Source organism: Corvus hawaiiensis, chromosome 10 (assembly GCF_020740725.1).
Source record: "Corvus hawaiiensis isolate bCorHaw1 chromosome 10, bCorHaw1.pri.cur, whole genome shotgun sequence".
Lineage (NCBI taxonomy): Eukaryota > Metazoa > Chordata > Aves > Passeriformes > Corvidae > Corvus > Corvus hawaiiensis.
In genome coordinates, this window is record NC_063222.1 from 4,854,471 (window position 1) to 4,978,552 (window position 124,082).

A 124,082-nucleotide genomic window follows, 5' to 3' on the forward strand; every position below is an offset into this window, starting at 1 on the left:
CTTGTGCAAGTGGCATGAAATCACATCCCAGTACATGGATTGCTGCATTTCACACCAGCCTCATTCCCTTTTTCTCCACAAGCTGTTCCATGGATTCTTCTTCCTTTCAGTGTGTGACTGTGTCCCTCTTTTATATAAGACTTGAGACATGCACTGAACTAACCCCAGTTAGGAGTTCAGTAAGGGGGGTGCTTGCACAGACTTACTCCCTTAACAGCAATGGCAAATCCTGCTGCTGAGATTCCACTGAAAATCACAGCAAAAATTACAAAACCTGCCATTTCAAAGGTTGAGATAGCTCATAAGTGTTTTTTGGGGTGTGTGTATCTACACCGGAGGGTGTGTTAAAGGATTTGGGGGATATTTGTGTTTTTCCAGCTCACTGAATGTTGTCTGTGTCAGAAGGGCCTCTTACATAAGAATTGTTATTGTTTTTAAACAGAATGCAAAAAAAGCAGGACTAAAAATTGATTGTTAGATAAAACCCAAACTTAACTGCAAAGTGTACAAAACCTGTCACCTACAGCAGCAGCCCTATCCAAGGTGGAGTGCTGCAATCCCTCAGGTCCCCCAAATGATCCCATTCCTCACCATATCCATGGCACAGTAATCCTCACCAGGCGTAATTTGGCCTATTTTAGATGTTCATTTTTAGAGGGTGGGATTTGGTCACTGCTGAGTGGATTTTGGTTGTTCCAACAGCTTGTTTCTGACCCTGTGGTCCGGGAGCTTTGAAGCAGGTGAAATCAGCTTTGTTGTACTACTGTTTGTGAAGCAGGAGCCTGTATTTGGGGTGTCTGGGCTGGTGTAACCGTTCACTGCTGCTCACCTGCCTTCAGCCCTGGTGATTCACTTGTCCTGTTTGTGAACAAGTTCAGCTCATCCAGCTGCCAGGGAAAACAAAGCAAGCGCCAAAACTCCAAATACTTTACAGGCTTGGTTGCTTGCCTGAGGACCAGAGCTGGTGTGGGGTTGGGAAGTAGGGAGGGAATAAGGGAACAGATGTACCTGTTTCCATAGCAGTGAGGTATTAAATTTTTAGAATTCTAGGGGAACCTGAGTTTTCTGTGGTACTCACAGAGTTGACAAGTGTTACTGGCAAGGTGTTCAGCAGCAAGGCAGTCACATTCCTGCTGTGCCGGGAAACAGGCAAGGAGTAAAACATTCCCTTCCTGCCATTTCTCCAGGTGGCCTGGGGATCAGAAACACCTGGCACGGTGGGTGGGGACAAAGCCAGGGGTTTCCTCTTCTGGCTTTGTGACAATGATGGCAGGGTGACAGCTGTTCCTTGACCACCTCAGGTCCTGCCCCACAGAATCCCAGGCTGGAAGGGACCACAGTGGTCACCTGGTGCCACCTCCCTGCTCCAGCAGGGCCATCCCAGAGCACACAGCACAGATTGTGTCCATATGGCTCTGGGATATCTCCAGTGAGGGAGACTCCACAGCCTCTCTGGGATCTGTTCAGGGCCCGGGCACTGCCCAGGAAAGTTCTTCCTCATGTCCAGGTGGAACTTCCTGGGATCAGTCCCTGCCTGTTGCTCTGGTGCCATTGCTGGGTCCCCGGGGCAGAGGCCGGGCCCTGCCCGGAGCCCTCCCTGCAGCCAGGGCCACCCAGGGCTGAGGGCCCCTCTCAGCTGGGGCTCCTCTCGAGGCTGAGCAGCCCCGGCTCCCTCAGCCTGTGCTGGGCACGGAGATGCTCCAGGCCCTTCCTCATCTCCGCAGCCTCTGCGGGCCCCGCTCCAGCAGCTCCAGGTGTCTCCTCTCCTTAGGAGCCCAGAGCTGGACACAGCACTCCAGATGTGCCTCACAGGGCTGAACAGAGGGACGGGATCACTCCCTGACCCGCTGGCAGTGCTCTTCCCAGTGCCCTCCAGGATCCCACTGGCCCTTCTGGCCCCCAGGACACTCTGCCGGCTCGGGGACAGCTGGTTGCCTATCAGGACCCCCAGGTCCTCCGCAGCGCTGCTCTCCAGCAGGTACGCCCGCCTGTGCTGGTGGTCAGAGCTATTCCTGCGTCTCTCCGGTCACAGCACCTGGACCTGTTCCGCACTCGGCCCGCGGCCTGCCCGGCCCCTCGCAGTGCCGCGGGCCTCTGTGAGGGAGTAAATCCGCGTGGGAATCCCGGGCGCGTGTCCTGCGAGTGCCGGCCCGGCCGCTAAGGCCCGTGCTCGCTGCAGGCGGCGGGACGGGAATACCGGGAGGATTCCCAGGGAAAGCCGCTGAGGCGGCGGGGGGGCGAGGGGGGGGAAAGGAGGGCGTTGCCACGGCAACTCCCGCCTCCCGCGCGGCCGAGGGGGCGGGGCTCGTTACCACGGCAACCGAGACCCCGCCCCCTCGCGGCGGCGGGCGGGGGCAGGGGCGCGCGCGCGGGCGGGCCCCGCGCATGCGCGGCGCGCGCCGGCCGGCGGCGCGTGTGTTGTGGTGCGGCGGCGGCGGCAAGATGGCGGCGCCCGGGGGCTCGGCGGGCGCCGCGGCGCTGAGGGCGCTGGTCCAGCAGTTCACCGCCATCACCGGTGGGTTCGGGGCGCGGGGCGCGCCGAGGCCGCCGAGCTTCCTCGGGAGGGTCCGGCCGGGCACCCACTGCCGGCGGGCCGGGGGCGGGAGGTGCGGGCCGAGGCGGAGCGGTTCCGGGCGCGCTGCCCCTGTCGCCAGAGCGCCACCCGCTGGGCGCCGGCGGTGCCGGGGCCTGTCCGCGGGCGCGCCCCGGGGCCGCCCAACGCGGCGGGGCTGCCCCGGGCCCGGCCCCGCTCCCTGCGCGGCGGAGAGCTCGCCTCCCTTCGAGCGGCGGTTCCTCTCGGTTGTCCCGGTGGCGCGGGTCCGTGTCCTGCTCCCTCCCTGCCTCTTCCCCTCCCTCCCGCCTGCGCTCCGCCCCGGGAGCCACTTCCCGCTCCTGCTGACGGCCGGCAGGGACCCGGGAGCTGAACCCCGAGCCCGCCTTTGGAAAAACAGAAATATCCTATAGCGCGGGCGACTTGCGGCGAATTGAGTTCGCAAACGCAGAGAGCAGGTCGCTTTTCCGTGGAAGTTCGCGTCAGGTGACAGCTCCTGCTTCAGGTTGTGTACTTGGAGCACTTGACCCACTTTGTGTTTAATCTGCTTCACCGTAGTTACCCCCTGGCTGATGGATTTGTATGTCAGGTACTGCAGGAGTGTTTAATAAGATGTATTAACTGTACAGGCAAAGAGAAGTGAAACTGCTTTAATTCGGTTGTCCAGACTAGCCCTGTTTCAGGTTGTGTCCCTGTACTTGGACACACTCAAATCCACAGCAGGATGTAAGCAGGGAAATTATTGATCTCTCAGCTATTCCTAAAGAATCTTTGTAGAGTAAACCCTTTGAACCAAAAGAACCCACAGCAAATATATTTTCAGTAATGTGTGCCTATGTGGGAGATATTTGCTAAAACCTGAACGAGATCAGGCAGAGCTGTGCTGGTTTCCTCTTCCTGACACCTTTTATGTTTAGACACGTTTTATGCTCAACATAAGAGAACCCCTCTGTGCTTTCAGAAATGGAAAAAAATAGCCTACTGGGCTTCACCCATCCACCATTAAGTGGAGTTTTGAAGTTTTGGTTTTCCCTGTAACAGAGTTGAAGGTTGTATCTGAAGGTTGTGTTGTCAGGGAGCTTGTCTGGCCGATGCTGGTGTGGTGTGACAGGTGCTCACACCTCAGTGCTTTGTGTTAGTAGCTTTTTCTACTCGGAGTTGTAAGTGTATGCAGTCACTCCTGTCTGTGGGGAAAAGGCTGAGGGAATACTCTCCAGCATGAGGGATGGGGAGAAATAGTCCTTGACGCTTTTCTTTGGTCCTGGTGGCAGAATTGTGTTTCTTTGGTGCTCTCATCCAGGAAAGTACTGCTAAGAGAGTGTAACTCCTGCATGTCTTCCTCAAGGAAATGATGGGATATCTGTGAAATTTGCTTTGAGACTTAACAAATATTTAGAATTTTCTGTTTTCCAGCACAAGGACTGAAAGCTTTGATATGCTGGCACTTTCCTCAGGAATGATGATGGACCAGTGAAGGCACTTTCTGTGTCAGTGTCTTTGTAAATAATAGCAGAGGGTTGAATTATCATTTTTCTTCCTGTTCTTGCAAATGAATGCCTTTGCATGACTCTACAGTGAGGTGTAGAGTGGTGTGTGTGTGTGTGTTCCAGGCTCACAGGTGTGGTTTCATTGCTACAGTTAACATTGAAAAGAGCTGAAAATGCCAAAAAATAGTTCGAGTGAAGAACCTGAACTTCTCATTGTTTTTTGGGATAGTTTTTATTTTGCACTTTCTTCAGCTCAGTTAAGGTCTTAAAATACAGCTGACTGTCATCCCAGCGTGCTTGTTGTGGCAGGTTGGGTGTTTTGGGAAACCAGTTCCCTCAGTCAGTTTGGCTTTCTCAGTGGTTTGATGTGCAGGTTATTTAGAACTGAGTGATCTCCACTGTTTCAAAGTGTATTCTTTGTTCAAACCAGAGCTTCTTGAGTCTTTCTCAGAAAATCTGGGAAACATCTGAGTATGTTTTGCCCAGACTGATGTTATCTGTGAGCCTGGTTTTGGGCAAAGTGTTTTCATCGTTTTGGTGACTTGCTGTGAACTTAGGAAGAATTACTACAGATCGCAAAGCTGCTCCCAGACTGGTTCAGCTGCATTTTACCACTCTTCCTCTCTACCAGCCTTTCCAAAGGAAAATAAGCTCTTTGGCAGTCCACCACCTATGGAGAAGGTGCTGTAAAGAATTGGGTTGCAAGAGAGCTGCTTCCCCTGAGGGAGCTTTTGCTGATGGGATGGTTTTTGAGGAGAAGTTGGGAGGTAGAGGCTCATCCTCTGAGGAAGGACTTACAGGTGATGTTAGGAACTGTTGCTTCATCTTGAACAGCAACATCAAGACTGGGATTAGTTGTACTTTAGGTGTTCAAAGCCAGTCTGGACAGGGCCTGAAGCAACCTGGGGTAGTGGAAGGTGTCCCTTCCCCTGTCAGGGGGTGGAACTGGATAAGCTTTAAGCTCCCTTCCAAGCCAAACCATTCCATGATTATGTGATTTGAATAAATGTTAGTCATTATACAAAGAATTCTGTAGACAAGTACTACTTTCTCCCTCTTGGCTGCTTTTTTTTCCCTTCTTACATAAACTGAGCTTCTGCTGGTTCGTTTTTGCTTTTCAGCAGAATCAGTAAATCAGGGTGTCTTTTCTTCCATCTCTAAATGTCTGTTACAAGTGCATAAAAAACTTTAGCAGCTGATTCAATATTCTTCCTGTTAAAATGTTAAGTCAGGTTTTCTTTTTTCTTTGTGTATGCCTGCTTGTGTTTGGAAAGTGCATGGAATCGTGGAATGGTTTGGCTCGGAAGGGGCCTTAAAGCTCATCTTGTTCTACCTGCTGTGATGGGCAGGGACACCTTCCACTATCCCAAGTTGCTCCAAGTCTATCCTTGGACACTTCAGGCATGGAGCAGCCACAGCTGCTCTGGGCACCCTGTGCCAGGGCCTCCCCACCCTCACAGGGAAGAACTTCTCCCCAAGATCCCATCTAATGCTGCCCTCTGGCAGTGGGAAGCCGTTCCCCCTTGTCCTATCCCTCCATCCCTTGTCCCCAGTCCCTCTCCAGCTCTCTTGGAGCCCCTTTAGACCCTGGAAGGGGCTCTAAGGTCTCCCCAGAACCTTCTCTTCTCCAGGTGAACACCCCCAGCTCTCCCAGCCTGGCTCCAGACCAGAGGGGCTTCAGCCCTCACAGCACCTTCGTGGTGTCCTCTGGACTCATTCCAACAGGTCCAAGTACCAGGAAAGTGTCAGACCTCTAGAAGAAAATCCAGATCATGCTGAAACCCCTCAGATGGTTTCCACTAGGTTTTCAGTTGCTGGCAGGAAGAAGCCTGGCAGTCCTGACTGCAAACATTCCCTTCCCCCTGAGCTCTGCATGTTTGTCTCCGTTCGCAGTTGTGCTTCGGGGATAAATGGCAGCTGATGAACTGTTCCTCCTAATTATTAATGCTTTGAGAGGGAAAGCTGTTGTGGGCGCTTCCAGTCAAAACGCTGTGATTTCCCTTTGGCATTCCAGGTGCCAGTGAAAGCGTGGGGAAGCATATGCTTGAAGCATGCAACAACAACCTGGAGATGGCTGTCACCATGTTCCTGGACGGAGGAGGGATAGCAGAGGAGCCCAGCACCAGCTCCGCCGCGGTGTCTGCTGTTCGCCCGCACCCCGAGTACGTACCCGGGAACACAGCTGTGCAAACCAGCCCGTCCTACCAATGTCACAGTGGAAAGCACAACGAATCAGGCACTTGTCACTTTGCACTCACAGCAATACACACTGCTTTGATCTTGTTAAATTGATTGCTCCAGCGTTGTTCTGGGTGTTCTGGCTTGTAGACCAGAAGTGAGTCTCTTGCGCATACTTCAGAATTTTTCTGTAGATTTCAGCCTGCTGTTTTTTACAAACAAAGCCTGAGTCATTAAAGTGGGGATCCAGTAAAAAGAGAGTCGTATTTTTAAATTGCTTCAGCAATCTTGCTTTACACTAATTTGCCAGTTAGAGAGTTCTGTTTGTTTGGTCCTTATAAATGAAGCCACCTTACTCCCATTTCATAGATTCATGAATTTCAGGTTGGAAAAGACTTCTAAGATCATCAGGGCCAGCCATCAACCCAGCACCACCACCACGTTCACCACTAACCCATGTCTCCACGTGCCACATCCACATGTTTTTTGAACACCTCCAGGGATGGTGACTCCACCACTGCCCTGGGCAGCCTGTGCCAGTGCTTTACAACCCTTTCTGTGAAGGTATTTGCCATAATATCTAACATAAACCTCCCCTGGCACAACTTGAGGCCGTTTTGTCTCATCCTGTCTCTTGTTACCTGGGAGAAGAGTGTGACTTGTGAGGGTTTTATTGTGGTGGTTTAGGCCAGGCCCTGTACACCAGTATGCAGAGGAATCAGCAACTTCAACACCTTCATCAGTCTCTCAAACATCAGATGCCTGTAAAGGGAAGAGAATTTCCACTTAAGCGTGGCAGAGAGTCTTGGTGTTGCCTATTAATGTGACTGCTTGGGATAAAGGGAATATCTTGAGAGGTATAAATCACATTCATTAAATATGGTAAATTAAACATAAGCCAGGCTTTTGTCCTTAGGAAAATCTTCCACTCCAGGAAAAAGACAACTAACTTACAGAGGAAAATCCTTGCCTCTCATACTTCCTGAAGCACATGTATAAATTTAAACAATTCTTTTATTGCTAACCTTTATAGCTGATGCGAGGTGCCTTCCTGCTTGAACCTTTGACAGGTAACAAAGTTAAAATAGCTATATAGGTTAGTGTTCTTATTTCTAGGCAACTTCTGACACATCAGTGACTTCACATTTTTCTTGGAATACTTTCTTTTTTATACTCAACATCCTCCAGGTGCTGATCAGCTTAGTGTTCCTCCTGGGATGAGAGAACAGTAAATGTGCAAATGGAGAGTAACTAGCTGCACAGAGCAATCAAAGCTGTGGAGTTAAGGGCAAGGTTAGTGCATCCTGCTGATGTGCCGAGGTACTTTTTGAAACCTGCACGGTCAAGAGCCGCAAAGTGCACACTTCACACCTTGGAAGTCTGAGAGAAGAGGGAGTTCAGAGACAGGCTGTAGCAATGGATGAACCCTTCTCCACACAGATCTGTGGGCCAGGTGACCACACCATTGTCACAGTGATGCTTGTGATTTCCTTTCTTCTCCTAATTGTGGTTTCAGATTATCTGTAAATCTCTGCAAGCATAACTGACTGTGCTGTTGACATGTGAGGGAGCCCAGCTAAGTAAGCTCCCTCACGTGTAAGCCAAGAACTGCATCAGAAAGGGGGAAAATGGCCATCTTGACCTTGTTTTCCTTCCTCTGGAAAAAAAAGAGGTGTGACTTTCAGGTGGAAGCAAAAAAGTTTTCTGACAGACAAAAGCTGGTAATAAGGAAGATAATATTTTTTTCTATGTAGCTAGCAAGGAAAGGAGGATGGCAAGTGGATTATTTGGCAGCTTTTGCTAAGTTTTTAGAAACTTTTCCAAGTTCTAACAAAGTTATTCAAGAAGAAAAAACATTTAAATAGTAGATGGACAAAGCCTGGGATTGAGTCACTCAGGGGTTTGCATAATCTTCTATCAAAGGTCATCCATGCCAGCACTTGAGTGCACAGGGTATCAGGTCCAGCAGCAGTGCCATGAGTGGGAACAGATGCTCCCTCGAGGTCCCACTTAATCCCAAACCTCTTCATTCTTTGCATTGGTACAGCAGCATCTTTAACTGGTTCAAGCTGCAGGAGCCTTGGAGCATAATGAGATGTGGTTTGTACAGTACTTGGAATATTATCGTCTCTCTGATATTTTCTTTGTTGTTTCCTCTCCTTTGATAGGGATGAAGTACGAGCTCCAATTCCTCAAAAGCAGGAAATCTTAGTAGAGCCTGAGCCCTTGTTTGGAGGTAGGCTTGTGTTCTTATTTTGTTTCTGGTTTTTTTTACCTTGAGATGAGCTAAGTGACAAAAAAAATCAAAACTTGCTGAATATGAGGAAGTAACACCAGTGGTATTGAAAACCTCACACAAGAGAGATGCTACATTCCCAGGAGTACTGATTTGCTAAATCTTGTTTCGTGATACTTTGTGAGCTGACAGCCAATTAACTTAATTAAGTATACATCTGCATTCTGGGGGCCCAGAACTGTGGGGTACTGCTGTGGAAATGTTTGAGGTGCTGAGATGGAAGATGCAGCCTTGGCTGATGAGTGAAAATGAAGAGGACAAATGCCTGCATCTCGAGGAAACGACAGATCAGAAAGAAGGGCTGAACCGTGTGGTTGCTCATAACCTTCTCCATTTCTCAAGCAGGAATTTAATTTGCTCTTTAAGCTGTGCCATGCAGCTCCTTTTCTTGTCTCTGTCCTTCTCATGTGGACCAGGCCATTTCTGGGTTGGCCTTTGCCATGTCAGATGGATTGAGAGCTTTGCCCTTTTCACCAAGGAAGGCCATGCGAGTGCTCATCACTGCAGTGGTCTCACACCCGTGGGAAATGCTCTTTTCTATCGTTTAGTTGCTGTATTAGAGAGGAGGAGGCCAGGCTTCAGGCTTAGCCCAGAACTGATTTTGTCTTGATTCTGTTTTCAGATCGGTGTTTAGCCAGGATGCACAAGCTGAGGGGTGGTTCAGAGGGCAGCACACAATGCCAGGCAATACAGGTGCACTCCACTTGCCTTTTTGCACTTAGCACAGACAGCAATATTAGCTTTTCTAGTTTTAGTCCTTGTTGCAATTTTTTTCCTGTCTGTTTTGGGAGCTGGAAAATTTCGACTCCTTTAATATGCTTCAGTCCCCAGACCCATCAGAATATGTTTATTCCTTAGAATATGAATCACTGAAATGGTCTAACTTAGCTTCCACTTCTGCATACTGATGTGAGATGCATAAAGTACCAAGTTTGAAATACACACCTAATTTGCATTTGGGCAAAAAGGGAATGACATACAAAGTGTCTGCTTTCGTTGAAGTGCTTTTGCAGTTCTGTGAGCTTCACTGATGTCACTTCATGTGATTCCCCTTGCTGCTGAAAGGCCACCTTGTCGGCAACAGTGATGCTGGACTTCGAAGGTCTCAGCCATCAGATGCAGTGACACAAAAACAAAGACATACTGTGTTTATCTAATCCTTGCACTTCCCATCCTACCTGGATTTTGGAAGTGAGGTGTTTAGCAGCAGAGGAGGGCAGTTCTGCAGCAGTAAATGTGCATCCAGAGGAAGATGCCCTGCCGATGCCTCTCTGAAAATGGAGGAGCTCTCTGCACTTTTTCCTGTGGCCCAACAGAGTTTTTGACAGAGATCTGTTGACTCCTGTGGGTTACCAGGATTAAGATCTACTGACCCTAGTGCTTGGCCTTCTTATACCTACCTGGTTACACACTGATCTCGGTCACACTGTCACTGACCACCACTGAGGTGACCTGGATCAGTGAAACCCTCCTGGCACTGTCTGATCCACCAATGCCACTTGTGTTTCTGGCACAGAGCAGCCTGACAAAGCAGCTGAACCTGAAGAGATAATTGGTCTCAGCTCTAGTCTTAGTGCAGGGGAGGTGGCAGTTTCTAAGGGACATACTGAAGTGATTGTATAAGCTCACGCTTTTTCCAGTTGAAGAGGTGACCGTGTATATTTGTGCCCTGCTGGATGCATGGATCCCATCATGCAGTATAAATGATCCTCCTGGACTGCTGAGAGCCTCTTCACCTGGGCTGCCAGGCTGGAGCTGAGCCTGGCAGGGACATGCTGCTTTTGCTGAAGTGGTCCTTCAGTTGCTATTCCAACTGAGTTTGAGTTGTTCTGAGGTTGGCTTTAGAGGGTTGTGCTTGTGCCTGAGCACTCAGGGTGAAGGAGATCTTACTCCCTGGAGCTGAGAGGTGTTGCTCCCCAGCACATTCCTTGTTCAGGCTTGCTTGCTTTTTCCATGATAGTCTGTATCATCACATTTCCACTGGGTATACTATGCATTTATCTTTAATTTGTTTATTATTTATTAATGTCTTGTAGCAATTGGGCTTTGAAAGTTCTGTCTTTCAGTTGATAGTAAAGGAGATAAGTAGCTGGAATAATCTTGGCAGGCAGTTGTGTTTTCCTTCCAAGTGCAGTGGTTGTGCTGTACCTTAGGATTTCAGTGGGACTTGGGGGTACTATTTCTGATACCTGCCTGGGCTGCAGTCTCTGTCCAGCTGCACATAATCAGTTCTGAAGGTTTCCTTGCAAACAGTGACGCAGGGTCTAATGGAAGAGTGTGGCTGTTGAGTCCAGCCAAGAAGTTTGGACAGGATCAGGATAAGAGTTTAGAAAAGAATAGAAATGCATTGCGGAAAAAACAAATGTGGGGTTTTTTTAATTAAAAACAATATTTTCTCATGGGGTTTAATCTTTTAAAGGTTTTCATCCACTTGAAGGCCTTAGGTAAAATCTTGACTGGAATTGTGACAAGGTGATGCTGTGACAGCACTGCCACTGCATGCTGAAGGGCCTTGGTGAGCCCATCAGACGGGGTTTTAAGCCTTTCTGTATTGTTGATACTGTTTTGTTTCTGGTCTAAGGTTTGCTGGAGGGAGGACATGTTAGGAAATGGAATTTACCAACCACCTACTGCCTATTTCCATCCATCTCCAGCCCTTCCTAATGACCTCTACTCCCACATCATCCCTGCTTCGGGTTCCTATTCTGTTTTCCTGCCCGTGTGATGGAAAGCACTAATATGTATTTATTTTGATAATATGCTTTTGAAATAATTCTTGAATTTTTTTTTAAGCTCCTAAAAGACGCAGACCTGCTCGCTCAATATTCGATGGCTTTCGGGATTTTCAGACAGAAACCAGTAAGTGTCTACAGATCAGTAAGCCTGATACTCTATTTTCTTCCTTTTAGTGCAAATAAGATGGAGAAATCATTCCTGTTGTAGGCTAGGACAGCGTTCAGTTGTTGAAACATTTTAAATTGCCTATTGTATAGCAAGGTACATTATTAGAAATATAGAATCATGATTATCACAGTATATTCTGTCTGCTTTGGCATGCTAAATACTGTCATGCTAATTCTCAAAAAACCTCTTTTTCTGCTCTACAGGGAACAAAAAAGGGGGAAGAATCTTAACACCCAAGTAGAAATTAAATTTATCCACTGAATATTTCTTGGCTAGGCAGTGGACATTCTGGCACCTGAATTCCATTTGAGTAGCCCTGAGGCTTCTTGGCCACACACGAGGCTCTCATGGCTTTAATTGCTGTTTGCCCGTGGCTGTTCATACACAGAATCTCCACATGCCAAAGCACTGGCTGTTATTTCATCCATGAAGTGTCACAGCATGGGATTCTGTGACAGCACAGCTCCAGGTGTTTCACAGCTGAGTTATGGCTGTTGTGCTGATGTTGCTGGAGTGTTCCAGAGGTGTAACCACAGAATCAGTAAGGTTGAAAAGGTCCTCTGAGACTGAGTCCAACCATTCCCCAGCACTGCTGAGGCCACCACTGCCCCACATCCCCAGGTGCCACATCCACACATCTGTTAAATCCCTGCAGGGATGGCGACTCCACTGCTGCCCTGGGCAGCTGTGCCAGGGCTGGACAACTCTTTCCATGAAGAAATTTTCCCTAATATCCAATCTCAGCTGCCCCTGGTGCAACCTGAGGCCATTTCCTCATCCTGTCACTGGTTACTGGGATCCATGGACCATGTTCTCACACAGTTAGGGGTTGGCTGCCAAACTGAAAATGTGTGTTGGTAGTTACTTTGCCCTGACAGGTTTGGTTAGGGTTTTCCAATAATGGTGAACACACCAAGTATTGAAATCACTGGCAGCTGTGTAAATGAAAATGCACCATGCACAGAATCAATACCCTTAAATTTTTTCTCACCATCTTCCAGCCTGGTCTAGCAGAAGGTGTTCCAGCCCATGGCAGGAGGGGGCTGAAGTGGGTGATCTTTAGGGTGTCTTCCAAACCATACCACCCTGTGATTCCACTCTTAAGACATTTAGAGATGCCCAACATGTGAGAGATACAGTGTGAGGGTTTATGGTGAGACTTTATCGTGCTTGTTGGCAGAACTTTACAGGTGGACATCACTGTCTGGAAAAGCAGCCCTGGCCATGAAATTCCAGATTATCTCCTGGCTCCTAGGGCTGCTCCACAGGGATGCTTTATTCCCTGTGTGTCTGCTCAGGCGTGGTTTTTATGCTTTGGACCATTGACAGCTCCTTCCACACTGGAAAATTTTTAGCCATGGGATAGTTATTGTTCATTTCAGCTGACCTGGTTCTGTAAAATACATCACATACCTGCTGTGGCTTACCTTTATTGTCCCTGGTCATGTCTGTGCAGGAAATGTATTCTGTATTATTTCAGATGGAATTGATATGCTTTAAAAGAAACATCCAAAGAGATTTCTCCATGTAAACTAAATCCGTTCGTTTCTTTCTTTCCCGTGGGATTGCCCCACAGTCAACTAATGGAAACACTGCAATAGAAATACTCCTTTTAAAAGTTATATTGCTACAGTCTAGCTCAGTTTCCCATTTAAAAGCATCACTGGGGACAAGTCACAGCTTTTTTTGGCTCATTTGTTTTCAAATACTGGTATGTGACCCCTCAGGTTTATTAAGACGTTGTTTAAAAGTGAAAGCACATGAGAAAGCTGAGGCAAAGGGGTTCTGCCCTTACACACCAGCTAATCTTGTTCTGTGGGGTCTAACCCTGTGACTCCATAAGAGAGATCCTAGGATTTGTGCTCATATTCCTCCCACTAACTGCTCTAGCCCTGTTCTCCCCACACCTCCTAGGAGCTCGAGGGAGTTTCACCCCAGAAGTTCTTTGTTTGAGCATTTAGCCAGTAATAAATCCCCCTTGTGAGTATGTTCAGTCTAATTCTGCTCCCTTTCCTCTTGGGGCTGTGCAGTCCGGCAGGAGCAGGAGCTCCGGAACGGAGGGGCAGTGGACAAGAAGCTGACCACGCTGGCAGACCTCTTCAGACCTCCCATTGACCTGATGCACAAAGGCAGCTTTGAAACGGTGAGGGCTCACATTTGGGTGCAGATCCTTATAGGGTGGCTTGGGAGGGTGTCAGGATGGATCCATGGCCGGACAGTCAGAAGGTTGCAAAAGATTGGGCAGTGATAAGTATTTGATGGACTGCATATGGGAATGTTGGTGACACATTGAAGGACTTCACTGATGATGGTGTCACCTGGAATGGGCCCACAAGGATCATCGAGTCCAACTCCTGACCATGCAGACCACGTTGTTCTATGTTTCAGTATCAGTGTGGCAAATCACACGTGGTGGGAGACTTCAGTGAGCAAGGGAGGCTGGTCAGGATGGGAAGATTGTGTCCCTTGAGCTGTCTCCATTAGAGGATACAGAGAAAGCTGGAGTAAGATTGCTTTGGATAAGTGAGGGAGGACTTTGCAAGGGGTAGTGTGGTTTGCAGCACAGCCCTGCTGAGAAGCTCAGGTGGAGTTAACACAGCTGAGTGGCTTCTGATACTTGAGTGAGTAAAAGTATTTGAATGCAGCTTTGCCATCAAGCCACAACTTCATCCTCAGTGGAGGTGTTGCTCTTGTATAAAATCACAGTGGTTGTCTTCTACTTCTGGTGGTGCTAGGGAAAGTATCCCAGAGATACAGGACACTGTCAGCTTTAAACAATCTCAGGTGTCACCTTCCCTGGCTGTGTAGGCATGTGTGGATCTATTCCTAAATTGTTATGATGGGGGTCAATGACTTAACTAATGATTACAGAACATGCAGATTGGTATATATTTTTAACTTTTGAGTCCATAATTTCCAGATATTCTTCAGAAACTCCAGTTACTACTGAGCTTTCTCCTGGTCATTTTTGAATAGATAAGATTGATGATGGTGATGATCATTATTGTTACTGCATGAGAATGCAAACTAATGATTAAATGGTGCAATACAGATGCTGGAGAACCGACTGCACAAGCTGAACAAAAATATTATTTACCTTGTTTTCATATGTGCCTTGACTGCTGTGCACAAGTACTAGAGCACTGCTGGAGAGTTTTGGTGAAACACTGTGTGCCTTTATGGAGTCTCCAGCTCTCATCCCATTACCCTCATCTCTTTTTTTATGCTTCCCAAGTCACCAGGGATCAGTTTCCTTGTCACTGATTGCTGTGTTCTGAGGGTGCCCTCCACAATCTCCTTAATAGAATTCCAGGTGTGAAAGGATGCTGGCAGAGAAGAGCAGTGTCCACCTTGGGAAGGAGCTTGGTGCAGTGGGAGTAGAGGGGCAGCCTGAAGCAGTTGATGCTCAGGTATCCCTGCCTTGTGATTTGTGGTGTAGGGTTTACTTTAAAACACATGTGTCAGGTTTTCAGCTGATGCTACTGCTGGGCCTGGGGTCCAGAGCTGTTGGTGAGACCAGCAAATGTGTGGTTAAAGGCACCAGTAAGGGGAATTCACGTGGCAACAACCAGCACTGCTCCAGGAACAGTCAGCAAGTGCCCTCTGAGCTCTGCTGTGGAATTTGAGATGGGTGCTTGTCTTTCCTTGGGTCTTGCTGGAAACGTATGGAGACTTGAGCAATGTTGATTGTGGCATCTGTCACAGTCAAAATAGTGTCAGAGAGTGACATAACTGACTGATGGATTTGTTTGTCCTAAAGTCTCTGCATTCTTATTCAGTCTGGAAAAAGAATTTTTAAAAAGGGGTGGGCTGGGGGTGGGGAAGGGGTTTGTATATACTCACCTTGCCCTGTTCTGTGCAGTACCTGCACTCTGAAGACCTGTATGCTTCCAGGTGTTGGCACTCACCTTGCTGTGTTCTTGTACAGTTCCTTGTCCCATGGGATACCCTTCATTTCACACTCATGCTCCTCAACTTCACTGCAGTACAGCTCTTCACCTTCTCACTGTGTTGACCATTTCCCCTTGCATTTTACCTTTTCTGACTGCACACTGCTCTACTGCTCTGCTGCTTCAGCCTGGGACGATGTCAGGCCTCAGTGACCACAGTCTCTCAAAATTCATCTCTGGCGAGCTGCTGTTGGCTTCTCCGTTCTCTGTATGCTGAGATAAATGTATATAAACCATATGATAAATCAGAGATGCTCATCACATTGCACAGTATCAAAGACTAAACACTGTCATTGTGATGCTCTTGTAGTTAAGCTTCGATCTAAGTGGGGTTTTCTTTCCAAGGTTGGGGTGTGCAGGAACACTCTGCCAGGGTTGAGCCATGTACATTTATCAGAGAATCATTTAGAATTCAGGGCTTCATTGGCAGGAGTGGTGACATCTTTGTCACTCATCAGCTGTTGCTGCTCTTTGGGTACCTTAAGGTTGGTTTTTGATAGTAAGTACATGTAATTATCTTTAGTCTTCCCCAAGAAACCTCATTTTTCTTCAGTTACAAAGAAGCTGCTACCAGTAAGGCCCAAATAATTGCTGTTTCATTTTAACTCAGTAATACTAGCTGTAGGAATAGGTGAGGTTAACTTCATGGCAGAAAAATTTTAAAGTGTTGACTGACATTGCTTTGGGTTTTTTTAACTTGCTGTATGTGAAAAAGCATTGTGCTTCACATGCAGAACAACTTATGATCACTGTACTTGTAGAGTTCAGGGTGTGATTGACTAAACTAGAGTTCCCCCATTAATGTGGGATCTGCTAGGAGTAAATCACTCAAGAAGAATAAATAAATTGCACACCAGACTTGTCTGATAGAGAACAGTGTGGTTTTGTTCTCATCTCAGACTGCTTCCAAGAACTACAGGTGTTCTCTCTTCATGCCTGTGATGTGAGAGATGATTGAATTTGGGGGCTACACACCAAATTGACTGAGTTTGCAGTTCTTGTTGCGGGAGGAGATGGTTCTGGTGTGTGCAGTTCTGTGCTCAACACTCAGTAGGGTTTCAGTGAAGTGACTGAATGTCATGTTGCAGAGTTTCAAGTCTGCCTGTATGATTTTTTTCCCCATTTAACAGTAACCTTTTCTAGCTGCTCCCTGGTTTACAGCTGAGACTGAGGGGGGTTTTTTGTTTCTACTTAACAAGCAGCAATAATTTGGATGCTGATCTGGTCACTGTATTCAAATGGAACAATTACCTGTGCATAAGGTGCTTCCAGCCTGGTTTGGGTCAGCACAGCTGCAGGTACAGCTGTGGCTCAGGAGTGGCTGGGTGCTGAAAGGATCTATGCCCTGCCCCAGGTAGGAAGGGGAAGTGTGGCCCACACAGGAGACTTCTTGTTTGATAGTGTCCTGCTCTGACTCCCTGTCAGCTGTTGTCTTCCACACTGAGTCACACACATGTCCAGAGGGTCACAAGGTGCTGGCTCCACTTCCTTCTTTTCTCTGCTGCCTTGAAAGGATTGCATTTCAACAAAACTGAGCCAGCACGAACCACCCCAGCATTTTTAAATCATGTTCAGAGAAGTCAAATGAGAGGAAAACTTATTTTTAGTAGTGCAAGAGTCAGAGTTACACAGGGAGATGCAGCACTGAGTGTAAACCAAGACTTGTCTCACAGATTGTCTCACCAGATCGCTGGTTTGCTGCCCTAAGTTGTAATGATGAAATATGTGACTGGGCAGAAAGGGTAAAGGCACGCTTAGGACAGATTGGGTTGGTTTGGGTTGGTTTTTGCATCTGGGCTCCACTGGCTCTGCTCTCAAAGAGTGGCTCTTCTATACTGCCCTATGTGTGGGCTCTGTAAATGCCTGGCACTGGCCTTTATACCTCAAGGAAGGAGGGGAATGGGAGAGCACTTGGTGTTGGAAACAGAGAATCTAAATCCATCCACTTTTGGGATACACAAGCCAGCTCTTGAGCCTTCCCTTGTTGTCTTGTCACTTACCAAAATGACCCACCCATATAATCTCTAAACCCGCAGTGTTTCTTCTTCCCACACTCTTGTCCTTCCACCCCCTCAGAAGAATCCCTGGAGCTGTGTAAGAGCAGAGCTCTGTGTGTGTGTGAGATAGCAGCAGTTTAACTGTGTCCTTTTAAATGTTAAACCCAAAGCTTGTTTTTAGAAGGAAGCTAAAAGTAGTTCCAAAATTCTGCCTGCTCTGCAGGTGAAAACTCAGTTTTGCAAGTTTTCTGTGTGGAATTTCCTGCTTGTATCCTTCCAAGGCCATTAGCTGGACAGAGGAGAGGCAGGACCAGAGGTTTTCATTAATATTGAAAGATACACAGAGCGAGGGTAGAAGAGCAAGATGCACTTCTCAGCTTTCTAATTACATTTTTCTGGGAGTGTTCTTTTATCAGACAGACTACATGAGAACACAGGACTAAGGCAATCCAACTGTCTTAAATAACATAAGGATTTTTGTTCCCTTTAAATTTGGGCAGTACCTCTAGGCCTCATCTCAAACTGATTTCTTTGAATTAATTCTCAAAATGCACAGTTAGCTCAAAACAAGTCCTTTAAATAGAAGCATGATGACTGTATTTAAGATCCTTGCCAGTTACTTAGGTGTCACCTGCCCCACTTTTCTCACCTGGTGACCAAATACTGGCTTCTGGCAGTGTAAATTAGTGGTAAGTAGTTAGTGTGAGGCCTCTTGTGAGAACAGGACTATTCCATGCTTCTACCTTCATTTTTTTTCCCTTTGAGTAATACAAGAGCTGCCTCTGCAGGGCACTTGGCCACACAGACTGACCTTGTAGGCTGAGATTCTTGCCTTGGTGAAGCTGAGTGTGTGGGTTTCACATCTGTCTGTTACACAGTGGGCAGGCAGACTCTTCCAGATTGCACTGGCTAAAATTCATCTCAAAGGTAAAAACTTTGGTTTGGGGAACAAAGTAGTGCCCAAACAGCAAAATAGTGCATAACATCCTGATTCCCCTGAATTTTTTGTCCTTTGAATTCCTTAACAGTAGATTACCAGCAGGATGGTGAGCATAACTTTTAAGGTTTTTTTTTTTTTTAAAGCAAAGAGAGTTCCTATGCCAGTTCCAGTCTTTCCAGGTGGTAAGAGCATTCCTGCTGTTGATCTAGCCCTCTTTTTTTCAACAGGTATGACAGTTCAGCGATCAGAATTACATTCTTGATCAAACTCCTACCATTAACTTGCAACCAAGCAATCAGACAGTGCCAGCTTTGTGACTCAAACCAGTAAGATTTCTTCCTGCGCCTTCCTTTCTCCCTCCCCACTTGCAGTCTGGATAAGCAGCATCAAAAAAGGATGCCTAATTCGGCAGTTGGACAGTCACAGAGTAACTCAAAACTTGGAGAGAAAAAGAAAACACGCAGAGAAGGGGTCCTGTTGAATCAATGCAAGTCCTCTGTCAATTATGCAACCTACTTAACTAGATGATCCATGGGTTTATCTTTAGACTGAGCAGGTCGTTGTTGTCAGATCAGTGGGACTGACTACACTTTTCCCTGAATAAATACTTTATTCAGCATCGCCATGTGTGTCCCCCCTCCGAGTTGCTTTTCCCACCTTGTGCTTGGCTTGTTGAAATCCAGCAGCTCTGTTCATCGATGTGATTCTGTAATTCAACCAGGCTCATTTAAAGCAGATCCTTCAGCCCTGCCTTCTGTTTTGTGGGTGCCTTTTCACTAGCTCTGTCCATCCTCCTCACTGTGAAGGGGTTTGGTGGAAGGTCTGGCAGTGGTAGAAGCCATCTCTGATCATTGCTGCCATCGGTGGTGTCTGGCCCTTCAGCCTGACCTAACCAAGCTCTTCCCTCTGCTTCCAGGCCAAGGAGTGTGGTCAGATGCAGAACAAATGGCTCATGATAAACATTCAGAACGTGCAAGATTTCGCCTGCCAGTGCCTCAACCGTGACGTCTGGAGCAACGAGGCTGTGAAGAACATCATCCGGGACCACTTCATTTTTTGGCAGGTGAGAAATTGCCTGGGGATGGATGTGTGGGTAACTTGCTGCCTAGGTAGATGGGACAGTGGGGAAAAAAAAAAAGGATTTCTTTGAAAAAGATGGAATTCTCTTGGCACATTTGCAGCAAAGGTGTATTTCATGGAGTGTATGTAGTTTGTGGATGGAGATTTAATTCATGGATATGCATTTGAAGGCATAAACTGCCTTTGCACTTGTGCAACAAGATGTTACCACGTAGCTTCTAATACATGGAGAGCTGGAGGTTTTCTTCCAGCTTGTCAGAGTTACTGAGAGCTCTGTGTACCATTTGCAGTTTGTACTGTAGAAGAGAGAAAAACTCTGGGCATTTTCAAGGTTCAGTTTGTTTGGGTTCCCTCTGCAGCCACTAACCTGCCCAATTTTGTAGGTGTACCATGACAGCGAGGAAGGACAGCGGTACATACAGTTTTATAAATTAGCAGACTTCCCTTATGTCTCCATCCTGGATCCCAGGACAGGTAAGACAAGTGGCAGCTGGTTACCTGGAGTTATCCCATGGGAAGGACTGACAGCTGTAGGCTGGAATACTTTCCGCTGCAGTTTGTGTTACGTTTGGCTTAAGAATCTCTTCGAGACCCGAAGGACTGACTCAGCATGTTCCCAGAGGAACTAAGGGAATAAAACACCCAAAAATTGCAGAAATTCTGTGTATTTGAAGCTTAAGCAAGTATTTTGCTTAGAAAGTGAAAATAGTTCCATCTGGTAGAAAAACTCTGAATTCTTTTTTTTAAATCTTTCAAAAGCTTCTTGAAGTCATGTGATGAATAACTGCAATATTTGTAAGCACTACGTGAATCTGCTTTCTGCTCCTCCCACAGAGCTTTGTGAGGCTCAGCAATGACTTTTTAAATTGCATCTTAATTTTGAAATTAAGTCCAATTCAAGTTTTTGTTTTGTTTTGCTTGTTTTATTACCTGAACAATCAAACTTCTCCCTCTCCCTCCAGCTCTTTTTTAAAGGTGTTGCTTTTTCTTTTGTATCCAACAGCTTCTTTTATTGTCTTATAATGCAGCTGTCTGGTTATATAATGCTGGTCTGGTCTCCTGCTTCTAAGGACTGAAGTGATAGTGTCTGTGATCTGTGATCAGAGCTGAGATCTCTTTGTAGCTGACTTAAACCACCCAAAAATACATCTATTTTTTAATGTTGCAGCTGAAGTTAGGATACTCTCCTTAGCACTTTACTTCTGGGAACAAATGCTGTTTGCCAAGGGTTAGAATCAGTTATGCAAGAATGGAGAAATGCTTCTTCATAAACTCAGTGGTTTGGTGATTATTCACTTGGAGGCCAAATTCACCATTCTGTGCTCACGTTCCCATGGATAGAAAAGAAAAAAATGGAAATAAACTGGGTCTATATCTATGTCTGTCCCTGTTCAAGGGAGTGGAAGGAGGAAGCTCCATAATCATCAGCTGGTAGCCTGTGGGAAGCTGCAGTTCCTCAAACAGGGACTCTTGAAGCAGTGAGTTGGTGTGTTTGACCACTAAACTGCAGTGTTTTGCTGAAATTTTGTTTGAGACCAACTTCTGTGATGCCACCTTTTGTTCCCTAGGCCAGAAGCTTGTGGAGTGGCATCAGTTAGATGTGACTTCTTTCTTGGACCAAGTGACCGGCTTCCTGAGTGAGCATGGCCAGCTGGACGGCCATTCCAGCAGCCCTCCCCAGAAATGCTCCCGCTCAGTAAGTGTGGGGCTCTTTGGGAGACACCTGAAGGAACACCTGTGCTTACCCAGCTCTCCCAATTTCCCTCACAGACTCCATGAGTTAGTGCAAGGGCACACAAAAATACAGCGTGCCAGGGAATGCCTTCTCCCAGGGTCACTGCTTGTGCTTTCAGCACTTGGTTTGGATTTAGCAGGCATAGTGTGAAAGGAAAATGGATTACTCCATGCAGAACTCCAGGGAGAAGCAATTCAGTAATTACAGCATGCCTGGCTTTCCCTGCTGTGTGTTCCTGACAGGTTTAGTGGCTTCCCTTCTGGAAGACTGATGTCCTCTTGGTTTCAGTACATATTTGAAGGCAGTTGTGATGTATGTGTGTTGTCTGCATCCCACAGGAGAGTCTCATCGATGCCAGTGAGGACAGCCAGCTGGAAGCTGCCATCAGAGCCTCGCTCCAGGAGACACATTTTGATTCCTCGCAGGCCAAGCAGGAGAGCCGGTCGGACGAGGAGTCGGAGTCGGAGCTTTTTTCTGGAAGCGAAGAGTTTATTTCTGTTTGCGGATCCGAGGAGGAGGAGGAGTCGGAGATTCCAGCCAAGCTGAGGAAGTCTCCACACAAGGACTTGGGGTATAAAAAAGAGGAGAGCCGGAGGCCTCAGCCTGAGCCCTCTGCAAGGACTGAGCCTGGGACAGCATCAAACCACAGAGTCCTGCCCTGCATCGATGCAGGGGCACTGGAGGAGTCACCTGACAAGCCTGAAAGTACGTTCCGGGGCCTCGACGTGAATGGTAAGTGCTCGCTTTTTATGGCTTTTGTTGTGGCTTTTTTGCCTGAAACCGTTTATAGGCTGCCAAGCCTGGTTTCATCCCTTCTTTTAAAAACCCCTTCTGATTTCCTGCCTCCTTGCCAGCAGACGTGTGAGTGATTCACCAGCAGCACCCCTTTGGCACAGCAGTGCCCCAGCTTCAGAGCCCTCTTGGTCCCTGAGCTCATGTCTTGCCCAGGAGTAAGGTCCACGCTGGTGTAACTCAGGTGCAGTGTGCTCTGGGCACGCTGGCTGCTGTCAGTCACTGCTTCTTTGGAAGAGTCCTGAGCCTGATGTGTTTATTTTAAGCATTGAGGTAGAAATTTATCTCCACAGACTGGATCTTTGTGTTTGTCTCCAGTCCCTCACCCTGCTGTGCTGTCCCACCTAAAATCTACACAGGAGTTCAGCTGCTCTGTTGTTAACTTGTAGTGACTTCCTTTGTGTAGGACCAAAGGCACAGCTGATGCTGAGGTATCCAGATGGAAAGAGGGAACAAGTTTCACTGCCTGAACAAGCTAAACTTCTGGTGAGTGGAGTTAACGGGAATCCTTGTCTGAGCACAGGAAAGCCAAAACTGGAGAATTTCTGTACCTGGGCTGGCAGTGTTCAAGTCAGGTCTAGTGGGACAGGTGTATCCAGGGAGTGCTTGCCCTGTCATTCCTCTGTGTTCCACGTCATTCCTCTCTGATAACTACTGCCTCTGTGTGTCTCCATTGCAGCTTGGGTTTTGTGCACACTCCAGTGTCTTCCTTAATCCCCACACTGCTCATTGCCATTCTGAAATGGCTCTTAAATGGCTTTTGCATTAATCGTTAATTACCATAAAATTACCTCTCAGCTTTCTCACTTCTGGGGCTTTGTTTCTAAAAGTAGTTGGTTCCCATGGTAAAATCAAAGGCAAAAGTCTTCATTCTCATTCTCCATCTCTCCCATCATACTTCCACCCTCCCTTCAGGAGTCCCAAAACAAATTTATTACAATATTACTTAATTACTGTGCCTCAGGTTTGCGTCTCAACTGTGCTTTGGGCTCCTTACCTTGGAGAAGTCCATGTGAATGGCATTTCCATCAAAATTTTGCAGGTGCTTACCTGGAAGCAGAGTATAAAGAGGTCACTGTGTTGCTGTTTGCCATGAGGTTTCAGGGGACAGTGGCCAGTTAAGCTCATTAAAATGTAATCAATCTAATAGCTGGAGCCATAGGGGAGGCAAAAGCACACCTCACAGAAGGATTTTGTGTAGATTTGGGAGAAAAGGGTGCTATCTCTTACAGAAATGAGTCAGCAGCTCTAGGAATGTACAGTATCCTCTGCTCATGTTCTCATCCTTGACTCTCCTGCTTGAAAGTGAAAGGAAAAAAAAGCTTGACTGCTTTCTGAATGCAGCTTGTTCAGTAAATTTGCATGTATTGTTAAACATGTAGCACTTTGGAATACTTAAGCAATTCAATCCGGCAGTACATAAGTGTAATACTGAAATACCCCTGATAATCCTGACTTTTGGTTTGACTTTTGGTTTGGCTTCTTTTACGGACTGTGGAAGTGAAAGGAAATTTATCTCAGCATATGATTTCCCTTCTGCTCTACAGTCAGCAGAGGAATTTAGCTGTGTCAAGGCTTGTGGGTAAAGACATCTTTTAGTTGCAGAGCTGAACAGGCAGCATTTGTGCTCATCTCATCTCATGTGATCTTCTGGAGCCTTTCAGTCTGATTCAGATTGAGTCTCAGGTGTTTCTTTGTGGGCATCATTTCCATAGTGATTTTTTTAACTCAGTAGCTTCCATTTTAAAGCTGGCCAGAACTAGCAAAAGAAATTGCTTAAGGAGACAGTTGCACTTTCAGGAGTTTTAACTGATGGTGCTCCCCAACACTGGTTTTAAAAATGCTTTATTTTTAATTGTTGTGTTGTTATTGATGAAGCACTGGCTTCTTTACACACCTTATTTCCAAGAGGTGCTTATGCTTCCAATATTACCATGATGCTCTTTCTTCCCCTCAAGCAAAAAAAAAAAAAGGCAAAGGCAACACTGCCTCACTGTCTTTTTATGGAAGGAGGTGCTCACTGTGTGCAAATTAAGTTGACTTTACTCTGTTCAGCAGCTCAGCCCTTCCTCCACATCCTGAATACCTTTGGTTTGCCAGGTGTTTAAGGTGTGCAGGAAAGACTGGCCTGTGAAGGGACAGGGAGGGATGTGGGCAGGAAAGTTGACTGAAATATTTAAATTCAGTGGTTTGTAAAGGAATTTTGATCATCTTTGTTGCTGTGATTTGCTGTGAGTTACTGGCATAAGTTGCCACCAAAACAATGTGAACAGTATTGATAGGACCCCCCACTGTTTTTCACACTTTGTTTTATTACATACAAATTATCTTTCCTTCCTCTCTTACAAAAGCTACAACTCCTCCTTCTGCCCACATCTTGCTCTGTTTCTGTGCCCTCTTTTCTTCTGCCAATCCCCACCTCTCTGCCCCTCTCTGTTTGTGCTTTAGGTTCTCATCTGCTGTGTTTCCTGGTGAGCTTAAGAAATCTCTCTTGCCACAGCACAGACACGGGCTCTTCCTGACATGGCTTGGGGTGTGAGGCTGGTACCCCTCATCCCAATGCTCTGTATCCTGCCCCAGTTGCTTCTGTAGGCAGAGAAGCCAGTGAATTGAAAAGATCTTTAAAAAACTAAAATCAAACAACCCCAAACTCTCCAACTTTTTGAAGAAAAGAAAAAAAAAAGAGTAAAAGTACTGCATTTATTTTGGTCAGTGCTACCTCACAAAAGTGCTTCTTTGGTGGCCTTTAGCTTTAGGGTAGGGACACCATCCGATAAACAAATGAGGAGGCTTCTATTTTGGGGTATTTCAGGCTTTTTTTTCAGATTCTGTTTCACTGAGACTTGAATGTGTGGTGTGGAATTCAGCTGTCTTGCATTAATGCACTAGTATGTTTAGTTTTATGTGTAGTTTACCTTATGTGTAAAGCATCAGTTTAGGTAAGGAATGACTGGTAACTAGTTTTTGTGATTAACCATACCCATGTGTGGGCCAAATTAGATGTTAAAGTAAAAGAGGGTCTGTGAGTTTAAAAATCTTTAAAAAGATTTTAAAATCTTCTTTGCCCGTGATTGCAAACTTCCTTTTTAAAGGAAAAACGGGATTTTGTGGTTTTTACATTCTGAATTCTGTGACACTTGTGACATTCTGTGACACCTTCCTTCCTCTGCAGGCGCTGGTGAAACACGTCCAGTCGAAAGGATACCCCAACGAACGCTTTGAACTGCTCACCAACTTCCCTCGGAGGAAGCTCTCCCACCTGGACTATGAGATCACGTTACAGGAGGCAGGCCTGTGTCCTCAAGAGACTGTCTTTGTGCAGGAAAGGAATTAGCACTGTGGCCTGAGTTCTCCCAGCCTTCCTCCCTCTCCTCTTTGCCTGGGACAAGAGTCGTTAAATATGCAGTTAAGGGTCATGGGATTGCAGTGCTGGAATCAGGCAGCTGACTGGCCCTTCCTTCTCCCTCCTCCTCTCTCTCCCTCCCTTCTCCCGCTCTAGTGACCAAATGAGAGTGCTCAGAGTTTTATTTTCTTCCACAGCTGCAGAGAGCATTGGGAAGAACATCTTTCCTCTGCTTTCCTGGAATAAAGTAAAACAGTGATCTGTGTATCCAGCACGCTGGAGCTTGGAGTGGCCATAATACACAAACCCTTCTCGCTGCTATTCTTAAATCTGTTTTGTTTAATTTATTTTTGAAAAGAACGTGTGGTAAGGCACTGATGCATCTCTCTGTAAGGAGAGATCATAACCTTCAGGACACTCTTTCCTTTGTTTGGATTCCCTACACAAAAGGTCTCCATTAACCTTCCAGCCTTCTCTTATCCAGGGCTCTGGTTTCGGAAAGGAGTTGGATTGAGCCGTGGTAAAATACTCTGCCCCACCTCATTCAAAGGCTTCTAGATTGCCTGCATGTTTTCCTCCTGCTTTAAATTGCCAGTGGACATAGTAAAAAAAACAGCCAACCCCCCAAAAAGACAACTGTGCTCCATATGGGATTGACTGCTTGGCCCAGAGGCAAAGCTGTGAGTCCAGTGCTGGAGCAGAACCAGCTCCTTCATGGGAGTGGGTGAGTTTTCCATGTTCTCTTCCAGCATCCTCAAAGTGTCTCCTTAACTTGCTCTCAGGATTTTGCGAATGACAAGGGTACTCTAAAGGCTTTGGATTCTCTGAAAACACCTGCCACAGAGTACCTGACAGTCAGTTGGCTTTTTTTCCTTGGCACAGTGGTTGGTTTTGAGTTGGTTTTTGGTTGGCTTTGCAGGCATTTTACAGCACTGACTGCATTGAGCATCAGTTAATGCTTCATAAAACACTTCCCAGCCTGGTGGCTTGAATTCCCTGGGACGATTTTTATTCTGTTTCCATGTTCATCCACTGTCACTTATCTCTAAATTTGGAGGGCTGCATGGAAAGCTGCTCCTTGGTGCAGGCTTTCCTTTCAGCTCTGGAAGCTTGGCACCAGAAGTCAGTGCCCAGGTTTTCCTCCAGTGTGTTCTCTAGCCATGGAGCTGCAGGTCAGTTGGTGTTTCAGCAGCTGTTCCAGTGGGACAGGAGTTAACTAGCACAGCCCTCAGCAGAGTGTGGTGGATTTGTGTATTTACAGCTAAAAACTCAGTTTAATGTGCTCTTCAGTCACTGAGGAGAAAGGCACGTGAGACCTGGCATCACTGCTGACTTTTTCTGCCACTCTCAGATGATTGTCCTTGTTAAAGACTTCAGTAGTCAGAAATTTACATATTCCATATTTTGCCTTTGATTTCATCTGTACTTTGGAACCTTTAAATGCAAGAAATCACAGAAAATGTCTTGCATTCCCCATGGAAACTTCAGCTCACAGCTGTCTCCTGCTCATAATTGAGGTTTGGCATGTAATCATGCAATTGTATAAATTGATTTCCCTTTCTGCTGCAGGATGTAGTGTCAGGAAAGCAGAATCTCATCTCAGTTTCCTGATCAGTGGTTGATGTGACACCAGATGTCATCTTTGGTTTGTAAAGACACCCTGGTGTGGAGGCTGCTCCCAGCATGGGGAAGGGGGGGGGGAGTCTTGTGTTTGGCCTGTGAAGCAGCAGTGGCACTTGTAGACTGAAGGATCCTTTAGTTCCTGGATATCCAGATTCCTAACTCGCATTTCCACGTAGACCTAAAGCTTCCTGAAGCAGCTCCAGCTGTCTGGTTGGAATAACAAGTCCCAGGTGTGGTTTATTGGCAGCTTCCCTCCCCTGCCCCTCCCGGGCCTCCTCCTGTATGTGGGGCTGGGTTGAGCCCTGTGATGAGACCAGGATTTGCTCAAACAGGGGAAAGAAGAATGGGAAGCTGAACATTGACATTGAAAACTGCATTTTCTTGTAGTTTGTTCTGTTCCAGGAAACTGTGATCCTGGGTTGAGGGCTTTTTTTTTTTGTTTGTTTCTGTCTCACAGTGTGGTTTTTCTATCACTTTTCTTTTGCTTTGCTTTGAGGGCAAGAGACAGAGAAAAGAATTTTTAAGGAATATGTATCCCTGCATGTGGCTCTTCTCTTTGTTCATTCCTCCCTCTCTCCTTCCCAACCCAAACCAGCCCAGTGCTGTGACACACATCAGCTATGCTGTGGGGGCTGAAAGCTGATGAGAAACTACACCAACCAGGACAGAACCTCTTCAGCTCTTCATCCCTTTGGAGGAATGTGTTTTGCTGGCCTGAGGAATATGGAAAACATGAATCAAGTCCTGCCTGGGACAGCTCATAGCAGTGAAGGTGATGGCTGGTTGGGCACTGTTTAAGGAGCCTTTAAACAGTCACTTCTAGATGTGAAATCTGAAGCTCAAATTGCCTTTGCTGGAAAAAATGTGTTAGATTGGATTGGGAAATACATGGTGAACTATGAAGGACAAAGGAAACCAATCCTTCAAAGGCTGTGGTTTGTGGCTTCCTGTGGGTGTCACTTGGTCAGGATTTGCATGTGGTGTTGCAAGCACTGGTGGGGTTGGAGGAGCAGCAGTGCATGTAGGCAGTAGGGATTCTTCTGAGTGCAGAACTGGTCAGGGCTCTCGTGTTTGAAGCTGGAGCTCCTTGCTGCTGGTGGAGATGTTCCCTTTGCCTGTGCTCTTCATCCAGCACAGCTTCATTTTGGGATGTAATGTCCAGCAGTCCCAGTCACAGCCACAATTCTGGAACAGCAGGTGGAACAAGCACTGGCTTTCCCTGCCAGGTGCTGCTGACACATTTACTTCCCATTTCAGAGGCCCACAGAAGAATTTTGGATCTTTCTGATGCTACCTGCTCTTAAGTCAGGCTGGTTGACCAGCTTCAACCTCACAGCATTCCCCATGGACCTAAAAAGGGCAGGTAAAGGCTGGGCCAAACATTTCTGGCCATACTTGTGTTATTTTCTTTAGGCTTTGAGCTAAGGTCTGCAATTTTTACCATTTCTGACATTCATGGACTGCAGTGCGTTGCTTTTCCTGGTGAATCAGCTCAGTTAACACCACCAGTCTTAGAGAGATGTCCACTATGTGCAGGTAGCTTGTAAAATACAGCTGCCTGTAAAAGGCATCCAAAGGTACCATTATTCCTAAGTAGATCTAAACAGGAATTTTCCATCCGCTCTCCGCTGAGATCCCTGACCTTCTCCTCACTGTCAGGGGGAAGTGACACCTCTCCTTTGTCCAGCTTGTGTTTCACAGGGTCCACGTCCTTCAGAGCCAATTTGTACACTCAGCTTGCCCTGGGACTGGTGCTGTGGTTTGTACCTTTGCAGAAACTGGGTTTGGTGCAGGTTTCAGTAACTCAGCCTCTTTGCTGAGTTTCAAATTCCTGTGCTGGGTCTGGAGCAACAAGGGCTACATTAAAACCACTTTTCTTTTGGGGGCAGGGCAGCATTTGGGCTGTTGGTCAGGTAGCAAATGCTGCAGAGATGCTTGAAATGTGATGGTTTTTCAGTAAACCCCATAAAAATGAACTATGAATGCAGGGACCTGTGTAGGAATGTCCGTGTGAATGGGAAGAGCTCTGTCGTTTCAGGGCCTTATCACTTCATTTTTATTCCTTTTTAGTTTGTATTAAATGTCAGTGCTTTCTTCTGGTTTAATCCCTGTTTAGTGAAGTTGATATTCTGGTGTTCCAAGAGGAGAAGGGGTGGCAGAGATGTGCTTTAGGTGGGTGAAGTGCTTGCTGTCCCTTAAGGACTGGCTGTGCCTTGTCTGGCTGTTCCCATAGACTCAAATCCAGCCTCTGCTCTCCCTCACCCTTTCTGTTTATTTATTTTCACGAGAGATTTTCTATAAACAGAGCAGCTCCTGTCTCAAAGACAAAACAGACTGATGCTGAGCCCTGTGCTGGCTGTGCTCTCAGGAGGACCCACGGGCCTGTTTGGCTTTGGAGCTGGTGAGGTTAATGGATGCCCTTTCTGGGATGATTTTTATTCCCATCTCTTTGTGTCTGTGCACTCCCAACAAACAGAGCCATATGTATTTACACACGCAGGGGTTTAGTCAGAGACTGCTGCCCCTGACAGCAGTGCCTCAACCTGCCTCGGGTTATCCACTGTGTTCCATGGGCACCTTGGGAGTGAGGGCAGAAATTCGGGATTTGGGCGCTGTCTCTGATGGCTGGGGGTGTCTGCAGTGCAGAGAAAAGTCACTTTGTAACTGCTTGTGAAATGGTGCCCGAACTGAAGCTGTGTGGAGCAGGGGATGAGGTGCTATTTTATAGACCAGATTTATACGAAAAACAGCTGGGTGAAACTCAACTCAGAGACACCAGACTTTAGGACAGATGATTTTTTAAAAATGAGGCTGTCTCCTGGAGCTGGGGAACATCCAGTTTCTAAGGGACAGCTTTTCACAATGGCCACTTTCTTCAATGATGGCAACTTCATGTGGGAGGAGGGAGAGGATTAATTTGAAAGTTTTCAGCTCACTGTGCTGGGAGGGACCAAACTCAAGGAAACCTCTGATCTATATACACAACTGCTGCATTTTTTATAAATATATGTAAATGTCCTATTGTAATATTTGATCCTGGAAATAAAACAAACTGTTTTCAGTAGCTTCCTTCAGCTCTTGGTTTTTTTGTGGTTGGGGTCTATTTGTTGGTTTAGTTCTAATGAAAGTCTGTCCCTGTGTTATCTGGGGAGTTCCTGAGTTTCTCCTTAAGGATACTGGGGTAGAAGGATAAGGAACTGTTGATGACAGCACTGCCCAAGAAAGCTTCAGGCTGTTCTAGACGATACAAAATCTTGAAGTGAGACAAACTTACAGGACCTTGACAGGAAAAATGCCCATATGAAAACTAATAACTAGAGGCAGGGCTAGGATTTGCCATCCTTCCCAATGAAAGAGCAGAGAAAATGGGGCTCTCTATTCTGAACTGTCAGCATCCTCCTGGTGCAGGTGTTGTTGAGGCAGAGCCTCTGACTTCTGCAGTTGTCTTTGGGCTCCTTGGGATGTTCCTGCTGTGGCCTCGCATGAAATGGCGATGAGCAGAGCCCCTTCGGGACAAGGCAGGTGCAGCAGAGAAACAGAAATTAAGAAACCAGTTTTGGGTCATCCTCATGTTCCTGAGGTAGGGTCTCCACTGAAACAGTGGAACTCAGCCCCTGCCTTGAAGCTGGAAAGCCCTGAACTCTTCACGCAGCCTAGGAAAATATTCCCAGTTCCTGGAATATTCCTGAGTCAGGAATCTTTCCATCAGTCTGCAGGTCAAGGAACTACAGGGATACCTCCAACTCAGAATACCTCTTGGGTTTCATTTACTTACTTTTGCTTTCTGTAAACTTCCAACTTTTCACGGGGTTGCTTTATCTGAACTGTAAATTCGGGTAACGTTTGTAAGCCCTCAAGTGAATATTGTCCAGCATCCCGTTGGTGCTTCCTCAGTCAGTTCTAGCCACAAACACCCTGCAGGGCTTCTCTAAGGGGATTTTGGAGAAGTCTTGGCTGAGCAGTGACAGAAGTAGATTTGCAGATGCTACGGAGAGGAGTGGAAGAGACCAGAGTCATGCTGAACATCTTCCAGCCAGGCCCCAGGTGGAGACTTGTTTGGCACAAATGGTTCCTTCTCACCAATTCAAACTCAACTCTGGTTCTCCTTGAAGCCAAACCACTCTTGAAACCCAGCCTGCTGTGCAATTTCCCCAGCCCCAAAGGAATCTGGGGAAGAAAAGGGCAGGGGAGCAGGAAGTGAAGACATTTCTTCAGCTGTGAGGAATCAGCAGGAGGACCTTGCCAGGCTGGAATTGCGTTACATGGGCTGCAGCAGGGCTGGGTGACTTGGCAGCAAGTTCCTTGCCCATAATTGCTGTGCTGATACTTTCACAGTTGAGCTCTGGTGTGAGAAAGGCAGGCACACGGCTCCTCATGTGCGGGGCTGAAGTTAGCCTTCTGTTAGGATTAGTCTTATAAGGAGAAGATCAGAAATCCTGGAAAGAGACTGTCACCCTGATGCTTCACACTTCCTGGCGTGGGGTTTTCTGTGCGAGATGATGGAGCAGATCATGTGTATGGTGGGAACCTCAGCTTGCTGTGACGTAGGAAAGGCACAGGATGAGGTTGCAAAACATTTTCTTCCAGCAGAGTGGAGAACAGGTTTCCCTCTTTCTAAGCAAAAAAAAGAGAGGAAGGAGAACTTGTACTGTGCTTATCCTGCATGCATTGTCTTTGTCCTCATTTTAGAGAATAATTTGTCTTATTTAAGGATTAACTCAGGTGCTTGAGGACGGTGTTGATGATGCTCAGGCCACAGGTTCAGTCCCAGCATGGACCACTCCAGAGCTGGGCTCGATGATCCTGCTGGGTCCCTTCTCCCTCAGACTAGTCTGCGATTCTGTGTCTAAAACAGGAGTTCCTCTCCTGGTGCCAACTCTGATTTTCCTTTCAGAGGAACTGTCAGATAATCTGCTCCTCAGTTTATTTTTGCCAGAGGAATGGAATTGCCTGCTGTAACTCAGCCTCACCCATTCATCTTTTCCCATGTGCCTCTTGGAGGGCTCTGACTCCATCTTCTGTTTCTTCCCAGAGCAGGATTTATCCCCTTGACAGTCCCATACCCATTGATTTGAAAGCAGGAAAAGCCAATGTCAGCAAATGCTGCTTGTGTGGGTCACACTGGGGAGAGCAGGCTGGGGAGGGCACCAAAGGCAGCACCCCAAATGCTGCCTGTACTTCCCTGTCAGAGCGCGGCTGTCTCGGGGCACCACAGCGGCTTCATGGCCATGGCACATGGGGAGCCCCATCCCAAGCCTCAGGTCCTCATGATGAACGCAGGAGGAATAGGAACCTTGTCAAACTCTTCCTTGAGAAGGTTCTTCCTTCTGCCTGCACAGCCCACGAGCTGTTCTTCTCTTGCTTGTGCCACCTGCAACTCCTCTGCCAACAAAACTGCCCGATTTTTGCCACTTTTTGGTGCTACAGCTTCCCTGACTCCTGTTCTCGGACACAGAGGTCGTTCATGTTCTCCTGAGCCTGTTCCTGACCTTCTCTGTGGGAACAGGAGTTTCCTCGTTGCACGTTAACTGCCAGCCATGGCAGATAGGAAATGCTGATGACTGATCATAATTAAGATAGCCAGAAATAACCTTTCTCTCTCAGTCTTATTACCAAGGCATGAGATACTCACCTGGTGGGGATGCACTCAACACCTGAGGAAAAGCTGAGACACCTGTGAGGAAGCAAAGGGCAGGAGGTAGGAACCAGTTGACAGCTGGGAATGTTTATTCTGGAGCTTTAATTGAAGCATTAGTGAGAGAGGGAAGTATTATCCCGACGTATTGACCCCAGTTTGTTCCAGGAGCAACGGTGCTCACTACTCGGGCACTGGTTAAGGCATTTAGTGCAGATGTGGTAGAAGCCCTAAAATCTGAGGTTGTGCCTTTTTTGGCGCACTCTGCAAGTGTAAATTGTGAAATGGGGAAGAACAAGGCAGAAGCGCACCATTGGCAGGGGGTGGCTCATCCAGGCAGTCATCCTTCCTTGGGATGGGGCAGCTGGAGGATCATGATCGGGTGGGCGGCCCTTGAGGGGGAGGAGGGGAGGGGAGCAGACGCTGGGGTGTCATAAATAGTGACCCATGGGTGATGCCTCTAGGACTGGGCTTGTCTGAGGGGTGGATGCTGCTGGCTCTGCCTGTCATCACTCCAGGTAAGCTGGGAAGTGGGGAGGATGAATTCCCTGGGCTTTCTCTGTGCTTCTGGTCATGGAGATGTGCTGACAGAAGGGAGTCCTGCCTTCAAGGGTCCTGCTGGAGACAGGACCAGCTGCACTTTGGCTTTGCCTCCCCTGCACAAGGGTTTGTCTGGACTGGCCGAGGAGTTGCTGGCTCAGGGGAATGTTTTGAGGGGACAGCATGCCCTGGGAGCTTCCTGGGGGAAAGAATCCTCTTGCCATCCCCAGGGAGAGGGCAGCAGTGGAGGGGAAGGGGAGTCCTTGGAGAGGTTGAGGGGAGATGTGCAGAAAGGCTCTGGCTGGAGAGAGCCCAGGCTGTGAGCTCAGAGGAGCAGGAGCTGTTCCAGAAGGTGGTGGGGAGGTGGAACTCAGCACTGGGTACTCACGGCCGTGGGGGGAAAAAACCCCACACAATCCCTGGGCTGCAGGCAGGACCTCCCTGGGGGCAAGAGCCCCTAAATTCCCTATAACCAAGGCAGGGAGGATGGAAATCAAGAGAAATTCCAGGATGGGTGGAGCTGATGTTCCACCTCAGGTGTCTTGGCTTGTGTCCTCCCCACACAGGTCTCACAGCCCTGTTCCTTCATGCTCAGCCCTCCCCAGTGTCCTGCTGGGACTGGCGTGGCTGGTCCCAAGCAGACCCCACTGGACCCGTGTCCCCCAGCCCCTCGGGCCGTGCCAGGGCTGGAAGCGCTGCCCCGGCCGCTCCTCCCCGGCGCTGAGGCCCTGCATGAGGGGGCTGAGGCAGCTCTTCCCACGGAAACAAGCACGTGGTGCCACAGCTGCTTCTGCTTTGCAAAGCCAGAGTGAGCATGAAAAAAATCAGCCAGAGCAGGAAACAGCTCGACCTCGGGGAGCTTGTGCAAAATGGGCTGAGATCTACCAGGAAAGGGGAAAATGTGTTAGCCCAACTTCGAGCAAAAAGAACTCGGGGTAGAAAACACCTGGGAGGCAGGACAACCGCAAACCATGTGGTTTCCAGCAGTTCCAGAGTGACCAGTGGGCATCCTGTACAAGATGAGGATCTTGTAGGTAGAGAAGAGAAGCAATTTTGGACAAGGTATCACCTGGAGATGGGCAGGTGCTTTCTAGATAAACTCATAACTTAATAAGATGCTGGAGGGTAGGTAATAATGTTTTCTTAATTAAATTTAATTCATTTCAACATACTCAGACCTATGGTAGGACTAGTGTGTGACAGGGATGGAATTGCTGTTGGATTTGATTGGAGACTCAGGTGCTTTCAAGAGCCCTTGTATAAGGATTTTGCCTCATTCCTGGCTCCCTCCTGCTCGTTAAAACTGAAAAGCCAAACTGAGCCATGGTGGGTGGTTGTCTCCCAGCAGTAACATTTTCATAGAACCTCAGACTCGTTTGTGTTGGAAGGGACCTTAAAGACCATCTCCCCCTGCCATGAGCTGGGACACATCTTAGAAGAGCCACCCCTGAGGCTGCACAGATCTTGGGGTTTGATGTGGGAACTCCACTGCCCATTAGGCAATTAGAGTTTCCATTGGAAATTGCCCTCAGGTAGCGGCAGTGCCAGTGGGGTGGGCTGAGGGCCAAAAGCACAACCCAGCAACTCCCATCCACCCACAGCTGTGAGATGGGCGTAGGGTGAGAAAGCCTTGGGGCGCTGCGGGGCCAAACGCAGCCCTTTCCTCTCCTCCTCTTCCTCCCCATTCCTGTGCAGGACAGCCATGTGTGTGGGGAAGTGCAGCCGGATCGTTGGCCCCTGCCTGCTGGTGCTGGGCACGCTCTCCATGGCAGCCAGCATCCTGCTGCTCTTCCCTGCTGGAGCATCCAAGTACCTGCTGGAGGGGCACATCAGCAGCCACGCCAAGGCCGTGCCGGGCGTCTGGGGCGGTGGCATCGCCGTGAGTACTGTGGGATGTACCCGTCCTTCCTCCCGGGTCTGCAGCAGGGACAGAGGGATGGAGCAGGGCAGGTGGCTCCCCTTTGTCCCCCAGCTGTGTTTTTGTCCCTGCAGGTGCTGCTGGCAGGGACCCACATCACGGCGCTGGGCTGGCAGTGCTCTGGCTGCGGCACCCGCACCAACGTAAGGCAGCGCCGGGACCCCCAACCAAAGCAGGGGTGTGGCCGTGTCCCACTTCTGCCATGGCCCCGCAGTGGGATGTGGCAGGGATCCTCCTCTCCCACGGCCCCGTGGTGGATTGTGACAGGTCCCCCCTCTCCTGTGTTGGGTCACAGGCCCCTTTCTCCTGGTCCCACGGTGGGGTGTGGTGGGGGCCCCTCTCCCACAGCAGATCCTGGCAGGGTGCTGCTCTCCAATGGCCCTGTGATGGGCTATGGCAGGGTTCCACCTCCCCAGAGGACAGGGCTCCATGTGAGTGCTGGGATGGGCTCTGCAGGTCACTGCCTCTCCCTGCCCACTGATGGCTCCATCCTCAGCCTCAGCTGGGGGGTGGAGTTTTCCCCCCTCCCAAACTCTGCTGACAACCTGCAGCTGCCTTTTGGAGCCCCTCTGACTTTCTGTGCCCCCGTGGGTGCTCCCTGCAGGCGTTCATCTCCGTGGTGCTCTCCAAGCTGGCGCTCCTGGGCGCTGCCGCCTGCTTCGTCCTCTCTGGGGTGGGACTGACCAACGGCCCCCTCTGCTTCTACAACACCACCGAGCTCGGCCTCAGGCACGGAGCCCTCTGGGGTTACCCCTTCCTGGATGCCATCGACCAGGGGCCTGATGCCAGGTGAGGGGCTGAATCACCTGTGCTGCCTCATCAATTTATTGCTAATTAAGTGGATTAATTAGCATGGTGAGGTGGGTGGGCGCTTGCTGGTTGGTGATTGATGCAAGACCCGGGTAGCTCAAGGAGTCCTCACCTGCCATGGATTTCTACATGGTGCTTTCCATTTCCATCACCCCCCCCTTAACCCTGCTCATCCTCGGGATGAAGGATGGGGTGTCTGGGGGATTCTGCATGGTAGAAAGCAATGGGATTCTGGACCTGCTGCAGGCAGCATCCTGTACCTTCTCCCCTTCCTGTCACACAGGGCTGAGAACTACCTGTACAGTCGGAGAACCTGGAATATCTGCATGGAGCCTGAGGGCATCGTGAGCTGGCACGTTGTCCTGTTCTCCCTCCTGCTGCTCATCAGCGTGGCTGAGATGGTGCTGGCCTTGCTCCAGATCCTCAATGGCTGCCTCGGCTGCCTCTGTGGCTTCTGCGAGGGGAAGTAAGGCCTGGTGGCTGTGCCAGGAGCTCGGAGGAGGGGTCACCCCGGGTGTCACTTGGCTGCTGGCACACGCCGTGGAGGGGGCACGGCAGGCGCTGTCCCACCAGCCCGGTGCAGAGCCCTGTGAGAGATGGACAGAGCCCGGTGGGGACGGACACCCCAGGTGTTGAAGCAGCGCGTGGGGCCGATGTGCCAAGGGCTGCTCCTGTGCAGATGCCCCGGCCCGGGCCATATCCCTTCGCTTGGGGCTGGCGGCTCTTTTGGGGTTGGAAACTGGCCTGGTAAGGGATGGAGGTGAGGACCTGGCTTCCAGCATCCTGACATGAGCCCAGCAGCTGCCTCAGCCACTCGTTGTGATACTGAAATGAGGCAGAGAACCAATTTTGTCACACAATTTGAAGCATTGGAAAGCAGGCGTTGTTTATCACAGAGCTGGACACACGCAGGATATCCCCTCTAATTGAATGTTTGTCGTGAAACTGCACAACAGGGTGTTCATTCCATCACGATCAGACATACTCACTACAAGAGACATCTTAGAGAATACATTAACATCGAATTAATTTACATGCCCCCACCCCTTCCTGGAAGTCCTTTTGTGGTCCTAGAGGGTTGTCTAAAGGGGTCTCTGGTGGTTGTACTCACTGAGTGCCCCAATATTGTGACCTTGCCTTGAACTTCTCTCAGGGCATGAGCTGTTGTTTGTTGTTACGTAACTTTACACAGAAGTCACTATGTTCCTCATTACCTGTTTCTCCACTGGTTCCAGCTACCTTTAGCATCCTGTGTGTCTGCTTTTACACCCTCTTATCTAATTTGCTAGTTAGTCTTTTAAGTTCTGTTTTGCAAATTCAAGGGAACTGAAAATTTATATTCTCTGTGTTGTCTGTCACTTGTCAGCTTCCACTCACCCTGGTGCAAAATGAGGCATGGTCCTGTCACAGACTGAAGAGCTGGACACTGTTGTTAATCGATTCACACTTAGGGCAGTTGAGCTGGTGTTTGTCACCTGTACAGGGCAGGAGAGGTGAGGGAGACCAAAGGAGCTGAGCTGGGGCACTTGGATGGAGTCATGCTGGTGGAGGCAGAGCTGGAATTGAGGTGTAGCCCCCCAAAGTTCACCCACACACAAGTGTCAGGAGCAGCTGCTGCTCACTCCCAGGAGCAGGACCCCCTCCTGTGCTCAACCCCGTCCCCATAAGCTTTACAGGACCCAGTGTATGCCCGCCCATGCTGGGAGAGGATTTGCCCCCAGACCGACAGTGGTCAGAGGAGAGCAGTGATGGCCATGGCACATTAAAAAACCAAATCCCAGACCAGATTAAACAGTTACTGGGCCATTGGGGTGGCTGAACCCCAGCTGGCACCTGAGCACCACCCAGCCACTCACCCCCCGCCCGTGGGAGGGGAAGAGAAGTGGAGGGGTAAAAGTGAGACATCTCCTGGGTTGACATAAGAACAGTTTAATAATTGAAATAACAAATAGGAATGAAAAGGAAAATAACAGAGAGAACTAAAAGCCCAGACAGACAAGTAATGCAACACAAACATTTCTTTATCATCAGCCCAAATATAAAACCCAGCCCCATCCCAGCTACAATGAAGGAACAGAACTCTACACCAGCCCAAACCCTCACAGTGACTTCAGAGAGACCATTGAGAAAAAGTCTTTTCATGAAAAAGAAGGAATTTAACATCATATAACATATTTATATAGCCTATTTATGACGAGGGGAGGAAAGTCCTCAGAGCAGGGTGTTGGTACCAGGCATGGCACAGCTGGAGCATCATGTCCCCCTGAGCCAGCACCTGGCACACAGGGATGGCACAGGGTACCCCTGGCTGCCTCCCCCCTGCACTGCTGCTGTTGCCCCCCAGTATCTGTTTCCAGAGGTGTCTCTCTCTTGGAGAGGAGTCTGGGGCAGTGCTGGGGGCAAAAGCCTCCCCACCCAACCAATACAGAATTAAAAAATAGCAATAAAAATGAGATAAAACCCAGTTTGGGGACAGTAACACACCTCTGTGTGATGTGGCCGTGTTGGATGGTGGCAGGACCCAGGCTGTGGGTTGATGCTCCAGGATCCAGCACCAGGGGGACAGGGGAGCTGAGCTGGGGGTCTCTAGGAGATGAGGCAGCTCCTTCGCCTCCTCTTCCCCCTGTGGCACGCGGGGCTGCGGCCCTGCCGCGGAGCAGCGGCCGTCAGGGGAATGTTCTGGAGCACGTCGAGCAGCGTGAACATGCTGAAGGAGATCTGCTCGTAGGGTGACCTCATCCCGTTCTCATAGAGGCAGGCGAAGGCGATGGCAGCGCCGCCGGCCACCGGCGCGTCCCTGTAGGGCAGCTCCATGTAAGCCAGGTCCGAGTAAGCGCTCGGGCCCTCGTAGATGACCCAGGGCTCTGTCCAGCTCTCCGCATCCCTAGGGAAGGTGCTCAGGTGAACCCCCATGTTGACCCGCGACATGGAGCTGGTGGGGTGGGAGTAGAGGATCCAGGTTGGTGCTTGGAAGAAGGGAGTGGGGCTGGGGGGGGTTGCTGCAGAGTCCCCCTGGACCATGGTGACATTGTGGGCATCATCGTGATGCCCAGGGGTAGGACAATCCTCATCGGGCCCATCTGGCTCATGGTGGTTGCCAGTGGGCAGCTCAGCACCTCCTGCCCATCGGGTGGGCAGGTGCCTAAATCCCCGGAGTGCCCCAGGGAGTGGCCAGCGATGTGAGCCCCTGAAGGGCATCCCAGTGTCCCGGGAGGTGGAGGGGACATACACGAATGGTGCAGGGAAGCCAATGACACTGCCGTGACAGCCATGGGGGGGCTCGACCAGCCGCTGGACAAGCTGCCCCCTGTGGAAGACAGCCCCGTCATCCGTGCTGAGCGCCTGGACCCTGAAGCCCAAGGGGCTGCGGGCGTTGCAGTAGAGGACATTGGATCCATCTTCCTCGTCCACTGAGACCAGCTGGCACTCGCCCGTCTGCAGGTTGGGGATGAACTCCCCGAAGCGCCAGCCGCGGCCGTGGTCGTCGCTGTAGAAGGCGAAGGAGTGCGGGGTGGTCTTGCAGAGCTGCCCAAAGCACTCCTTGCAGTCGATGTGGTAACTGTAGGCAGGCACCAGCAGCCGGCCGGAGCGCAGCTGGATCCCGTGCCCAGGGCCCAGCGCGAACGTCGCCCAGTCTGGGGAGCGGAGATGGGATGGGGTGAAGGTGGGATGGGGTAGAGAGTGACCACCATGGTGCCCTGCCATGCCCAATGTGGAAGGGTCCCCACAGCTTCCTCTCAGTCAAGCCAAGCTAAGTGGTGGGGTGGGAGGGCAGCAGAGCCCAGTGCTGCCTGGTTGTCCTCACACATGCTCCTACCCCTGGCTATGGGGCCTCTCCATCTTCTCCCCACCTCCAATAACTGATATGGATACTCCCTCCATCCCTTCTGCCCTCTGCTTGAGGTCCTCTTCCACTCTTTTGGGTGCTTGTGGGATTCCTACATCAAGGTCACCCCCAGAGATGCCACTGGTGGCTCCAGGAGGCCAAAACACAGGGCCACCCCCTTGCTGGCTGCTCTCCCCTCTCCTCACCCCCCCTGGATGGGTACCTTTGATGGTCGCACCAATGACCTGCTGCGTCAGGTCTGTGGCTGTGCTCCAGCTCAGGCCCTGGTCAGCACTGGTCACACAGCAGAGGCGGGTGACATTCTGGCCAGTGACAATCTGGTAGGCTTCGGGCGTCCTGCCCAGCACCGTGATGAAGAAGAGGAAGAGGGTGCCTGTGAACTCATCGTAGACTGGGCAGGGGTTCATTGACCGATGGTGCTGCAGCGTTGCCGTCTCCAGCACACGCATGTCTTCCCACTGCACAGGGAGGAGGAAGAGGAGGAGAGGACAGAGAGGGATGAAAGGGTTAAGGACCATCCCACTTTTTTGCCCACAGCAGCTGTGGCTGCCCCATCCCTGGGAGTGTTCCAAGCCAGATTAGATGGGGCTTGGAGCAACCTGGGATGATGGAAGGTGTCCCTGCCCATGGCAAGGCATGGAATGAGATGGCCTTCAAGGTCCCTTCCAACCCAAACCAATCCGTGACTCTGTGACTCACTTCACCCATGCCAGGATCCCCTCCCCATGTGGCTGCCTGCAGGAGCCTGGCTATGCCACACACAAGTGATGAGGACAGCCCCCGGTCTGTCCCCACGCTGGGTGCACCCCAGTCCCACCTCCACATAGCTGCCGTAGATGGAGCCGCGGCGCAGCACCAGCAGGTTGGCGTGGGCATCGTCGGCACTGAGCCGCTCCTCGGCAAACGCCAGCAGCTTGGCCACACAGGGCAGGTAGAGCAGGGCGGGCACACGGTATGTGACACCGTTGGATTCCTTCTCGAAGAGCACGGTCCGGGCGGGGAAGTGCCGGGAGCCCATGGCAGCTGCAGCAGAAGGATGTGGTGGGTTCATGAAGATGGGGGACTGGGTGCTGGGTGTGGCCAGGGGCACTGGGTTGTCCTTGGAAGGGTTTGGGGTTTAACTTGGGTCTGGGTAACCCACCGGGAGCAGGGGTGGAGGGGCAGGGCTGGGGTGGAGAGGGGCTGAATGTAGGCTGGCAAGTCACCACAGCTCAGAGGTGGGTCAGGGCATAGGGTACCAGCAAGGAGGCTGACCTGGGGACCCTGAAATAAAATGAAATAAAATGAATTTGATATTTAAAAATGTTTGTCTGGAAAATCAAGGCCAGCGAGCAAAGAGCAGGGTGAGATCTGCAGCTCCATGCTCTCTTCCAGCAGGCACTGGGAGGGCAGAGCCCACAGACGAGACCCCCGGAGCAGCCCAGGCTCATCGTGAGAGCGTCAGGGAGGGTTCCTGTGCCTCTGGTGCCTCCCGTGCAATGGACCCAGCTGGCCCCTTGTTCCCCCTCCTCTGCGGGGGGAACCGGAGGTGCACAGCACGGACAGGGAGGTCCCCAGCCGGGCTGTCCCTGTGGCAGTGGGTGAGAGCTGTCCCCAAATGCCTTTCCTCAGGGACAGGAGTGACACCACGGCCAGCTGTCCCCAGCTTACATATCCCTACATTTCCCTGGACGTTTTCACCACAGAAGCAGATGGCCATCCACTCCAGCCTCAGCTGGAGCAGCCACAAGCCACTCTCACCTGTGGTTTCATCAGGAGCTTTTGCTGATTCAAAGCAAGTGAACAAAGTGAAGGCACTCACCGGCTCGTGCTCAGCTGGAGCGTCCCCTCTGTCCCTCGGCCCCACCACGGGGTAACGCCGGCTGTCGCCGTTGCCGGCTTTCCGCAGAGCTGTCGCCTCACTGCTTCGCTGCCACCCCCTCCCCTCGCAGGGTCCCCCCTCCGATGGGTCACGGGGCTGCCACGGCGGTGCCCGGAAAAAATCCCTGAGTCAGCAGTGGCGCTGGTGCGGCGCCCGTGGCACAAAGGCGCCGTTCTGGGCCGGGGCACGGCCGGGGCACCCGCGGCTGCCGAGCCACCTTGCTCGGATCCCCGGGAGGGGAAGCAAGGGGATCCATGGGGTGGGGATTGCATCTCCTGCCTCAGTTTCCCTCCTCCTGCAGGCTGGGAGACGCCAGACCTCCCTGTGCAGGTGCTCCGGCCGTGAGCTCCCCAGCCTGGGGACTGTAGTCCAGAGAGTCCCAGCCCTCCCGGGACCCCCAACCTTCCATGGACCGCCCCCAGCCCTCTCAGCCTTTCCAGGATCCTCAGCTTTCCCAAGACCCCAGTCTTCCCTGGATCCCCAGCCCTATCAGGACCCCCAGCACCACAGAATCCCCAAACTTCCCAGGATCCCCAGCCCTCCCAGGACTCCCAGACTTCCCAGGACCCCCACCTGCACATAGATCAGCTACTAAGAAACTATTTTTATACCTATATTCCATCTCTGTCATCAGTTTAGCTACAAGGGCTTGACAAAATTCACACGGCAAGTCACGGATCAAAAGCTCCAACGGGAAAACTGAGGCGGAGACTGCAGAACGGCCCGGGAAGGGCCCCTGGGATGGCCCAGGGTGACCACGTGTGGCTCCAGCAGCTCCGCCTGCCTGCTACAAAAGACTCTCAAGCCTTGGGTTAATTTTAGTGAGGGTTCCTGTAGCAGGGGACCGTGAAAGTGCTGTTAATCTGTGTTGATCCTGCTGGACACCTGGGCTGGTTAACCCCTGCCTCAGCTGCTAAACACAGCTGAGGGAAATCCTGGCTCTGGTTCTCACCCCTCTCCCCCTGACAGCATCATTCCTGCTTCCCGGCTGGAGCTGCTGCCCCACAGCTTCACCCCCAAGGCAACACTGCCAGCCAAGTGGCCCCAGATCCATGCTCCCCCATCTTGCCATCCAGGGCCCTGCTGCTGAGGCAGTGCCAGGAAGGTTTGTGAGGATGGCAGCACCAAGCCCAATGGATTTGGGGTCAGTGCTTGTCACGTGTTCCCAACACACCTGTCAGTGCCAACTGACACTGACAAAAACCCAATGTTTTAAAGCTGAGCCAGTATCTCCTCCTGCTCATGCTGGTGAGGGCGGCAGCAGGGACCTGGATGGCACCGGTGTGCCCAAAGCTGTGCCTCACTCCATCCCCTCCTAATCCATGCTGGAGAGTTTGGCCAACAGAGCAAGAGGAGCCCCAAAAAAGCATCTGCTGATAACGGGCTTTGGGGATGCTGCACCCAAAGGAACACCCATGCCCAGGGACTCTTGCCCGAGAGCAAAACCTCCTCTCAGGGGAGCATGGATCTTGCCCAAAGGGGACAGAGGCTCATTCACCTGGTGACACATGTGAGAGGCACAAGTCACATGCCATTGGGCAAGGCCTGGCTTTGGGCAGGATGCTTGGGGCTCCCATGCCAAAGGCAGCCCCAGCAGTGTGTGGTGGTTATCCTCACCGAGTGTGGATGGTGCTGGATGGGACACCCACCGTCTCTCCTGCTCCTTCGAGCACCGCGTCCTCTTGTCACGCTCCCCTCATTTCCCTGCCCTAAACCCTCCAAATCAGGACTTGCTCCAGTGAGCTGTGACCAGACTGGATGTAACCATGGATATCAAATAAAATCAAATGAAGGCAAATGATCATGCTCATGATTAATGATTAAGAGGCTGGAATGTCTAGACAGCTGCAGCCAGCCTGGCTCTCTCCAGCTGGGAGCAGGCAGGCAGGATCACCCAGGATCCAGCCAATGCAAATCCTTTGGCTCAAGGTCCCCAAACACACAAGAGTCCTGTGGGTCAGTTACGTGTCAGACAAGGGGTGATGCCAAGTGGTGGGAAGCTACACAGGTTGCCACATGTCCTAGTTGGGCACTGGGAGCGCCGTCTTCTCCTGGAGGCTGGTCCACAGCAATGGCAATCCCAGCTCCTTCCTCTTCTTGTGCGGGTGTTGGACAGTGTAAAGGTAGGACGTGTACTGGAGCTCTGGCATGACCATTTTCTGGCACATCCTCAGAGTCCTGTTGTCCAAGTCTTGTTTGAGGTTGTAACCCAGGATATTTGCAGCCCCTGACTGGAAAGGCAGGAGACCTTTGTTTTTGATGTGATCCTTCCTCACTGCCTCCTGCTCTGAGAGACAGGTCTCCATGAGCTCCTTCTGTCTGGTCCGCAGGTGACCCACCTCCTTTTCCAGCACCTCGAGCCCTATGGTCTCCTCAATTCTCCTCCAGAAGCTCTGGTTGAAGTGCAGGTAGAGCTTCCAGTCCAGCGAGCACCACGCTTTTATCTGCTCCTCACTTTCTGGAGTCAATGTCTGGACAGTGTCCTGGCTTCTGGAATTGAGCTTGAAGTAAATCACGTCATCCAGATCCCAGCACAAAGCATGCTTCAAGAGGATCATGGACTCATCAAAGTAGTCTGCTATCAAGATGAGGTGGAAGTTCTGCTCAATCTCCTCCAGGACGGCCTGGGTGTACTTTGCGTCATCCTCCGCGTTGTTATCGTAGCCGAAGTCAAACCACATGATATTCCTGGCGTAGATGCTTTCCCTGTAATCCGCTGGGTGGTAGTACTTTGTGGGTGATGCCAGGAACTCGTTCACGTTCTTGGAGCTCCTGAAGGCAGGCACATTGTTCTTGTAGTAGATGTAGGAAGATTCCAGCAGAGGAATGGGGTTCCTCAGGATAGAGAAGTAGAAGGTGTTGGCTGCCATCACCTTTTTTACCTATTTGTGGGAGGGAGAAGAGGTTAGTCCTGCTGTCTCAACCAGGTTTCTCCGCAGGCGTCACGGCTCTTTCTTACCTCCAAGGGGTTAAACCGCAGGTGGTTGCACATGATGTTGTAATTTTGGCCTATGGCTTCAAAATCCTCCACAAAGTGGGCCAGGAAAGTCCTCGGGTATCCCAGGTGGAAGAGTTGGTCAGCAGGGAGGGCGACAGTGAGGTTGTATCTCTCTGCAAACCTGAACATGATGTTGAGCACAGTGCTGCTGGCTGTCTTGTGGGTCTTGAGGAACATGACGTTTGTCTTGGCATGGCATGGCATGGCAGGGATCAGCAGCTCCTCGTGGCTCTTTGAGATGCTGCAGGAAGACGACAGATGGGGCAAAGAGACTCTCTGGTGCTGCACCCCATCTCTGAGACCTGGCAAAGCCAAACCCTGGTGCTCCTCTGATACCACAGGCTGGTCCAAGGCTGCATCCAAACCAGCCCCAACCCTCCAGTGTGGATGTCAGACAGTTTTCCCCTTCTCCAGATTCTCACTTACCGAAGACTCCAGCTCAATCCCCTTTTTTTTCCCCACACTGCTGATTTTGTCCCAAAGAGGCTGTGCTTTGGCTAATTCAATTCCTTCCCCAAATATGGACCACATCCAAACTAGGACAAACTATGGTCCAAACTAGGACCTGGTTTTGGGCCACCACCCTTCAAGCATTAGCCCAAGTCTCATGATAGATAAGTCAGGTGTCAGAGGTCACATCCTGGCTGCTCCACACACACGAAGCTCTGCAACCTTGCTTCTGCCTCACTTACCTGTAATTCTCATTCTTCATATGGAAGAATCCTGAGAGGCAGGAAAGTCCGAGGCAGAGGCTGAAAATGATGAGACATCTGACATGCCTGCAAAAAAAGAAGAGTTTCAGTGAATTTTTATCCCATAGTCCTTCCCCAAACCACCACATTTTGCATCTTGCCCTTGGGAACTTTCATCACTGTGAGCACAGTTTTACATCTCAGTGGTGGCAGCCACCTTTGGCCCCCAAACTCTGTCAGCAGCTCTGGCATTAGAGGCAAGACAGTGAGAAATTGCACTTTCACTATTACTCTCCTAATTTTGGCCTTTGGCAAGACACAGTGTGCTTCAGACAGAGCCTCAGCTCCTCCCACAGCCTCCTGCTCTGCTTGGCTGCCTTTTGTTTTGCTTTTCTTTTGGTTTTCTGGGGCTTTAGAGCTTATTCACTATTCAAACTCCTAGATTATTCACCAGAAAACGAGCCCTTTGTAGGGGTATAAAGACTTCCCTGGTGAGAAACCTGAGCAGCTCCGGTAATCACATCACTGCAGAAGATGAGGATTGGAAAAAACCCACTAAACTGAGGTTGTTTTTCAATATAAATACGATTTTTCAGGACAGAAAATCAAATTACCCAACAGCACCTGTAATGGATTTATTACACTCCCCTTTCAAATGGGAGGGCTGGATAATAATGAGGTGGGAGTCTTTTCTAGCGCTAATTACGCAACCATGATGTATCCAGGTGTCCCTGCACATGGCTGGGGGTTGGAATGGGATGGTTTTTAACATCTCAAACCATCCTATGGTACCATGGTCATCAGCAGTGCACTCCAGCTGGGACACAGAGAGGATCTTTTGAAGGTTTGATGCCCACCAAAAAGGAATTTTTCACCACAAAGTTTGATCTGATTTCTCTCATCGTAGAAGATTTTTAACTCTGGGTGAATTCCATGTTTGCAGAATGCCCAAAACACAGCAGATCTGGCTCAGGCTTTACACTGTTTTGAGAAGATATAATCCCAATTTACAGTATGGTATAGTCACACCTGTGGTTTCCACTCTCCAAAGAAAGCAAGCAAGCCTTCAAGCCTTCCTCCAAGAGCTCTTCCCAAAGCCAGGGAAGACCCTCAGCCACAGATGGAACCAACCTCAGACAGGAATTTGCAGCACAGCTTCTGCATGAAGAGTTTCAAGACAGACCTGCAGGCAAGACTTCACCAGGATTTCCTAATTTTTTGGCCCCAGGCCTGTTAGGGGGATGGGAGTGGGACAATCCCTGGTCCTTGGAGATGAGATGGGAGAAGAAAGGCAGAGGAGCCCATGGGCAGCGAGCAGGCCACATGCAGACCCCGCCAATCTCCTTGGTCTTTCATTTAAACTGAAGCTGCCATTGGTGTGATGGTTTTCCAAAGCACATCACCCTGCCTGCCTGGAGGTCCTTCCTAAGCTGACATCCTCCTGCTGCACCTTTTCTGTCGAGTGTAATGGGTGCAGTAACAGTCCATTTATTTATTTCTTTAGTGTTCCCAAAATGGCAACTCTGAGTGATGTGTTATGGGGCAAACAAATCACATACACCCAATACCATCCTGAAGGCAGATGTGGATCACAATATGCTCTGGAAGAACTATCAATCCCTGCTGCTGCAAGAAGACAGGCTCTGTAGACCTCTCCATCTTATCACCTCAAGGCATCCCACAATATTTTAATAGTTGTTTACTCAAATAAAGGATTACACAGTGCCATTCTGCCTCCAAATACTCAGACACGTTCAGCACACCGAGCTCATCTCCAGCCTAACTGAATGCTCCCCATAGACCCATTTTGTCTGGATGTGCCCCAAACCAAAGAGGCACATTTTGTCCGTGGAGACACAGGGAGCAATGAAGGTTTGAATTAGCCAGGCCAAAACTATGGTTACTGCCTGGCATGGCCAGTTTTAAGAAGCAAGAGTGACTGATCTCTGCAGGACATGGTCCATGGAGGTGCCAGTCTCCATGCAGAAATGGCAGGCTTCTTGTCCCAGGGGTGACAAACAATGCATTATCATGGCATGGTGCTTGTCCCTGTGCCTGGGATGGATGGAGGGATGGATGGAGGGATGGATGGATGGAGGGATAGATGGAGGGATGGATGGAGGGATGGAAGGATATCTGCCTTCCAGCCCAGGGAGCAGGCAGGGAGTGGTGACATGGAGGGAACTCTGCTGCACCTCAGCCCAGCAAAGGTGAGTGAGGAAGGTGTCCAGGGGAAGAGCCAAGGGCAGGGATTGAGGAGATCCCCAGGGAGGAGTGTGGGAAAAAGGAGACTGGGGGGAGCAGAGGAGGGTTGCAGGTATGCAGGGTGCAGGTCAGTGCACTCATGGAGTCCTGTGCCTGACCACTGCAGGGGTCCTGTCCCCATCACCCCCTGGGCTCAGCCACCCACAGTTGTACTTGCAGAGCTGTCACTGGCTCCAGCGTGACATCCACACACACACTGTGGGAATAAGGGGGCTGAACAAACAAACCTCTCACGGAGCAAACTGAGCACCTTTCCCTCCTCTTACAACAAGCTTCCATCATTTCTGCAAGATCTGCAGATCTTGTGCTTGGAAACAAATGAGCTCTTGAAATGTTTCAGGGTTTTTACTGATCGAAAGCGTGTAGGATCTTCACCTGGAGCACACACACCCTGTTTTGAACACAGTGCGACTGCTCTCCCAGACAGCAGCACAGGGCCAATGTGGGATTTGCTACCAGACCTTGCTTCCAGTACTCATTCCAGAATGAGTAAGTCTGCTTGAAAGTCTGCTGAGAACAACGATTACATTTCAGGCTCTCTATGCTTCAAATACATGTCATGGAAATTATGAGAATTTCAAGAAGCATCTGGACAATGTTATCACACACTTGGTGTGGTATTTGGGGTTGTCCTGTGCAGGACCAGAAGTTGCACTCGATGATCCCTGTGGATCCCTTCCAGCTCAGAATATTCTGATTCTGTGTCTGCAAACCTGCAGAGGTTTCACCCCTGCTAGGCACCCACCACCCTGGCACATCTCTGTGAGAGCCTTAAGCTGTGTTCCCTTAGCATCACACCCCCCCCTCTGTCACAACACTGCAAGTCTCTGACCTCAACAGCATCATCAAATTGCTTAGGCTGGAAAAGACCTCTAAGATCTGGCAAAGCAAAGCTCAAGAGAGAAAGCCTCAACTTGAATGTTGTGCTGAAGTTACCTGAGCGAGCCTGAGAGACCTTTGAGAAGCACTTGGGAGTTGACTGCTAAGACACAAAACTCTAAGAAGCCAAAAACCCCATGGAGCACTTGGCAGGGCTGGTGCCAGAGGTTCCACTTGCCTTTCCAGCCTGTGCTATCTCCCCTTTGGGAAGAAAACAGGGAAAACTACCTCTCCTAGAGGTACAGCTATGGATGCTTTAAGGCTTGGGACCCCCTTCTTGTTCCATTGGCTTAAGCCGAAAATAACAGACATCGGCATCAAACTAACAAGGTTCCTTTAAATTAAGATATCTGGAACATAGGCAAGAAACATTAATGGCAAAATGAATCCCTTCCCTGGAGCAAATTGTAACTACCTCCATAGGTTATTAACAACTTCCAGGGATTACTTGAACCAGACCTTCTTGCAAAGCAAGTTTTAATTCAGCACCCTGAGCACTCAGCTCCCTCTGCCCTTACCTTGGAGTGCACCCAGGGCTTTCCATGCTGCTGCGAGCTGAGAAGTATCTCCTTTGCAAATCGACTCCAGTGCCTGTTTGTCTCCTCTGGCTCTTTCTTCGTGGCCACGTCTCTATTTCTAGCATCCCTTCACTGCTATAAAGGGCTGGGATAGGTGAGGACAAAGGGAGTGGCCAGGTGTTCCCAGAAGTGGGTGGGAGTTAATTAATAAGCCATGAAAAGCGCTGGTATGGCAGGACACAGGTAAAAAGGTGCCTCGGGACATGGCATTTGCAGCAGCTTTGCTGGGAAGGAAAGGTTTAACAGGGATTCCTTAGTGGGGATCCCTTTCTCTCCTGGCTGCAGGAGGGAGGCGCTGGGGGCGGGATCCAGGCAGGATCCGGGCAGGGGGCTGGTGGAGGGCATTGAACCTTCGTCATCCTGCACAATATCACATCACCAGGGGCCACGGTCAGTGCCTGCTGTCCCTCTTCTCTGCTTCTTGCTCAGTGGGTAAGGACAGGAATTCCCTGCCAGATACATTTGGCAAGAGCAAATTAGGGACAGCAGCCAAACAGGAATGGAGTTCACCTACGGAAAATTCCTCTTAAAACATTTAGACTTCAAACTTTTTGGTAAAAATGCAATTACTGTAGCTGGAGGTTAAGAGCTTAACAGACTTGGCTGTATCCAGGCCTTGGGAGGGAGAACTCTTGCCCCTAAAGGGGCATTATTTTATGCTTTGTCTCTGGTGTTATTAACAACTGTTACAACTCGTATTATGCAGGAATTTTAGATTCCACTGAGGCTGCTGTACACCAGCACTTCACAAATGGGGTTTGATGGTTGCAGTTCACCCTGGGAGAGCAGAATTTGTCCTGCAGGTCTGGAGGTGGGGTCATCTCCCTGCTCCCCATACCAGGATGAAGCCAATGCTCTCCTCATTTGGGCAACAAAAAGTGTACCCACACCTCCCAGCCTGGATTTAGGGGGGATTGAGTTGCTGCTTTTGATCTTTTATAGCCATGCCACGGTCCATGCACCTCCTGGTGGTCTCCTTTCCCTCTCCACACACAGTGCCACCTTTCTAAACCTCGTATGCTGTTGGCTCAACGTGCCTCACCAACAGCCAAATCCTCAGCACTCTGGGATCCTTCACCTACGTTGCTACATTTCCAGAGCACCCAAATACACAGCATTTCTTTTTAAATCACAGCTTCCCCAGAGCAGCCCCAAATCCAGTGCTTTACCAAGATGCAGAGATTAGCAAGGTGTAGGGTTGCTTTTCTTGAGTTTCTTGGTAGAACCTGAGTCAATGTGCTCTTTTATGGAGAATTTCTAGGGTTACTCTTGGCATAGCACCAGCTGCTGCTGGCAGGGGGGGCACATTTCAGCGACCTCTTTCTCCTGTTACATTACACACGTCAGCTGTGCCATTTCTCGCTCAGGAGCTGCTAGAGCCCACGGATCACAAAAGCCCATTTTTTACACTTTTACAATTGATTCATTGCTCTCTCCTGGGGTGTTGTACACGAATCATCAGCTTTGGTTACGCCAAAAAAAATAAATGGTGCCAGGCACGAGTACTTGTCTTCATGTGGGGGTGGGCTGCTCGGAGACCGGGGCAGGGAAAGTCAGCCAGGTGACGCAGGATTAGTGAGCTGGGGTGGGATGCTGCATTCGTCACTCCATCCTGCCTCTGCTTCCTGTTGGGGGTCAGGCCCTGGGGGAGGTCAGCGCCATGCAGCAGGATGGGAGAATCAGAAGGTGGAAGTGCAAAAACTCGTGGGTTGCGATAAAGGCAGTTTAACAGGTAAAGCAAGACCTGCACGTGCAAGCAAATCAACAGGAATTCATTCCCTGCTTCCCACTGCAGGCAGGAGTTCAGCCATCCCCAGGAAAGCTGGGCTCCATCATGCGTAACAGTGACTTGGGCATACCCCCCTTCCTCCTTCCTCCCCAGCTTTTATTGCTGAGCACGGCGTCCTACGGTGTGAGAGACCTCTGTGGTCAGTCGGGGTCAGCTGTGTCCCCTCCCAGCTCCTTGCGCACCCCAGCTCCTCGCTGATGGGGGAGGGTGAGGAGCAGGAAAGACCTTGACGCTGTGCAAGCACCACTCAGCAACAGCTACAACATTCCTGTGCTTCCATCGCTGATCCAAACACAGATCCAGACCAGCCACTGTGAAGAAAATTAACTCTATCCCAGCCATAAACCATAAACAGTACAGAGAGAGGCAAAACCAATAGAGAGAGACAAGCCCTTACTGTGCCAGAAGACCACTGGTTCTAAGTGTGGAACATCCACAACGTTCTAGTATTTATGTCTGCCTCAGAAAAATTGGAATTTTGGACAAGAAATTCCTGTCACAATGATTCTTTCTAAAAATACACGTGCACGTACCCACCTTGTCTCTCCCTCCTATAAACAACAGTGCACCACTATGCGAAAGCATCTCCGAGAGCACAGAAGTAAGGTCTAGGAAAGATATTATAAAATAACCCTACAGTAACTCCTCCCTTGTATTCCCTCAGGGAACTGCTCTACTGTTTAGTGAAACAGTAAAACTTACATGGAGCTTTAGGATCTTCACACGTAAGGAAGATGGTTACATGGAGCTCTGCCAGAACAGTTGTGTGTCTCCCTTCTGAGCACCCTCTCCACACATGGCTGAAAAAGAGAAGTATGGAAAGTTCCGCTTCCCAAAAAGAGCCTTTCATGTGGAAAGCCTGCATTTTAAACACTGATGGTCAGTAGTTTAGGGGAAAAAAGAAAGAATGGTGTAGGAAAAGGGCAGAAAATATAAACAGCCTGATCCGGAAAGAACGAGCTGCATCAGACTATCCTGGCAGAAAGCAAATCCTGCACATTTCTTTTCCAACGACATCACGGACTTCCCATATTTGTGCATCACCCCACACCCAAGCAGCACAGGCCAACTTCTCTTTTCAAAGAGCCACAGAATTCCAGAAGCATTTGGGTTGGAAGAGACCGCCAAGACCATTGAGTTCAGCCTGTGACCAATCCCCACCTTGTGACCAGCCCAGAGCACTGAGTGCCACATCCAGGCATTCCTTGAACACCTCCAGGAGTGGGGACTCCAAACCTCCCTGGGCAGCCCCTTCCAATGTCTGACCACCGTATCCATGACAAAATTCTCCCTCTTTGCTAATGATGGCATTGCTCACTTCACCCCAGAAGAGGATGATCAGCTCCTCTCTGACTGGTCCTGAGGGATGAAGGGAGAGGTGGGGAGTGTGCCATAGTGGAGAGAAAGGGTTGAATGGACAAGACTGGAGAGCAGGACAAGATAATGCCAGACCATGCAACATATGGAGGTATTTCTGTCAAAAGCATCCATGTGGCCAAGCTGAGAGAGGTGTGATCTTAGAACTGTATTGAGAAGGGTGTTGCAACACATTGCTGAGCCCAAGCCAGCATCCTCAGTGCAATCTGACAGCATGCAGCCTTGTAGAGATTGTGTTCTGCCTTAAAACTGAAGAAAGCGCTCTTTAGGATGGTTTTTCTTCAAAGAACAAGGCTCTGGATAGAACAGTTATTTCACTGCTCTGTGGAAGAGCCAACATCACCAAAAAGCAGGTAGTGGAGAAGATGGCTTCTGCGTAAGACACCACCTTTCCTACTCTCATGCCATCCAGGAAGGCTTCCCAAACCAGTACACCTGAGTGAAAGCCAGCAGTTGGCACCCTCTGAGCACAGCCTGAGCCAGCTTATTACCTGTCTCGCAGCCCACCCAGGCAGTCCAGGAGAAACATGGAATCACAGGATGCTTTGGGTTGGAAGCTCATCTTGTTCTAACCCCCTGCCATGGGCAGGGGACACCTTCCACTAGACTAGGCAGCTCAAATCCCTGTCCAGCCTGGAGAAGATTGTGGGAAAGAGCATCAAAGGCGTTGCTGACATCCACTGCTCTCCTCATGCTGACAGAAAACATCCTTCTGTTGTAAAAGGTTGTCAGATTAGTGACACTATTTACCTTTGGCAAATCCCCAGCTATTTCTAATCACCACCTGCTTCATGTGGATAAAAGAGAGCCCGGGTTAAGAACGATGTGTCGGTAAACACGGATATGACTAGCAAACACCAAGTAAGCTGGAAGATGAAGGACTCACTGTCCTCTGTAGCAGAAGGGTGACAATGTGGTATTGTACAACAAACCATAAATTACAATCTCTTTGTAGAAGCAAATAAAACTAAACCCCGAAACCAACAAAACCCTCCATGTTACAATAGAACAGTTCCGCTGGAAGGGACCTACGACAACCATCTGGTCCAACTGCCTGACCAGTGCAGGGCTGCCCTAAAGTGACACCATTGCCCAAATGACTCTTAGACACTGACAGTCTGGGGCATCAACCACCTCTCCAGGAAGCCTGGTGCAGATTATACAGAAAGAAAGAGTTTCTCTTTAAAGAAACACTTCCTGATGTCTGGCCTGAACCTCCCCTGGCCCTGCTTTGAGATCAGCATTCCCGTGAGATCGGCACTTCCCTCTCCATGCCCCCTCCTCAGGAAGCTGCAGAGGGGGATAAGGCTGTCCCTCAACCTCCTCTCCAAACCAGACAAACCCAGAGCCCTCAGCCTCCTCCCAGGACACGCCTTCCAGCCCCAGCACCAGCGTGGTTCTCCTCTCCTGGACACACTCAAGCACCTTCCCATCATCTTTAACGCTGGAGCGCTGTGGGTGAGGCCGTGCCAGTGCTGGGCACAGCCGGACCATCCCCTCTCCTGACCCGCTGGCCACGCTGTGTCCGGTGCCCCCAGGATGCCATTTGCCCTCCTGGCGATGGTTCCTACTGAGCTGCTGCCAGCCAGCACCCCCAGATCCTTTCAGCAGGGCTGCTCCCAGCCGCTCCTCTCCCAGCTTACACTTGTGCTCGGCATTGCTCCACCCTGGGCGCAGAATCCAGCACTTGGATTTAGTAATTCTGTGCCACTGGCAATTGCCTGATGGGGCATCTATCCAGGTCCCTCTGCAAGGCCTCTTGTCCCTCCAGAGAGTCCACAGCACTCCCAGTGCAGACTCACAGAGTGGTTTGGGTTGGAAGGGACCTTAAAGCCCATCTCATTCTACTTCTCCGCTATGGGCAGGGACACCTTCCACTAGACCAAGTTGCTCCAAGCCCCGTCCTTTTGGATTATCACTCAGGGTTCTCCCAGATATTAACCAGCCAGATTGGGAGGGATAATTTCACACCTCTCTGTGAGAGCAAATCATGATGCACTGTGAAGAACAGACTGGAAGTCAAGGAAGCAGAGAATAGTGGCATGCCTAGAGCCTGGCTCTGGCCAGGCAGGTGTCCTGGGATCCCCTCCCTCAGCCTGGCTGCTGGTATTTCTCCTCCAGTTAATAAAATCCAGAAGCTGGATCTCCAGCACCCTCTCTTCTCTGACCAGTCCTTCCAGCACTGCAAACCTGTACATGCGACAACACTGATGCTTATTTGGGACAGCCTGGAGGTGGCATCACTAAAGAGGCCATAACCAGATGCTGTTGTGGGCTGTGGGATAAGTGTATTAGACAAAACAAGTGAGGAAGAGCAACACCTTCACTTGGAAGATTTGCATCCACAGGTTCTCCTGTGTCTCTGATGCTTCACTTGCACACCCCAAGTGAGAAAACGCTTCCTTTGGCTGCTGTCACTGATCAATCAGAGCAAACCTAAGGGGAAAGAGAGTTGGAATAGTCATACACACACAGTATCGCCATGTTTGGTTTCAATGTTCAGACTAAATAGGAAACCCAGTAGTGTGGTCTTCAGCAAGAGCAGGCACCCCTGAAAAGAGCAACCACATTTCTTTACTGGTTCCATCCCACTAACAAAATCAAACACGCAGCACTCCACACTCTTGCTGATCCACCAGTGTGTTTATGGCTCAAGTACAGGTACGGAGCTGGAGCTGCCCTGCTCTGCTGGCTCCTCAGCACGTGCTGCTCTCGAGAGCCGAGGGCAGCGTCTTGTAGGGGTTGAGGATCCCCTTGGGGTCCAGCATGGCTTTGAACTGCTGCATGAGCACCACTGCCTCGCGTGGTTTGCTGTACTGAATGAACTGCTTCTTCTTGAAGCCCAGCCCGTGCTCTGCACTGATGCTCCCACTGCATCTTGCAGTCCACTCATACACAAAAGGCTCGATGGCATCCAGCAGGGAATGACTGTAGGACTCCGCCGTGATGTTCAAATGCAAGTTCCCATCTCCTGGAAGAAAACATTGCACAGGTGGGTCTGGGAGAAAAACTTGGTAGCCCTGCAATGGATACTCATTCCTGGCTCCTCCACATTCTCAAACAACAGGGCCTTTGTTAGTCTGCAAACTGTGCAAAAAGGGCAAGCTCACTGTCCTACAAAAATCAGCCTCTCCGTGCACAAATAATTCAAATAGGATCTTTGCTTTTCCACGCTCCCGGTGCAATATTTGAGGAAGGGTTCCAAGTTAAGCTACTTTCAAACTCCGACTTCTGTGATTTTAAAATTCCCACTGTGCTGCATTAATGATTGTGCCACCACTGTGATGCCATGACAAAGACTTCCCCAATGGCATTTCATAATGATCATTAGGTTTTAACGTGGCCCTTCATCACTTTTTCTCTCCCTATTATGTTTGTGCAATGCTCTAAATGCACTTTGGCACCATGTCAACAGAAACAAAGAAAGCAGAACAATTTCTCCTTTTGCTGCTGCTTGTGACAGTATTTGATTAGGCACAGAGTTGCTGGGTACTCCGAAAGACAAAACGCACAAAGATAAATACAACTTACTCATCCTCCTCCCGCAGGAACCTCTTCCTGCATCCTAGCAAACCCTCACAACACACAGCTTAGTCCTCAAAGAGCTACCACAGGGAGCCTTTGTTATGCAACGTGTCTTTCAAATGATCCTTAATCAAGTATGCTCAAGAGTGTTCCATGGTTTTTATCACCATCACACTCTCTCTCTCTCTCTCTCTCTCTCTCTCTCTCTCTCGGAGGGTTAATGGCTCACAAAAAAATTGATTTCCAGGAGGATTAATCACTTTGGACAAGAAAGTGGTTATCTGCCAAATGTGTCTAAGTACATCAACCAAATTGATGGTCCAATTGAACAAATTACATCTTTAAATAGAAAGTACACAGCAAGAAGACACAGATGACCAGTTCCATGGTTCACTGGCCAGCAACATGCCATCAGTGTATGGAAAACAGTCTGAAAGCAGTGAAATTCAAACACAAAGATCCTGATGCACCCTCCTCTTCCACAGCCCTCTATTAAAGCCTCTCACTAAATCGCTGCACAGTGAAACCTGCAGCACAGAAGGGCCATCACCTCCTTTCCCAGCACCCCCACTTACCCAAGTGGCCATAGCCCACCACATTTTTGGCACTCTGGCCCAGCCGAGCCCTCATATCAGTCACGAGGTCATAGAGCTTTCCCACAGGCAGAGAGATGTCATACTTGTACACATAACCCTCGTGAGTGAGGGCCTCGGTGATCCTCTCCCGCAGGCTCCACAGCATCTGAGGAATCAAGGATCACAGAAATCCATATAAACCAAGTAGCTCTTGGGTTCCATGCATATACCAAACATCAGTCTGAACACTTCCCTATATAAAACACAAATCCACATCAAAGAGATTTGTGGAAGAGGAAATGCTGACTTGCCTTTATTTTCTTGTCGTCCGTTGCCACAGTTCCATCAGTGACCAAACCAGAAGCCATGGCCTGTTCTAGGAAGTTGTTCAATTTCTCCTCATCATGGGTTGAGTTGGAGCCCGAAGTTTCAATTAGAACATAAAAAGGGCTGTCTGAGAATGAGGGAGAACAAAGTAAGCAGATGCCTTGGAGCAAAACAGAGGAATTCAGGGCAGGTTTTGGAGCTTTCCCCACATGTTATGTGCCCAGACTCTCTGGTGCCAGAGAGGGCAGTCTTTTATCTGTAGGGCACTTCACTGACATGCTCTATCTTTTCTTTTGCAAACACTTTCCAGAAAGCTAGCAGTTTTGTGATGACACATACAAGTAAAAAAATCTCATCTTTAAAGATAAAAGGTGGTTGGAATGGATAAACTAGATACAAAAATTATGAGCGATGCCCACACAATCGCCAACTTTTAAAAAGTCAACTTTTTAAAATTAGTCACTTTTTAAAAGTGTTTAAAACTAGCCTGAAAATCCCCGAGAAGTACAGTGCCCCCTTCTACAGTGTGAATGCCACTGGTACCTGTCACTGGGCTGGACAGCTTGAGATGTCTCTCAACCAATTCCATGCACTTCTCATCCATGAACTCATAAGCAGACAGGATCTCGCCCAGCATGGCTCTGCAGGTTGTGAATGTTTCCAGAACCTTAGCAAAACTCTGACACCCTTCAGACAGAACACAGACAGAAATCAGGACCAAAAACAGACACCACCCCAAACCCTTTTGAAGTTTCTGAGAAGTAAACAATTCTCAATGAAGGCTCCCTCACAAACAACTCTGGACCTGCTGAGGGACACCCAAAAGCAGCTTTTAAGCAGCTGTGCCTGGCCATGTACTCTGCTGATCCAGAGCCTGACCTGCAGATGTGACTTCTCAGCCTTGCCTTGTCACCTTGTTGCCCACCTGACTCCTGGATGGTGGCTGCCCCTGCCTACTGTCACAGTCTTGCTCTGCTCACCTCTTGAGCCTGTCAGACCAGGCCCTCACCAGTGAGGGGACTGTCCCGCCTGCCTCCTCACCCTGTTGAGCTCCTGGCTCCACTTTCCTTACAGAACAACCTGCCCTTGCAGGTATTTCAACAGATATTAAGTATCTGCACAGGTATTTTAGCACAGAGCCCTACTTAGCACAGAGCCCTACACTATTACCCAGAAACCAGCTGATGCTGGCAGTCCAGCTCAGCAGGCTGAGCAGTGCTTTTTCCTCTCCATCCCTATTCCCAGCCTCTGAATTCAGGTGTGAAATCATCAGTATCAGTTTCTACCTAGGAATGCCAGATTCACAGCCTTAGGCTTCTGAGGACAGAGTATGGAGACAGCAGTGATAACTCCCAAGGTCCCCTCGGATCCTATGAAGAGCTGCTTCAGGTCATAGCCCGTGTTATCTTTGCGCAGAGAGGTCAGACAGTCCAGAGCTGAGCCATCAGCCAGCACCTGTGGGAACACAGGGGCCCAGTCAGAGCACCTGGGTAGGAATGTGCTGTCATGAACTTACCTGTGACCAAGCTGATGGGAAGTGTCACTCACCTGGAGCACAGGGACACGGCTGCAGCCCACACTGCTTGTCCAGCCCCAGCTCTTCCCCCCCTCTATATCCTACCTGAGTAGGACAGAGTAGGTATTTCCCTCCTACTTCTCTCCTTCCATCAGGACAAGTAATAACAGTAGGTCTAGTTTGCTCTGCTTTTCTTACTAGTGGTGGAGAAGACCAGCCACTCTCTGCAGCCCTAGCTCTTATTATCCAGCAGAAACAAGGAAAGCTACTTGAAACAGTGAACAGTTAAGCAGAATGAAGTAAACCCTCTGCCACTTGAGCCTTAAATCAAGGCTGAGTATCTCCAAGAGAGGTTATTCATGGCTATTCTGACACTAGAGCGAAACTGACCTGAGACAAATGCTTTCCTTTCTAAGCCTACACAGTAAAACCATGCCATGCTTTTGTTCCCTGCCCAAATTTTTTCCCATTAATACTTTGCTCCCCAGCCCTGAAAACCTTTAGAACTCCTAATCCAGCCTTTACACCCCAAGGCACTCACCTGTAGGACAGGAGCAGCTGAGGAACAGCAGAGACTCTAGGACACAGCCAGCAGCCAAATGAACCCAAAGCAGACAGCTCTGTTATGGGGTGAGCTTTAAACCTTAAGATGATCTTTAAAGTCCTGTCCAACACAAACCAGCTTGTGATCCTATGATTCTATTAAAATCCAAATGAGCAGCCACTAGAAAAGAGTGTTCCAGAGACCCACTGCTCAGAGGAACCAACTCCATGCAGATAACCTGGGATCCCCCAATCTCTCCCTACCTTCTTTTCACTTGTCTGGACTAGAAAACCACCTAACACCTCCTCTGTCAGCAAGCACTGGAAGTCAGGAAGCTGGAAACTGCAGCAGCAATAACATGCTACATGCATGAAGACATGTGGTGACCCTTCTCAAAAGAGACCAACAAGGAAAAGTTAAGAGTGGAAGCCTGGAGAAGAACTTGGCTGTGTGCTGGATAGTTAGAAGAACAGGAAGCAGTAAGAAGCAGAGGATTAAACAGAAAGGAACTGCCAGGTACTCGCCTTACCACTTCCAGGCCCAGCACCGTCCCTCGCAGAGAGCCGTATCTCAAGAGCCGCAAGCCTCCTGCATTGGTGGCCACGTTCCCCCCGATGTGACAGCTGCCCTTGGCTCCCAGGTCGAGTGGCATGATAAACCCCTGCTCCTCCAAGTGCTCGTTGAGCCTCTCCAACACACAGCCCGCTTGGCACACGAGGATCCCTGCAACAGAAACGCCCTGCTACAAGCTGATGGCCGAGAAGAAGGTGCCTCCTCAAGGAGCAGGAGCAGTATGAGCAGATGCGACCATCTCTTCCTTCAAAACTTCCCGGGATTCAGCTTAAATGCACGAGTCTGTGCACGCTGCAGGGAACTGCCCCCTCCTCAAGCCTCAGGGAGCTTTGTTATTGCCTCAACATCTGGTGACCCACAACTCCGGACTCGTAAAACACAACCACATTACGCGTGTCTCTGCCTTAAAGGGAAAGCAGCCTTTCCCTTTAAGCCCTGCAAAAACTTTGCATGTATAGGTAGACTTGGCTGCTGTTGGGGGCAATGGGAAATGGTTTAAATTCTGCCTGTTGCTATCTTTCTTTGAACAGAGATACTCACACCAGCCTGACCCCTAACGCCCCAAATTCAAACAAACCTCCTTATGATGCTGCTGGGCTGAACCCTGCTGATCCTGCTGTTATCTGTTCCCAGGAAAATGCCTGTTTTGGGTCTCATTTCTGTGCCTCACATCTCTGGAATATTTACCAGACACCTTGTCAAAGCTGACGATCTGGTTCATGAGAGCAGTGGAGAGAATGATCTCGTCAAAGACAGGAACGCTGCCCCCAACAAGGCCCGTATTACCCCCCTGAGGGTTCACTGCCAGGTTCCTCTCATGGCAGTACCTGGAAGGAAAAAGGTTTCTGAATTTTTACACATTTAAAGGCCATAATCAGTCTGTCAGTGAAGTTTCACCTCTACATGAACGTCTACTGTTGTGACAGTGCTCCTTAAAATTAAGCAGCATTTCACCGAAAGATTAAACTGATGCAAGGAGACAGTTTCAATGACAAAGCGAGAAAGTGCAACTCCTGTCTTAACTCAGCCCAGCGCTGGGCAAAGAACCAACACTTGGGGTTAGCCCCGTGTGTACCTACACATGTGGCACACACCATCTGCCTGGAAAGCACTGCTTATGTTTCTACAGAAGCTGTTTCTGCAGCAGACTGTGTTAACAGCCTGGGCTCCTCAGTGGGCTCTGACAGCCAGCCTCTGGCAGTGGTTTCAGACATGACTGCTCTCCTCCTTCCAAGAAATTAATGCCATGTAGGCAACAAAATGTGCACCTGTGCCTCAGCTGCTCCACCTGCCACATCCCTGCCAAGCACCACCCACCACATCCTCTCTGAGCTCACAGCAGCTCCCGCACAAGGGATGGCGCAGAGCCCCACGGCACCAGAGTCCCTTGAGAAGCCCTGCCTGCCTTTCCTGTGCTCTGCATTCCTGTTTTAACAGAGCCAGGAGCAGGTTCCTGCAGCTTTCAGCTCCTCAGCCAAACAGTGATCTGGCACAGTACTGCCCAACCAGAGCTGTGCTCACACCAGTGAACCACGGGATGTGGATAAAACAGATCCTCAAACTGCCTGGTTCTGCCCTAACCTTCTTTACCGTTTCAAACAGACCCTCCTGAATCTTTCACAAAACTTCTCCTTTCTGAGCACCTGTATAATAGCTAATTTTAGTCATTTATCAGAACAGAAAAGTCATGAAGAAAACTGCCTCAGCAACTCCAGTGCTTAAGGAATTGGTGTCTGAACACCTACAAGTTCCTTTCACCTGCCAGATCATCCCTGACTCAACCCAAGTTTCCTCAGCACCAAGCTCAGCAGAAAAGGTCCACATTACCTGAGAATCTGAGACACCTCTGCTGTTGTCTGTGGCTTCAACACCAGCTGGCTGCAGCCTGCAATGAAAGCAAGGGACTCTCAAGGCAAGCTGTGGCTCTGCAGAGGTCAGAAAGAAACAGGTGGGAAAGCATGAGGTGGGAAGTAACAATGCTCCCTCCACCGTTAGGCATTTTCAACCACTTTGACAACAAACATTTCAACAGCAGCCTTTCCCTTTAAGCCCTGCAAAAACTTTGCATGTATAGGTAGACTTGCCTGCCACTGGGGGCAATGGGAAATGGTTTAAATTCTCATGGAATCTTTAACAGAAGCCAACAGAGAACTCACAATGCTTGATTTAGAATCACAGGATGATTTGGGTTGGCAAGGTCCTGAAAGCTCATCTCATTCCATGAGCAGGGACACCTTCCACTAGCCCAGGTTGCTCCAAGCCACATCCAACCTGGCCTTGGACACTTCCAGGGCTGGGGCAGCCACAGCTTCTCTGGGCAACCTGTGCCAGGGCTTCATCACCCTCACAGGGTAGAATTTCTTCCCAGTATCCCATCTAACCCTTCCCTCTGCCAGTGGGAAGCCATTCCCCCTTGTCCTGCCACTCCAAGCCCGTATAAAAAGTCCCTCTCCCTCCTTTTTATAAGCCCCCTTAAGGTACTGGAAGGCTGCACTCAAGTCTCCCAAAAGCTTTCATATTCTCCTCTGAGGTTCAATCAAAACTCTTAGGTGAATCAATTTGTCTCAGGAAAAAATTAATTATTAAGTTAGAGAGTTAAATTTTTTTTTTTAATGAAAGCCTATAAGTTTACCAAGTACCAGGTAATTCTTAAAGGAATATTTTTATGAGGAAAAACTCATTTTGGAGGGGCAGGCACTCATGTGGTCTCTGGTGACCAGTGACAGGACCCTAGGGAACAGCTGGAGCTGTGTCAGGAAAGGGTTAGGCTGGATATCAGGAAAAGGTTCTTCCTCCAGAGGGCGGTCGGGCACTGAAGAGGCTCCCAGGGAATGGGCACGGCCCCAAAGCTGCCAGAGCATTCGGACAACGCTCCCAGGCACAGGGTGGGATTATTGGGGTGTCTGTGCAGGGCCAGGAGTTGGGACTCGATAATCCTCACGGGTCCCTTCCAACTCTACAGCCTGTACAGATGTGATCCGCCATAAATAAAGATAAGACTTCCTTTGGCAAACTTACTGCTGCGGTAATTAACAGAGGCAGGAAGGAAGTTTCACCAACCGAGCACAAGCAGCAGCTCCGCTTACCTCGCACCGACTTCAGCCAGTCCACGTTAAAGGGCTTCACCTCCTCCTCGCCCGTGACGACCCTGCCGGGCATGAGGCGCTCGAAGAAGGCCACATCGCCGTCCGCCAGCCGGGCGAAGGGCAACCTCCGCACCGCGTAGCGCTCGCAGGTCGCCACCACCTCCCGGCAGCAGCCCCTTCCCCGGAGCACGCCCGGGGCTTCCCGGCTGCGGCCGCGCTGCAGGGCCGTCCCCCGGCAGCTCCTCAGCCAGGCGGCCCCGCGGCTCCACAGGGCTGTGGAAGCCATGGGGAAAAAAAAAAAAAAAAAAACAACCGCGGCCTCAGGGAGTCTCTCCCGCCGCTGCCACCGCACAGCCCCGGGGCACCGCAACGCCACGCAGCCTTCGCCGTGGGGGTTAGCGCGGAGAGGGAGTGGGGAATTCGGGATAATGCCGGGGCACGGGAGATGCCAAGGACGCTCCGTGGCCGGGAAGCGCCGGGAACGCGCGGCGCGCCTCACGCCGAGCCGCCAGCGGGCGGCAGCGCCCCCTGGCGGCCGGAGGTTGCAACAGCACCCGCACCCCCCCCCCCAATCCTCACGCATTTATTCCCAAAAATACTTTATTTATAATATAATCCAACATCTCCAAGATTCAAAAATACAGATATACATTTCTTTTTTTTTTTTTTTTTTTAAACTTTACATTCCTCTTTTTTTTTTTTCCCCGCCCCCCCCTCTCGTTTTGGGTAATTGAGTGAAAGTCGGTTTCGACCTCCAGTTTAGATGAGCTGCAGTAAAGCTGGGCCTCTGGCGGGGCTTTTTTGGGCAATGTTGACTGGGACTTTCCTTTAGGGATCACCCTTCTCCAGGAAACATTTAACACTGTACATTCAAAAGTCAGAAGATTTAAATCCTTTAGTAAGCAAAAATGAAGGCTGCTGGTATTTCTGTCTACAAGGAGTCGTAAAAAATCTCTACAACCAGGCCTAAGAGGGCAGCAGATTCTCCTGAGCCCATCCAAGCCCTGCACTGGCATGTTCCCAGTGGGAGAGTTTATTGCTGGTATCAGATCTCAGATGCTCTACACATCACAGATGTTGTAAAGAAGAGGAGAATGTTGTACCTCACACTATTCATAATTCCTAGCAAATTATCCTTCCTTTTGAGAGCTCTACCTTCTAGAGCTTGTTTTCCTTTTTGCTTTGCTGGTTCAAGTGGAAAATACTCTTCAAAGCCCCAAAAGTACTTCTAAAAACATGTCTTGTTATCCTACCTGACCAGAATTTTGGAGCTGAGGGAAGTCAGCTCCACACTGGCTCACCCAGAGCTGCTCTCTTCCCTCACGGCATGTTTCCAGCACCATCTCCAGAGTGGAATTTTGAGATGGTTTCAAATCAAATGCTTAATCCATGGCAATACCAGTACTAACAGAGCCTTAGGGAAAAAAAGGGAAAAGAAGTTATCTACAATACCATGGGATGGAAGGGGAAAACAAAACCTGGAACAGCATCGACACGGGTTGTCAGGACACAGCAACGCTCCCACTCAGGCCAGTACAGTGGGTGAAGGAGGAGCAGCTCTCACCCACTGGTGACTGGATTACAGGCTGGCTCATGAGGTATCACAAATCTGCTCTCCTGAAGAGGCAGGAGAAGAGGGCTCGCTGTACTCCAGGCCTGTGTGACTGTGCTGTTCCTCCTCCTTCCCTCCAGCACTCCAGCTTTAATTTCCCTGCCTGCTTTCCACGTGCTACTCCACGGCAGCAATGACAAATGTGCATCACAGATGTGCATTTTCATGCACAGAACTCTGCAAACTTCATCTCTCCGTGATGCAATGTAGTAAAGACACGTGCAACATCACACTGGAAATAACAGGACCCTGAAGATGGGGATTTTTTCCTAAAATCCATCCTTTTTTTCTGCCATAAATCAATGTTCACAGAAAAGCTGCCTCACGATTGAGAGGTTTCTTCTATGTCAGCAGCAAGCAAAAAGCCCCACAGAGTGAAGTGGCAGGAGCTGTGTTCTACTTTCCTTCACTGCAAAACATGAGGAAGAGGCTCAGTGCAACAGGAAAAGCCTTCTTTCTTTTGAGAACACGTGCCAGAATCTGAGTAGAAGTGTTTTTAATCTTCTGTACTATTTATTCAGCAGAAGAGAAGTTTATCTGGAAGTTTCTTTATGCCTTTCCAGCAGTCTGTACCAGGAGCTTCTGCACACTGGTAGGGAAAGCAGCACACAGCCCTGCACAGAACTGCCACCAACACCCACCAGGGACCAGAGCCAGCGAAGTTCATGAGTTTGGGGCTTTTTTTTTCCTCCTTCCACCAGCAGGGAGGAAACCCTGCAGGCACCTTTCCTCACTACATCTTTCATTGTAGGCAAGTAAGCCTCGTGATGCAGGAGACAGATATGAAGGCAAGACTTTGCTCTTCCCTCAACTTCTGCATCCACTGTATCTCAGAGGAAGGCAAAAACAGACTTTTGCTTTCTGACTCCTGATTTCCCCTCTCCCTTCTGCTGCAGCCACTGACACTGTGCTAATCCAAGGATTCACATTCATCATCTGAAAAGGCAGCTAAAGAAGTCAAGAACATGCAAATGTGGCCCATAAAAAAAAAAAAAAAAGACAAGAAGTCCTGTTGGAACATTCCTGAATGGCCTTCTTCAACAGCAGAGCCATGCCATCATGGGAACAAACAGTGTCCTCATGGAGCCTTTCTCTAAAACCTGATTTCCTGATTTACCCAGGTGCCACACAGGCAATCACAGCTAACAATTCAGGCCTTCGTCTTATTTTGTGAATAAATCTGACCTTCTCTGTCTCTCTCTCCAAGAATACTGTAGGTTTCATCTTCACAGTGATGTACTTAAAGAATCTTCAGGGAAATGGAAACAGCCAGAAAAGGCAACACCCTCTCTCAGTATTATTGTGCAAGACTAACATAAATAAAATCTCCGTGGCAAATGGATTTGGGACTCCCTCCCAAAGTCTTAGGAAAGAACAGGAATTTCAACTGGCCACTGGATAATTAAATATCATACCGGAAAAAGATGGAGGATAGATTAACAAAAAATAATCAAAGGTAATATTGCAACATGGATGAAGGAATATATTAAATTCTTCTTGCCTCGGTGGTGTATTCCCCTCTACTCCTTACTTCTTTTTCTTTCTTTCCTGAACACAACGAGGACAAAACCTGTAAGAAAAAAGAGGCAGTAATTAGCTCCTGGAATTAACAGCACAGAGCCCAAAAACTGTTTTTAATATTTGTGCACAAATAAGCCTGCTTCTAACTGGCAACTTGTTAATTTGATTAAAATGGTCCATTAGATAAAAATAACAAGCCCATGGTCCTTCCCAAGATGAGCACAGAGGTAGAACCCTGAGAAGTCTTCAAAGTATTCCTCCAGAAGTGAAATGAAGAGTTATCTGTCTCTCAGTTTTAAGCACAGCCACAACTAGTGACAGCAAACCTCAGATGTAACATGTCCATGTTCACACAAGCCTCAGGTTAAAACCTGCTCTGTTTATCAGGCAGTTTTGCTCCCACCAGAACCTAAGACTTCTGTGGAAATGGATTTTAAGAACAAGGTTTGTCTTGTATCTTCTACCCTCAAACATAATCCCCCATCACACTGGATTCAAACCCTCTGATGAGAAGAGCAAAGCTCCTCTGCCAGGCTCACAGCAGGGTTTTAATTCTTGTTGAGGCAAACTGCAGCCTGATAAAAATCCCAAAGCTGAATGTTGTCCCACTCACCATTTCCCTTTTGGTTTGGTGGTCAGGTCCACACATGCAAAGTGGAACCACTCAATTGGGCACTGCAAAAGAGAAAGGAAAAACCCACAGGGGAGATTCTTAGTGATTCACAAACGTTCCCATCATTTGGTATGAGCTAACCGAGCAAGGACCCCCTCCTCGGATTGTACAGGGGTGGGAGGCAACAAACATCTGAAAACCAATCATCTCTCAAGTGCTTACATCTGGGTTGTCACAGCCAATCATCTCTCCATAGGACACCTGGTGACACAGGCAGTAGGTGGGTTCGTTGGGATCCACTGGCATGTCCAGGACATCCGAGGGATGCACTGACAGGATGGTATCAGCAAACTCAGACCTGTGGGCAAGGACAGAGTCAGGACAAAACAACTCAGACAACACTGTGTTACAATGGGATGGCTTCCCACTGCCAGAGGGCAGGGTTAGATGGGATATTGGGAAGGAATTCTTCCCTGTGAGGGTGGGGAGGCCCTGGCACAGGGTGCCCAGAGAAGCTGTGGCTGCCCCATTCCTGAAGTGTTCATGGCCAGACTTGGAACAACTCAGGCTAGTGGGAGGTGTCCCTGCCCACAGCAGGGGCTGGAATGGGAGGGTCTTTAAGGTGCCTCCCAACACAAACCATTCTAGGATTTGATGTTTCCAAGATCTAAATCCTACTTGGGAAAATTAGTGTTTTACAGTATCTTCCCTAAACCACATGACCCTGTTTTAGAGTTTATATTTCATTACCACAGTCCATTAATTAAAATCATAAGGTAGGTTGGATCACAGTATGACTAGAAAGAATTAAGAGAGGGATTTGTAGATGTCATGAGTAAAGTAACAAAATTATCACACAGATCACTCCTGGCTGTGAGTAGAATAACCTGTTTGGAGTTTTTCCCCAGCCTGTTTTAATAGACATGTTTTCTCACTGTCAGGCATGAGTGAACCCTCTTTCTCTGACAGGGGTGTGTTGACATGCCAGTAGCAGTCCATAGAAACTACTTTTAAGTTTCCTGTCCCTCCATTTAGCCAGCTGAAAATATCAGAATAAACCGAGCCCCTTTAATAGAAATCCCGTCTCAGAGAGGGGACATGCTTTCCTCCTTGCCTCTCAAAACCAAATCAGATTATTCAAGGCTACCTAGGACACTATCCTTCGAAAACAACCCCCAAAATTCTCCAAGATTTCTAGAACAGCAGTACATCAGTTTCTGTCCTGATGGACAAGTGAGTTTCTTTTACCATCAAGACCACAAACAACTGTTACAAATAGCTCTGTGACAAAAATCAAAGCTATTTTCTCCCAGCTTGCCAACAGCAACAGGGAGGCTGATCCTGTCCTTCCAGTCAGAGTGTTCCAAGCATGCTGAGCTTCCACATGCCAACCAAGGAGTTAATTAACAATGCTGGCCTGTCCTAAGCAGGACATTAATGAAATGGAGTAAGACCAGAGCACTCTTAACACCGCTCGCCATCCGGACACGAGTCGTAAATAGGGTAACACGAGCTTGTGGAAAATTCATGAAGTGCCAAGCCCAAGGCCCTGGAGTTGTGCCTGGCCCTGCCTTACCCTCCTTTGAGTTTCTTTTTCTTTGGTGTATCTTCTTCAGATGTTCTCCTGCCTCGACCACGAGAGCTTCTTTTGTCTTTCTGACTTCGTCCCTCTAGAAAGGAAAAACAACCCCATTGTTTCAGCCTATTTGAGTGGCAGAAACATCCCCAGCTGTTGTTCTTTTGATGCAGTTACTTTCTTGAAATCCCTATTTCATATGTAACTGAGTAATCCTTATTATACATGTAATTGAATACGCTGACTGAAATGCATTTTTGAGCCAAAAATACACCAAACTGACAAGTACAACTGAGCACCAAACTCTTGTGTTTGCAGTTCTGGCAATAAAGCACTGCAGTACGTCAGCCCAAGTCATAAACAGCATCACACTTGATTAGACATGCAGTAATTTTTTTCAAATCTCAGTATATCCTTAAACACAGTTAATAGGTTACTCAATAACTAACATAACTTTTATCTCCACCTCCCTGCTCCCACCCCTTATTTCATAGTTCAAAGGCATCGAGCTGTGCTGTGCTGCTGTATCCACATTTCAGTGTCACTGTAAACCCACAATATTTCAGCATACACTGTAAAAACTGGTATCTTCCTTTAACTCCTAATTTTTCCTGAAACTAAGACTGTTACACACACCAGTGCAGTTTTGGCACAGCACTCTCCTTAGAGCCAGGATGAACAACTTCAGGATGATCTGTGCAACAGTTAAGTTTGATCCCAGCACCACATTTCTCTTCATCTCTTGCCCACTGTAAACATTTTGAAGAGCATTAAAAACAAGCAGAGAATGGTGCGCTTCTTTCCTTCCTCCAGAAATAAGAGCCTATTTTACATCTCAGCCTTCCTGGTTTGATATTCCAAGTGCTGGAAAAGGCTCTCAATTGTATCAAATTTACCCACTTTTCAGGCTTCGAGATCCAGGGGTTTCGAAGTCGCTGCCTTCCAGTTTATCTTTGAGATCAGCTTCAAACCGCGCCAAGTCTGCATCCAGCCGGCGGATGTGCTTATCCACCTGCACCAAGAGGAAACCACAAACTGAATTACAAAGAAACACACACAAAAAATAGGAGCCCCAACGAAAACAGGAAGGGCTGAAACAGTGGCTGTTATCAGCACAAACAGTGTGGTACCACAGAGCAAGGCATGGAAGGGGTACAGGCTGGTAAAACGGAAATGGCACCCACAAAGGGAATGAAGGAGGCAAAAGCAGGAGGAGCCAATCCCTCTACAAGCGAGCAGAAAGGAAGGGAAAGGAAGGCAGCATGAAGGAGAGTCAAAGCAACTCAGACTAATGATTTTCAGAACAGAACAAGATGAGAGACACTGAAATAACTGGTTTGTCCCTGCAAATTTCAAAATTCAAATACAGTCCCTCAAATGTGTCAAGTTTTCCGCTGGTACTCCACTGTGATGTGAATCAAAGAAGTTTAGCAATAAATACAGGCAGAGGTTGACAATCCTCAATAACAAGTCAACACACATTAATTAAGTACCCTGGCTGCAATAAAGTGACTTTCAGGACAGGGATTTTAATCCACCACCCCCAAACTGTGCTGCTGCAATACTTTGTCATCAAATGAGCTCCCTAGTTATCTAGGGCACTGATATTCCTGAGACAGCATTTCCTTTACTGCAGTATTTGATGGCAATAAAACATCTACTGCAGCTGTAGCAAAACCCAAAGCATCTCTACAAGCTGGACAATAAACACTTAGCACAGTCAAAAGGATTCCTCTCACTCAAGTTTCATCCAGTGGGGTGAAACACCTGGAGAGAAGAATTATTCAAGGGACAGGAGAAAAAAAAAAAAAAGTGGAGAGCTGCATCTTAAGAAATGGGATTTTCTCACAAGGTCCATTGACGAAATTTTGACACCCAATAAACCAAGGCAATCGAGCAGAATTCCTGCTGCTCCTCCACAACATAGTACAGCAGCTGGCTTAAAACAATTTTGCTTTCAACTAAGACCAGCCCTAAATAAATTATCAGTGACAGAGAGCAGCCAAGGAGGAGGGAGTGGGGTAAATTTACTGGCAGTATCACACAGCAGACGAGTACTACTGATAAAGTCACCTCCAAGGGGGACAAACTCACTAATTCTTCAGCAAAAGAGAAACCTGGTGCCACAGGAGAAGGCTTTTTGGGAATGGCAACAGTGAGAAACATATGCTTGAAGACTCCCAATTTGTTTAGGTAAGACATTAAAACAAAAAACCATAAAAAAACCAGCCAGAGAAAGCTGACACTGCGAGGTATCTCCTCGTACACCGCTCCAGAGAATGCCCGTGGTTTCCATGGCTCACCATCTCGTAGGTCTGCATGGCCAGCTGCACTTTGTCGTCGCTGTACTCTTTGCACTTGCTGTAGGCACTCTGGATCTTCTTCAGGTGCTCCACTCGCTCCTCAGGTACCATGTTCTTCACTGACTCGATGTACGCTGCTGCCAGGCTGTCGATCTCTGCCTTCTTGTCTGAAAAACACACGAGGTACACGTCAGAGACCTGCCAGCCAAAGCAGGTATTTTTGGTTTTCCACTTCCTCGTGGTATTTAGGAGGCCCTTCCTGAGAGCTTTTACACCCCCCTCAATTCCTGAACGCATTTTGCTTTTTAAAAACAAAAGCAATTCAGTTAAAGGTATTCACTCTTTTGACACTTGTGGTGTGATTCTGCTTTCTCAAGTGTTCTGCAGCTAATTCAGAAGTTAATTTGCAGTCAATTCACAGTTAAGATCAGAAACTGAACCCATGGGTTCACAAGTTGCAGCCTCTCTTTCCACACGCAGAACATTTTATCTGTGGTGCAGTCACTGTTCTGATGGTTCAAAATGAAAATCGTTAGCGTGCAGCCAGATACCAACAAAAGCTTCAAAAAGGAAAAAAAAATGGTCCTGCAAGGCACACAGGAATCTAGAACTTGGTAGATATGGAAATAAGTGGAAGGAAAGCCATCCAAGTGGCCACTGAGTACAGTGATCGCAGAGCTGTGAATTTAAACTGACAACAAAATCAAGCCCTGTGATGTGAGCTGTATCCTCACAGGAAAGAGACAAACACTGCAGAGCACTCGGGCTGAGAAAAGGACAGCAATAGAGGAGAGACACATCCTCCAAAGCCCAGCCTCACTGGGCTCTTCCCATCCTTCAGGCCGGGTTCTCTCGGCCTTTGCTTGCTGAAATGCCCGCACGTACCTTCTGTTCTCTGATCCAGCTCCCGCATCAGCTGGAAGTTCCTCTGCAGCTCGCACGGCAGATTCTCAATACCTGTAAGAGAAACGCTACTAAATACTCTGAGCAACCTTGTCAATGGAAGGTGTCCCTGCCTATGGCAGGGGCTGGAGCGAGATGAGCTTTAAGGTCCTTCCCAACCTGAGCCAAGCCATCCTGTGAGTCACGTACCATGAGCCGCCCGCTCACCTCAGCAGACCTTGAGCACCGTGCTGGGAGCCTTGGCAGGCGGGCGCTGACGCGGCCCCGGGGCCCAGCCGAGGGCGGGGAGCGGGAGCCCCACCGCAGGGAGGGAAGGGGAGCGGGAGCCCCTGCCCGGCTGACCCCCACAGCCGCCATGGCCTCCCCAGCGCGCACCGATGACGTAGCGCGGCGCCCGCTGATGACGCACACACAGGGCCGCGCCCCCCACCCCCCCACGCTGCCCGTGGCGCAGTTTTAATTCCCGCGCTGCCGCCGCCGCCGCCGCCCCCGCCCCAATCCCGCCGCCCCCGCCCCGGCCCCCGTCCCGGCCCCTCGGCCGCGCCCGCCCCTCGCTCACTGTCCAGGTAGTGCTCCAGGTACATGGCAGTCGCCATCTTGCGGCCCGCGCGCCGCTCCCCGCCGCCCGCCGGGCCCGCATGACAAGGCCCGCGGCCTCATCCCGTATTCACGGCCCGCGCGCCGCCCATTGGCCGCCGGCGCCGTTGGCGCTGCATATTCATGAGGGGCGGCGCGGGCGGCGATTGGCGGGCGCGGCGGAAGGGGCGGGGCGGCGCGCGGCTGGCGGGCGCGCGCGGGCGGGCATGGCGGCGCGGCGCGGGGCGCTGATCGCGCTGGAGGGCGTGGATCGCGCCGGGAAGAGCACCCAGGGCCGGCGGCTCGTGGAGGCCCTGCGGGCCGCAGGGCACGGCGCCGACCTCATCCGCTTCCCGGGTACGGCGCGGCTGGGAGCGGCCCGGGCAGCCAGGTGCTCGCGGTGAGCACCGGGGACGGGGCGGGGTGCCGTCCGGGGGCTCTCGCGGGCTGCTCCCACACTTGACGGATGGGCCCTGACGCTTGGACAGAGGGACCGCCCCCGGCCCTGAGCGATAGACCCGTCCCACCCTGGGCGGACCGACCACCCGTGACAGATGGACCCCCCACGCCCGGATAGAGCGAGCGCCCCTCACCCGCGACTGGCGGATAGACCCCTCCCACTCCGGACAGACAGACTGATTCTCCCCCCTGGATGGACCGACCTCTTCCCCCCAACCTGTCACAGGCAGGTAGATCCCCAGCCCCGTATGAACTGACGTTCTCCCACCCGTGACAAATAAATATACCCCTCCCCCTGGCCAGACCTCCTGCCACCCGTGACAAACTCCCACCCTGGATGGACTGACCTTCTCCCATCCATGACAGACAGACCCTGCCGTGGTCAGACCAACCTCCCACCCGTAACAGACAGACCCCCAAGACAGATGGACACCCACCTGGGAAGAGCAGTTTGGGGCAGCTTTTGCATCCTCTCCCTTTCTTTCCTACAGACAGGACCACAGAGATTGGGCAGCTGATCAGCTCCTACCTGGGGAGGGAGAAGAACCTGGAGGACCACACCATTCACCTGCTCTTCTCTGCCAACCGCTGGGAACACGTGTAAAGATGATGTTTGTTCAGTTGTAAAAGAAAAATGTGTGGTGTTGAATCCCCCACGGTTCGAGCTTGCAATGGGTACAGAAAGCGCGAGAATGCGTTCCTGTTCAGACAGGAAAACAGGCTGGAAGTGGTGTCTTAAGGGCTCTTACAGCTTTGGGTTTAATCATAGAATCCCAGAATAGTTTGGGTTGGAAGGGACCTTAAAGCCCATCCCATCCCAGCCCCTGCCATGGGCAGGGACACCTTCCACTAGCCCACGTTGCTCCAAGCCCTGTCCAGCCTGGCCTTGGACACTGCCAGGGATCCAGGGGCAGCCACAGCTTCCCTGGGCAACCTGTACCAGGGCCTCACCTCCCTCACAGTGAAGAATTTCTTCCCAAAATCCCATCTATCCCCTGCCATTGTAATCTTAGATCAGATCCTACAGCTTGTTTTTTTGGAATCATTGGTGCCATATTTCCAGCTCCTGTGCTCTACTGGATTAAAGAACTGGGGAGCTGAGACTGAACCAGCCTAGACTGTGAATTTACTGTCTTTCCTGAGGATACTTGCTTTGCCAGGCAGTCCCTGTGAGTGACACTGGTTAAGGAATTGTGCCCAAATTTCCCCTCTAGCCAAAGGCTATGTTCAGCTGTAACTGGCTGTCCTTGCTTTAGTCACAGACTCTTGTGTGTGGAGGTGGGGAAATCGGTGTTGGCTGTTGTTCTTACCTGGAAATACAGATTTCAAAATGTTCTCAGTTTACAGAAAAGCTTTCCTGGCTCTGCTGCAGTGGCAGTGCCAATTAAGCTGGGAGAACAGAAGGCAGATAAGTGAGCTCTGAGAAGAACTGTCGTGAATTCAGGTGGCAGAGCGTATCACAAAATCTACTGCACCACCTAAAAAGGGAAGAGGACTAAACTGTTCATGTAAATATAATTAATCTGTGATCTTTCCTGTAAGCCCTGGAGCTGCCTAGAGCAGTGCCCAGCGCTTGGCACCCCGAATTTGGGTGTCATGAAAGGGTGTTTGGTCAATGCCTGGTGGAGAATACAAACAGCTCTTCACCTGCCATCTGCATCACAGCTGCCCCTGCCTGTGATCTCCATAAATGTTGACTTACTTGGAGTTTTAGATGAACTCCTTTCATTTCTGTCACTATCAAGGAATGGAACTTTATTATTTTATCTCCTGTATGGTTTCAGACCGACGATGAAGGAGAAACTACAGCAGGGGATCACGGTTGTGGTTGACAGATACGCCTTCTCTGGAGTGGCCTTCACAAGTGCCAAAGGGGTGAGTGAGACCTGCAGCAGCCCCTGCCCCTCTCTCTGTTTGGGAAAGCAGCTCCAGGTAGAGGCTGTTGGTGTGAATGGCCATGGGGCCATTCTTCTTCTGGGAAATGAGGATTGGAAATGAGGGAAGTTTCAGCTCAGGTATTAACCTCAGGGTATTGTTCCCCAGAACAAACAGAGAAACTTACTTGGTGACTTTTTGTAAATCTGGACAGACTGCTGGACTGCAAGCTGACCTGTGTGACTCTGGAGAATGATTCTGGGAGTTTATTTAAGACTCTCTGTACTTGCTCAGGCTGCTGGCCCATGAATTTGTGAAACATAACAGAACCACATACATTAGAAAGGACCTGTGGAATTCATGAAGCCCAGCCTCCAGCAGGCTGCTTGGACCTACATCCTGCCAAGGTTAGAGTATCTCCAGGGATGTATATCCACTCCTTTCTGGGTTCTTTTCTGCTCACATTCAGAGTAAAAGTGATTTTCTTCATTTAGCCTGAATTTCTCGCATTCCCACTTGTGCCTTTTGGCCTGTCCCTGCTTTCAGAACAAGGCAGTTCTGTCAGCCTCCCTTTGAGCCATTCTGCACAGACACTCTTGTCCCACTCCATCATACGTGTCCCATTCCTGCTGAGCAGCCATCAATCCTCGAAGAGTATCCTGTGGTCACAGAAGCTCCAGCCATGCCTGCAGCACCAGTTGTGACCTACATTCATTCTTGCCCAAGCCTTTCCCTGCTTCCTGGAAGGACTGAGGAGATCCTAGGCCCCCAGGCCCTGCACCCTCACCTGCATCTTCTTCCACCCTCCTGCTTCCCTGGACATTGTGTGGCTTGGGGCTTAACCCTGGAACAGATGCATTGAAGCATTTAGGTGCTAAGCAGGTGTCTACAAAAGCCCCAAATTAGGAGCCATGACATGTGACACGAGCTGAGTCACCCCAAAATTATGATCCCAAATACACATAGGCACAACCAGGAATGTTCTGCTACTCTCTGGTGGGGTAGAAAGGGTGTCTTAAAGTGTCTACATTTCTTTGAAAGAAGCTGGTGACCTGCATCCTCAGCCATGCGGATGCAACCCTTGGGAAGCAGGGATGGCATCCTTTGCTGCTGGAAGGGACCTCCTCTGCTTCTTAAAAGAATGGAGTTTGGCATTTTTTTCACTCAAGAAGCATTCCCAGAAGAAGGAGAGATGTTGATGCCCATATCTAACACAAAAGCTTACTGGCAGCCAGAGCTCACACCCAGGACATTGTGGCTTCCAGCTTCTCTTACCCCCTCATGGTATTGAAAAACTCACTGCACATACATCCAAAAAATACCCAGATGCAGAACATATGGGGAGAAACTGGAGGGCAGATGTGCCTACTCCTGTTAGAGGGAGCTGAGATGTGGATGAGCAGTAAGTGGACAAGCCTCTGTAGTCTCACCAACATCATGGATTCACATGCCCTGATGGAAGTCTTCAGATCTGTCAGCAAAATCCCAAAGCTGGAGAAAACTGCATCTCTTGTGTCTGGGCTGAAATTCCTGGGTAGGTGAGTATTGGAAAGGAGCCTGCATGGGCTCAGAGAGATCTGCACTGCAGCTGTGTGGTGTTTGTGTTTGGGAGCAGCTTTCTTTAGGACTGAGCACGTGTTGGAATGGTAACGGCTGTGCGGAGGCTCAGAGTGTGCCTTGGTAGAGCTCAGATGGGCTCTGCAGAAGAGGCATGAAAAGCTTTTGCTCTGCCCAACTTAAATGGGCACAAGAGGTGCTGAACACCTGACAAAACCTGCTCGCCTCCAAACTGCCAGGACTGAATTCCCACATGGTAAGCTGCGAAATCACCTTTTCAGTTTGTAGCCTGTGCAGAGCGTTTCAGGTTGCGATTCCTGCCGTCCTTGGCTGTTCCTTTCCCACCTCACTCTCCAGCCAACCTGCTGCTTTCCTGTCTTTGTGTGTGTCTCACCTCAAACTCGGTTGTCTTTGGGACAGAACTTCTGCCTGGACTGGTGCAAACAGCCTGATGTTGGACTCCCAAAGCCAGACCTGATCTTGTTTCTCCAGTTAAGCCCGGAAGAAGCAGCGGAACGAGGGAACTTTGGACATGAACGTTATGAGACCAGCCCCTTCCAAGAGAAAGTTCTCCAGTCCTTCTATTGCTTAATGGAGGACAAGACCCTAAACTGGAAGGTGAGGAAATAACTCTAATGGGCTTGTCATGGACCGGGGTGCAGATCTCTAATGAGAGCTCCCAAATTCTGCCTGTCATATCCCTGTGCTCCCCTCTTCCCACTTCTGCTCAGCAGGACACATTGGGGACCAGCCAAGGGCAGTGTGAGATGTGGCAGAGAGGGCACTGCCCTGTTCCAGGACACCCTGGTCAGCTCTTTGTGCACTTGGGATGAATGCCTAGCTTACCTGCCTCTGTCACACACCCCAAAGACTGCCAGCAAACAACGTGCAGCTGCAGTTTCTTTTGTTTCCCTTCACCCACCCTCACGTCTACTTCTTAAATGTCTGTTCCTACACACATACTGGTTTTTCCTAAATCCACTCCAGAAACTGCAGAGAGGAGGTGTAATTAGCTCATTTCACTACTCAGGAAGAATAACAATATTGAGTAATGGGGGGAGCAGATGTTAACAAGGTTTTTCTCATTTGTTGGTGTCCAGTAACACATTTCTGTATTCTCTGTATCTATCCTGTATTTTTTTTCATCTTGGAAACAGACAGTGGATGCTTCAAAGAGCATTGAAGACTTGCACAGAGAAATCAAGTCCATTGCAGAGAAAACTATGCAGGAGGTTCAGAATAAACCTCTGGGCGAACTCTGGAAATGAAACTTCATACAGGTCTAAAAGAATAAGGGAAAGGTCACTTCTTGGATCCTCTGCACTTGGAAGACTCTGTGACATCCCAGCAGCTACAGCTTAGATCCTGTGTTGTATTCTGGGTCCAAGATGCTGCTGCTGTGCTTGTTACTATCTGCCCCTCCCCTCCATCCTGCATAGTCCCTTCTGCATTTCTTAAATGAGTATGCCATGAGCATGTATCAAATTCTTCCTAAAAACCTCCCTCCCCAATCAGGAGTTCTTGTTCTAGCGCCTGGAGTTCAGATGTGGGTGTGGAGCCCAGGGCCATCCCTGGACAGAGAGTGTTCCCATTTTTGCGGAATTGCCATGTGTCTGATCATTCTTCCTCTCTAGTAAATGCATCCTCCATGTTCAAACCAGTTTGTAGAAGACTTGCTAATAAATTATTCTTTTAAGCATTTGGCATAGGGCATTTTTTTTTCAGTATGATCCTTTATCTTCTAGAAGGAGATATGGGAGGTGAAAGTGCTGCAGTTCAGGCACTAAATCCAAGGAAAGCTGTTTGCTAGAGCCGTGGAAAAAAGGGAGAGGCGAGTTCAAGCCTTCTCCCCAGCTGTGTACTGCTGGGAGCAGTAAGAGCATTAAATAGATGGATTAGCTCAAAACAAGGCCAGTTTGGAGGGTAAGCAGCACATAAATTATTTTAGACTGGCCAAGATGAGAGGAATAGCCACCTGTGGCTCCTGACACACCCCAGTGCAGTTTGAAACCAGACCTGCTATGAATCACCTAAATCACCAGTACAAACTGGAATGTTAATCACTTGCAAGGGGCACTGAGAGATGGGCATGGCCAGGAGAGTTCAGCTCACCTTCCAGTAGGGTGGTCTGCTCTGATCTCCACAGACTAAATCCTCTCTAACGTGGAGAAGCAGATTGAACACATTCATGAGCAGGGAGAGGAAGGTAAATATTTAAACCAAAATTGCTAATACAAGCACCAGCTGCAATGGCCTATCCCCCACGGCTACCCAGCACTTGGCAGCCAGACACTCCTGGTGAAGGAGGTGAGCCCCTGCAATGCTGCATCAGGCCCTGACCGTAACACTTGGGACACAACAACACACTGAAAAGCCAGAAATACCTGTTAAAGATCTAAGCTGAGCTTAGCTGTGCTATTTGGGTTGTGTTAACACTCGGGTAAAATCTGGCTGAGCTGTCCTTAAACATAAAGCCATGAACATGAAATAAACAGTAGAATCACTTTGGGTTGGAAAGTGATCTTAAGGATCATCTTTTTCCATGGGCAGGGACACCTTCCACTATCCCAGGATGCTCCAAGCCCCATCCAACCTGGCCTTGGACACTTCCAGGGATCCAGGGGCAGCCACAGCTTCTCTGGGCAACCTGTGCCAGGGCCTCCCCACCCTCACATGGAAGAATTCCTTCCTAATATCCCATCTAACCCTGCCCTCTGGCAGTGGGAAGCTATTTCCCCTTGGCCTGTCCTTGAGGCCCTTGTTCACAGTCATTCTCCAGCTCTCTTGGAGCCCCTCTGCACACTGGACTCTTCTGGTGTACTGCCTACTACCCACCACCTCCTTCAACGTGTGCAAGGACATCAGGACAGGCAAAGATTTTGGATCTGTTTATTCAGATAGAAATTGAAAGCAGATGAATGGAGCACAGCCCCACTTCCTCTGCTGCCTCTTCCCCTGACTACAGGAGAGAAGAGGAGAAGCAGGAAGAAAGCAGCAAATAATAATTTAGTGACAGAAGCATTGTGGTTCCCAGTTCAAACCTCTGCTTTCGAGTATCACGCGGACAGTTAGAGCATCAGTAGGTCAGTCACGGGGGAAACAGGTCATTTCTAGCCTGGTGGCACCACCCTTGGGCACACCACCATCATCTGACAGGTTCCAAACCCGAATGCACAAACCAAAGCCTTGTAAACAGGGTTGCAGCGTGGAAACTACAGCAGCAACTTCCCTTGCAGTGTGCATGGAGACAGCTCTCTCCTCCACATTTACCTTTCTCTGTGTGAAGGGCCCTAGGCAGAGCTACCATGTTAAAGTAGCTAAAATTTCCAGTATATTTGGACCTTCTCAAGGCATTCTGCCCTTCTTGGGATGGTTACCTGACGGGGGATTCTCCAGGTTAGCTCCTACAGCACCTCTGGGCACACTCCGCAGGGAGGGGAGCTGGCAGAGGCAAGGTACCAACACAGCTCGGAAACCTCGACCTTCAGGCACCTCTTCTGCTTTGGAAAGGGAATGTCTGACAGGAGTAGATGGAGGAACTGCTGACCAACCCACCCAGGGCACCTCAAGAGGTTTTACAGCTCAGGTTTTTGGCAGGACAACATCACTCCCTAGTCGCCGTGCCAGCACACTGGGGGACAGACAGAAGCCTGGCACATGCCTGGCAGATCTCTGCTGCCCTGTTTTACCTCTCCCAGCTCTGGACTCTTTTTTCCAGGGCTGTGGAATTCAGTTTTCTGTTAAAAGCAGCTTTCCTGAAGGTACTTAATGTAGACACTATTCCACTGTAGAAGCACATGGACTGACTCACTGAGCAACACACACGTTTTCTATTCTTCCATTCCTTCTGTTATTTAAACTGGGATTGAGATGCTCCTCTCCAGCAGCACAGCACTGCTCCACACTTCACTTATTGAATTCCCAGTCACTTAGAAGTTCCCTCAATTCCCTTTCCATAGGGTGTGAACAGGAGAGGTAGTGCTGAGTGTTCTGCACAGCATGAACAGGAGTTGTACCGTAGGGACCTGCACTCCGGAGGCTTCACAGCTATCTGTGGGACGTGGCTGCTGTTCCCTGGCGTTGTGAGCTGCAGCCCAGGTTGGCCAGTGAGAAGGGAAGCTGCTAAAGGCATTAACTGGACGTTTCTCCTGCTAAATGATGGGTGGACTCTACTTAAGCTTCAGAGGGGAGTCCCCATGGAAGGATTCAGCGCTCTAACGATTTCTGTGCCTCCCCCGGAAGGCCCAGCTGACCTGCTGATGTGACAGATAGGCTTTGAACTCCTAAGCACCACTGCATCCACTTCCAGCAACCATTTGCTGCTGAGAAATTCCAGCTGCAGCCAGTAAGGCTGTAACATCCTCTCGGTTCTTCATCCCACCGCAGACACTGCGCGCTCTGCTCCGAGGCTGCACGGAATGCCGGGATGGACAGGAGGCAGGGATGGCAGCAAGCGCCTATGAAAACCGGTAGCCCCAGGCTCTCGAAGGAGCTTCCCTCCCCCCTTCTCCCCACACATACACAAATTTGCAGAGTCACGTTTCCTATTTGTTTTCAAAGGGACAGGATTTCAAAGTCTTCATCTTCCGAGTCAAAGAACCTTTCCAATCTGTCGGCATCAGAGGAGTCTGGAAGAGAAGAAGAAAGCGCTGCCTCAGTGGGATGCTGTGACTGTCAGCGAGACCAGCAGCTGGAGGGCATCACAATTTGAGTGCCAAGTGCCTAAAAGTTCCAAGACTCAGTGACAAAACCGAGTGAGGGCTCTGAGGAGGAGAACAACATGTCAGTGACATGGAAAATGCACTGGAGAGAATTACATGGAGCACAGAAGTGTGTCATCTTTCACAGATCCAAACACATTTCTGCTGCCACCATTCTGTACAACCTTCCTGTGCCCCAGCTCTGCATTAGCAGGAGATGTTCTGCCTCAAGAGGCTCAAAACAGGAGAACGTGCCCAGGTCTGGACTAATATCCATGAAGATTTCTGTCCCAATAAGAGATACATTTACCCCCATGTATTAGAGAATTGTTTCTGCTATAGTTGCTTTTGGTGCAACTGTTAGGGAATGTAATTACAACATGAACTCTCCCAAAAGCAATTAGTACAGTCCACTTTGTGAGGAAAGGTAATGTTAGTTGATCCCACCTCTCCACCCTTCCAACTATATGGTGAGGAAGGAGCTCACACCTAAAGGGGAAGCAACTTTAGCATAGGCAGAAGTAAAGGAGAAACCTTTATTAGTTCAGGCTAATAAATTTATCAGTTACAGAATCCCAGAATGGTTTGGGTTGGAAGGGACCTTAAAGCCCATCCCATTCCACCCCCTGCCATGGGCAGGGACACCTTCCACTCTCCCAGGTTGCTCCAAGCCCCGTCCAACCTGGCCTTGGACACTGCCAGGGATCCAGGGGCAGCCACAGCTTCTCTGGGCACCCTGTGCCAGGGCCTCCCCACCCTCACAAGGAGGAATTCCTTCCCAATATCCCATCTATCCTTGCCCTCTGGCAGAGGGAAGCCATTCCCACTTGTCCTCTCACTGCATGCCTTCTGCAGCTTTCTTGGACCACCTTTAGGCCCTGAAAGGGGCTCAGAATTCAATCACTCTTTCTAGTGAGAGACAGGACTAACAGAAATGGAATGGCTGTGGCAGATGGGAGAGGCTCTACAAGCCAGGGAAGAGGGAGAAGGCCAAGTAGTCCATTACAGAAACATTTTTAAGAGTAGGAAAGACAGTATTAGGAACAATTTAAGACAGGCAAAGATCAACTGACAGTTTAGGGGAATTGAGCACTCTTAACAGCAACAGACAGTGTGATAAGCTTTTAAGGAAGGGGAGAGAGAGAGAAAGAAACACCAGGAAGTGCAGGGTGCAGGTTGCCAGGAGGCTGCCCAGTGCCTGGTGACAGGGTAGGCCTGCCCACACACACTCACTGCTCTAGGCAAAAGCAGCCAATGGCTTTATCTCCTGCAACGTTTGTGCATGTTATTAATGTGATAAGCAGAGCCTGACAGGCATGATTTGTGCCCAGCACTTGTCCTTTTTCCCACTGGTAGCAGTACATGTCAGGAAGGAGTGCCTTGTGCTGGAACTAAGTGTGACCAGCCCTGTCTTGGAGCATTTTCATTGCCTACAAACTCGGTTTTCAGCCTTTTCAATGGACAATTTTGATTCCTCTGAGCATCCCTTTAGAAACCAGAGTCACACTGCTGTGACAGCCTGTGAGCTTGGGTTTTTCTTCTGCTCAGTCACCATCACCATTCACAGATTATTCTAAAAATCATCCTGAGACACTGTGGGATCTGCAAACCTCTAGCTGAAAGCCGAAGAACTACATCAACTGACCCAAGAGCTCCAGATTAAACTCCGGGTGGAACAGGAACACACTAGAAGTCATCATGTAATTCCACGTGAATTCCAGAAACCCAGAGGGACTGGCTCACCCTCAGCTCTCCCTCCCTGCATGGCCTCACCTGGTGTGAGATTCAGGACATCAGGGTTGGAGAAGTGCGAGGGCTGGCGTTCCACCAGCTCAAACATGGGCAGCGCTCCTCTGACCAGGGACAGCTGTGGAGACAGAACAGAGCCATGAGAACCAACAGCTCTGCACTGCTGGTGCACTTCAGGGGCAATCCGATCTGTTGGGACTTCACTGGAGCTGGAAAAATGATTTTCAAAGCTTCTGACTCACATCACCAACAGAATTTCAGAGCTATGCTCGTTCGGGTAGTTTAATAAACTATTTTAATACGCTTAAAATGGGGTCATGCTGCAGAGAACATGGTCTCTGTGCAGTGGTTTGGAAACAAGACAATACCTGATATTCCTTTCCCAGGGATAGAGAATCAGAGATTCATTAAAGCTGGAAAATAACTCCAAGATCTTCGAGTCCAACCATTCCCCCAGCACTGCCAACATCACCACTAAACCATGTCCCCAAGTGCCATGTCCACATGCCTTGTGAACACTTCCCAGGATGGGGACTCCACCACTTCCCTGGGCAGCCTGTTCCAATGTCTGACCAGATCTATAAACACAAACCTTTTTGATTTGCTGGCACCAGTCATTAAAGTCTGCCTCTGTGTTGCAGAAAAAGCCCTGGAAAAAAAAGAAGAAAAAGACTTTATCTTTCCATATTTTTGACTAATCATTTTCAGACTTAAGTCAACACCACGTAACATGATCAGGACTGGGAGCAGTTACTACTCCTGACTGCCTTGCTTTAAAAACTTGCCTCACACTGCCCTGTTAAACTGAACCCTCCACAAAGGCTTGATGTGACCAGGCTATCCAAGTGCTGGAATCACCAATATTTTCTTTACTGCAGAAGGAAAACCAGGAGGAACAAACCCTATGGAAACAAAGGGCAGGCATCTAAGGTTCAAGAGGAAACAAGCCACGGTGCATCATCATATGGATTCAGGAATGGATTCACCTCTGCTCATCAAAAGGCTGGAATCAAAGCCCAAACTAAACCTGAGAGAATGACACTGCTCCATGAGGAATGGTATTTAATTGCCATGCAAGGGGGACTTCCCTAGGACAAGCCACTCTCTGCATGAGGAGCTGCTTTACCAGTGTCACCGAAACCCAGGGCAGCACTTGCCCAGAGCACAGCACCGCAGAGTACCCAGCCTGTCACCACTGCCCCTGCCAGCTCCCTGTGGAACCCCCCAGCACTGCTCCTGGGGGTGACTGGGAACAGGAACACACCACAGCAATGGAGGGGTCGAGCTCGGCGATGTTCATCCTGCACGGAGGGTGCTGGCAGTGGAAGCTCTCGTCGGGGAGGCAGCCGCTGTCACTGGGCTCCACCGCCGGCTGCGTGGTGTGGGGATCCAGGTAAATGAGCTCCTCACCTGGCCACAGAGGCAAGGACACATCAACAGCAAGAACCATGCCAGAAGTTGAGAGATAGAAAGAGGAGGAAAAGCAATGGCAGAGCCCGGTCTCATAAGCACACAGAGGAATCCCACATTCCAGGGATGTCTTGCTTTCAGCCACTTCCCCAAATGCTTCTCAGCCAGGCACGGCTGCCAGCACAACCACGGTGGCCACTCCACTGTGACACCCTGGGATTGAGGCACAGGCACTAACTATCTGGGTATTGTTCCTGCTCAACCCTTCCTGGGTAAGCTCAAATAAGACCCCAGAAGTCTGAAGCACGAATAACCTGAGGTCTCTGGCAGAGAGGAAACCAGAGGGAAGGAGGAGAGTAACAAGAGTTTGTAGGGTTTGAGGAACACCTAAAGGACAGTTAAATCCAGACAAGCCACAGAGGGAGGTCAGCTCTGAATGCAGGAAGCAGGCTCTATGCACTCCACAGACAGGATTTAGTGTTACACAGGGGAAGTTTATGGCCACTGTTCAAATCTACATCACTCAGGTGGCAGGTTCAGCCCACAGCAGCCTTCCACGCTTCCAGCAGGAAAGCAAAACCCTGCAGCATGCACCACAGGCCAAGCAGGAGAGCTGTGCCACCCGAGAAGCATTTTTTAGCCAGGAGGAGATTCTTTGGACAGTCTTTGCAGTCCTCTGGGCACTCACCTACATAGCCAATGAAGTAGTGAGCACTGTTTGGCTTCCCTCCGATCACTCCCAGGGACTGGGGCATCATGAAGCAGTGCTGGAAAAGCAACACAGAAAACACACAGCTGACAGACAGTGAAACAGCAGGTGGCAACAAAGGCAAACATCCAAAAATGCAGTGGGAAAGATGGACAGGGACACGGAAAATCAGCAACTCTAGCAGCAAAACCAGCCGTTTCTGGAGAAAATCTCCATCAGGCTGCAACACAGGGCTTTCTAGGAGCATGGAAACAGCTCAAAAACACTTTTAACAGGAATAGACAGGTGGACCAAATGAAAGAGGCTGCACTACTCCAGGACTTGGTATGGGGAAGTCCTGGCTCTGCTGCAATCAGTGGCAAGATCCCTGGAGCTGTCATCAGGTTGCAACAGTGCTCTCAGGAGGGAACAATCATTCAGGAAACAGTGAGTTCCTTATCCATCTGGAGCAGCCAAGCACGATCTACTGAGTTAAGGGAAGTAGAATGTCCCACGGATCTGAACCTGGAGGTCTCTTACCCAAGCTCAGAGCTTGCTAGCATTGTGCACCCTGTCTTGTGCACATCCTAAATTCTGCAGCTTCTCAATACTCCAACCTGCAACCACCTGACAGCTCTTAGCCTCAGCCTGCAGCACAAACTTCAGCCTCTGAGCCACAGGGAATGTGCAACACTGTATAAACCAACACTCAGGTTACCACCAAGCAAGGTACAGTTGTGCTGAACAAAGGCTTCAGCAGGTTGGTACCATCTGAACACAAAGAGGGGCTGAGATTTAAGCTGTGAAGTAAGATCCTCAAAAGAAAAAAAAAACCAACCAAAACAGGCCCAACCCTTCAAGCCCCCCCATTTTCCTGACTACAGCTTGCAAGAACCTATATCCTGACCTCTGACAAGGATTGTCTCTAAACACAATTTCCTTTTGCAATTACTTCTGAGTAATTACTCAATTCACACCAGGATCCTTAAGCATCACCCCAGCAGGAATTCAGCTCCAGATTCCCTACCTTTAGTGTTTCAATATAGGCTTCATTGATCTCTGTGAGCCCGAGGCGCAGAGGTATCAGCAGCACCAGCGGTTTCCACGGGGTGAGCCTCTCTCTGAGCCCCACGTCCTCTGGGCACCCGTTATAGAGCACGTCTGACTCCAGGGCAGGGCACGCTGCAGCTCCAGCACAGGGCACGCTGGACTGGCACAACCGCCCTACGGAGAGGGAACAGGAGCAGAAAGCATCAGGAGTCCGTTTCCAGAGCTTGAGTCATTCCTCTGATCAACAACTGCTCCTCACCAAAAGCCTACAGCGCTTAAAGCCGAGAAGAGCTTGAAGGGGCCGAGTGCTGGGACTGTGTGATGTGTGCATGGCTGCTGCAGGGCTCAGCCTCAGCTCAGCTCACACCAGGCCTATGCCACGGCCCCTCGTACTCACAGCTACCGACAGCTGGGCAGTGAAAACGCAACTTCTTCCAGAAAGGTGAGCAGCCACCTGTGTCAACAAAGCTGGGCGAGTTGATTAGCAGGTCAGACAACTGTCCTGAATTCACAAAGCTTGTAGGCAGAAAGAGGAAAGTTCTGGAGTGTCCAGCTCCGGAGGAGTTCAGAGAGGATATGAATGAACTGAATGAGGACAGCATTATGAGGTAACACAGGAAATATTCACCTGTAATTCAGTGCTGTGTAGCAAGATACAAACGTGGTATCTGTCTAGAGTAGCTATGGTTTTCCTAAAGTTCACAAAAACTGTCATAAATTTTATGGGGGATCATTCACAAGCTGCTTTACAGACCTAAAGCAGTATGATCCTTAAACTCTGCAATTTCAGCCTAAGATTTGCCTCTAAGATATGGGGCAGCAGAACTCCACATGACATAAGCACTCTGCATCCTCATCCTAAAGCCTTGCCAAACACACAGCCAGGCTGTAATGCACCCAGGTTATGTAAATTCTGGTCTAGAAACAATTCCAAGCCTACCTGTCTCACTGGCCAATTTAATTATTTGCTGGGTGTGTGGAGAAAAAAAAAAAACAACCCAACGCAAACCCCAAAGAAACCCACAGCATGATTAAAGAATCATGAAGCCAAGGCAATTAGACAAAATGCCAGAGGCTCATTTAATTTATTCCCAGCTTAAACTGAATGCCAGGACACTCTAGCAGGTAGGACATGATGTAAACAAACACTTTAATCACCAGCCATTTCAGCTGGGTGCTTGTTCACTACCTAGAGCTTCAAATCCAGCTCAATGAGGATGGTATTATACCCAAATTTAGAAGAAATAGGACTTGGATCTAAAGCCTCAGGAGGAGAGACAACCTACACAGATGTTTGCAGTTCCTTCCTATACTGATCCTCAAGAAGGGAGAAGGTGTATGTGTGCACCTCATGCACAGACATAGTTACCAGAGGTTCTGAGGACACGCCAAAGTCATTATCTGTAGTGATTTCTCCTGTTAAAGCAGGTTCTTTTGTTGCAGTAGCCCGCCTGTCCAGATGATCTGAAATCAGTTGCCAAGCCAGGGCTATTGCTGAATGGGGTGTCACTGCAGGTTTCCTCATCAGGCAAAGCACATGGCAATCCTGTGCTGTGTATGAACATATTTACCTCCAGTTTAAGCAGCAGAGAGCTTGGCACAGACTAAATTCACCTTGGTATCTGGCAGGCTTTGCAGTTCTGTGGTGCCACAGCAGAGCAGAACTGCCTAAAGCTTCCCAGCTGGACCCAAACCATTTACTGCAAACATATTCCAACAGATCTAACACAACACCTCTCCTGCTGAGGCTGCTGCTGGCAGGTACTGGCTTTACTGTCTTGGATTCTCACCACCTTTGGGATGCACAGGATTCTCCAATGCCCAGCTGAGATGCCCTTTCTCATGGAACACTGACTCAGAAGGGATAAAGATTTAGGTTTCTTCACTGTTTCTTTCCTCTGAACCTTTGGCTGAACCCTATCAGTGACCAAACGAACAGATGTATGAAACATTACTTCTTTCCACAATGATTGGGGCACAAGGTAACAAACACAAACCTACAGACATGTAACACATCAGACCCACTCACGCAGTGACTTTCAGGCCCTGAACAGGTATATTATGATCCACATTTGAGGAAAACAAGCACACACACCCCTGCCCAGGACAAGCTGTATGGACATGTCACTTGAAGCAGCATCAGTGCTGAACAGCCAGTGCCACACACACAGGAGCCTGCAGCACACCCGAGCCTCGTGGCCAGCATGCTTCAGCTCTAGAAGTGATATTTGCAGGCTAAAGATGAAGGATAAATCCAATTTCTGTTTTAAATCTGGCCTTTGTTTAAGCCAAGGGCATCAGCACATACCTTCAGCTAAGGTTAGACACACACTTCTCAGTCAGATCCAACTGAGACTACCTGACAAGAGATGTGACTTTGTAAAGTGACCGTCCTGCACTCCAGGCAAAAACTGCCTGGCTATTGATCTTGGCCCTGTGGCAGCCAAGCCAGCCTAAATGGTGCCTGCCACCATCTCACCTGTAACCCTACACCAGCTAATTCAGAGCACTGCCCTGGCAGAAACACTGCAAGGTTTGTGCTGGGTTGGCTCATTGCCTCAGGAATTAGCCTAAAGCAAGCCATGGGAAAGCCAGGACCATGCAGGGTTGCAGCAACCAGCAGTGCAGGTGCTCAGCTTTGGTTACTGCAGTGCTGCAGCCAGAGCAGGCAGGCTCAGGATGGGCATGAAGAGCTGCTCAGCCTCCAGAGCCAGCCTGTGGGCAGGATGCCCCAAAAAACAAACAAAAAAGGAAAAAAAAAAAAGAAGCCGCCAGTGAATATTCCTTAAAATGATGAGCGACAGATTCCCTTCTTACCCCCATGCCAGTTTTGGTCCTTTTCCTCTTCAGATCTGTTCTAGCTTTCTTACTCTTTCCAATAGCAGAAACCTTCCTACCAATTATGTGAGAGAGGAACCAGCCATTTACTGCTCGCTCCTTGTGGCCACAAACAAGTCTGACACTGCCTACCAAGCAGCTCCCGCATGTTCTCTGAAGATCAGCAAACCTTCTCACCAGATCCAGAGGCATCACCAGATGAAATGAAAGTCAAACAAGGCCCTTCCTTGCCCTAGAAGAGCAATTCTCACCTTGTTTTAGCACACCTGGACACAGCTTTCACAGATCACAAGCATTGGAAGGGACCTTAAAGCTCGTCCCATTCCACCCCCTGCCTTGGGCAGGGACACCTCCCACTGTCCCAGGCTGCTCCAAGCCCCGTCCAACCTGGCCTTGGACACTGCCAGGGATCCAGGGGCAGCCACAGCTTCTCTGGGCACTCTGTGCCAGGGCCTCCCCACCCTCACAGGGAGGAATTTCTCAAAGACAGAACATGTACTCCATGCTTGTTATGATCTCCAGCTTTTTTCTGGCCTCTTGCTGCCGAGGATATACCACATTTTACCTCCACACAATACTTACTGATTTCTTCCATCACCACTGTGTTGTCCATGGCTATGTGTACTGCCAGGGAACTCCACGTGTCAAAAGTTGCAAGTTTTCTACAGGAAAATCAAAACCAAATAAGTATTGAAGGATTAATACAACTACAAGGCAAAGATGGTGGTGTATCAGAGAGGAGAAACCGGATTAGGAGAGACTGGTGTTATCAATTATGATGTGAAATGTGCTATGACCTGGGAAAGCTGCTGTTAGGCAATCCCAGCCTATTCCAGGGAGCCACGTGCTCATCTACCAACGAGAGGGGAGAATGGTGAGAGGAGCGAAGGTGTTATCAAAGGCAGCCCATGCTCCAAAGGCAGGCAGAACCCTGTCAGCTCGGAGGTACCACACACCAGCTGGCCCCACTGCCTGACTGAACAGAGAAAAGGAAAAGGGCAGCACTCACCTGAGCACCTGCGCGACCGTGTTTGGTCCGTACCACTGGCCTATGGATTTTCCCTCCCCGACTCCCATCTGGGCTGCACCACAACAAAAAAACCAGAATAATGTAGTCAGTAATTTCACCCACACTGCATCCCTTCATAATCAGGTTTGTATTTAATAGGGAAGAATTCTCACTTGGAAACTTTATCGAATCAGCAGTATTTACTGTTTCACGGGGGTGAGAAGCACATCCTGAAGGACTGCAAAGCAAATCCTTTCCCCAAACTGCAGCAGCACAGAAGTTCAAAGGGCAGTGTTGCCTCAGAAGAAGCTTTACCCAGTGTTTGATCACTAGACCACCCCCATGACCTGAGTTCTGTTCACCGAAGCTATGCCTTAACACCCCGCAGGAAACACTGGAACAGGCTGCTTCTGTTTTCCAGGGAAGTTGATACCAAAGTGAGAGCCTTCCTTAGTCCATTTGCTTTGTCTGAGCATTTCTTTCTTCTTACCTATCTGGTGAATGGAGTAGTAACTGTCTTTTTTGTCAATGAAGGCATTAAGAACGTTGAAGTAATTATCCATCTGCCTCTTCCCTTTTATCCACCTCCAGTCTAGGACAGACAAGGGATATATGAAATAAACATGGTACTTATTAGCAACCAGAGGCTGCAAGCTGCAGTTCTCTTCCTGTCCATTGACCAACTCAATGTTCACATTGTTATATTATTACTAAGCATCTGAGACATTCCCAACAGTAAAGGGAATGTCTCAGACATACTAAAATGTTATTTTAAAATAACAGAGAACATTCTTACTGCTGGGATAAAGGAATATGACCCACAGAAAAGCAAATAAACAAACAAAAAAATCAGAAAATACAAATATCCCCAGAGAGTTCCCAGCAGACTATTCCCTCAACAGCCCTGAACTTGAGAAGACTCAAGAAAAAATTACAGAACCCTCAGCAATTCCCAGCTGTGTCCTTGCTATCTCTGTTCTTCCAAGTGCTGCACTCGTGCGAGCACATGGCCCTGGAAGTCAGTGTGGGCTGTGCACTGCTTTACCTCTTCCCAAATGCCTGCAGACCAAGGCCTGAGCAAAGATCATCTGGCCACAGCGCAGCATGCAGCCCCAGCCCGTGTCAGAGGTGGGACCAGTTCCTCCTGGAAACAAGGACAGAAAATAAACAGGGAATGAATGGTAAGACAGTGCCAAGAGGGAGGAGAGGGAATGGCCAGCAGGTTCACCAAGAAATGAGGACTAGCTTAGCTCACACACCCAAGGCTGAGAACCAAAAATGTGGTTATCAGTGAGTAACTTAGTGGCATCCCTTAAAACAAATGAACTCCTCTAACACTAACTGAAAGGGGAAAAAAAATCCAAGGGAAATCCAAACAACCCAAGAGAGAGCTGAATTTCTCAGGAGAACAACAGCCCTTAAGCCTGGCTGCAGACTCTCAGCCCAACTGAGACACGTTTCTACACAAAGGTGTTTGTTAAAGATGACTCTTGTAATCCTCATCTTGAGAAGGCAACTCATCAAGCAGAACAAACCAGTCCCAGGGAATTCCCACATCAGAAGTGGCCATGAATAAGATTTCAAAGCGAACAATGTACTCAGGCCAAAAAAAAAAAAAGGCACCAGCCAAAAAAAATCTACCCAAGCAGTGAAAAAAAAGACATATCCTACATATTGCTGGAGAAAGCTGGATATCAGCTCATGCTGGAAAGTCTAAGACAAAGCACACAAGGCTGGAAGCATTTCCCTGACAGACCTTCCAAAGGAAACTGCTGCTCCTCCACTGCAGCTCTGGCTGTTACTACAAATAACAGAGATCAAATGTTCAGTGTGATCCCAGTAGGTAATCTGTGCCTGGGCACAGCTTCTGCAACTCTTTGTAATGCTGCTTTTCTTCTTTTGGTCCTAAACAGGGAGAAAATCACCTAGAGAACTATTTAATCAGCTTCTTGATGGCCACCAGTTGTCTTCTATAGTTTCACCGGTAATTCGTAACACGTACAAATTCCAAAAGTGATAATGCTTCACAAAATTAGCATTAGACAGTTCCTCTAACCCTTACCATATTTAAGTGGGCTAGCACAGAGGGAAGGGATGAACAGTAACAGGGGTGACTGGGAGAAAAAATACTGAAAAATGTTTACTGTATGACATGCAGATCATATTGATGGTGTAAATGGGAAATGACTCAGGAAATGGGGTCTGTCTTCACCCCACAGCCTTTAATGACTCACACGAAAACCAAAATTGCATCTGTGAGCCAGTTAAACGTGTGCTAACCCTTCAATCTCAAACATATGTTTAACTATGGGGCACAAACATGAATTTAAAGGGATTAAACTGCATCAAAGACGTCTCAGAGCTTCTGAGGCAGAGGGCTTCCCAGCAGGGAGAGAACAGCACAAGCCAGAAGGACCAGTTACGAAGAAGTCTCTTTTCCAAACCTGAGCCATGTTCCTTTGCCACTGACTGCTGGGGATGACAATGACAGAAGGGGGGCATGGGTAGGCCTTGGAATCCCATTTACCTGCTCTTAGATCTCCTCTGATACACCTTGCACCCAGCACACAAACCCAAACCCCAGAAGAGGCCATGCAGAATATCTTAAGGAACCAAGACATCCTCCTTCAAGTTCACTGGGAAATATTCACCCAATCACTACAGCTCCTGTGTGTAACAGACACTTCAGGCACCTAACTCCCCCCAGACAAACAAACCCCCCCCAGAGAGTCTGGAGCAGATGCACAAAGGCAGCAATTTCAGTCTCACTCTCTAGGTTTCATCATTTTAATCCACTTCAAGCCCAAGACCATCATTCAATAATATTTCACACTAGACTAATACAGGATGTGATGAAGTACAAAAATCCTCTCATGTTGCCTAAAAAAAGAGCAGGCTTCCCAAACTCCTCCTTGAGTCCTTTGAAAAACCACTGCTACCCCTCCTACCCAAGGGGATGAGGAATTCTCATCATCAGATAAAAAAAAAGTTGCCTCATCAATTAGATGAAGCACATTTCAGACTCTTATGAATGGAAATGATGTCATGTTTGTGGGGACTGTTTTATTAGGGATAAGCGGATTATAGTAATTTCCAGGATGTCTTTAGACTCCTCTGGAGTACATACCAATAGCAGGGAAGTTCTTTCTGTAGGTGAACCAAAGCCGAGAGGTCACATCCAACAGGATCTCCTCCTTCTCTGGAAAGTGTTTGGCATGGAAAGGCACACACATGAGGTTGGCACCAAGACAGCAAACCCACCTCCCACTCACCCTCCCCAAGGACAACTGCATTCTGCTCCTCACAGCCTGCAGGCCCAGAGAGGCAGATTCTGGCTGAGGAACAGGGCAGGGTTGGTGTGCACAAAAAACTTCCTTTCCCCCCCAAAAATAGCTGCAATCAACCCAAAGACACTATGGCCACAGACAAATTATGAAGCAGCAAACCATCGTTCTACTGCCTGCCTCCACCATCCTGCCCTTATGACACGTCCCAACAACTTCCATAGGTAACTTTCTGCACGAAAATATGCCAGAGTCCACGGAAATGGCCAGACAGACAGAAGCATGGCAGCTAAAACCCAAGTGCAACACTAACAAAGTCCTCTGGAGCCTTACAACATTGCATGGTGCACACAAAATACCTGTAAAAACACTGTATTTCCGGCCGAGGATCCAAACGGGTTCTTTGGTCTCAGGGAAGTCTTCATACTCGAACCTGAGGGTGTCATAGGTAAGAGTAGCTAGAAAGAGAAAGGAGAAATCACAGACCTTTCATAGCTTTTCCTTTTGTTTTTAAAGCCAGACAAAGCTACAGAATCTGAGCTGCTGTGGCCCAGTGACTCCCACTCACCCCCAAAGCCCCTGGGCTGGCAGGAAATGGCCCTGCATGCACCAGCTCTGGGAGGCACAGAGGTGACCCAGCCCTGGCTCGTTCCCAGCTGCTCCACAGGCAGAAATACAGTGGGATTTCCAGTTTAGGCCAGCTCCAGGTCCTGCCTGGGGCAGAAAACATCTAAAACTTCAGCTGGCAGCTACACCATTTCCCAGAACAGGCACCATTGTGCACGTCATCAGCTATGGCATTGATGTTGAAGGCCTCTTTTCCACTGAGCAAGTGGTTAAAATCCTCTTGCAGAGAACATAAATTCTGAGGGAAGAACACACAAAACACAGCTCACCTTAAGGTGGGAACTAAACCTTGCTCAGTCCCTCCTCGAGAGGCAGAAGCCTTTACACCCCACAACGTGAGGAACACAGAGCTGTGCAGATGTGCTCATGCACAGGTGAAAGGCAAAACCTTTTGTCTCTTTCACTGGCTCCCTTCACAGCATGGCATCCATCAGTGCCTAAAAATCCACCCCCTTCCAGGACCACGACAGAACAACCCAGCAGCCCAGGTTGCCCTTGGATCAGGGCAGCTTAAGCTGTTGTGCACAGGGTACAAGCAACAGGGAGGAAAAACCAGGGGAGTCGGATGAGCTGTGCTCCACTAGATCTGTGTTTGGAAACACAGACTTTAAAGTCGCCTGAGAATTCTGGAAAAGACCCACATGATTTTGCAGGTGCCAATTCTGTAACAAATCACCTCTCAAATTTAAAGCAGTGCTAAGACAGACTGTTCTGTAACTGTTAAAGCAGAGATTGAAAATACCTCTCACAGCAAATGCAATAAAATCTGTGGTGATGTGATGTGAGTTTAAAGCAGGACAAAGGAGTACACGGCCACAAGCTCCTGTCAGCCCCGTTCTCTGCAAAAGCCACCCCTCTCCATGGGGCACACCTCGCTTTTGGCTTCTCCAGAGTCACCTGCTGCTACATAAGACACTTTGGCGTCCTGAGGTATCTCAGCCTTCTATTCTGGGCTCCCTGACCTGGAATTCCAATTCCAAATGTCCAAGAAAATACTGGAGCAGATACCATCACTAAGACCAACTACTGTTTAAGCAGGAACCCTGGCAGTAGAGATGGCAACAGGCTTCTAAATCAAATTTTGAATCAGACTCTGCCCTAACTCCAGCCCACAAGATTTAAAGCACATTCCTTGTGTGAATTAGTCCTTAAGACTGTTCCAGGCACCTTTAGGATTGCACAGGCCTCACGTTCCCATTCTCACCCCATGATGTGACTCCTCAGCAAGCTAAGCAAAACAATTCTGCTTGCACAGAAATGTGCCAACAAATTACTGCAGTCTTCTCCTCTAACAAACTTTAGCAGGGAAGTGAAGGATTTCTTTCCCATCTACTACCCAAATTTGCCAATTCCCATATTTGAAAAGGTAACAGATAGGATCTTCACATAAAAATTGAAGTTCTCAGGAAGGTTTTAAAGCTCCAAGGAATAGTCTGTGGTTTATTTTGTCAGTTCCTAAGCCTGCCATGCATCCAACTCTCCATCAGGAGCCTCAAATAGCTTAAAGAAAGTGAGTGAAACAAGGATGCTGTACAGGAACATCAAGCTATCCACAATCCCTCCTTCTCCTTCCCAGCAACATTCCCCTACATGCTCAAATATCACAACCTCTGCAGTCCCACAGTTTGCAGGGCACCAGGTCTTTAGCAAAGACAGGATTTGCAACTGGACACTCCACAGCAAGGATCAGCAGCTGGAAAGGGGCTGCTGGAGTCTTTCCCCTTCTACCAAAGCTTGGAAAGGATCAGCAGGCAGAGGGGGATCTCCAACTGGACCAGCCATGTGTTCAGGGGATGCAGCACATGTGTCATGACACTGCACACTGGAGAGGAGAGTCCCAGGCTTGCAGCCTGTCAGCTGAATGCCTGACATCTGGCTCTGTACAAGGCCCTGTGTGTCCAGCTGTGCACCCCGAAGAGGTGGTCAGACATTTGTGTTGGGATTTGGGGAGAAAACAGTTGAAAAGGCGCAACTGCTAAATGTAGGAGTTCAGGTTTCCCCTTCACAGGGAGGAAAATTCAAGAGGTTGCTCCCAGTTAGAATCAAGGACATTACAATGGGAGCAGTAAACTCCCCACAAGGCTTGAGGTCACTGAGTGTTTCCTTTACAAGCCTCCACCTTCATATGCCCCAGCACTTTTCCAAAGTCCATCTCCTGTGCTATTGCCCAGATGAGCTAAATACCAGCCAGTGGGATCCAAACAATTCAGGCAGGGCACAAAGAATGTCACAGCTTGCACAGCAGCCTTTCTCTCCTTCTTATAGCCGGAGACGAAGAAGAGAAATACATCTGGAAATTCACCAAGCAGAAATCCTGTTCGAAGCTGCTCCTCTCAGAGCTGCAGAAGCCGGGTGAGATCAGCACATTTCTCAGGCAGTGCTCCAAAACTTCACCTTCAGAAAGCCCTCGGTCTATTTTAATTACCGACCTCTGAGCATCCAGGACAGCGGAGCAGCAGTTTCTGCAGAGAAGGATGTGCGGTCTCTGCACATCAAAACACGACAGCTCAGCTTCACATGGTTTTATAGTTAAAAAGCAGAGTGTTGGCCCTGCACAGCTCCCCCTGAGAAAGGCAGCCTCGCTTTCCAGGAGCCTTGGACACACTGGGAATGAGGGGAGGCCAGCTGGATCGCTGCCCCATGGGCACACCTTCCATGGGATCTGAAGAACACCTCATCCCAGAAAGCCTCAGCAGAAAAGGCAAAGCTTTGTACATGCCACAGGAGAATCCCAGAATGGTTTGGGCTGGAAGGAACCTTAAGGCTCATTTCATTCCACCCCCTGCCATGGGCAGGGACACCTTCCAATAGACCAGGGTGCTCCAAGCGCCATCCAACCTGGCCTTGAACACTTCCAGGGATCCAGGGGCAGCCACAGCTTCTCTGGGCACCCTGTGCCAGGGCCTCATCAGTGTCACAGGGAAGAATTTCTTCCCAATATCCCATCTAACCCTGCCCTCTGGCACTGGGAAGCCATTTCCCCTTGTGCTGTCACTCCAGGCCCTTGTCCAAAGTCCCTCTCCAGCTCTCCTGGAGCTCCTTTAGGTACTGGAAAGGGCTCTCAGGTCTCCCCAAAGCCTTCTCTTCTCCAGGCTGAACACCCCTCTCTCTCCCAGCCTTTCCTTGTAGGAGACGTCCTCCATCATCTTGACACAAGAACAACTCTAAATACACACAATTAGGGTAGAAGATGAAACCTTCCTTCACTTCTCATACTTGACCAGCACAACCAAACGCTCGAGATAAAAACATTATCCCAGCTTGTAACAAACACACCCAGAGGCACAGCTGGGCGCTGGGAGCAGCCCTTGAGTGCTGCTGTCACTTTGCAAACGTGCTGGAGGCCACACCTGCCACAGCCTGTGTCAGACACTAACTTCATCTCCCATACCACAACGAAAGCCATTTGCTTCCCCATCAACTTTGGGAAACAAATAACAACAAGTGAAGGCTTGGGTGACTCAAACAGAAACATGGCAGGTGATCTTCCCAGCACCGACCACCTCGGTCAGTCTGCCTGCTGAAAAACTTCTCATACAAAATACTGGAGCCGAGCTTTGAAGCATGGCATTGAAGGAAAGCCACGCTTTGCCATACTTCCCTTCCCAAATTGGTCCTGGGGCTTCTCCATTCTCTGAAAAGGCCTGGCTCCCATGCCTCCCCAAATCCTTTAGCCTCCAACTAAGGCCACCACAGAAGGATCAGAAATGAGGTGGATGATCTCTCCTTTATCTGATACAGGTACCTCGCCAAAGGCAAAGGAGGAATGCAATTGGATGTGGAACATTTTAAAGGGAGTCAAGAAGAGAAGGTAAATTTAGTACTTTAGTAAAACGCATTGCTGGAAAACACCAAACAGCTCAAACCCTTACTTCTGCCCCTTGCAGAACAAAGACTAAACCTTTTCTTTCCCCTACGCTCTTTCAAACAAAATAAATCCTTATTATCTGAGCACCAACGAGGAGTTAAGAGACAGACAGCAAGCAAAGTCCGGTAATGGAGTGTGGTGCTTTCTTGAAGGCCTGGAGCAAACAGTTCCAAGTTTTGCTGTCAGGTCCCCGACCATCTCGGGAGCGGGGCTGGACACGAAGGGGGCTTGAGCCCAGAGATTCTCCTCCTCCTCTCATGGAGGAGATCCAGCTCCACCATCCACCAGAGCGAAGTTTTCCTTCCCTCGTACGGCTCACACCGAGGGGAAGCAAACGCATCTCCCGCATCAGGGGGCGTAGGTTCACTCAGCGGAACGCGTCCGGTGCCCAGGCGTGACACGGGATCCCAGGACGCTCCGGCAGAGTCGGGACGCTCTCAGCCGGACCACGCTGACAACGCCAGCGGCACGAAGGCCAAAACAAGTCAGGGCAGCCCCCAGGAGGGACGGGAAGCACGGATCCCCGGCACACCCGTGCTCGGCGATGCGGAGGAGGAGCCCACGGCGCACAGGGAAGCGTTTGTTATTATGGAACAACACTTATCTCTGCGGAGGGGGTGGGAGCTGCTACTACGATAAGGCTGGAGGGAAGCGGGTCCCAACACAAGTGCCAAACACTTATTTTTACTTTTCCCTGCACGAAACCAAAATCTCTACCAGAAACAGCTTCGCTAGAGCCCTCAGTGAGGGTGACGAGTGGCTGAGTCGCCTTCTTACTCCCCGACGACACCTTCTCACCTCTCGGAAGTCACCTTCTTACCCCAAGCTGCCTTCTCGCCCCTTTGAGCCCTGTGGGGAGCGGGGCACAGCGACACCAGCCCTGTCACCGCTCCCCGCTCCGCTTCCCCTCCCGGGCAGACCCGTCCTGGCGGCAGAGCTCCGAGCCTTCGAGGAACGACGGCCGCAGCGGGGCTGGCGAGGGCAGGAGGGACTCGCCGCCCGGCTCCGGCCTGCGCCGGCCCACCCCGGCGGCCACGCAGCCACCGCCTTCCCCTTCGCCCCGCCGGGGGGGCGGCCGGGCCTCGGAGGGCCGCGGCTCCCAGGGCCGTGCTCAGGGCGGAAAGCGGCGCCTTCCCCGCCGCCCGTCGGGGAGGCCGCGAGCCTCGAGCGGCCGCCGGGCCAGGCCGAGCCGGGGAGTCCCGAGGGGAAGCGCGGCCGCCGCGCCGCGGGCAGGGCCCGCCCGGCACCCACCTGCGTCCATGGCGGCCCCGCCGAGGCTGCGGCCGCCGCCGACACTCACGCCCGGCGCGGTCCTGCGCGGCTGCTGGCGTGACGCGCCGCTCCCGGCCAATGAGAGCGCCGCTCGCCGCCGGCCTCCGCGCCGATTGGCTATCGGTGGCGCTCGTCACAGCTGGGCGCTACGCGCCGCGCTCTCCGGGCACGGGAGCTGCCATGTTGCCGTACGGAGGGGCGACGCGGAGCGTGGGGAGGCAGCGGGCCGGCGGTGGAGCCGGGGCCGGGGCTAGAGGGCGGCGCGGAGTGTGAGGTCTCCGCTCCTTGCACAGAGCGCCGGCGAGTGTATCCCGTGACACGTATTCCTAGGAAAGATGTGATAAGCGGGCGCCGCCATCGCGTTGTACGGCGCCGGCTGAGCCCCGCCCCTCCTTCCCCGAGAGTACCCGTGTGAGTAACCCCCTCCACCATGCCCGCCCCACTCGGAGACGCCTTTCACGGCTTGGCTGTCACGGACCGAGAGGCTCGTCGGGAGGCGGACGCCCAGCAGCGCCCACGAGGCAAGCGAGAGGCGCCGGGAGCGAACCCCCCCTTTCCCCACCTGCCCCGCGCCGTACGGCTGCAGCTCCGCCAAAATGGCGGCGGCCGTGTGGCGGCCGCCATGTTGTGCCGTACAGAAACCCCTTCCCCAGCGGCGAGGGGCGCCGGGGTGACCCGGCTCCGCCATCTTGCCGTACGGCGGCGCGGCGGGGCCGGGGCGGGGGCCGGGGCGGGCCCGGCCGGCCGAGGGCGGCGGCGGCCGGAGATGGTGATCTGCTGCGCCGCCGCCAACTGCTCCAACCGGCAGGGCAAGGCGTGCCGCGGCGCCGTCTCCTTCCACAGGTAAGGGCGGCCCGCCCGGCCCGCCGCAAGTGCCGCGGCCGGGCCGCCTGCGCCCCGGTCCCGCTCCCCCCGCCGGGCCCCCACGTCAGCGGCTGCCCTTTGTTTCCCTCAGGGGAAACCGGCTCGGGGCTCCCGGATCCTCCAGCCCCGGCCGGGCAGCGGGAGCGCCCCTCGCCACGGGGCCCGGGGCCTTCCTGGCCTGTCGCTCCGACCCTCCCTCGGTCTGTGCCCCCCGCGGCCCGTCCTCCGGCTCATCCCTCGCCGGGGATGCTGCCGGCGGTGAGTCCCCGGGGAAAGTCCCTGTCTCGGGAGTCCCTTTGGAAACGGAACCTGGTTCCTCTGCTCAGGGGCTTTCTTTTACTCCAGGCATTTCTACACCTAATTAAATGTTATTAAACACACCCGGTGTAAGCAGCACCCGGGTTACGGAGGCAGCGCTGGGCAGTGTGTTGGCTGAGCTGGGTGTTTTGGTGGTGGTCACATCCCCCTTCCTTGTGGACAGGCTGTTCCTCGTGGGGCTGGTGAGCGGAATAATGGATCGATTGCTGATGAAAATGGAAACAACTCCTTTTAGTCCTGCGCTTTTCGTGAAGTGGAGCTGTTGATGCAACAAATGAATATCAAATATTTCAGCCCAAAGTGAAATAATTCTTAAATGAGTGTAATTTATCAAAACACAACTTTGCTCGAAATCTCCTAATCCTGGCCATCGCCTTGGACTTGGTCATCTTAAATGTCTTTTCCAACCTCAACAATTCTATGATTCCATGGTTCTGTGATTCTAGAAGTACCAACCCTTCTGATTTCCAAAATGTAGCTTATTTTTTCGTGGGTTTTGTCTGTTCCTTTTTTAGGTTCCCTCTGAAGGATTCAAAGCGCTTGATTCAGTGGCTGAAAGCTGTTCAGAGGGACAACTGGACTCCCACCAAGTATTCCTTTCTTTGCAGTGAGCATTTCACCAAAGACAGTTTTTCCAAGCGGCTGGAAGACCAGCACCGGTTGCTGAAGCCCACTGCTGTCCCTACCATCTTCCAGCTCGTGGAGAAGAAGCACGACAAGCTGGATTATGTCAGGAGCCGAAGGAAAATAGCCAGGCAGGTGCCGGTGCGGGATGGGGAGGCCCTGCGGGAAGGAGGCGGTGAGGTAGCGCAGAGGGCCCCGTCTTCTGGCCAGGACTTCATGGTGATGCAAGGGACGAAAGAGATGGAGGAGGCCACTCTGAAAGAGGAAATGGGATCGATGTCCGAGGAGGAAGAGGCCCTCCACAGCCAGCTGGACGGCCCTCGGAGAAGGACGTTAGGGGATCATTTGGGTGCGAAGCCTGGAGCTCAGACAAAGCCTGAGAGGTCTCCTGTGGAGGACTGTGCCAGGGGCAGCTGGGCGGGGAGCTGGGTGGCAGACAGAAGCGGCGTGTCGGTGGACGACTTCACCCCTCCTGCCTCTGGTGCTTGCAAGTTCATCGGCTCCCTCCACTCGTACAGCTTTTCCTCCAAGCACGCCAGGGAGAGGCCGTCTCTCCCCAAAGAGCAGCTAGAAAGGAAAAGGCCAAAGAGAGAGGTGGAACCGAGCTGCAGCAGCCACCTCTTGGGCCATGACAAGGCCGTCGCAGAAGTGTCCCCGACGTCATCCCTCACCGCGACCCCCCAGAAACCCTCCCAGGGCCTGTCGGCGTCGCCGGCAGACCTGACCCCTCGGCCAGCCACCGAGGCCGTGGTGGGGCGGAAGGGTGACACGGACGCCAACCCCATGTCCATCAACGAGGTGATCATGTCGGCCTCGGGGGCCTGCAAGCTCATCGACTCCCTCCACTCGTACTGCTTCTCCTCCCGGCAGAGCAAGAGCCAGGTGTGCTGCTTGCGGGAGCAGGTGGAGAAGAAGAACGGAGAGCTGAAACTTCTGAGGCAAAGGATCAGCCGCTCTGACAGCCAAGTCAGGAAGCTGAAGGAGAAGCTGGATGAGATGAAGCGGAACAGTTTCCCTTACTTGAACAGCCTGATATCCCAGGACTGTGGTTAGTATTCCCAGGGGTGCTGCACCGAGGCGGAACTCGCTGTTTTCTTAGGGGCCGTTTGAGATGGAGGCTGTAAAGGTGTGATGGGGAAAAGGTATGAGAAAGGGACATTTTGGGAAGGAGAAGCAGCAGCTTGTGTTAGACCAACGGATACAGATTCAAGAATTCGCTCAGTGGGCACACAAGTTAACTCTTATATCCCTAACCTTTCCAAGATGTGGAATGGGAGCTTGGGTTGTGGTGTTGCTGGCAATTCTCCTGATGAATTTATTTTCTTTTATTTTCTTTCTGGATTATTTTAGCTTGTTTGTCACTGATCACCCAGTGGCTCCTGTTAGGATTTTCCTTCTTCCTTTGGAGCGTGCCTGTGATTCTTTTTTTTTTTTTTTTGGTGTGTTAATGAGCTGTCCTAGCAGCAGGTATCTGGGAAAGCCATTATTGTCCTCAGTGGCGTAAGAAGTAGTTTTGATCTTGGATTTCATATGCTGTGCTCAGGATACAGGAAATATGTGAGGTGGGAGGTATCAAATATGACAATGTCATGGTGCACATTGAGGTCACGATTTGTGAGCAAATGTCTGTGTTTGCTTTGATCCTTTCCTCCCTTGGAAGGCAGAAGTCAGGAAACAAAGCGGGGAGTGATGGAGAATGCTTCTCTATCAATGCCAAAAATAGTAATTAAGCACCTGAAAGTATAGGGGAACTCAGTGAGGGATGAGGTCATGTAAAACATTTGTTACCTAGAAGTCAAATTGGGCCATAACTGCAAGAAAGAGTGTCTTTTAATGTAGAATTTGTGCACAATTTGTGGTTGCAAGGTGCAATTCAGGGCAAGAGTTTAGGACCATCTAATGGTGGTGTGTGTGTGGCTGCTGAGAAAACACTGGGTTGCCTTGGGAAGGATTTGTGATGTGGGGCTTGCTTGGAGAAGTCATCACCCGTGGAGGGTTGGGTGTCTCCTGATGGCTAATTCTCACTTTTCCTTTAGGAGAAAAACTTCATGGCTTCTTCTGGAGCTGTTGGACAATCAGAAGGGTGATGCTGGCATAGATGGGCACGTTCTCCAGGCTGTTAACAGCACAGCCAACTTCCTCACTGAAAGAGGAAAGTAGACCCTAACAAAATGCATGAAGGTCGACACCCAGTGCTACCTTTCCCATATGTATCTAATTTTCCAAAGTATGGGGAAACTCACACTTTGATTTGGGTAGAGGGGGACAAGTTTTCCCCTGGGAAATCAGCATCATCTTGTTTGTACCTTCTGGCCTATGTTTTTGTATTGTTTAGGTGTCAAACTAAGGAAAATAACTAAATACAATTTTAGGGTTCCGTAGTTGCCATTCCTATATGTATGTATATGAAATATTTATTTTTATATATATATTTTAAAAGGTGTCTAGCTTAGTTGGAATACCTTCACTAAGATACTAATTGCAGAAGGAGTATCTTTAAGGATGTTTTTCTTTATTCTGGCAAGCACTGTGATTTTTCTCCGTTTTCCCAAGATTAATGTTTTTATACATATGTCTTTGAGAAGTGAGAATTTTATGTTCTTGTAAAAGATATTCTTAATATATGAGTTACATACCCTATTTTATAAGGGAAAACATAATTTTTCTTAATGAATTGACCAATTCATTACCCATTCTGCCATCTTTTATCAACAAAACTGGAGATGAGTGTGTGAAAATGAACCATTTTGGCATTTGCAGCTTGGCATGATGGGAAGTTTGGAACCCTTTGGCTGGGAACTTTTTTAAAGGGTTTGTTGGTGACTCACTGGCTTTTTTTTTTATTATTATTATTTTTTAGCTTTATTTTGGTGCTCTTCTGTATTGGACTCTTTCGTGTGCTCATAGCAATAGTGAAAATAGCTGATGAAGTGCAGCCAGCTGCTGCCAGGCAGAGTCTGGTTCATGCCCAGACACTTGAGTTTTACTGTGATGCAGAGCTGAGTTAAGAAAGGCTTTTTGTATTCATAAAAATACAGTCAGGTAACACATTAGGTTAATAATAGTCTTCATTAGTAGCTCTGTCTCAGTTGTCTGGAGTCATCTGATGTGTGGTTGAGGTGATGTTTTAGCTGTGAACCTGAGCCTGCATTTATTTTTTTTTCTGCTGAAGGCAGTTCCTTGAGTATAAGCACCTGACTGGACTGACCCTGCAGGTTGTTACCTGTCTGCATCCCTGACGTTCAGCCGTTTCCACAAAATCCTGAGCACAAAACACCGACTTTAGGCCCACACCCACTCAGCAGAACTTCATTTCGGTGCTAGTTCTCACGTATTTGCCTCTAATGAGACAAATAAATTTCTGCTGGCTGTATCCAAGCTGCAGGCGGCTGGGAAGAGCAGGTTTCTGCAGGAGTGCTGCACAGCAGTGCCTGCCAACCACGCTTGAGGCCGGCTGACTCAGGCTGGGCAAGTGGCTCCCAACTCCAGCTGTCACGATGTGCTTGAGCTGTGTTTCCCAACCTGTCTTACCAGGGGGATCGACTCATTGGTTTAGGAGGAGCTCCAGGCTGTCTCCAGCACAGCACAGCTGCCATGGTGGCCTTTTCCATCTAAATGTTGAATTTAGTCGTTTGTTTGGTAGGAAAATGTTTCCTTCTGTTTCGTGGGCTACTTCTGAGGTCCATGGACTGAAGGCTGAGGAATGCTGTTGGCAGATAAGCATGCTTAGGCACAGTGTTAAGTGTACCAGGCAGGACAGGATTAGATGGAGCTTCTAGAGGATGGCAGGATGCACTGGGAGAAATGAGGGAGAGCCAGCAAGCAACGAGGGACGTGTCCTGGGGAAGGCATGACTGTTCTAACAGCACTGTCCTCTGCCACACAAGTGCTGTCTGACCATCTTGTTTTGCATGAAGGTCTCGCAGCTCTGCTGCATCAGGTGTGCTCGCTCAGACAGGAGATCCCAGCTGCTCCTTCCACAACACCACCTCCTCTTGTCGTGCCCCACTTTGGTCCCGTTGTAAAACTACATCTCCCAGCAGGCAGCGGGACCAGTGTCCTACCCAAACATGAGCTCACTTCCCTCATAGCCATCTTACCACCCTGCGCAAAGCACTTTCTAGGGGCAGGGGGGGCTGCAGGTGGAGCAAATAGCAAAACATCTGCGAATATGGCTTGGCATGGAGCAGACACAGGTAGGATTCTGTGGGATTCGAGTTTCTGTGTTCATCAGAGAGGTAAAGCTCTTAGGATTCTGCTGTTCTGAGGAGCCTCTTCCATGCTGCATGTCTGTTTTCATGAAGGTCATATTAAAGGCAGGAGAGTTTGCAAAATGAGTTCATGTGAAAAATGGTTAGAACTCTGCTAGGAATCTGTGGGAAATTTGGCTTGGATTTGTCTTCGAATATTTGTGCAAAGCCAGTGTAGAAATGGGGTCATTTACAGTACTTTTGACATGCAAATGAAGCACAGTTGGTGAACTTCGGGGCAAGCAGAAGGACTGAACACTTAATGCGTGGTTTTGTGCTGAGGTGGAGCACTGATGCCTGGTCTGTGGGGCCTGAAGTGATGTTGCCCATTGTGGTGGCAACAGATTTCATTCATGCTGCAGCAAACGAATAGCAAAATCCCGATCCTCACTGGCAGTGAGAAGTGGGGTTGTGCATGGATGGAGGTGCTGTGCTTTCACCTGTCTGAGAAGCCCTGGACCAGCAATGGGCTGCTGTCCAGTTCAGCTTGAAAATGAAATGTGTCTAATGGGTCACAGAGATGCGCTGTCAGGGAAATTGCCTCCACCAGGGCAGGCACTGCTAGCCTGGCGGTTGCATGTTAACTTGGAGCTAGATTTTGGAAGAAAACTGCTTTTGTTCTGAGACAGCAGGTGCTGCTTGTGATTTTTTTTGTGCCCTGTCTGGGATGGGAACGGCCAGGGTAGAAAGCTGGTACATAGGGTGAGCGTTACAAAGAACAAGGGAGCTATAAAGGAAACTGAGAATGAGATAAGGAGTAGGAATATGTGTGCATAGGCTAAGAGTGGGGCTGAATCCATGGCAGAAGGTATCTCGAGAGGGGTTGGGTAAGACTTCACTGTGGCCTGAGCACGTGGGCGGGAGGTGAACTGTTTTGTGCTCAGCACAGGAGCAAGCAGTGTGCAGGTGCGCCAGCTTTGGGACTTTGGTTGAGGAAGGTGGCTCTTTGACCTCTTCCTTGGAGAGAAAGGCACTTGGAAGGGAGGAAACTAGCCTTTTTGCACTGCTGTTTGGTTTTTTTCGGTGGGATGGTCTTGTTCTTTCCAGTTTGGTTTTTTTTTTTGCCTAATAGTCTATAGAGTTTGTGCATTAAGCATTTAATTTTGCAGCGAGTCGGCAGTGACTCACAGCAAAAACCCAGCTTGCAGCTAGTAAGCAATGAAACAGCAAACTAAGGAAAGCACGAGAGAAAGTCAGACTGAGCTCAGGTAGGGTGTTTGGTTTCTCATAAGAGTATAATTTAAAAAAATGTTTTCTCTGTATTTCATAAAGCAGAACTTTGGCAGTGACTACAGGCACTGGAGCTTTTACCACAGAGGCAATACCACCTTGGCACTTGGCTATGGAATTAATTACTGAGTCTATAACGTGAAAATTTCTGAATATAACCACATTCCCAGCTTTTGGGGCAGAGATGGAGTGATCTGTTCAACAGCTGGTCTGCTGACACCTGGTGGGATGCATCTTTCTTAAGGGGAAAAACAGTTCTAGCACAGGGGCTGGCAGCACTTGTTGATAGGGCCTTAAACTAGCTGGGAAATGGGAAAGGGACAAAGCCAGAGTCACCAGTGATGAGCAATGGGCTGCAGTGCCTAAACTTGAGGAAAGGAGCACTAATGGGATCCCTCAATCTGCTTTACCAGGTGTTGGCTACAATGTACCACACCTGAAATGCCTCTGCATTACCGCACCCAGCATCAGGGACCTACGAGGAGCTCGAAGCTTTGGCCCAGTCCCAGAGATCTGACATCACTGGCATAAGTGAAGCCTGGTGGGATGAGTCCTGTGGTGGAGTGCCCTGATGAACAGTTCCAGGCTCTTCAGGAGGGATGGGCAGGGCAGGAGAGAGAGGGGGGTGGTGCTGTGTGTAATAGAAGGGTTGGAGTGTCTGGAGCTCACAGTTGGCAGTGGCACAGTCGAGATAAGAATGTCTTTGGATAAGAGTCAAGGGGCAGACAAATAATGCAGATGTCACTGTGGGAGTCTACTCTGGACCTCCCAGCCAGGATGATGACACTGACAAATTATTCTTTGAGGAACTAAGGTATGGTTCCAAGTCAACTGCCCTGGAGGACTTCAACCTGCCAGAAATTAACTGGGATCATCACACAGGTGATACAACCCAGGCCAGAAGGTTCCTAAAACACCTGCATCACAACTTTATGGAACAGGTCCTCAGGGAGCTGACTTGGAAAGATTATCTTGATCTCCTGCTTGTCAGCAGAGAGGATCTCATGAGCAAAGTCAGCATTGGGACCAATTGAGCCACATCGACCACAGAGCCATCAAGTTTAAAATCTCTGGTGACAGGAGGAAAAGTGCCAGAAAAACCTCAACTCTGGCCATGAGGAGAGCAGACCTCAGGCTGCTCAGGGAGTTAGTGAGTAGGGTCCCCTGGGAAATGTTTTTGCAGGTGCTGCAGTCCATCAGTGCTGGTCGCTTTTAAACATCATCTCCTAAGGGCACAGGAACAGCAATTCCTAAATGTCAGAAGTCAGGCAGGCTGGCAGAAGGCTGACCAGGGATCTTCTCTTGGAAATAAGCTGGAAAAGGAAGGTGTGTGCCCAGTGGAAGCAAGGTCGGGTGACATGGAAAGAACGTAGAGATGCTGCTCCCCACGTTGGGAGACAATTCATCCAGGTAAAGCTAAATTGGAGTTGAAGCTGCCAGAACTGTGGAGAATAAAAATATTTTTTTCAAATATATAAATGGCAAAAAGCAGTTTAGAAATAACATTGCCCCATTCCAGGATGAGGATGGTCACCTCACAAACAGGGACAGGGACAAGGCAAAGGTGCTTAATGCTTTCTTTGCCTCTCTTTTCAACATGGATGGTGGGTCTCAGTGCCATGAGCTGAAGGACCATGACTGTGAGAATGATCAACTCCCAGTTGACCTAGAAGTTGTGTGGGATCTGCTGCTCCAGCTGGATCCCTACAAATCTGTGGAACCTGATGGGATTCATCCAAGAATCCTCAAGGAGCTGCTGATGTTATTGCAATGCCTCTCTCGATGATTGATTTTTGAGCAGTCTTGGGAATCCACAGAGGTTGACTGGAAGCTGATGAGTGTTGTCCTGATTTTCAAGAAGGGCAAGAAGGAGGACTCCAGAGACAACAGGCCTGTTGGTCTCAATTCAGTGCCTGGTAAAATCATGGAAAAGATTATTCTGGGAAGCACTGAAAAACACCTAGTGGACAACGCAGGCATCAGTCACAGCCAGCACAGCTTCGTGAGGGGAAAGTCCTGCTTGTCAAACCTGATTTCCTTCTATGACGGGGTAACTCGCCTGGTTGATCCAGGAAAGCCGGGAGGTGGAATCTTTCTGGACTTCAGCAAAGCTTTTGATACTGTCTCTTACAGGATCCTGCTGGACAAAATGTCCAGCCCACAGCTGGATAACTGTGTTATGTGATGAGTGAACAGCTGGCTCACGGGTCAGGCACAACGGGTGACAGTGACTGGGGTGACACCAGGCTGGCACTGGTCACTGGTGGGGTCCCACAGGTCTCCATCCTCGACCTTATTCTCTTCAACATCCTTGTTAACAACTTGGTCACAGGACTTGAAGGAATACTAAGTGAGTTTGCAGCCATCACCAAACTGGGAGGAGCTGTTGTCTCTCTCAAGGGCGGAGAGCCCTTGACAAACCAGAGATAGGCAATCACCAACTGTGTGGGGTTTAACAAGGGCAGGTGCTGGATTCTGCACCTGGGACAGAGCCAGCCTGGCTGTGTGTATGGACTGGGTTAGGGGTAGGGCTGGAGAGCAGCTGTGAGAAGGGACCTGGGGGTCCTGGTCCATGGCAAGTTCAATATGAGTCAGCATATGCCCGGGGCACATCAGGCCCAGCATTGCCAGATGGGCCAGGGAGGGGATTGCCCTGCTCTGCTCTGCACTGGGGCGGCCTCACCTCAAGTGCTGGGGGCAGGTTTGGGTACCACAGTATGAAAAAGACATTAAGGTATTAGAGAGTGTCCAAAGGAGGCCACGAGGATGGGGAGGGGTCTGGAGAGGCCTTATGAGGGAGTGGCTGAGGGCACTTGGTTTGTTTTAGCTGGAGGAGACTGAGGTCAGATCTCACTGTGCTCTTAACATCCTCCCACGGGGAAGTGGAGGGGCAGGTACCAACCTCTTCACTCTTGGGACCAGTGACAGGACTCGAGGAAATGGTGTGAAGCTGAGTTGGGGAGGTTTAGGTCAGATATCAGGAAAAGGTTTTTCATCCAGAGGATGGTTGGGCACTGGAACATGCTCCCCAAGGAAGTCGTCACAGCACCAAGCCTGTCTGAGTTCAAGAAGTGTTTTAACAATGCTCTCCAGCACACGGTGTCATTCTTGGGGTGTCTGGTGCAGGACCAGGAATTGTACTCGGTCCTGACAGGTCCCTTCCAACTCAAGGATATTCTCTGATGGAGCTAGAGCACATATGTGCCAGGAATGTTTTACTGGTTTGCTGGGGAGAGCATCAGCAAAGTGCCCAAAGAGGTGCAACTCTCAGGGCAGAGCAGCAGAGTCTAAAGCCGCCTTCTGTACTTAAATATGGACAGAATATGCTGAACGAGGCTGCTCCTTAATTACCAGAACCTTGATGATGATGATGATGATGATGATTTAAACCCAGTGAGCAACTGTGCTGAAGGAAGATCTGCAGGGAACTGCTCAGCTGATGCTGCAGACCCCACACTTTGAAGAATCCGGGAGTTTGTTTGGGGATTTGTTTTGGGGTATTTTGGTGGGGTGTTTCTTTTTGTTGTTTGTATGGGTGTTTTTCTCAAGTTTTCTGCAAGAAGTGTTCCCCAGCTCAAGGAAATTGGTTAGCTGCCTTGTTAGCAACCGGCTGGCCGCTCGCTGCAGCTTCACTGATAAAGCTGTGTAGGAATTCGTGCCAGCTTAGCTTTCTGTGCCAGGGATCCCACTTGAGAGCCACGCCGGCTGTGTAGACATGGCCTGAGGGGGCTGTCCAGCTGCTCTGTCTGGTTTGTCTCATGGCAGGGAGAACTCAGTATCTCCTGTTGCAAAGCCTGGACAGCCAGTTCCAGGCTGACTGTGTTACAGTGCAGGGTGGGATTTGACTTGTAAACCCTCCGGGAATGGAAAGGATGTAGGAACAGTCTGTCTGTGAGTTTGGAGGGATGGAGCGGGGTCAGGTGGTGAAATGGAGCTGACCTGTGTGCTCAGGGCCTGGGTACAGCGGTTGTGGCCTGAGTGGCTTCGTGAAGGAAAGAGACCAAGGTGATCAGGTTGCTTATGGGTGTGTGGTTTTGCCTCCCAAACTGTTAGAACTCATGAGTGTCGTGGCTGATTTCAGTGAGATTTTGTAGAACCACAGGATGGTTGGGGTTGAAGAGACCTTAAAGCTCATCTTGTTCCAACCCCCTGCCGTGGGCAGGGACACCTTCCACTGCACCAGGTTGTGGTGTAAGGGGAGATGCTGGATCCCTAATGGCTTCCAGAAGGTGTGTCATCTGGTAGGAGATGGTGACTCCAGGAATGTCCCTTGTTAAGAAAGAGGATACAGAGAGAGCTTCCCTGTTGCTAGGTAAAAGAGGAGCTGTGCATATGAATGCAAGAGAATCAGCATTAAGAGGGCCTCCTGAGTGTGAAGCTTTAAGCGTACACAAGGGTGACCAGATTCTCTTGTGCTGCAAATTCTCAGATGTCATTTGTGTTCCTGATATCATCATACACTTACTTTTTAAGCCACATTAGTGGGGTTTTTTGAAAAAATGGTGTGCCAGGAGTTAAGACCTTTAAAAAGGGATGTACGGGCTCCTTCATCAGTGTCAGAGGAGTTTCTCTTGACAGTGACTGTATCTATAAACCTGAAGTTTGAAACAAAGCAGCTCAGCAAAGAACTTCTTGTTGCTACAATAGTCTTGCATTTACCTGCCCCAACCACGACATAAAAAAGCAAATTTCTTTTCAGATGACTCCTTTTTTTTTTGGATGGATTCAGTCAGACTCTCTCCTGTCTGCCTCCCTCTTGCTTTTCCCCTCTCCCAGCCCAGCCTTCCATCACAGAAGGCTGCCAGGAAGGAAAAAAAGTCTTAGTGCACCAGGCAGAGACCAACACTGAAGCTAAGAAGAGCACTGCATGGGATGAGATCAGGATGTCTGTACTCACCTGCACTTCACTGAGTCCCTGGTCCTTATTCACTTCTGCTGCTCTCAACTTCACCAAGCCACATGAGAACTAAAGAACTCACTGGCTTTGCTGCCATCTAGGTAGTTTGGAAAACTAACAATGGTCACTTGGCCATAGTGTTTGTCCAGGTGCCAGAGACTTCAGGATGTACAGTTACATCTTCACTTTTCAGCTGCCTGGAATTCCAGCTCTTTGGGAGTGAGACCACCTTGCCGGGTCAGGCACCTCCAGCCAGGCTGGACACTGCACAGCAGGGCAGTGGGATCAAGCTGGGGGTGCTGGGAACAATCACTTGGCCTCTCTTGGTTTATAATCAAGTCTAAAGAGTGGGAATGGCTGAAGCCATTCCTTTCATCTGTTGTTTTGATGCTTTTTCCTGAAATGCAAGCAGAAGAAAGGGAGGTGCCCTATGAAAGCAGTATGGTGACAGAAACCATCCTGCTCCTGGGATGCTGACCCAGGAGAGGGCAGCAGCAGCCCAGGCTGCAGGCTCCTGCAGCTTTTCCAAAGCTATGCTTTTCCGTTCAGTCACGGGAGATGAGCCTGCAAAAAGCTTGGAAAGAAATGTAGTGGTGAGTGAAAGGCAAACACCAGTTGGAGGGAGGAGCAGTACACTCCTTACCCACAGAACTGTGTGCTCTCCTCATGGAACTGGGAAGGTGAGTGTAAGGAAATACTGTGCAGTACACTGACGCTGCTGTACAGATTGTGGGAATTCCTTTCCAAGTCCTGGGTAAGCTGCTGGGGAATGCACAGTCTGACAGGGTGTTCTACAGATCCTGGCTCTGATGCTGTACACTTTTACCACCTATTTCCTAGTGAGCTCTCATGTTTCCTCATGTTGCTTCCCTTGCAAAATACTTCAGGATAAAGCAGAGTAAGTAGCAGCACTTTGCTGAGATGGGCTCGCTTTTAAAACCTGCTGTCTGTGGGAGAATGAGTACCACAAGTGGTTTCTTTTACCCAGGAAAGCTGCTGTTCCTTCTCCTTTGGCATTTCAGGTGTGGACTGTGTGTTCTTTCTCCTTGCTTAGTGTTTTAGCCTGACATTTCGTGAAGAGCACAGCAAAACTCAAGACTGGTCAAGCGAATTTTGACCACGGCCTTACTCTTTTAGGTCGTGATTGCTCCCTGCAGTTGAGTCTGTTCCTTTTAGACCAGCCAGACAGGCAGCTTGTTCTTGTGTTCTTGATCTCACTAGGTGTGGAAAACACCCCCCTGCAATGCCCTCCTTGCCAGTACAAAGCATTTATCCCATGAGGGGGAGGAGGACATGCTATAAGCATACTTCAGTCATATTTGTCTGCATAACAGACACTGAGAGTAGCAGGCACCCCGTTTGTGTGGGAATCCATCTTTCCTGACATCCCATAGGTGAAGTTTTGCTTTCCCTACTTACACCGTAGTAATGGATCTGCTCTGCTCTTCATGTGGCTTTAAATTGTCTGTCTCCATTTTCCTGATGTATTTTTTTCAGGTCACAACCTCTGAAAGTAAAATGCAAAAGTGTTTATCAAAGCTCTCCTACAGCACCAAGCCTGACAGAGTTCAAGAAGCATTTGTGCAATGCTCTCAGGCACATGGTGTGACTCTTTGGGATGGTCCTGTGCAGGGCCAGGAGTTGAACTGCATGATCCTTGTGGGTTCCTTCCAGCTCAGCTTATTCTGTGGTTCTGTAAAATCATTTGTTAAAGAAGTTTTAACTTTGTGAAACAGACCTTGGTTGCTTTTTAATAACTGCAGTGACAAAGGGAAGTATCTTTCTCTTCCATTTACTCTTTACCTTACAGGCACTTTTTTAAATGTTTGTTTTAGTCCAGAGCCTAAGCAGTACAGCTTCTGAATGATCCCTGCTTGTCTCTTTGTACAAGTTCAGGTCATTGTTAACCTCTTAAAAAAAATATTATAGCCAAACTTTGATCTTGAATATGTACACAGCCTGATTTTCTTTTGATGTGAGGGCTCGTTTCCTTGGCCTCTGAAACAAGCAGGAACAGTATGCACTCAGTGCTTGAGAATGATTAGCCCAGAGCACTAGAGGTTTCATTATCATTTAATGATTATTCTTTATGCTGAGATTTCAGTCATCTTCTGCCCTGCCTGTAGATGGGAGAGGGCTTTTTTTCAGATCAAGCTACAGAGAGGAGTCAGAAATGGACCACCTGGAAGAGAGGGCTCTATGTATGGCTAAGGGCTGGTTTGGAAGCAGGCTCACTTTCCATGACTGTTCATTTTTCCCCATCTCCCACCTTGGAGCTGGCATTGCTCTAAAGAAAAGCATTGCTGTGGTGTTGAACCATTTCTCAGGTGTTTCGTGTTCACCTCCAGCCAGCTGGAGGCAACTCACAACAACCTGCAGAGCACAGATCCCTGAGGTTTTCTTTCTTCCTCCTTTCTTTTCCTCCACAGAGACTCCCCAGCTGAACCCTGTGATGGAACCCCTGTCCTGGATGCTGGGCACCTGGCTCTCAGACCCACCAGGAGATGGCACCTTCCCTACAATGAAGCCTTTCCAGTACCTGGAAGAAGTGCACATCTCTCATGTGGGGCAGCCCATGCTCAACTTCTCGTAAGTCGAGGGGTCTGTCTGTGTTGGCAGCAGCTGTTGGACTGGAGCAGGCATGGCTCCAGGGTGATTTGTTTCTTTTCAATGGCAAAGTAGACAAATTTTCATCTACCAAACAAAATGGTGTTGTGGTGTGTGACTGCACAGTCTGACTTTCATTTTCCTTGAAAACTTGTGATTAATTGGCGTTCTTTGTGAAACTCTCACTTAGAATAAATGAAGGAGCTATGGCATGGCTACCAAGTTTGTCCATTTTAAGGTGTGGTCCTCAGTCTTCACCACTGTGAAAATCTGAGAAAAATTAGTGCTTATCAAACCATATGGGATAGGAGGCAGGTAGCTTAACTACTTGTTTTGGCTGCAAGTGATTGTTCTAAGAGAAATCAAAAGAAATCCAGAGGGAGGGAAGTGACAAGTTGGCTACTGCTCAGTACTGCTCCAGTGCTCGTTTGGGAGGGATGAGTTGGGAAGTGTGTTGCTTGGAAAACCAAGAAGAGAAGAATTACAAGATGGAAGTGCTGTGTGAAAGATGCCCTGTGTTCCTGGAGTGTGATGGAGCTGCCAGCTCAGCCTGTGACTGCTTTAGTCCAATATCCAGAAGAAACAAAGCTCTGACAGTGGTGCTCTGGCTGCTCCTCCCTCCCCAGCTTATGAACAGTTGCTTATTTGAGTCACCTGCTCTTTTTCCCCCCTCCTTTTCTTTGTGCCAAGGAGTTACACAGCTGTGAACTGTTGAGCTTTGGGAAGCACCAGGGAAATAGGCATCAGGCTTGGAGGACAGAGACTCTGTGGTTTCCTGGCTCCTGGAGCAGTCAGTAGCTGTTAAACATGGTCCCTGTATCTCTTAAATACTCCAGACACTGAGAGCTGCCTGATTTGAGTTTGTTTCTCCTTTGATGAGTATTTTGGACCAAACCACTACACTAAATTGGTGTTTCTGCCCGGTTACAAACCGAACCCGCGACAGATCCATATAATCACCCACATTATGGGTGACCAAACCTACGGTTCTTAAGGCCTCCTGAAGAATACCTAAGGATCTGAGCTGAACTTTTTATCTTTTTGAAGGGGTTGATGGTAGAAATATGTCTGCTCCCTTGCTGCCTACAACAAGGAATATACAGAAAAACCAACTCACCAGGTGTAAAAGCTAAATAGAGAGTAATTCCAGATATTTACTTGAGAAAAGGAAGTTTTTGAGACGCATGTGGCTTCAGCATCTGTGAAACATCTGGGTTCCTGAGGGCTTTCTGAGCTAGTTCTTAGAAAGACCCAGGGGCTGTGGAAAATCTAAATCCTGACCTTAAAGACTTAACTCCAGTTCTCAGAAATAGCTGTGCCTCTGTAAAGTAACCATATTTTTCCAGGTTTACATCTCTCAACTGTAAAGCATTGTCAGTCTTTTACTCTTGAAAGAGTACTGCAGGCACTCATGTGGTTAAACAAGAGGAAACTAGGCCAAAAAGTGTCCTTTGAGTGCGAAGCACGTCAGCTTTTGTGCTCTGATTTCCCCTCAGGTTCAACGCCTTCCATCCGGATACAAGGAAGCCCATGCACCGGGAATGTGGATTCATCCGCCTCAAACCTGACACTAATAAGGTGGCTTTCATCAGTGCCCAGAACACAGGTACACACCTGATACCCACACTGGGGAAAAGAAGACATCCTTACCCTGCTGGGCCATTTCATCACTTTTCCAGAAAGCTCTCACACCTCTCACAGTTTAGTTTAATTATTTTCCCTGTCAGAATTGCTGCTCTTTGGCGCTGGACCCACAGTGATTCCTAAACTAGGAGAACCTCCCAGTGTGTGGACGTAGCACCTTGCTACTCCTGACCTTATGGGAACTGAATGAGAGAGAACCACATCTCAGTTATTATAAGTGACAGTGTTAAACCCCAGTTGATGCTTAAATTTGCATCTAAAATGGCAAGTGCTGAAGGGAAGAGTGCCAGTTGCGCTGTGATACTCATCCCACACGGCATGAATAAGTCTGGCTGGATTTTTCTGAGCAGCATTCCCTGTCTGAGGTTGTGTGGGTCTGCAGTTGTCAGTAGTGCTAGGGCAAATAAAACCGTTCTTCATAGGGAGTGCTGGTCTGTAACACAGCCTAGTAGATCATGGAATGGTTTGGGTTGGAAGGGACCTTAAAGTCCATCTTGTCCCACCTCCCTGCTACGGTCAGGGACACCTTCCACTATCCCAGGTTATTCCAACCTGGCCTTGGGCACTTCCAGGGATGGGGCAGCTACAGTTTCTCTGGGCAACCTGTGCCAGGGCCTCACCACCCTCACAGGGAAGAATTTCTTCCTAATATCTAACCTAATTTCTCCTCTTACAGATTAAAACCTTTCTCCTTGTCCTATCCTTGTCTGCATGTGTAAAAAGTCCCTCTTCCTCTTTTTTATAAGCCCCCCCTTAAGTACTGAAAGGCCAAAATAGTAATTGTGACATGCTTAAATAACTTTTGCAGCCTAATAAATATGTATGCCCTTGCTTTTCCCTAGGTCTGGTGGAGGTGGAGGAAGGGGAGGTGAATGGACAAGAGCTGTCTATAGCTTCTCACTCCATAGCCAGGATCTCCTTTGCCAAGAAGCCCCATGTAGAGCAGGTGAGTGCACACAGAGTGAGCCATTCCCGTAGCATTGCTCGCCCCAGAAGGAGTCTAGTTGAGAGGATAAGTTATTTAGCATGCTTTAATTACAGAATGCCATCAGGAGTTCTTGGAAATACTGCATGGCATCCTGACTTATTCTTTCTGTAAGAGCCTTCAGAAGATACTTTGTACATTATGAGACCCCGAGGGATCGTTATGATAAAACCTGACAGGCTGCATCAGACCAGCTAACCCAGAATCCTGTCTCCAGCAGTGGCCAGTAGCAGGTCCTTAGGGAAGAAAATAGGAAAGTCTTGGCTAAATACTCTTTTATGGCACTGGGATTAGTTATTAATGCTGGTTTTCGGGATTGGTTGCGGTATGAGGATGCACATTTAAGGTCTGGTCAGTATTGGGCCTCATGAGGATATTTTAGGAACACCTGCAGATCTTGCTCACTTGCTTTTCAGAGCATTCACACCTTGCTCTGGTCTCTTTTCCCATCTGTGGCTTCAGGGTAGGGCTGGCACTTGCTGTCATCTCCACCTTTGGTTGGCTGCTTTTGGGGCTTTGACGTTTTTGAGTGTATAGCAGGGGTTTGTTGATAGAGCTGGTGGGGGTACAGCCACTGTGAGTACAGTGGCACTGCTGGAGTCAGTGTGGCATCCTGAGGTCACTGCTGCAAGTGTCACTGTCACATCTGAAGCTGTTGTGGCTGAACAGCAGCTGAGAGACAGTGAGGCTGAACAAGCTCTCACCTCCTGGTTTTTGCGTGCTATAAAACTGACCCTTAGATAACAGAGAGCACAAGTTTGTGCAGATGTAGACAAAAATTGTACTTGCTTACATAGATAGTGAGTGTCCTAACTTTGGAAAGTCCCAACTCCCCTGCCTTTGGATGCATGTTTTCAGTTGCTGGGATTCCCCTTTCCCAGGAACAGCTGTATTGCCTCCTTCCCGTAGCAGAAGTAAAGCCATGAGATACTGTGGATGTCAGCAGGGGAGCAGAGCTCTTAACGGCAAGCATTTAAATAAAAGGGACTGTCCTCTTTGAGTCACTGCCTGAACTGTGGGCAGATAGACTGGCAGGAGGAGAGGGGAAAGCACAAGAAGCCAGAAGATGTCTTTCTAGTTGAGGGCTCCGAAGCTGGCTTTGGCTGAAAGAAGGAAGCTCTGGAGCTGGAGGTCCAGGCTCATCTGGTACCTGAGGGAAGCTCAGGTCCTAGTGAGTATCTGGGAGGCCCTTGCTGGTGAAGGAGGGTGTGGAATGAGAGAGGTTTTCAGGGAACCAGCTCCCAGTGCCTTTTCTCATTCACCAAGAGCAGCTTAAATTGCCTGTGGAAACAAAGAGGCCACAGGTTTGTGAGAAGGACACATGTGCTGCTGCAGTAGTTGCTCATTTTGAGAAAACTTCACCATATTGTTGCATTCCTGGTGAGAAGTGATTCAGGGTGGCTGTGGCTTGGCTGAGCTGTCACTGAGGCAAGAATGCCCATTTCCTGCACCAGGCTGTGTCATGAGCAGTTTAGGTTGCTTGAAGAATCACCTTTAAAGGTGTTATCAATGCAGATTTAATACAAATTTGGGAGAGCACAGCTTAACAAAATTTGCTGGCAAGGTTCCCTCTGTTAACTACTCATAGATGAAACATCCAAAGGAAAAGTGGATTTGAATCAATTTAGAATGATTTACATGGAGACTGAAGACACAAAGGGTAAGGGAGACCCTCCCACTGAGTCACAAGGTTCCAAGAGGACTGTCTTGCTTTCCAGGCTCCTGATGAAGCTCAGGTGTGGCAGAGTCCAGTCTTGGTCCCAGACTTGGTCTGTGGTTTATGTTTAAAGGGACAAATATAAGGAGTAAGGGAGACCCTCATGTTGAGTCACTGGGTTTGTGATGAGTGTCCAGAGGACCAACCCGTTTTCAAATTACCTTTAGAGCTCAGGACAGTCCTTGCTGTGGGTACTGCGGGCACTGGCTGATGCACCTGCAGGGCTGCTGTGTTACCTGTGAAAGATGGTGGAGATTAGTGGGATTTCCCAATGGCTGGAGACCCATGGCACATGGGAGGTGCCTGAACATCAGGCTGGAGAGGTCCAGCTGCTCAGCCTCACTTCACCCCCTGGAGATCTCAGCATCCTCAGATGGAGGAGGAGGTCAGTGTCACCACACACAGTGTGGTTTCACCACCATCCATGGTGCCTGGCTGACCTGGTTGACTTCTGAGAAGAAAGGACTGGATTTGTGGACAAGGGGAGAGCAGTGGATGTTGCTTCCCTTGAATTCAGCCATTTCCCATGTCCATTTCCCAGTGCTTCATGTTTCCTCTCCAATGTGGGAAGTCTCCCCGTGTGTCTTGGCTGTACACAGAGCTTGGCCTCACACTTTTCCACCAGCCAGCCTTTGCCTGAAGCTTGCTTTTAAGAGAAAAATCTCCCTCTTCATTTTTGTCCAGTTCCTTTCATTTCCTTCTTTTGCATTTAGGATTTTATTGCCTGGTCTGCAATGGTCCATTCAGGAAAAAATGGGCCATTCAGGGAGCCCTGAGCTAAAGTCACACACGTTAAAGACGAGTGACTTTTGTATTCCTTTTAACTGCATTTTCATTCTTAGGGCATTTGAAGAACACTGATGCATTACAGTCACCAGATAGGAATCCAGACATCATCTGTGTGTGACCTTGTTCATGCTGTTGTTGCCCTGTGGATGCTGGAATGACAACATGTCCTCCACAGCCCTGTGTAGCTCTGCTTCTGGGAGGAGTGTTGTCAGATGTGGGCTTTGAGGGCACACTGTGGCCATAGCAAGGGTTCTGTTAACAGAGAGGATGGAGCACACAGACTGGCAAGAGCTCATGGACGTGCCCTTGAGTGACCTCAAGGAAGTGAAGAGTTTGGAAAAACCTCTGTATTCTAGGAATTTCTAAACGGTGCTGGTTGGAAGTGATTGTGAATGAGTTGTGCTTGCAGCTGCCGTGCCCTGGTGTCATCCATGTGGTGTCGTGGCCATTCTCTGCTGGGCTGGGCAGCTGGAGTGACACCCTGCATCCTTCTGAAACAGCACCTGAGGTTCAAAAAGCCTTGGTGAATGCTGTCTCATCCACTTCCCTGAGCTGCCAGCCAGGAGCCATCCTTCTGGTGGAGGGATGTGGTGGACAGGGCAGGGGCATGTAACTCAGGAGGTGTTTCAAGATGTCACTAGGTCATGTAGGAAGAAAATTAGAGAGGCAAAAGTCCAATTAGAATTTAATCTGGCCACTTGTGTGAAGGATAATCTAAAATGTTTTTATAAATACATTAAGGGCAAAAGGAGGGGTGAGGACAACCTTTATTCTTTATTGGATGTGGGGGGAATATAGGAGCTGAAGGTGAGGAAAAGGCAGAGGTACTCAACACCTTCTTTGCCTCAGTTTTCAACAGTAAGACAGGCCTTCCTCAGGACAGCTGGCCTCCAGAGTGGGTAGATGGGGACAGGGGACAGAATAGCCCCCTTGTAACCCAGGAGGAATCAGTTAGAGACCTGCTGAGTCACTCAGATGCTCACAGGTCTCTGGGACCAGATGGGATCCACCCTAGCGGGATGAGGGAGCTGGTGGATGAGCTCCCCAAGCTGCTCTCCATCATTTATTGTCAGTCCTGCCTCACTGGGGAGGCCCCAGAGGACTGGAGGTGCCAGTGTGACCCTGTCCATATAAGGAGGATCTGGGAAACTCCAGGCCTGTCAGCCTGACCTCAGTGCCCAGCAAGATTATGGAACAGATCATCCTGAGTGCCGTCACGTGGCACCTACAGGACAGCCAGGGGCTCAGACCCAGCCAGCGTGGATTTAGGAGGGGCTGGTCCTGCCTGACCAACCTGATCTCCTTTTATGACCAGGTGACCCAACTGGTGGATGTGGGGAAGGCTGTGGATGTGTCTACCTGGACTTCAGCAGAGCCTTTGACACTGTCCCTCAGCATTCCCTGGAAAAGCTGCAGCCCATGGCTTTGGACAGGAGCACTCTTCACTGGGTTAAGAACTGGCTGGATGGCCAGGCCCAGAGAGTGGTGGGGATGGTGCTGCCACCACTGGTGTCCCCCAGGGATCTGTGCTGGGCCCAGTCCTGTTTAATGTCTTCACTGATAATCTGGACAAGGGGATTGAGTCCACCATCAGCAGATTTGTGGATGACACCCAGCTGGGTGCCAGTGTGGATCTGCTGGAGGGTAGGAGGGCTCTGCACAGCGACCTGGACAGGCTGCATAGATGGGCCGAGTCTAACAATGTGTGAAGTTTAACAAGTCCAAGTGCCAGCTCCTGCACTTTGGCCACAACAACCCCTGCAGTGCTACAGGCTGGGGACAGAGTGGCTGGACAGTGGCCAGGCAGAAGGGGACCTGGGGGTACTGGCCAACAGCAGCTGAACATGAGCCAGCAGTGTGCCCAGGTGGCCAAGAAGCCAATGGCACCTGGCCTGGATCAGGAATGGTGTGGCCAGCAGGAGCAGGGAAATCATTCTTTCCCTGTGCTCGGCTCTGGTGAGGCCACACCTCGAGTGCTGTGTCCAGTTCTGGGCCCCTCAATTTAGAAAGGCCATTGAGATGCTTGGACACATCCAGAGAGGGGCTGGTGAAAGGTCTGGAACACAGGTCCTCTGAGGAGCAGCTAAGGGAGCTGGGATTGTTTAGCCTGGAGAAGAGGAGGCAGAGGGGGACACCTGATCACTCTCTGCAACTCCCTGAAAGGAAGGTGTGGAGAGGGTTTGGTCTCTTCTCCCAGGCAACCAGTGACAGGACAAGAGGACACAGCCTTAAGCTGCACCAGGGGAAGTTTAGGTTGGACATTAGGAAAAATTCTTCACAGAAAGCATGATTAGGCACTGGAATGGGCTGTTCAGGGAGGGGATGGAGTCACTGTCCCTGGAGGTGTTTAAGAAAAGTCTGGATGTGGCACTGAGTGCCATGGTTTAGTTGATAAGATGGTGTTAGGTCACAGGTTGGACTTGACGATCTCAAAGGTCTTTTGCAACTCAGTTAATTCTGTGGTTCTGTGAACCTTCCTTGTTCCATGGATAAGGGGCTTGGAGCTGCTTTCTTTAAGAAGAGAAAACTCCTTGTTTATTTGCCTGCTGTAGTGAGGATATCCTTCCTTGGTGGTGTGTTGACAGCAGCCATGTGGATGGCAAAGGGCAGAAAGCACAGGTGTAAGGGATTTAGCTTGTGGATGCTGGTTGCTTGATTTCCTTATTTCTTTTCCTACCCCCCCTTTAGATTACCAGAAAATTCAGGCTCAATTCCGATGGGAAACTCGAACAAACTGTCTCAATGGCAACCACTACGCAGCCCATGACTCAGCACTTCCACATTACCTACAAGAAGGTGACGCCCTGACGCCGGGAGTGCCGGGTCTCCTCGCTGGGGGCAAGGAGCAGGACATCGTGCACCAAGAGCAGCAGCAGCTCAGGAGCACCGAGGGCATGGCAGACCCTGGAGCCGGCTGCCTGTGCTCGTCCCCTGGGCCCCGGAGCTGCCCGTCCTGTTGAGAATGTTACTCAGATGTTTCTGTAATGGTATATAAAAAAAATAAATAAAAAGCTTTTATTTTTATGGCTGTGTCTTTGGTGTGATTGCAGGGCGGTGTGTGCTGCCTGTTCATGAGTAGGTGTTGGATTGGAGATCCAGCCTCGTGGACAACCTGCATAACTTTGGGGAAGCCGCAGGTTCTGGAATGGATTTGCACTGCAGGGAAAGACCCTGAGAACTCCAGAGCCTGTCCAGTGAAACTTGGCTTAAGTATCGGGAGGGAGCACCTACATCTTACTCTGGGATAGAGGAAACTGGCACAGGCCCCCATCCCAACGGTGCTGTCCAGCAGTTTGAAGGGAATTGCTGCAGTGCTGGAGGTCAGGGCCAGACTTCAGTGCAGAGTATCACAAGAGTTTGGGGGACAACCATGAACCAACAAGCACTCAGCCTGTGACACACCAGCAGCTGAGGAGCTTCTGAGTGCTGCCAGTGTCCAAGGAACCTCTGAATGACACCAGTGACTGACAGAGCCTGAGTGCTCCCAGTGACTAAGGAGCCTCCAAGTGCCATCAGTGGAAGCCAAGCCTTCGAGTCCTGCCAGCAGCTGAGAGGAGTCCGGTCCGGGAGCAGCAATGGAGGAGGCCAGGCAAGAGCCAGCAGCGCCGCGAGCCGTCAGGATCTGCCGCATCTGCGTGGATCCCCTCCGCAGCCCCGCTGCCGTGGAGCCCTGCGGACACGTGTTCTGCCACGCCTGCATCCAGCCCCGGGCTGCCCCCGACGCCGCTGCCACCTGCCCCATCTGCCAAGAGCCCATTGGGGCCATCCGCCTGCTGCAGGGGCAGGACAACCGTGCCGGGCCGGCCCCGCGTCGCCACCGCCGCCGCCTCCATCCCTTCGTGGCGCGGTGGCGGCAGCGGCAGCAGCAGGAGCAGCAGGAGGAGGCAGCTGCTGGAGGTCGCTGGCGCCAGAGATTCTCCAATGAGGATAGGGAGTCCTGTGCCCCCCGTGCCCCAGCAGCGTGTCCAGAGAGTGTTGGAGGAGCTGGACAGAAACGGGCCAGGCCAGGACGGTCCATTGTGGCTGCTGAGGGAGCGGGGCAGAAGAGTTGGCCTCAGGGAACCACCTGTACCTCCTCTCCTTGGTCCCATTTGAAGTGGAGCCTCCATGGCCCCTCTGAAATGAAAACCGGGATGCTGAGAAGGGCCTTGCCTGATTTTTTTTGCCCATTTGTTCATTACTGCAGCACTGGGGGAATGGGAGCTGTGGGAGAGGGAAGGATACGATTGTGGGATCTTGGGTAGAGGGTGGGATATGGCTGAAGAACTGGTGGAGAGGGATGAATGTGGTTGTTGAAAGTGGAAGAGGGGCCATTCCTGGTTGCTCCTGCTTTGCTTATTCCTCTGGAAAAGCAGCCCAGAAAGAAAAAAGGGAAGGGAGAGTCCCCTGGAACTCTCAGCAAATTCCAAAGGGAGCAGTGTCTGCTCTTCCTGAGGGCCAGGGCAGGGACAGGACTGAGATGGAGGTTGGGGCAGACCCTCCTCTCCTCTCCTTTCCTGGCCCCACAGCAGCTCTGCAGTCCTGGGGAGGCTCTCCAGGCTGTAGGAGGCAGCCCTGGCACAGCCACCAGCTGAAGGGCACTGCCTGTGGGAGAAGTGGCCCCAGCTGGGATAGACCCATTCAGGGGGTCTCCTCTGAAGCAGCCCAGAGCCCTTCCCCACTCTGGGGCACCCCAAGAGCTGTGCAGTGTCCAAAGGGTGCATCCCAAAGGATGCCAGGTCCTCACTGCCACCCTGCTCCATCCCCTTCCATGACCCAGGTGGCTGCAGAGCTCCTGGCACTGGGGCCGAGCTTCTGCCCACCCCTCCCTGCTGCCTTGGCAGACCTTGTTTCCCAGGAATAGCCCCCAAATATCAGTGTCAAGAGTGTTGGGGGCTGAGTCTGCCCCATCCAGGGCAGCTGAGCACGGGGTGAGGCTGCTCAGGGTGACCACGGCCTCACGGTGCCTTCTGCCCTGGAGACAGATGGAGATCTCATGGAGGTGTAGGTGGGAAAACCCTGGCAAGCGGGAGGTGGCTCTTTGGTACTGGCCAGCGGCTCCCCCTGAGCAGCACCCTCCTGTTGGAGGCCCCAGGCTGTGTAACAGGTCCCTTGGAAGGAAGCATCCTTCATGGGAACTGCTCAGAGACAGGGGTCCAAAGGATGTCTTTGGGGCATGGAGGAAAGAGGGAAAGAGTGTCGTCCCTTACCAGGGCATTGGAATGCCTTCCCCCCTGAGGAGAGGGGCATGGTCCATGCTCTGCAGCGAGGTTCCTCCTTGGGGATGCAGGACAGCCTGCAGCACCCAAGGCAGCAGCACGATGGCTTTGGGGAGGGTCAAGCTCTGTCTGGAGAGGGGGCACAGGTGAGAGAGACTTTGAGTGAGATCCCAGTGGAGGCCCTGCAGTGCTGGCAGGAGGTTTGCTGCTATTTTTGGCAGGAAAAAGCATCCTGGATCACAAACATCAGTATGGCTGAATGGGACCTGGGGCATGGGACGTGTGCAGGCACAGCCCCTGGAGCGCAGCCAGACTCCTCTGTGTTCCCGCTTCCGTCCTCCTGCTGCTGCAAATGGATGTTAACTTGCTGGGAATTGCTCTCAGCCTTGCTGCTTTTTAGCTGGGCTTTTAGGAGGAGCAGTGGGAACCAGCCCAGTGCTGGCTCCAGGCGAGTCCCACCAGACCATGGTGGGTTTGGCATGTGCAAAAATGAAATAAAAGCCCCGGTCTCCGGGGAGCCAGCCAGCTGAGAGCGGATGAGCGCTCCCATTAATGTGTCATTCATGTGCGGCTCTGGCGTCGGCTCTTTCGGCAGTGCAGAGGTAATTACAACCCAACTGTAAAGCCTTGCACATTGATTTATTTACTGCCTTATTAGTGGCATCTGTTCTCCCAGCGCAGTGGCTCAGCTGTTTGCTCTTGTTCGGGGAAACCAGTGGAACTCATCGCGATGGTCTGTGCTAACTCACACCCTTGGGCTGGAAAGTGGGCTCAGGGAGGTGAGCGCACCACTGGGGCTGCATTTTGACCCTGCTTGTTGGTTTGGTGCTTCTCCCCAGCACCTGAGCCCAGCACAGCATGAAGGGGGCACAGAGCTTCACCCCAAACCTGGAGGACATGGCTGTGTTTGAGATACAGCAGCATTTCTCTTCCCGCCTGTCTCCCAGCACTGCCCCACAATGTTTTACTATCAGAAAACCACAGAATCATCGAATCATGGAATCATCCAGGTTAGAAAAGCCCTCTGATATCAAGTCCAGCCATCAACCCAGCACCTCCACTGTGTTCCACCACTAAACCATGTCCTCAAGTGCCACATCCACACATTTTTTTGAACACTTCAGGGATGGGGACTCCACCACTGCCCTGAGTAGCCTGTTCAAATGCATGGCAAGCCTTTCAGTGAAGAATTTTTCCCTAATATCCAGCTTAAACCTCCCCTGGTGCAGCTTGAAGCTGTTTCCTCTTGTCCCTGGGA

At 49.8% G+C, this 124,082-nt stretch overlaps 9 protein-coding genes across 22 annotated transcripts; 4 read left to right on the forward strand and 5 right to left on the reverse strand.

The window, feature by feature from the left end:
* The first annotated feature begins 2,426 nt into the window (after positions 1-2,426).
* UBXN7 (UBX domain protein 7) lies at positions 2,427-29,940 on the forward strand. Of its 2 annotated transcripts, none has more exons than XM_048314463.1 (11): positions 2,427-2,515; positions 6,053-6,200; positions 8,385-8,452; positions 11,306-11,371; positions 13,447-13,559; positions 19,220-19,366; positions 19,767-19,857; positions 20,952-21,079; positions 21,457-21,850; positions 22,317-22,396; positions 25,083-29,940. In XM_048314463.1, exons 1-11 carry the CDS (start codon positions 2,443-2,445, stop codon positions 25,242-25,244), a joined length of 1,470 nt encoding a protein of 489 aa, XP_048170420.1. In that variant the 5' UTR covers positions 2,427-2,442; the 3' UTR covers positions 25,245-29,940. The 2 variants fall into 2 exon arrangements, with proteins under 2 accessions (XP_048170420.1, XP_048170421.1); XM_048314464.1 differs by lacking the exon at positions 2,427-2,515 and adding an exon at positions 2,934-3,037.
* A 3,000-nt stretch (positions 29,941-32,940) lies between these two features.
* Positions 32,941-37,318, forward strand: TM4SF19 (transmembrane 4 L six family member 19). 2 transcript variants are annotated; one of them, XM_048314275.1, is made up of 4 exons: positions 32,941-33,029; positions 34,747-35,112; positions 35,574-35,758; positions 36,063-37,318. In XM_048314275.1, exons 2-4 carry the CDS (start codon positions 34,945-34,947, stop codon positions 36,247-36,249), a joined length of 540 nt encoding a protein of 179 aa, XP_048170232.1. In that variant the 5' UTR covers positions 32,941-33,029; positions 34,747-34,944; the 3' UTR covers positions 36,250-37,318. The 2 variants fall into 2 exon arrangements, with proteins under 2 accessions (XP_048170232.1, XP_048170230.1); XM_048314273.1 differs by lacking the exon at positions 32,941-33,029 and having other exon boundaries at positions 34,729-34,930; positions 35,044-35,112.
* A 369-nt stretch (positions 37,319-37,687) lies between these two features.
* On the reverse strand, positions 37,688-43,191 carry NEU4 (neuraminidase 4). 3 transcript variants are annotated; one of them, XM_048314267.1, is made up of 5 exons: positions 42,099-43,191; positions 41,428-41,583; positions 40,444-40,649; positions 39,829-40,084; positions 37,688-39,414 (listed from the first exon to the last, which is right to left on the reverse strand). In XM_048314267.1, the coding sequence occupies exons 3-5, from the start codon at positions 40,642-40,644 to the stop codon at positions 38,366-38,368; spliced, it is 1,506 nt and encodes a 501-aa protein (XP_048170224.1). In that variant the 5' UTR covers positions 40,645-40,649; positions 41,428-41,583; positions 42,099-43,191; the 3' UTR covers positions 37,688-38,365. The 3 variants fall into 3 exon arrangements, with proteins under 3 accessions (XP_048170224.1, XP_048170225.1, XP_048170223.1); XM_048314268.1 differs by lacking the exon at positions 41,428-41,583; XM_048314266.1 differs by lacking the exon at positions 42,099-43,191 and having other exon boundaries at positions 41,428-42,066.
* Positions 43,192-43,288: 97 nt separating this feature from the next.
* Positions 43,289-54,515, reverse strand: LOC125330740 (galactose-3-O-sulfotransferase 2-like). Of its 4 annotated transcripts, XM_048314269.1 has the most exons (5): positions 52,557-53,215; positions 48,840-51,488; positions 45,178-45,264; positions 44,447-44,726; positions 43,289-44,369 (listed from the first exon to the last, which is right to left on the reverse strand). In XM_048314269.1, the coding sequence occupies exons 2-5, from the start codon at positions 48,962-48,964 to the stop codon at positions 43,509-43,511; spliced, it is 1,353 nt and encodes a 450-aa protein (XP_048170226.1). In that variant the 5' UTR covers positions 48,965-51,488; positions 52,557-53,215; the 3' UTR covers positions 43,289-43,508. The 4 variants fall into 4 exon arrangements, with proteins under 4 accessions (XP_048170226.1, XP_048170229.1, XP_048170227.1 ...); XM_048314272.1 differs by lacking the exons at positions 48,840-51,488; positions 52,557-53,215 and adding an exon at positions 54,387-54,515; XM_048314270.1 differs by having other exon boundaries at positions 51,391-53,215.
* Positions 54,516-54,617: 102 nt separating this feature from the next.
* On the reverse strand, positions 54,618-62,710 carry D2HGDH (D-2-hydroxyglutarate dehydrogenase). The gene is made up of 9 exons (XM_048314264.1): positions 62,212-62,710; positions 60,953-61,010; positions 59,813-59,952; positions 59,082-59,275; positions 57,779-57,947; positions 57,036-57,179; positions 56,477-56,619; positions 56,166-56,331; positions 54,618-55,036 (listed from the first exon to the last, which is right to left on the reverse strand). The coding sequence occupies exons 1-9, from the start codon at positions 62,495-62,497 to the stop codon at positions 54,762-54,764; spliced, it is 1,575 nt and encodes a 524-aa protein (XP_048170221.1). The 5' UTR covers positions 62,498-62,710; the 3' UTR covers positions 54,618-54,761.
* An 83-nt stretch (positions 62,711-62,793) lies between these two features.
* ING5 (inhibitor of growth family member 5) lies at positions 62,794-72,230 on the reverse strand. Of its 4 annotated transcripts, none has more exons than XM_048314512.1 (8): positions 72,212-72,230; positions 70,722-70,793; positions 69,837-70,003; positions 68,434-68,545; positions 67,534-67,627; positions 66,180-66,315; positions 65,958-66,019; positions 62,794-65,393 (listed from the first exon to the last, which is right to left on the reverse strand). In XM_048314512.1, the coding sequence occupies exons 2-8, from the start codon at positions 70,747-70,749 to the stop codon at positions 65,351-65,353; spliced, it is 642 nt and encodes a 213-aa protein (XP_048170469.1). In that variant the 5' UTR covers positions 70,750-70,793; positions 72,212-72,230; the 3' UTR covers positions 62,794-65,350. The 4 variants fall into 4 exon arrangements, with proteins under 4 accessions (XP_048170469.1, XP_048170466.1, XP_048170468.1 ...); XM_048314509.1 differs by lacking the exon at positions 72,212-72,230 and adding an exon at positions 71,299-71,421; XM_048314511.1 differs by lacking the exon at positions 72,212-72,230 and adding an exon at positions 70,947-71,106.
* Positions 71,534-76,905, forward strand: DTYMK (deoxythymidylate kinase). The gene is made up of 5 exons (XM_048314513.1): positions 71,534-71,672; positions 72,266-72,374; positions 73,559-73,649; positions 75,627-75,824; positions 76,364-76,905. Exons 1-5 carry the CDS (start codon positions 71,543-71,545, stop codon positions 76,472-76,474), a joined length of 639 nt encoding a protein of 212 aa, XP_048170470.1. The 5' UTR covers positions 71,534-71,542; the 3' UTR covers positions 76,475-76,905.
* Positions 76,906-78,079: 1,174 nt separating this feature from the next.
* ATG4B (autophagy related 4B cysteine peptidase) lies at positions 78,080-97,787 on the reverse strand. Of its 3 annotated transcripts, XM_048314100.1 has the most exons (14): positions 97,681-97,787; positions 92,294-92,392; positions 91,778-91,849; positions 89,696-89,794; positions 89,141-89,242; positions 88,651-88,723; positions 88,224-88,303; positions 84,781-84,977; positions 83,754-83,832; positions 82,920-83,065; positions 82,248-82,304; positions 81,680-81,773; positions 79,728-79,834; positions 78,080-79,615 (listed from the first exon to the last, which is right to left on the reverse strand). In XM_048314100.1, the coding sequence occupies exons 1-13, from the start codon at positions 97,688-97,690 to the stop codon at positions 79,761-79,763; spliced, it is 1,182 nt and encodes a 393-aa protein (XP_048170057.1). In that variant the 5' UTR covers positions 97,691-97,787; the 3' UTR covers positions 78,080-79,615; positions 79,728-79,760. The 3 variants fall into 3 exon arrangements, with proteins under 3 accessions (XP_048170057.1, XP_048170056.1, XP_048170058.1); XM_048314099.1 differs by having other exon boundaries at positions 78,080-79,834; XM_048314101.1 differs by lacking the exon at positions 97,681-97,787 and adding an exon at positions 92,503-92,582 and having other exon boundaries at positions 78,080-79,834.
* A 638-nt stretch (positions 97,788-98,425) lies between these two features.
* THAP4 (THAP domain containing 4) lies at positions 98,426-120,650 on the forward strand. Of its 2 annotated transcripts, XM_048314096.1 has the most exons (6): positions 98,426-98,544; positions 99,399-100,555; positions 112,314-112,473; positions 113,988-114,097; positions 114,978-115,081; positions 120,315-120,650. In XM_048314096.1, the coding sequence occupies exons 1-6, from the start codon at positions 98,468-98,470 to the stop codon at positions 120,432-120,434; spliced, it is 1,728 nt and encodes a 575-aa protein (XP_048170053.1). In that variant the 5' UTR covers positions 98,426-98,467; the 3' UTR covers positions 120,435-120,650. The 2 variants fall into 2 exon arrangements, with proteins under 2 accessions (XP_048170053.1, XP_048170054.1); XM_048314097.1 differs by lacking the exons at positions 98,426-98,544; positions 99,399-100,555 and adding an exon at positions 103,577-103,703.
* Positions 120,651-124,082: the final 3,432 nt, after the last annotated feature.

What these genes read in the sequence shown, in the direction of transcription:
- UBXN7 (XM_048314463.1), top strand. Translation starts at nt 2,443, where the DNA reads ATGGCGGCGCCCGGGGGCTCGGCGGGCGCCGCGGCGCTGAGGGCGCTG. An exon ending in ACCACTTCATTTTTTGGCAG is followed by an intron (nt 19,367 to 19,766) that starts GTGAGAAATTGC and finishes CCAATTTTGTAG; the next exon opens with GTGTACCATGACAGCGAGGA. An exon ending in CCGGGGCCTCGACGTGAATG is followed by an intron (nt 21,851 to 22,316) that starts GTAAGTGCTCGC and finishes TCCTTTGTGTAG; the next exon opens with GACCAAAGGCACAGCTGATG.
- TM4SF19 (XM_048314273.1), top strand. Translation starts at nt 34,754, where the DNA reads ATGTGTGTGGGGAAGTGCAGCCGGATCGTTGGCCCCTGCCTGCTGGTG. An exon ending in TCTGGGGCGGTGGCATCGCC is followed by an intron (nt 34,931 to 35,043) that starts GTGAGTACTGTG and finishes TTGTCCCTGCAG; the next exon opens with GTGCTGCTGGCAGGGACCCA. An exon ending in GACCAGGGGCCTGATGCCAG is followed by an intron (nt 35,759 to 36,062) that starts GTGAGGGGCTGA and finishes CCTGTCACACAG; the next exon opens with GGCTGAGAACTACCTGTACA.
- NEU4 (XM_048314268.1), bottom strand. Translation starts at nt 40,644, where the DNA reads ATGGGCTCCCGGCACTTCCCCGCCCGGACCGTGCTCTTCGAGAAGGAA. An exon ending in TCTACGGCAGCTATGTGGAG is followed by an intron (nt 40,085 to 40,443) that starts GTGGGACTGGGG and finishes CTCCCTGTGCAG; the next exon opens with TGGGAAGACATGCGTGTGCT. An exon ending in CATTGGTGCGACCATCAAAG is followed by an intron (nt 39,415 to 39,828) that starts GTACCCATCCAG and finishes TCCGCTCCCCAG; the next exon opens with ACTGGGCGACGTTCGCGCTG.
- LOC125330740 (XM_048314269.1), bottom strand. Translation starts at nt 48,964, where the DNA reads ATGCTAGAAATAGAGACGTGGCCACGAAGAAAGAGCCAGAGGAGACAA. An exon ending in ATGAAGAATGAGAATTACAG is followed by an intron (nt 44,727 to 45,177) that starts GTAAGTGAGGCA and finishes GTCTTCCTGCAG; the next exon opens with CATCTCAAAGAGCCACGAGG. An exon ending in TGCGGTTTAACCCCTTGGAG is followed by an intron (nt 44,370 to 44,446) that starts GTAAGAAAGAGC and finishes TCCCACAAATAG; the next exon opens with GTAAAAAAGGTGATGGCAGC.
- D2HGDH (XM_048314264.1), bottom strand. Translation starts at nt 62,497, where the DNA reads ATGGCTTCCACAGCCCTGTGGAGCCGCGGGGCCGCCTGGCTGAGGAGC. An exon ending in CTGGCTGAAGTCGGTGCGAG is followed by an intron (nt 61,011 to 62,211) that starts GTAAGCGGAGCT and finishes CTTTCATTGCAG; the next exon opens with GCTGCAGCCAGCTGGTGTTG. An exon ending in CGGTGCTGGGCCTGGAAGTG is followed by an intron (nt 57,948 to 59,081) that starts GTAAGGCGAGTA and finishes GTGTTCCCACAG; the next exon opens with GTGCTGGCTGATGGCTCAGC.
- ING5 (XM_048314509.1), bottom strand. Translation starts at nt 71,335, where the DNA reads ATGGCGACTGCCATGTACCTGGAGCACTACCTGGACA. An exon ending in CCTGGAGCACTACCTGGACA is followed by an intron (nt 70,794 to 71,298) that starts GTGAGCGAGGGG and finishes TTTCTCTTACAG; the next exon opens with GTATTGAGAATCTGCCGTGC. An exon ending in ACCAAACCAAAAGGGAAATG is followed by an intron (nt 65,394 to 65,957) that starts GTGAGTGGGACA and finishes TTTTTCTTACAG; the next exon opens with GTTTTGTCCTCGTTGTGTTC.
- DTYMK (XM_048314513.1), top strand. Translation starts at nt 71,543, where the DNA reads ATGGCGGCGCGGCGCGGGGCGCTGATCGCGCTGGAGGGCGTGGATCGC. An exon ending in GCCAACCGCTGGGAACACGT is followed by an intron (nt 72,375 to 73,558) that starts GTAAAGATGATG and finishes GTATGGTTTCAG; the next exon opens with ACCGACGATGAAGGAGAAAC. An exon ending in ACAAGACCCTAAACTGGAAG is followed by an intron (nt 75,825 to 76,363) that starts GTGAGGAAATAA and finishes TCTTGGAAACAG; the next exon opens with ACAGTGGATGCTTCAAAGAG.
- ATG4B (XM_048314100.1), bottom strand. An exon ending in CTGCAGGCATTTGGGAAGAG is followed by an intron (nt 89,243 to 89,695) that starts GTAAAGCAGTGC and finishes TGTCTGTCCTAG; the next exon opens with ACTGGAGGTGGATAAAAGGG. An exon ending in TGTCCTGAATCTCACACCAG is followed by an intron (nt 79,835 to 81,679) that starts GTGAGGCCATGC and finishes CTTCTCTTCCAG; the next exon opens with ACTCCTCTGATGCCGACAGA.
- THAP4 (XM_048314096.1), top strand. Translation starts at nt 98,468, where the DNA reads ATGGTGATCTGCTGCGCCGCCGCCAACTGCTCCAACCGGCAGGGCAAG. An exon ending in CAGCCCATGCTCAACTTCTC is followed by an intron (nt 112,474 to 113,987) that starts GTAAGTCGAGGG and finishes ATTTCCCCTCAG; the next exon opens with GTTCAACGCCTTCCATCCGG. An exon ending in AGAAGCCCCATGTAGAGCAG is followed by an intron (nt 115,082 to 120,314) that starts GTGAGTGCACAC and finishes CCCCCCCTTTAG; the next exon opens with ATTACCAGAAAATTCAGGCT.